This window comes from Phlebotomus papatasi, chromosome 3 (assembly GCF_024763615.1).
Source record: "Phlebotomus papatasi isolate M1 chromosome 3, Ppap_2.1, whole genome shotgun sequence".
Lineage (NCBI taxonomy): Eukaryota > Metazoa > Arthropoda > Insecta > Diptera > Psychodidae > Phlebotomus > Phlebotomus papatasi.
Window position 1 is genome coordinate 18,244,893 of NC_077224.1, and position 144,179 is coordinate 18,389,071.

Here is a 144,179-nt window from a genome sequence, read left to right on the forward strand (position 1 = left end):
AAGGACAGGTCTTACGAGGAAAAAATTTTGTGTTTTGTTTTAGATCGACGTAAAGACAGGGTCAATTAAAAAAATATTTGGCTAGTTGGGTAAATTAAAGAAAAAAGCTTCGTGAAAAATTTACATGAAAACGTCTTCTGGGGGCTAAAAAAAAAATATCAAGGACAGGTCTTAGGAGGAAAAGATTTTGTGATTTAGGTCGTTGTAAAAACAGGGTAAAAAAATTAAAAAAAAAACAAAGATTTTGCTTCTTTGGTAAATTAAAAACAAAACTTCGTAAAAAATTTACTTGAAAACGTCTTGCGGGGGCTAGAAAAAATTTATCATTATTATATGTCTTAGGATGAAAGGACATTGTGTTTTAGGACGATGTAAAGACCGGGTCAAGAAAAATAAAAGAAAAATATTTTGCCACTTGGGTAAATTAAAAAAAAGCTTCGTAAAAAATTTACATGAAGATTTCTTTTGGGGGTTAAAAGAAATTTGTCAAGGACAGGTCTTAGGAGGAAAGGATTTTGCGTTTTAGGCCATTGTAAAAACAATTAAATTGTAAAATCATTATCATTGTAACATCTTAATGCTCAAAATTTAATGTAAAGTTAAATTGTGGAAAGCCTTGTGTAATAGCACTGTAAAAGAATTAGAAATTAAGGCATTCTTTTTAAATATCTTGAAGTAAAGTGGAAAACAAAATTTCTCTAAAAGGGATAAGACAGATTTCAATTTTTATATTTAAGGTAACTCCGGTGACTCTATCCATGCCTTTATCACTGAAATGGGACCTTTTATATAATCAGAGCAGGAGTTCGTAGACAAACGAAATGCAGTACTATGTGTTCCTTACAAGAAGAAAAAGAGACTTCTTAAATATTTTATTTGAGTTTCAGTATAGAAATTGATTTCTTGACAATCGTAGTTATTTTTCTTAATTTTTAACCAATTTAAAATCCATTGTACCACTTTTAAACAGCGCCCAATCTTTTTCTTATGTCTGAAAACATAAGAAAACATTAGGACATTTTTTGTTACTTTTTAGATCAATTTAAAAAGTGAGGAAAAAAAAGAAAATAAAATGTTTGGAACGTCCTATGTCCTCAAGAAATTTCCTTTGTGCTTAATAAGTAGATGTTAAAGATCAAATTGACGCTTGATTCTAATCAAGGTGGCCCCCTGAAGAATTCCACTTGATAGAGTTTCCATAGAGTTACATTTTCAGTGCGCTCTAGACAATTTCCAATGAATTTTGCTCTAAGCTAGAGTGTTTGTATTTTTGTAGGAAGCCTCTATCACACAAATCATGCATTTATAGTGGTCCGAACGGGGGATCATATAGATAATAAGTAATCCTACGTATCCTTTACGATCAGCAAAAGACAGTACTTCAATATTTTTTTAAAGTTTTCTATAGATGAATTTTCAAGTTACCAACTCTAGGGTAAAATTTTGGCAAATTTTACTGACATTTCATGTTTGAGCCACCTTGCGGTGATTTTCCAAACTTGGTATGTTTACAAACATTGTAGTACAACTCATTACCTTTCCAATGAGCTATCATTAATTAACTTCTGATCACTAGAAGATGAATTATTAGCGAATATGTGAGTTGGCACATTCTTATTTCTTAAAGTTTTGAACTTACCAATTGTTTTTTTAAAAATCCATTTCTTATCCGATCTCAATGAAATTTTGCAAAAACATTGTCTACTAAATTAGCAATATTCCACTAAAATATTGAGATAAAATTCTCAGTAGTTTGTCTTTGGGAAATTTATTCCGGCCGAATTTATGAATTTTTGGTGATTTTCACTGTACCTAAAGTGGCCTTGGAGCACCTCTAAACAACGTCCGATATTTTTCATGTCTAAGAAGCATTTAATTGTCTCATCATATAGAACATTTTTCCACCTGGGCCAAAAAGACTTTTTTTTTTTGAAACACCCTAAAGTGCATTTTGGAGCGATTGGTGCATTGATTAGTCACCGATTTATCGCAGAGTTTCAATCACCAAGTCGATGATCGGTCGAGTACGCTGGATTTGATCGATATCTCTCAGGGAATGGACTGAAGAACATGCCACTCCAATCTTGCTGACCATTCCACCCAAGCACTCTTCACTCTCTTGGCCATTTAAATGCTCTCCAATGTCCGCATTTTGAGATTTTCCCATCGCATTTCATCTCTTGGTCGGAATGGTTGTCCCACCAAAAAAGGGACTCCTGACCACTTTTGGTAGCACTCACTGTGCCCTTTGTGGACAATTTCCTCAAATTCCCAACACCATCCATCATCCAAAATGCACCAGGGCTGTTTAATAAGCCAACAACAACATATAATACCAAATTGGACTCTTGGTGAATTGTTGATCTTCCGAAAGGTAGGGATTGGACTTCTCTGGGGGCTTTTGAGAATTTTTCTCTAGAAATTTTTTTTTCTCTTGGTTATTACTGAAATTCCCACATTGTGGCTCAGTTCAGCCCTGGTGATCTCCAGATGGCAAAAAGTCCCTTCACGTGCCCTCAGAAAAAGCGACGAATGATGAAATTTGCACAAGAGATATTCGCAATGGAAACAGAGGCACAACTTATAGACATGGCTGAATTTAATTGTATAAATTCTTCTTCTTTGGAAATTTTGGCCAACGTGAGGACATGCATGACCCTTTCTGCCGTGGCCAAAAACTCTCTTCTTGGCCCATGGTGTATAAAGCTTGGGAGATGCGGACGGGCACACAAAACTGGACAATTGTGCTAATAAATCACTTGTTTGTGGTGCGCCTGTCAACATCAAAATTCAATCCGCACAGTGGAGCGTGTTTTCAATGCGAAAAATCCACACTGTACCTCGCTTTTTTACTGCCCAATTCCTGGTGACCCCCTCGACTCTGCCCCTGTTTTTCGGGTCGCTCAATTGCATTATCTATTGCAACGTGCTAAAGATTTCCTTCTAATTATGAAGTCATAGCAATAAACTAATTCCCAATACATTTGCATCAATTGCATTCTATTGCAATGCTACATCATGTGGCTAATGCTGTGACATCAATTGCATTATTTGGTTACTTTTATATTCCGGTTAAAGGAGATTTCGGAACCTATAGCAGGAAATAGGGAAGTCATTTAATTAATCGCCTAAAATATTTTAATCCAATCGCGTTCTCTAATTAGGTAGAGCTTGAAAGCTTGCAATGCTTACAAAGCTCTAGCTCAGAGGTGAGCAAGAACCATTTGAAACCGAACAATCGTCAAATGAAAATTTTCCTTCAATGATCAAAACACTACCTGGACGACCTGGGCAAATTAATTCAATTGCTTGTACCGGGCGGACTCGATTTCACAACTTTGAGAGTCGAGGTCACCCCAAGACGAAAAATACTTTTTAAGTTTTGCCCAGAGCTTTCGGTTCCGATCGATGACACCTTTTCATTCGCAATCACCGGAGAAGTCCCTGATTAGATCATTGCGCCAGTCTCATCCACAAAAAGCTGTGGTGGTGTCCCATTCCTAAGGTGTCTGTCTGCACCCATTACTGTTTCTACCTGCGCTGTCGAAGCCTCTCGAGATTATCCTTTTGGACCAGATGACTGCGTATCTGGACCATACTAATCTTCAGTGTGAATTTCAGTCTGGGTTTCGTAGGAATCACAACATTGTCTCGGGTGATATTGCTTGGGCTTTGGATAGAACTATGTTTAGCATTCTGGTCATTTTGGACTTCTCTTTGCTATGTAACAAACTGCAGGGACTCTTTGGTTGTTCTACAGTATTTAGTGATTCCAAATAACCGGGTTTTTGGGATAGACGGTTAACCGGTTTTGGACGGGTATGAAACCGGTTAACCGGTTTAAAGCCGGTTTCAAAATTAGGATTTTATAACTAGTTAAATTTTATTAAACTTAAGTTTAGAAAATTTGAATCGTGGAAGAAAAATAATATTCGTAAAAATATTAAAAAAAAAAGAATATTGGAAGGATAGTACCAAGATTTTTCGCTACCTATATTCTCTATAAAGTTTTTTTTTTAAATCTTGTAAAAGTATTGTCAAAATTATTCTTTTTTTAACAACAAAAATACAGATTTTTCAATCGGGAATCGTTTCTAAAGTCAATTTTTTAGATCAATCTCTACAGAAAACATACCGATGCATAATTTTTGGTATATTATGAAAACCAAGATTATAATTAACACAAAATTCACAAATAATTTCATAGAAAAAATTTCATAGGCATTTTGAAAAAAAAAGAAGTAAAATAAAAGGAAGCCTTTGTTGTTTATGGCTCCATTGGCTGAGAAGCTAATAAATACCAGATTTTGACAAAAATTTTACAAGAATCTTGTGTAGCAATCTTGGTGAATTTGGATCTAATAAGATATGAAGTTAAAATATAGCAAGATTTAATAAAAAGCTCTATGAAAACAGGGAGTGGTAAACATCCTGTTACTTTTCCACATAAAACAATATTTTACAAGATTGTACTAAATTGTTTACAATTTTTTTCTCAGTAGATAATTGATTTTTTAGTCTCTTAAATATTTAATTAGCGTTAAAAGATAAATTTTTTTCAAGTGAATAAGTCTTGAAATAATTTCCGATAACCTTTAAATAAATAATTCTGTTCAAGAGTGGAAAAAACGTACAGAAAACCTATTACTACTGTCCAGTCCATCATGTATTATTAACATTAATACCATACTATACACTACACTTTGAATCATATTGCACTCCGGGTACCCTTGTAAAGTCTAATGCAAAATATTTTTAAACAAAGCAAAATACTCTTAGATCAATTATGAATAAGTTTATACAAGGAAATATTTTGCAGTGTATCTTGATTTTCAAGAAATGAACTTAAACTTAAGAGAAATTTTAAAATTTTTGTAAAGAGACAGTTTTAAACCGGTTTCATCTCTAAAAAACTGGTTTTGAAACCGTCTCCAAAATAGGGCGGTTAACCGGTTTTTCGAAATCGGTTAACCGATGTTGGAATCCTTAACAGTATCCTCCCGTATTATACGGACTTCGCAAATATGATCACATCTCCGCATATGTTGATTCCATACTCGGTCTTCCACTGCCCGGTTATCTCGATACCCCTATGGTGGATTTTATTTCCAGGTTCTTTCGACTGGTATAGGCTGCTGTACCTCGTTGAGTTTGTAGTTGCTGGATCATGTTTCAGGTCTTTGTGCCTCCGTGGCAACACCATGAGGGTATCATTCTCTGAAATGCTTTGCCAAGGGAGCGAAAGAGGGCGTTTATCTTGAGTCATGTCTCGTTCTAATTTAGGGCCAAACTTTGTTCAGAGCACAGTTTGTTTTAAGTATTTTTAAATAAATTGAATTGAAAAAACTACAAGTACAGTAGAGTCTCGCTATAGGCCATCGCTCTATAGTCCACAATTTATCGACCGTTGATTTCAAAACACTGATTTTAAGTTAGGTTATGTTTTTTAGTATGCGACATGCATAATTATTTCAATATTTTTGGCAAACTTTATTAAGTAGTTGTGATAATTGTGATCCACAATGAAGAGAGCAAGGACAAGTACCACAATCGCAAAGAAAGTGGAAGCCGTCGAGCAATTTCAATACTAAAAATCGTTGATAATTTTAAAAAATTACATGGACTATAGTGCGACCCAAGTGTCAAATTTGAAACCAAATATGGACTATAGCGAGACTCTACTGTATATGAGAACGAAACTCATTGACACTGCTGTAGTCGTACTGTATTTGAAAAATTACGAAATTTTCTGTTAAGACGTATGTTCAAGTAGGGTCGAAGGAACACCTATTCATCAGGGAAGACTTATTAGCAATTTCGTTAAATGGCAAGTTCGTCCGTTTCCTATACGAACAGGCTTTCAAATTTCATATCTCAAACGGTACAAAATAGGGTGTCAATCGAGGTGTCAATCGATGTGTCAGTAGGTTATGAAACGATTTCTTAAAGTGCTATTAGGTGTCCGTTCGACCCTATGAATTTTAAATAACATTAAATTGTGTAAAATTGCAAAATTTCATGTGAAACTCACCAAATGTTTCATAAAAAGGCTATTTTTAAGCATAAACGCGAAGGTGTTTAAGAATATAAGGTCTTAAGAGAGTTTCTAGTGTTTCTCATGAGCTGATTTTTCTATCTCAGGTTTAGTGAAACATTTAGAATATTTCTCAGTTTCCCTGAAGCTTTCTAAATTCTTTCTTTGATTCTTGGTAATTTCCTTTTCTCGTAAAATTTCTTGAATTTCTCGGGATTTCGTGAAAGATTTCTCCTACAATTATCACAGGTTTCTCCGTACGTGTTACCCCTTTGGCTATTTTACTTTTGATTCTAAACATTTATAGGTCATCATCAATGGCTCTCAATGTGAAATATTTTCAAACGTTCATGGTAGCAGTTAAAAAGCCTTAACTAATTACAAATGCTCCAATGACTTCTTGCTGCTTCCTGTACTTTTTGATTAGCCTTTCCGGGCAATTTTCTTGCCATCCATCAAACCATGCCACAAAGAAGTCATCTGGGGAAAAAGTGAAGAGCTCAATTGGGGTCCTCAAAGGACGCCGATAAACGTTAATTGCGTCTAATTAGTTGAGCATGAAGGTTCCAAACGAGACATTTGTGGATCTGTCGTCCAAATTCATCAAATTCACTCCATCTTAGGGCACTTTTCCACTTTTCACTGCAAACCAGGCAAGTGTCTTTCTGGCCAAATTGTCCGGGCGCGCGGGGAAGCCTGGGAACGAAGGCGGGAAGTGGATGAAGTGGTGAAGAAAAAAAAAAGAAGATCAGGGAGCATTCAATTCTTCATTTTGCGGAGACAAAGAAAGTTGCGCGGTGGTTTAAATTCCTGTGAATAATGCAAGATGCATAAAAGAGAGATGGAGACAATTTAAAAGTCCATTGCAATGCTGAATTTTGGCGACATTTCCAAACTTGAAATTCTCTGTTTTGTGGTCCTCTCTTTTGTGCTGGACTTCCAATCTCTGTGCGCCCCTTTTTGCACCCAGAAAAACGCAAAATTGGTCGCCAAGATCGCGAACTGATTGAAGGCCCAGGAAGAGAGTTTGTGGGATGGGAAGAGGAGCCAGGGCATAGGAGGGCGCTGTGCAGAGATGTAAAGAATGGAGGCCAAATCTTGGGAAGACTCTGTGGTCCGCCAAGAGTGATGAAATAAAGCATTTCATCACTCTCCCAGATGAACACAGGGATGCTTCCGATCTTTTCATCTGTGCTCACACATTTCATTTTATTATTAAGAGAAGCCCTCTTTTTTCTCTGACCCTCCACACTCATTTCTACTTGTTATTTTCATTGTTATGTTCCTCTTAATGTTTTTATTCCACCGCGAGATCTTTTGAGCCGCACGATCAATTTTCTGTGTGCTCCCTGGGACAAAAATTGTCATTATTCTCCCTTGGATTCCCTTCATCCCCCCAGCTCTTCCCAACCACACCAAATTCCGCATCGTCTTCCCGTTGGAATTCCTTGGCCAGAAGAAGAAAAAAAAATTGCGCGCAAATCAATCTGCCATCCTCAAAAACTCACAAACTGGTTAATTATTCTGCAATTGCAAGAGAAAATTCTTAGCAATTTCTTTGAGATGAGAATTTCTTCATGGACTTTGTATCTTTTTTTTTGTCTTTCGGTCCTCAATCAACAATTCACATTTCGTCTCTCAAAATAATTAAATTCTTGTTAAAGTGAAGTAATTCCTTGTTCATCATCGAGGATTTTTCCAAGAAATTGCCCATAAGAAGCTCACTTGTACCCCTTCACTAATTGATGTTGATGGAGAAATTTACAGTGATACCGTCTAATTAATTTAATGATCTTTTAATAATGATTTTTGTTATATACATATATTAATTATTACGTATGTAAGTTACGTACAGAGCTTTTTGCTTAAGAAAATAGAAACAAAATTAGAAAGCTTTAACCAGAAAACATAAACACTTTTATCATAATTTTGACCTGAAAATTACCGTCTTATTACACTATGCAACAAATTGACAACTTTTTTTTGGCACACGGATCGCACATGGTACGTTTGATAGGGTCGAGTCTCCTGATCAAGAATCTGCTTTTGGTTTTGTTCCTACACGCAGAGAAATTATGCTCTAGATTCAATCGCAAAATGGGATAATTTTGGGATTGTTTTTATCACATTATGGGATTGAATCTATCCCACAATGCGATTGTTTTTATCGCATTTTGTGATTGTTTTCATCGCATTATGGGATTGTTTTTATCACATTATGGGATTGAATCTATCCCACAATGTTATTGAATCTATCCCACAATGCGATTGTTTTTATCGCATTTTGGGATTGTTTTCATCGCATTATGGGATTGTTTTTATCACATTATGGGATTGAATCTATCCCACAATGCGATTATTTTTATCGCATTTTGGAATTGTTTCTATCGCATTTTGGGATTGTTTCTATCGCATTTTGGGATTGTTTTTATCACATTATGGGATTGAATCTATCCCACAATGTGATTGAATCCCTCCCACAATGCGATTGAATCTATCCCACAATGCGATTGTTTTTATCGCATTTTGGGATTGTTTTTATTACATTATGGTATTGAATCTATCCCACAATATGATTGAATCTATCCAACAATGCGATTATTTTTATCGCATTTTGTGATTGTTTTCATCGAATTATGGGATTGATTCTATCGCATTATGAGATTGCTTTCTTCCCACAATGTGATTGAATCTATCCCGCATTGTGCAACAATCCCATAATGCGATAAAATATAACCCAAAATGCGGTAAAACAATCCTAAAATGCGATAACACCAATCGCATTGTGGGATAGATTCAATCACATTGTGGGATAGACTCAATCCCATAATGCGATAAAAAGTGACCCAAAATGCGATAAAAGCAATCCCAAAATGCGATAAAAACAATCGTATTGTGGGATAGATTCAATCCCATAATGTGATAAAAACAATCCCAAGATGCGATAAAAACAATCCCAAAATGCGATAAAAAACAATCGCATTGTGGGATAGATTTAATCACATTGTGGGATTGATTCAATCACATTGTGGGATAAAAACAATCCCATAATGCGATAAAAAGTAACCCTAAAATGCAATAAAAACAATCGCATTGTGGGATAGATTTAATCCCATAATGCGATAAAAAGTAACCCAAAATGCGACAAAAACAATCCCAAAATGCGATAAAAACAATCGCATTGTGGGATAGGTTCAATCACATTGTGGGATAAGTTCAATCGCATAGTGCGATGAAGTCAATCTCAAGATGGGATGAAAACAATCCCATTTTTTCCTAAATTGTAGATTTCCAAAAATCAATCACATTATGGGATAAATTCAATTGCACTGGTTTCTAAAATTCCATCTCAAAATGCGATGAAAACAATCCCATTTGTTCCTAAAATGTGCATTTCTAAAAATCAATCACATTAGGGGATAAAATCAATCACATTGTTTCTAAAATTCAATCCCATTTCTCCTGGATTCAAGAAATTTTAGGATATTTTTGAGATAAAAATCGTGGGATTGAAACAATCCCATGGGGATTGAATCTGGATACTTGGAAATTTCTCTGTGTGTAGACGTCTCAATTTTTGTTAATTTTTTTTTTATATTTTCTCTGCTTTGCCTTATATTATCCGTTATATCGCGAGTTCTAGTGAACATAAATTAATAAATTTAGGTTTATTGGAAAGGTAATTAGTTGTGCTTCAACTTTGTAATGTACTTGATTTTTGTCGAAAAATTCCTTGGATGCGAAAAAATCAAGTCTATCTAAAAATTCTCAAAAAAATACCTTAGAGGAGCATTTTAAAAAATCATATAAATTAAACTAAACTAAATATCAATGTACTCTCTTCAGCACACAATAGATACCACTTAGGACTACATTTCGTTCATAGATGACATCCTGATCCGATTCCTCTAAATACCGAATTTTTTTATTTTAGCCATTTTCTAAAAATTCGACATCTCTAGCTTAGTGCAAATTCTTCCAAAAAAATATTATTTTCTGGACATATGGATGATGATATCGACTTCAAATGTTCTCACTATCCTCCGTAAGTTGATCTAAGGACTCCAAATGACACTAAAATTTCCTCTACATGAATTTTCTTATCCTCCAGAAACCATTCTCTTGGGAATATCTGAAGAACTAAACAATCGATGACTTTCAGTTTAGGATATGTTTTAGGGAGTTTAGGGAGTGTGTGGGATGTATGGGTGAAAAGTCCGATAGGATGGTCTCTAAAACATATCCTAAACTGAAAGTCATCGATTGTTTAATTCTTCAGATATTCCCAAGAGAATGGTTTCTGGGGGATAAGAAAATTCATGTAGAGGAAATTTTAGTGTCATTTGGAGTCCTTAGATCAACTTACGGAGGATAGTGAGAACATTTGAAGTCGATATCATCATCCATATGTCCAGAAAATAATATTTTTTTGGAAGAATTTGCACTAAGCTAGAGAAATCGTATTTTTAGAAAATGGCTAAAATAAAAAAATAGGTATTTAGAGGAATCGGATCAAGATGTCATCTATGAACGAAATGTAGTCTTAAGTGGTATCTATTGTGTGCTGAAGAGAGTACATTGATATTTAGTTTAGTTTAATTTATATGATTTTTTAAAATGCTCCTCTAAGGTATTTTTTTGAGAATTTTTAGATAGACTTGATTTTTTCGCATCCAAGGAATTTTTCTACAAAAATCAAGTACATTACAAAGTTGAAGCACAACTAATTACCTTTCCAATAAACCTAAATTTATTAATTTATGTTCACTAGAACTCGCGATATAACGGATAATATAAGGCAAAGCAGAGAAAATATAAAAAAAATAATTAACAAAAATTGAGACGTCTAGGAACAAAACCAAAAACAGATTCTTGATCAGGAGACTCGACCCTATCAAACGTACAATGTGCGATCCGTGTGCCAAAAATCGTGTTGCATAGTGTTATCATCTTATGACCGTACTCTGCCTTTCAAAAGCGATCAACAGTGCGTCAGATTACGAAAAATTAAGAATAATAAATCAAGAAAATCAAGGATCTGGGTATACTACGATTTTACAGTCTGTTATCCCTTTAAGGACGATTGGGTCACCGGTGACCCAAAAATGAAATTTTTCCTACGGCCTTCTGAAGTTGTGTTTTGCTCTAAAAAGTCAGAAAAAAAATTTTTTTCCGACCCCCAATTTTAGACCTTCTCGTCCTTAAAGGGTTAAGTAAGATTGTAACCGGGCTAATGTGTGAATTTTTTAAATGATCATCATCGTAATCATTTTCAACAGCTTATCCCTATTGGGATTGCGGGCTATGGACACCCAGGTTTTAACAGCCCACGCCTGCCGAACCTCCGTAACTTCAGGAAGATGTTCGGGTTCGATCTCAAGGCGCTTCCAGACAAGATCCTGAACTTGATTCAGCCACCTTGCTCTAGATCCGCCCCGAGGTCGACGCCTCTTTAGGTCCTTGACAGACTTACGACTTAAGTCGAGAGATGACTTAGTGGAAAATGATGGAAAAGTAGTTTAACCATTATTTCTAATTACGCTAAGCCGTTACTCGGCTAATCCTTAGGTCTGTCAAGGCCCTCAGCCTGCATAGCTTAGGTTTTTTTTAGGACAATTTGTCCTTCCGGTGAGCGTTGGAATCTGTTGATCAAATTCTATGAATCAAACATACAATTTCACCAGAGCTTCCGACACTTATCGTGTTTTCCTCAGTGGCTCTTGGTTGGTCTTTTCTTTAGGATTTTTGTCAGTAATTCCTCTACTTTCTTATGCATCAGTTTTTTTGAATTTGGTTAGGAGCGAATTTTCTTCTTTCTTTTATACACAGCGAAATAGACTGATACTAAAACGGACTGGTTGACTATCCACTGGTAAAAATAAAAGAGTCAAATTGACCCTTTTCAACAAAACTGGATCATATTTGATCCTTTGAAAGGTTCACTTGAATCTTTTGAAATTTTTTATGCACATTTATTACGATAGATTATGTTTTATCGTAAATTTAATACTCTTCTCATTTTTATCTCATCTGAGTGAACATCAAAGACGAGTTTTTCATTGTTTTTATTCGTTTATTCCGGAGATAAATAGGTGCCAAAACAGTGACCCTTTCCAAGGATAATCGGTGGCCCTTTCATTTTCACCAGTGTCAAAGCAGGCGGACATTCGTTTTTTTTATGAAAATACCGTTGAATCATTCCTAATAACGATTTTTCAAAGTCAAAGGTTGAAAAGGTTCTAGAAAGTATATTTCTCAACCGAATGGTATCATTTTTGGGTTCGTTGGAAAGGTCTAGAGGAATTCCTGACAAGCCTAAACCGATTCCAACCGGTTATGAATTGGTAGTGAACCGATTATGAAACGATAAGAGATTTTTGTTCACAAATAAAATGCATTACTCCTAAGAGAATCTGATTGGGGCACTCTATGGGTCAAGTGGTAGGGCACTCGCTCTATGAAGCAGATGTCTCGGGTTCGAATCCTCTTTAGGTCATCCGGAATTTTTCTGGCGTTAAAGGTGTTCGAAGTGCATCCACTGAACTTCACTGCACTTAACTCCACGGGACATGGGACTGGCAACATCATCCCGTCATCGATGGAATCATCACTTCTCGCCAGAGTGTCCCACTTTTTGCCACTTGAATTGAAATCTCAATTTTTCCATTACTTGTGAAATAAATTATCCTTAAAATTATTTGTTTCTCTACTGCTGTTACTTATAGAGTTGAAAAACACTATTTTTTTGTTTTGAATTTAAATGTTTGAGCATTTTTTAGAGGCATATTTTAAGCAAGTGCATCGAATGTATTATTTCTTACCAAAAATAGTAAGTGTCATGGAACTTTTATCGAACAAAATTTATTATTTTGAATAAATAATTTGTCTATTGAACATTTAATTTCATTCGGCGAATAAATAAAATTTGTATTTAGTTAGTTAATGTTTCATTTTATATTATTTTTATGTAAAAATGAGCCATGACGGAAAGTGGTAATATTCTAAAATTGATTCACCACCTGTGGCCATTGCTTTTCAATAGGCGACGCTAACTTCACTTCATAGATTCTCAGTTGTCAAATGGGCTTTGTTTACTTTTTGCAATAGTCTAATAATTTGATTTCTCAAATAAAAGTGAAGAAAAATCATTTAATGTGAGTAATAATAAGGTGAATATGAGGGGAAAGAAATACTGAATGTATTCTTTGCATAATATTGCCCAAAATAATCGAGTTTGAACCTTTTCAAGTGGGTGGCGAGAAGTGGTTACAGAACTGGCAAAAAGTGGTGAAAAGTGGCGACGAAGTGGTTATTTTTGCATTGTTAATAAAAATCAGTTTTTTAGGTACTTCCGCGTTAAATTGTAGGACTTTTGTTGTGAATAATCTAGAGCCAATATATCTAAGTAACTCTGTGTCAAATTTGAGTTTTCTGATAATAAGGGGTCAAGAGTTATAATAAAGTTTATTTCACTTTTTCCTAAAAATGGCGATAAGTGGTTACTCCACCCTACTCTCTTGTAATAGTTTTGTGGGATTACAAAAAGTAGTTGAAAAGAATAAAACGTGAAAGTTTCGGTTTTTCTAATAAATGGTTGTTTTGAAAAATTGTTACGAAACTGTTTGTACCGTTTGTCAAGCATTTAAATAAGTTTCTTTTCTTTATTATTTGTAGGGCGTTTGCAAAATAACTTATAACTGCTTTCCTTGAGTCTTTGAGCCTATAAATCATCATTTGTATTAGGAATTGCACTACATAAAAACACCTACTTAACTTATAAAAAACTAATATTTTATGCAATAAAATACTAGTAACTTCGATGAAATAAAATCCAATAAAGAAAGACTAGGAGAAGCCTAGATCAGCTTTTGGTAAGGATGATTCTTTCGTTACAAATTCCATTTCTGGCAATAAGTTCAACAAAAGGAAAAAGTAATTTTTAATGTGAGATACGCCCTCGTTGCAATGCGCTAATTTTCTTGATCCAATCTACTGAAATTTGTGTTAAGTTTAGCACTTGAGCAATTAGGTTCCTAATTCATAGTAAGTCAATGCTTTCAATCTCAATTTCTGATCAACTGACCAAGATGACACGCTGTGAAATCTACATACACTCCACAATATAAATATTTTAATAAATAAAACTTACCTGACATTCGTGAGCGCAGGATCCTCATCCATCAACATGACGCACTCCCAAGCATAATCAATGTTTTACGATTCTCTTGTGCTATTCCCATTTTAGTGCCCTGACCGTAAGATGAAGTTAAGACAGCACAAGTAAATAAATGAAGTTAAAAAAAAATCCGACACCGAGGCGCACAACTAACGGCTTATTTATGACGCATATCCGCGTTATATAATTCTTGTTCTTGTTTCATTTGGGGGATCTTTTTGTCAATTGGCGTAATCATCATTAGAACACTCTCCTATATCTTTCTCTCTGGGGTTTGCGTGAAGTATCGCTGACCAAATGCTACGCAAATCCTGCCCTGAGGATGCGTGAACTCCAGTGACTTCTTAATGCCTTTTAAATTGCCCGCGAATTATTTCATTAGCAAATAATTTGCAGAACGTCTTCGGGGGAGGATTGTTATCTCTCTTATTGCCCTGCATTTATTGGGCATACTCTCATCCTCCCGGGTACGCGATGGATGGAAAGCAGAAAAAAAGTGCATCTGTGGGGTGATGAAATCAATCTCTGTGCAAATTTGAGTACATTTGTCCAAATGAGCCGAATTATTGGCAATGACGTGAATTATCCCATTTGCCGCAGGATACTCTCTGACCAAGACCATGCGCCAAAATACAACCCCAGAAGACGTGTGTTTAAAGGTAGCCGCCCAACCAATTAAATAAACATTTGAATATTTATGACGATTGCCGCGAGCTTTGTTTCTGTTGGTCTCTGACTTCCCATTCGTACTCAAAACCCATCCACAATTGCTGACCATTTCACCAAATTGACACTGCCTGACATCTAAACATGAAGAAAAGGCCTCTTCTTACCAATTTGAGGCATTTCTAGCCGCTGAAAACGAAAGACTTCAACACCAACAAGCGACGAACCCGCCGAATTAGTCACTTTTCTCATTCCCAAATCAATCAATATTGTTAAATTATTTTCTAAAATAACACTACTTACTTTTTCTGTGGTAATTCATCCTGAAATATTAAAAATTAAGGCTTTTAGAGCAATTAATTTTTATGTGTAATATTTTATGTGTTTTATCATATTTTATGTTTCTTTTCGGTAAAAACAACTACAGTACGACTCCAATAGAGCAAACGCATTTGCTTCTTATATATCTTCAATATTCTATGTTATTAATTGTTGTAGTTACTATTTCACTCGTTAAAAATTGTCTTACAAGGGGAGGAACCCAACTGTCTCCCTCGGATCGGGACGAAACTTGGCATGTAAGTAGGGTCCATATAGAAAGTTAACCAGCCACTGGCTTTTTACTGTGCGGCCATTAGAAGTAGTCATTGTGACTATTGATAGTCTTGAATTTCTTATATATGAAAGTTTTTTTTTTAATATTTGTTGCTATTTTTCTTTGACCTAAATATCTTTGAAAATGCGTTTTAATGATGTTCAAGCTTGGTTCGTGAGTTACTGATGAATGTCAGAACCCTTTCATGGGATACACCTTCATGGTAATGTCATAGGTCATCCGAGTAAACATATTATACTTCTTCAAGGAAAGTAATATTTTTAATATCAGCGATTTTTTCTTTCTGATTTTTTTTTTAAAAATAGCGAATGGGAAAAATTTCCTTTTCTTCTGTTCCTTCTTTTCCTCTTTAAATTTTACTCCTGTCGGATTTCTTTTTTTTCTGGTAAGATCCACATTGCATACTTTTTCGTCTTGTTGGATTAAAAATACAACACGGAGTAAGTTTTCTTTCTGGTTTAAAAATGCTATCAAGAATTTGATTGAAAAGAAATAAAAAAAAAATTCCTCTTCCTGGTTTCAAAATGCTAATTGGAGAATTTTTTGTGGATTACAATACTATTCATGAAAATTCGTGGAAGTATAATAAATTTTTATTTTATTTTATTTCGATGTACCGGGCTTTTATTGCCATTTTGTACATTGTTCAGTTTACAAATTTATTATTCAGTTTACAATGTTTCGTGAAAAATGTCCATTCAGACGCTTCAATCATTTGCACCGGGCGGGACTCGAACTCACAACTGTGACAGTCGAGCCAGGGGTCACACCGCCCAAGAGCCGAACGCTCTTACCAATTGCACCACGGACCCCCTTGGAAGTATAATATATTGTGATAAAAATTTATTGATATTCCTTCTATAAAAAAAACTGTAAGCTTTCTTTAAGATTTTCTATTTTGATTTCGACATATTTTATAAACATCAGTAAAAATTTTCTGGAAAAAATACTTCTTCGGCTGAAGTAATATTTGAGTACAATAACGGCGTATTATATTAAAACACGTGACCAATAAATATGAATTTTAATTTACTTTTTAAAATATCACTTTGAATTGTTTTGAAGAATATTTTATAAATAACAAAATTAAAAACTTATAATTGTAACAATAATTGTAGGTACTCTACCCCAGAGGGTAAAAAAGGTCAGGATGAAATTTTCAAAAATAAATATTTTCTATACAATAAAAAAAAGATTGGATTTTTTATCATAAGTAATCATTATCATCAACATGTAATTTCCAAATTTTGGCAAAATTTGAAGAAGGACACAATTTATTAAAAATATAAGAAAATTTTTATACCTATTTTGGGTTAAAAAGAATCCTTCATGCCAGATATCGACTTTGGAAATTGTTGGGAAACTGCATTTCCCTTTGAGATAGAGGAAAATGGTCTTCGGCAAAATTAAAGAGCAAAAAATTTGCTATTCTGACCCTATGATGTCATTAGGGATTTGCGAAAGATCCTCGAAACTTGCAAAAAATTAAATATTAACTATTAATTCTCCTATCCCATCTTCTCCTATTTATTCGAACAACGCAAATTTATAGACGCTCTATATATTCTACATATTCATTTGAATATTAACACAAATTACGCTAAAATCATGGTGCTAAAATCGCCTTGAAATTTTTGATCTTGAAATTTTGACTGTTGTCATTTTCCGATTTTTATGATTTTTCAGTATGTTATAGAGCTCGTTGGGACTTTTTCAACGATTACTTACTCACCAAAATCGAATAAAAAATGGCAGACATATCAACAAAAAACTGTTTTTTTATAAAAAAAGTTAAGGCAGCAGTAAAATTTAAAGAGGAAGAGAAGGAACAAAAAAAAGGAAATTTTTCCCATTCGCTATTTTTGAAAAAAAAATCAGAAAGAAAAAATCGCTGATACTAAAAATATTATTTTCCTTAAAGAAGTATAATATGTTTACTCGGATGACCTATGACATTACCATGAAGGTGTATCCCATATGAAAGGGTTCTGACGTTCATCAGTAACTCACGAACCAAGCTTGAACATCATTAAAACGCATTTTCAAAGATATTTAGGTCAAAGAAAAATAGCAACAAATATTAAAAAAACTTTCATATATAAGAAATTCAAGACTATCAATAGTCACAATGACTACTTCTAATGGCCGCACAGTAAAAAGCCAGTGGCTGGTTAACTTTCTATATGGACCCTACTTGCATGCCAAGTTTCGTCCCGATCCGAGGGAGACAGTTGGGTTCCTCCCCTTGTTAGGCTTTTACTTAACAAAAGAAGTTTAAAAGTTTGACATTAAACCTGAAATTTTACACATTTTTCACGATGTTTTAAAATGTTTAGGAGTTGACTCTATCGGAATCGTATTGTATTACAGGTCAAAGAGGGTTTATCAGAGTTAATATTTACGTGAAAATCTTTTGCTCTATGTGAGCTGTTTATGTGTGTGGAAGAAAATTCATAATCATTACAACTTTGGCAGCTCGGGCAAATTGAAACTTTCCAGTTTCGCCGAACGACTTTGGGGATATCACAAACTGCTTTGAAATATTTCACTCATCCAGGGAATTAAAAAATATGCACTTCCTCAGCAAAATGAGGATATCAAGTTGCTTATGATAGGTGTGATTCTTTCATTGCCAATTTGGTACATTTTGATCATTTATTATACTCAATTTACCATGTTTTCAAGTGAAATCACCTACATTTCACTAATAATTGGTGTCAATGATGGTCAAAATATGTTCTGTAAGACCGATTGAATTTGGTTACAGTAGGTGTAATGGGTGTAATGGGTACTTATAAAAGACTTACATCTACTTGAGTATCTGAACGTAGTGAAAAATCGTTTTCCAAGTGTCACAAGAACATGTCTTAGAAAAGTTCCATAAAAGTGATTTTAGAACGCATAATACCTCCTGCAAACGGTTAAATCAAGTAACCGTAGATGCGAATGACTTTGTCCTCCGTGGGTGACTTTGACCCCTTCCTTTTTGTAAGCTTTTCTGTAATTCTAGCACTTAATGAGGGTCTTTACCGATGCAACCTACCATGTCTGATCGGTGAGGACCGTTCTTAAGCATTAGAATTAAAGAAAAGCTTACGAACAGTAGGGGTAAATGTCACCCACTCATGTGCAAATTTTTATGCCCGGTGTAATGTTTATAGTGAAAAAGGGGCTTACATAAGTAAGCATTTTTTTTACGAAAGTGCACAAATCAAGGCGGTATCGTAAAAATTGCCAGTAAATTTTCATTTTCCTCTAGAGGAAAATCTAAGAAACTCGAATTGGTTCGTGTGGTATTCATAAAAAAAAAACAAAAAAAAACTTGGACATCGTTTTCCTTACGAAGCTGAATAGGTTTCCATTACAGGTGACATTTTTTACCTGATACCCCTGTGGCTATCGAAAGATACTAGGGGTCAACCAGGATCAGTGGAATTTAGGAAGATCTTGGCTAGAAACACTTGAAGAATGGGAAATTATTCTAAGCTATTTCTAATAATTTTTTTCTTTAGCTTAAGTTTTGCTTAAAGCGGACCTTGGTCATGTGCTATTTTTTTTAGGTGTGGTAAATCCAGTAAGAATTGATTACTGTAGAATCATTGCAACTGTGCTATTACAGGGTGAGTCAATTGAACTGCAACTTTTGAAAGTGCTGTATTTTTTATTTGAAAATGAAATTTATTGATGTAAATGAGAAAACGTGACAAAATGGTCAAAATTTGAGATTTTCAAATTTGATTTCTTTATCAAATATAAAGTAATTGCTGCATCATGTTTGAGTGCCATTACGGATAAAAAACATCATAAAAAATTTCATAAATGCTTTTGTGGGTTTGTATAACCAATAAAATGAACTAACTTTATGGAAAATTTGAGCATACTGTTCAGAACGATTTCAAAGTTTTGAATTGTCAATGATTCCAGAAATATGTTCGATGTTACTTAAAAAAAGAGAACTTACCTCTCTGTTTCCCTTATCTGTTTTCCCCTCACGCTCCTCCATCTACTCCAAAATCATGTTTTTTTGGTTTAATATAGAAAAACGACTCTATTGATTTATTTTCTTTAAGAATACATACATACCTATTGTGCGGAAAAATCACTATTTTGAATAATTATGGGACGTCAAAAGGTCAATCGCTTTCGAGTGCTCATTTTTTAACCGATTTGGTTAAATTTGGATTTTTTGGAAAGGTATTAAAATCTCGAATCCGGCTGCATCGATCTTCATCGGTAATGAATCCGTAAAGTACCGAAGAAGGAGCCCCAAAGCCAAAAGAAAGAGCTGGGGGCAAAACAATAACTTCTGAACCGACTATGACACGGTTTTTTTTGTTGAAAAATCTGTATGAAGACATCAATACTGGAGATTGTCTTTGGAGCGCAACGAATCACTCCCGATACTAGGGCCTCATTTTCAATGGGGTTATGACTAATCCACTGTATTTATTATATTTTTTGGTCACAAAAAATATTAACAATATTATTTAGTTCGAAAGACTATTTGATTAATTGCAAGAAAGTTGAAATTGAACATTTTTAACATATTATCACATTTGCTTAATCATATCAATTTGAGCAACCACATTTATACGCTATTTTAGCATATCTAAACGTATTTTTATGGGCCAAGATATTATTTTTTATCACTGAATTAGTGAAAATCTAGCAATTCAATTGATTTTTAATACAAAATAACTCATAAAATCTAATAATTTTAATTTTAATTTTCATATTAAATGTTCTTATGCATTATTTTGTGTTAAAAATCAGCTGAATAGATAAAATTAGTAGAATTAATAGTGGTATAAGAGGCATTTTCAGTAATATCGCACATTTTTTTCGGAGTCTCAACTAAAAATCCCACGCACTATTTGAATTGAGCAAATTTATCGCAAATGTGTCCTGGCTAAATTTCGAGTGTGATAAATTTCCAGTTACTTCTACTCTGAAAAAAATGTCTTGTTAAAAAACAAACGGATTTTGCGGAAATTTTGTCAAAAGGATGTTATTTACCAATTTGACAAAAATTTTCCTTGCATTTTATATGGAAAAACATCCTTTTGACAAACTTTTAACAAGATCCAGTTGGCCACCGATTTGACAAAACTTTTCCATATTCTGTATGGAAGAACATCCTTTTTCCAAATTTGTCTTGTTAATTTGACAAAACATTTTCTTCAGAGTAGATCGTTTATAATTATTTTTAAGCAATTTTCATCCTAGAAAAATAATATTAAATTCTTAGTGTGGTAGCATGCTAAGTCTTTTGTGCCAATTTTATTCCGAAATGATTCGAATTATCATTTTAGCTGTGTTTTGTTTAATTTTTGAAAACAAAAGCTTAAAAAAAACATGTAAAATTGTATCTTTTCTTCGTACAATATTGCCAAAATCTCAGTTCTTTTTTTATTGATCTACACCTACCTGCTAAAATAAAATATTCGGTGTTTTGATGGTCAGAAGATCGTACTCTAAAGCCAAATATTAAAATTTGTAAAATGAAAAATAAAATAAAAAACATTTTTTAAAGAAATTCCAAGAAGAATATACTTTTACCTGTGCATTTTATGTATTTCCAACCAGAAAAAAACAAAAGACTTCAACGCTGCTAAGCGACGAACCCGACAAATGATACACTTTTCACTTCAAAAATGATTTTTATTTCAAAAATTGTCTCTCATAATGCAATAATCATCCAATTAATTATGTGTGTGTACAGTATAAAGTATTTACAAATGAGAAAGATCTTGAGATGGATAAATTGAGGCAAAAATTGTCCCAATTTGTGTCGTTGAACCTTGTTTTGCAATAAGAAATCAGCTGGAGAATGCTATAAAAGTTACTGTCTTAATCACTAACATTTGTGGAACAAGCATAAATTTAAAGCACATTTAATCTAAAAACAAGAGAAGAGAGTGGATGGGAAGATAATGTTGGACAAGAATTTTGAAATGGTTCTAGAAGAAATTACTTAAATCACAAAACGATAAACAAAATTTACACATAAATTCGATGATTTCTCTCGCATCTCTCACTCGATTTTCGCTTTTCTTTTTTTTTTTTACCTAAATATTAGATAATTTTGGAATTTAATTTAAATAAAATTATTTAAAGCGTTTTTTGGCCAAAACTTTTTGTATAAATCTTTTTGTTTCTTTTTACCTAAAATCCTATTTGCCAATGTTTTTGTTTTATCTGGACATTGCTACTGGAAGATTGAAAGACAAGGTGTTTATTTTTTTTTGTTTTGGGGGGAAGGTTGGAGAACAAATTACAAGGAATTAACTTGCTGAAAATTACTATTATTATCTAAACTATTACATGAAAGAAAAATATGGAAGAATGATGGGAATTATGTAAATAAAAAAAAAGTATTTTCTATATTTATCTGCTTAGTCATAGAGTGTCTTATATTAAAATATAAAATTTCTTCTTTTACTTTAAAAAAAATCATAAATTAAAAGTCATCACATTTGATTATTTGTTAATGATACAATAAAAATATCTTATGTATACGCATTTTTTATCCTTTCTTCTTCATGTTTTCTGCATGAGTTTGTATGTTTCTTGGCGTGGTTGGTGGATGGGAAGGGCAAGAATGACGCTAAAATGCCTTAAGAATTATGGAAATTACGACAATTTTCTTTTCTACAAGAAAATTCCTTATTATACGTCCCATTAAATGCTTTCGATGGTGTCTTCTCATGGCATCTTAGTCTCTCCAGAACACCTTCTTTTCACTTCTTCTAATATTATTTATGCACAAAACAACTCTTAATTGATAAATTGTGATTTTGACTGCGAGAAATTACCATTTGATTCTTTTAAAGTCTTTTACCCAAATTGATTGGCACTTTTCAGCCGAAAATTAAGCTCTAATGGATCGTTTTCTTGGGGATTTTCTCATTTTGGAAATTACGTATGAATTTTAATCTGTTTTCTTTGTTTAAATTTGACATGAAAATATTGAAATAAAAGGTATTAATTAATTAGGCGATATAAGGTAAAGTGCCCTTACTCGACCGGTTTCTTCGACTCGACCGGTGGGTCAATTTTTGAATGTTTGATGGCAAATTTCTATAAAATTGTCACTGATTCGTATTGTTTATGTAATAATTGTCCTATTAATGTTAGATCATACTCTAAATATTATATCGAGTAATAGCAAATATAAATAAATTGAATAAATAACTCTGCCGGTCGTGACGAGGAACCGTTCGAACGAGGATACTTTACCTTAGCAGGCAAAAATTTATGCACACAATAATTCAAAACTTTGTACTTCTTATTTATAGAGAAAAGGTTTGTCATTTCTTTTGTCAAAAGTGTGTCAAGAGAACGTTTCTCTACACAGAAAAAATATTTCGTAAAGTTGTTCGTAAATGTTTGTAAATTTCTTGTGGGAATTTACAAAATGTTTGTAAATCGTATAGCCCACTAAAAAGTTTGTAAAAGTTTGAACATTTTTTTATTCATTTACAAACATTTGTTCGTAATTTTCTTTTTGTATGGCAGAAGTTTACGAACAAATAACAGAATGTTATGAACACTTCTTTTTGTGTTTAAGTGTTTAGGAACATTTTCTAACAAATGTTTATAAAAAAAAACAAAAACAAATACTTCTTGACAATTGATAAATGAACAATGTTTGTGGAAAAAGCACAAAATTTTACTAACTCTCTGTAGGTTATATGATTTACGAGAATTTTATTAGTCAAATCCGAAAAAGTTTTGTCGATAAACTTTTACCAAAATCCAGCGGACCACAAGTTACAAACCTTTCCCTCGAGATTATTCTAAAAAGAAAAGTTCGTAATAGTTTGCAAAAGTTTGTCAAAGAGTTCAATTTCGTGTGCAAACTCGAATATTACAAAAAACTTGTTTGATGGAGGTTATTTGTTGGTATCTTTGCTAATTCAACAAACTTTTAACAAACGCTAACAAAGAAATACCTAAAATGTATCTAATTTTACAATCCATACAAAATTTATTAGATTAGAATGAACAATGTACGCAAACGCGATTTTGCATGCGATTTTCATCAAGAAAGCAATTTTTTCACTTTTCGGTTATAATTCTTGTGAAAAATGCATATAGGGGAAACTGGGGTACCACCGAACATGGAGTAGCACTGATGACTGATTTTTATTTTTAAACTACTCTGAAAAAAATGTTTTGTTAAACGAACAAATGCATTTTGTTGAAATTTTGTCAAAAGGATGTTATTTACTAATTTGACAAAACTTTTTCTTGCATTTTATATGGAAAAACACCCTTTTGACAAACTTTTAACAAGATCTAGTTGGCCGCCGATTTGACAAAACTTTTCCATATTCTGTATGGAAGAACATCCTTTTTACAAACTTGTCTTGTTAATTTGACAAAACATTTTTTCAGAGTATTTGGACTACACAGAAAAAAAATTCGTAAAAATGTTCGTATATGTATGTGAATTTCTATGGGAGAGTTACGAAATGCTCGTAAATCGTATAACCCACATACAAATTCGTAAAAGTTTGTACTTTTTTCGCAAACATTGTTTGTAATATGATCACTTGACGAGCATTTTTTGTACTTTTATAAACATTTATTCGTAAACACACAAAAAATGTTCGTAAAATTTTGTCATTTGTTTGTAAATTTTTGCTTGCCTAATGAACATATTACAAACATTTGCGAACAAATGACAAAATTTTACGAACATTTTTTCAAGTGTTTGTGAAAAAAGTACAAACTTTTACAAACTTGTTTGTCGGTTATATGATTTACGATTATTTCGTAACTCCCCCATAGGAATTCACAAACATTTACGAACATTTTTACAAAATATTTCTTTCTGTGTATGACGATCATTTTTTAAGTGGACAAGCATCTCTATTGTATCTATGAATTTATACAGGTCTCGTCCTCTAAAGTCTAATGTCTAATTAACAAACAGGAATGTTCGGTGCTACCCCGTGTTCAGTGGTGTCCCAGTTTCACCTGCATTTGCATTATAAGACGGTAGAATATTTCACTCGTCAGTCTAGAGTTAGTTTGACATTGGAAAGGTCAAAACTCTGAAAATCTGCCCTTGTTAGTCCTAGGATAATTTTGTTGGTGAAAACCGTGAAAACCCTCTTATCAGCGGTCTCTAAAGTGGCCCATTCGAACTTGGGAATTTAAGTAAAATGTAGTAATGAAAATGAATAAAAGTCTGTAAGAGGAATTCTGGTGTATTTTTTGAATCTAGATGCTTATATTGCCGGTCCTTTGGTCGTGAGTCAATTGAGGATGGTTACAAGGGATTAAAGGGTTTTACCCTACTTCTAATAATATTCAATAAACACAAAACGGATAAAAATCAGTTTTACGTACAATTAACGTTCTTTTCGAAAAACGAATTTGATTAAAAGTTGAAGTGATTGAAGTATTTCAAATATTCTCGTAATCTTCTACAAAAAAAATTAAAAAGTACAATCAGTTTGCATGTTCTAAACGTTTGAGCGTGTAAACGTTAAAAAGTAAATGAGTTCTTTATAGTAAAAGTTTCTGCAGATTATCTGCTGTTTCCTGTTTTCAAACACTAGAAGCGTTTTTAATTTAAACGTTCAGACGCTTAAAAACGTTTAGACGTTTACAAACGCTTACACTTTTCAGTTCAAATTTGTTCCCGTGTTCCCAGCGAGCACATTTAGATGAAAAAATCAGCGTTTTCACCATATTTTTTCTGACGCGATCAGCAAAAATACGCTGACCGGTTAGCAGTTCTCGAACAAAAAGTACTAACCAAATATATGGAAATGTCACTGCCCCGCGATTGTGTCTTTTTGAGGTTACCAGAATTCAACTGAAAATACATCATGTTTTTGGATGAATTGAAATGGGTAAACATTTGGTATTTGTTGCTCTCTGTTTTTATTTTTGGTTAATTTTACTAATTTTTAAAAGGATCTAGAATAGATTTTGCTAATAAAATTTCCGAATTTTGTAATTTCTATGAAGCGTTCTAAAAAATCCTTTTGTATAATTTATTTTGTTGCTTTTCACTTTCATTTGTGTAGAGAAGAGCGAGGCAGATTAAAGTAACTGATATATTTTTTTAAGATTTAGTAATAAAACTTTTATGAATAAAATTGAAGCTAACAAAGTCCAGTTAATTTCATTTCTATATATTTTCTAAAGTCATGCATGTCTGAAACTGACCTACTCTACTCTATTTGCTTTTAAAGAATATAATCAGAGTTAAGTGATTTCTTGAAAGATTAGTTTATGAGTTAAAGCCAGAGCTTTTCGAGGTGTCAAAATCTTGCTCACATCAAATAATACGCAGGCATGAGCTCGTTAAAACTCGTAAGGGATCGGAAAGTGTCGTGTAGATGATCCTATTGGGAAATAGCGCGTCATTACATCCGCTCTGGTAACACTAATTCCACTGACTTACGTTTCTTTTAGGGTCTTGACAGACCTGACAGACCTGAAAAATCAATATTTTCTCAAGTGTTTAGACGAGGAAACATCAGAAAAGGTTTCTTAAAGTTCTTTATTAAAGGTTTTGGGAACACTTTTCTCTGTTCAATTTTAGAAAACTTAAAGAAAATTTTTCCTAAAGCTTTTAAATTCAGTATTTCGATATAGTTTCGCTCTATTTCTTTTTGACAATTAAATGGTATAAACTTTAAACTCGTCTAAAAGTTTTATTAAGCTTTCAGGCAGCTTTTGTACTTTTTATAAAGACATTTGTGCGTTTTTAAGAGTCAATTTTTCTGTTTAAATTTGAGAATTGTATAAAGTCGGAAACTTCAAAACTTCAAACATGAAACGTCTTTTAAATAATTAAACTGTTTTTGTTGTAATCCATTGGATTATTTTTTTTTGCATCCATCCTGTTCTCTGACTGGTTAACGCTTTTAAAACTGAAAATGCTTTAGCATTAAAATAATAGTTTAAATGCTTTAAGTGGATTATTACAGGTCAGAAAAGAGTTAATTGTAATTTCCTAACAGAACCAAGAGTCCCCAAGTGCTCAAAAAAAAAAAAGAATTGTTTTGTGCATATTGGTCGGGATTTGTGGTGTGTTTTGTGTGAGTCTGTCAATCTATGGATCACATATAACTTGAGCTTATGATGATTACAATCAACGATTGATATAACTTAAGAGATAAAACGTTGGATATCTATGTTACAAAAGACTAACTAAAGGAGGAGCAGCTGACAAAAGACCAAACTGTGGGTCGGAGGGAGGAATGGATTGGACTTACTGGAGGGTTCAACTGCTGATGACACTTCCGCCACCGAGTTGTGTGTGCGCCAGCATGAGAATGTCCTTCTTCTCCTTTGGAAATCGCAGCTCCCGACCGGCCAGGCGGGCAGTCTCTAACTCTCTCTCGGCCACAGCCAACTCCCGGCCCAGCACACCCGGATTCTCCTGCTCTCGCGCAATCCAATCCAGAGCCATCTGGGCGCGCATGTCATCGTCCAGGGCACGATTGGAATAATGAGCTACGACCTCCTGGCGCGAGCACTGACGCTCCCGCATCGCTTTCAGCGAACCATTCCAGTGCAGCAGCTGGAACACCGTCATCAGCTCCTGGAACTCCAGCATCGTGCGACCCTTGTTCGCCTCTAGCATAAATCTGCGTGTGGGAAGACAACATATTCCTCACTTAAACATTTCCTGGCTTTTCATCATCTTCCCCTACTGTCTTTCGACTATTTTTGCAATAAACAATAATTGAGACCAGGGCTAACACTGAGAGAATTTTCTTATGATTCTAGAACTTTAGTAAACTTCGATTAAACATTAATTATCTGTTATTTTTCTCTAGGAAACTCATAATTTTCTCCTAAAGGAGTTTCTTGTAATTGTACAAGCAGGGGAAAACGCGCTACCTTCGGATGAGTGAAGCTTCGGACTAGTCAATTTTTTCTCTGTTCTTAATGGATTTAACCCAATTGAATTTAATGAATTTGGTCAAATTTATTAAAAACATATTGGAAAACATCAGTTGTTCGAAGCTTGAGTCGTCCGAAGGTAGCGCACTTTCCCTAATCAAATGAGGGACTAGTTTCTTCCATAATTTTTATAAAAATTTAAAGGCATAGGACATGCGACCTGATCCCACCAATCCTTGCAATTTATTGCGACTACTGCCGGCTTATCATAAAATCGATCTCATCGGAAAAATGGCAGTAACCCCGATTCACATAATGTATAAAATATTGTGGATTTTTAATAATGCTGGCTGGCACAACATTCCATGAAGGAACAAGGCCTTCCTGCAAGGGGATTTCTAGACATGCATTATTATTTTTTCTTGTACGGGATGAGGTTGTCAGTACCATGCCCGTGGAATCAAGTGCAGTGAAGCTCACTGGATGCAATCCGAACACCTTTGACGCCAGAAAAATTCCTGGTGACCTAAAGGGGATTCGAACCTGGGACACTTGCATCATAGAGCGAGTGCTCTGCTACTGGATCCATTAAGTTCTCTAAATCTCTAATGATGATAGAGAGGAGATTAGAAAGACAAAATTGATACACAGAGCTCTCCGATATTCGGCTTTCCGACATTCTGGCGACAGCTGTCAAATGCACGGGAAGGGGTGACATTAGCTCTGAAAAATGCGACCGATTTTAGTGTAAATTTTTCCCTGTTTTACATACACATTTCACGAGATATCTCCAAAACTACGTAGGTTACCAATTTGGGGTTTTCGGTTGCCTATTCTACAATCAATTGGCTTTTATTTTGTATTACTATTATTTTCTAATTCATTCTACACTGACAGAAAGCAGCTAATAAACCCAAAAGTTTTTTCGGTGCGCTAGAAACATATGGGAAACATAGGAAATGTCATGCCCCTGCACGGGAATGTCAAAAAACCTATTTTGGAAAATTGTGAATTATTACATTCATTAAAATTGTGAATTATTAGATTAGCAGGAACACCACGTTGAGCCTAGGTAAAGTCTGCTTCTAAAGTAGCCTAGTCAGTCGCTCGATAAAAATAAGATAAGAGAACATAGATTAACATGAATTCTAACTACTCTTCATGAGCACATATTGTCGAGTAAAAAATATATATATGCTATGGCCACAAGAGACCTGTATCGTAGGCGTACCCATTAGGAGCGTCTTAGGTGGCGGACATGAAAGGCTAAGGTTGATCCTGAGTTAGCTACATTCAGTTTGACACGTATCAGCAACTTTGCGTCTAAAAGAAGTGTATAATGAATACTAAACCGCGGATTGGCCAAAAGCCTTGGCTGTCTGGTTAACAGTATTGTTGACCTACACAGAAAAAAGGAACCTACTGATCTTCGAAAGACGGGTTTAACAACGGATCTACGGGAGTTTAATGGAAAGCTTAACATTGCGTCCTCTATCCGGGCGAGAAGACTGATCTGGCTCGGTTACATATGGTGGAAATGCCATGGACTTAGATCATGTGGAAGGGCGATATGCTGTGCAGGAGGCCTGGTCTCTAAAGGGACGGGACGTGAGTGGTCACTTAAGTAATTAGTAAATGGAGGCCTATGACCTCAAGCTTACAGCCTGAGAGCCTCTTGCTCCAGAGTAGGAAGGCATCAGGGTGATAAACGAGATCCTAGAGAACACCAAGATTAAGAAACCTACGACAATGACAGCGGATTTTCAAAATAGCTACATGGAAAGCTATGGCGATGAAAGTAGACCACAAGGCCGCCCTAGAACCAGGTGGCTGAAGTTAATTCAGAGTCTTGTATGGAACTGTCTTGAAATCGATCTCGAAAACCTTCGTGAAATGGCAAAGGATCGAAAAACGAGGGTCGATAAACGGTTAAAAATGAAGAAAGGAATGGCCACAACAGATAAGAAGGGACTTCAGTTAAACAGCGGATAAAGCTCTGTCTATGACACTTAAGTCCCGGATTTGAAACTGATCAGTTGTTCAAATTATGCTCAATACAATTAATAATTATAATAATTAGATTAAAAGTAAACCTGACAACCGAATTTTAAAGTTTTCGACTTAACTTACGAGTTTTTGATCACAAGTAACTTAGCTCAGGAAATAATCGGGATCCTGCAAAAAGTATCCTAGATTTGGATAACCATCTATATATTTTCTTTTGAGTATCAGAACAAGGGGCAACTCATAAGTAAAATATATGGTTCCCCGAGTTCCCTGTGAGTTCCTTAAAAAATGTATTGGTTCCCTGGGCTCCCTAATGTCTCCGTGCGCTTCCAATGAAGTATGGAATCCCCGGGTTTCCTGAAAAAATGCCCGGGTTCCGCGAAAGTTCCTTTAAGATATATGGGTTCCCCGAGTTCCCCGAAAAATGTAGGAGTTCTCCAAGTTCACTGAAGAATGCGTGGGTTCTCCGAGGGTTTCCCGTGAATTTTCTAAAAAATATATAAGTTTCCCAAATCTCCTGGGTTCCTCAAGTTTCCTGAAAAGTATATTGCTTCCCCTGGTTCTCTAAAAAGTTGAGTTCCCTGGGTTTCCCATGGACTTCTTGGCCACATTTACTTTTCAATTTCAGAAGAATTTCGGTTCGACAGAATGTAGCAGGAAATAGACGGAGACACTGAACCTTTCTTGATTTTCTCTCGGCTAATCCTCAGGTCTGTCGATGCCCTTACATTTAAATAGTCTACACATAGTTACGAAGCATAGTAAAGTTCTTTTATGTTTAGCTGAGACACCCTTCACAAAAAAATAGTTATTAACGCTCTTGTGAATAGTTTAGTTTTGTCAATGAAGTCACATTTTTTTATTGTATTTAGTAAAAAGACGTAAAACATAGAATTATATGAAAACAATTGAAAAATGAAAAATCTAACTTTTTATTCAATGAGGTATGTGTCCTGGCTAACTGTTTCGGTTATCAAGAGAATATTTCAATGGTTTTATAGATAAACATATCGCTAGAATTCCCTGGGAAGAAATGATTTTTAATAGATAGAAAACCGTATTATATAGACCCTTAAATTGATTATGGTAATTGTTTTACCAAACATTAGTCAATTTAACAATACTTTTCTCTCAGTGAATGTGTATTGCTTTATCAATAAAAAAATGTATAATATCTCACCGAAATGCTCCAATTCCGGTATCGGGTCCATCAGTTCCCTCACCGTCACCACCTTTAAAGGATGCCCTCGCCTCGTTGACTGCCTTCTCGATGAAGTCGTCACTTATTCGCCGCGAGGGATGCTCATTGAAAACGGAATTCATAAGGGCAATCTTGGCGGAACTCCGTCGCGCCTCGGCCTTCGTTGGGCAATTCTGCAGACAAAATATGACACAGAATTTTTTTTTTTATTTTTAAAAGTCTCAGTGAAATTTAATGCGCTGAGCGCGCTTTTTACCTGAAAACTCCCAAAGCAACTTCCACCTGGGAGGGTGACGTAGCAGATGTAGGGTTGACTGTTCGATGGGACGGATTCGTAGATGACCAGGGCACCGTTCTTCAATTCAGCCCCGCGAGACTGTTTCATCTGCCAGAATTCCTGAAGAGCTTCCACAACATTCACTGCAAGAGACAATTTTGCCATTAGACACAATTTCAGGCGCTTTCTCGCTCTCGCAATTTTCGATGTCGTGTCGTGAAGCTTAAACTGTATCTGGATTTAGTTCTTGTTTTTTTTCTTTGATCATGAGACTGCGCGAGATCCAGTGTTTGTCTTTGATCTTTTCGCCCTCGCCCAACTTCTATACCCATGGGATACTAAAGAGACTAAAGAAGAGTAAAACACGCAATCCGGAATTATTGATGAAAAAATTACCATAAACGATTAACTGTAGCAGAGTGTTTTGGGAAGATGGTGATAGACTTTGCAGACTGTCTCGAGGCCTTAATCAGGGGATACGTTTATATTTGGGTGGATTAGATTGATTTAATTCAATTAGGAAAGTATTGGGATGGTTTGTATTCCGTAATAAAGGTTGTTAATGTCCTTAATCTTAAATGAAATTGCTTTTAATTTTTTAAGAAAGGTAAAGTCGAAATGTTTTTTGAAAGTTCTTACAGCTTGTCGTCTGGGTGGAACTTGAATAAGCCTAAACTAAGAACCTTCAAAAAAGATTTTTTAACCTTTAAAATAAATATTAAAGTTGATCTGATTTTAATCGTGACTTTTGATAGCTTAACTTCATTGCATTTCACTTTAAAATTTAACTTTTCTGGGGTAAATATTTAAGCTTCAAATGTATTAATGGGTTATGGATTGATATTATATCGGCCAAAAGTTTTCTGACAAAGTTATATTCGATAAATCAGGTGGAAAAATTGTAGAAAAAATAACTTTTTTTATTTTAATTTTCCTTTCTGCAAATGAGTTACTGGTAATTTATAGATGCTATTTATGCATTTCAAAAAAAAATCATATCTAAAGAACATAGTTGTTTTCCAAACGTTGATCGTTTTTAGAGGTCAAAAGTTTCTTTATACATCTGACAATGTGGTATATGCAGGTGGCTTTGTCAACATCCTGTTCGTAAGCTTTTCTTTAATTATAGCATTTAAGGATTTTTTTTTACCGATCGTACATTGTAAATAATGATTGGTGAGGAAAATCTTTAAGTACTATAGAATTAATACTAAACCTACTAAGACCCGGTCAAATTGACCGTTTAAAATTAACACAAATCAAAACGGTACAATGTCACTATAAAACTTTATGAATTTCTTAGAATATGCATGCAATATATTTTTCAGTGTTTAAATTTTAATTTTCCGCTTTTTTCCAAGACAAATTTGTTGAGTATCCTACCCTACCGCGGTTTGGCATTTGACCGATAAACGACCAAAAACGGTCGGTAGGTTTAGTATTAAGGGAAAGCTTACAAACGACAGGATAGCAAAGTCACCTGTGTCTACGGAATTTAGACCCACGAAAATTTTAAAATAGTTAAATTTACCACTATTCACGCCAAAAAAAGAAAAAAATCATTATAAAGAAGTATTAGACTTAGAAACAATTTTTAAAACAGTTTGTATTACTTAAAATGATAGAAAAATTATGAAACTATAATTTTAGATAAAAAATTGGTTTGTCCGGAATACTGTGCTCTTCGGAACACCAACTTTTACCCTAGTTCGTGTGTTTATAAAACAAAAATGTTCAATTAGGAGAACTGTACCAAATTTCGGGATAGTTGCATGTAAGCACCAAAGTCTTAATTTAGAAAATTTGATATTTTTAATACAAACTGAAATTTTTTGTTAGGGGATAGTGCCATGCTTCGTACGATTTCAAACTTCGTAAAGACTAAATTTTTGCAATGTTTCTCAATAAATGTGCATCATCGCACCCATATTTTAAGAACTACGAGAAAGTACCTAGTTTTATCTGCTCGAAATTCCAGCAGTTTTCACAATCCACTTTTTTTCAAATTATCACCTTCCTGGCTGCTATACGGTAAGAGATATTGACTTCCAGTCTTCGGTGACCCCCTCACAAGTCAGCATGCTCTAGCGAACTAACTTACCTAAAGTACCCCCCCACCCCTTCTAACCCCTCTAAAAACATGTTTTTTGACATTTCAAAAAATTGGCCCCAGCGATTTCAATGATTTTAGGATATGTTTTGTAGTTAGTCGAGCTGAACATTGCGTGCTTAGACACTTTTCACCGGTTAATTCCCCATCTTGAATTATTCAAGGTCAAAGGTAAAACAACCTGGAGGGCCTAATTTTCAACGGATTTGGTTAAATTTATACATTTTTTGAAAGATCTTTTAATTCTGAACCCGACTGTATCGGTCACAATTGGCGGTGAATCGGTAAAGTAACGGTAATAACGCTAATTTTTAAAATAGATTCTGGAGTTACATTTATTTAGAAACATAGAAAAAATTTAGTCATACGAAGCTTGGGATCGTACGAACCATGGGGCAATTTCCCCTTATTTTTTCCGGTTTCAAATCTTGTAGATGGTTTATCATACTTGTTTTGTCTTCAAATATTCCTAATACGTTTTAAAATTAATAAAAATATAGACATTGCTTTGGGTAATATTTCGGACACCCTGATTTTCGTAGGTCCTTGACCTTGCGGAATTCTTTTTAAGGTTTTTTCCACATAATTTTGTTAATAGAGGAAACACTTTTTATTTTATTTTTAGCATTGTACAACCTCTAGAGAAAGAAAAAAAAAAAGAATTTTGAGAAATAAATGAAGTGGCCGAAATTGCAAGCCTGTCGATATTTGGTACAGTAGCCCTATTAGTGTGAGAGTTTTGTAAACTTTTTGGCCAATATTAATTGTATTTATGTACAGAGAATCGTGAAACAGAGCAAGTGACATTCAAATCATCCACCCAAGAACCAATTTTTTTCTTAATATAGTCTTGTAGAAATCCTTAAGTAAGGCACTATAGAACCAAAAATCTTTTTATTTACTTACAACGCTCTTGATTCCATCACTGAGATTACTATAAGTAAAGTGGCGCACTCTTAAGGATCTTAAGAGCGTCTATAGGAATTTCCACAGAAAATTCTCACTTTAAGTTTTTTAAAAGTGCACTAAAAGACTTGTTTAAGACTTGGTTCTGTAAGGCAGCTATTTTGTTTCTTGGTCAGTCTTCTCCGAAGTTGAGATGGGAAAAATTTCTGCCTCCACTCATGATCAAAGTAGAGACCTCTCATTAATTAGACGAGTGCTCATGCTCAATCAACTGAGCTATTAAAGGCTACATGCTATTAGGTTTTCTTATTAGATTTTCGTATCTGTCCTTTTAAGACAAATAACCAGTCGTACCGAGGATTTTTGTTTGTTCGGTCTTGCCTATTGTGCCGCTGAGATCCCCATATAACTATGAAACATTTTTAGTAAATTTTATTGCTTCAAATTGGTTAAAGATCTGGAATTTAACCACAAATATTAAGGCCTTCATTAAATTGCATTATTATTAAATTCCAATGCACGATTAATCACTAATCTAAATCTGTAATAAGTGGATCGAATTAGCTTAGACTTCAAAATTTTTAACTTAATCTGGTCATATAAACGTAGACAGTAATAGTTGATCTCTTAATTTAAGAGATGGCTTGAGATAAATTCAACCTCAACAAAGTTAAATGCTCCAACTCTGAGAAGCTCAATAGACATTGAGCAATAGAACCGAGCCAAATATGATGGGAAGAGTTTACGACGAAGGATGATGGAAGCAAGAGAGATGCAAAGAAGGAGATTTGTGAGTCCCACGCTCTAAAAATAGCAAAATAAGCTATTGAGGAGAGTCAGAGTCATTCATCACGAGCCACCAAACAAAAACTCATCTGAACAGACACAATAAGCCTCCAGCTATGACTTCTGAAATTATTCTTTGGACTCCTATTCGCTTCCCCTGACACGCAGGAGTGTATTGGATCGATTCACAGCCACTCACCTTTCTGCACACGATCCCCGTGAAATATGACATTGTGAGGTCTTTTGGGGGACATTTGGGCCTCGATTTCATTCTCATGTGCTGCATTTAAATTGGAATTCCATTGGAATATTAAATTGGATCAAGTGTCTCTGAAATTCTCATCTGGCAAAAAGGCAACTTGAATTTTGCAATAACTATTGAGACAGGTGCATTCAACACTCTCGATTTTATTTTATTTTTGAAGATAAAATATGAATTGAATGGAACAAAACAGTCGAGACAGGAACCAACAAGAAGGAAAGTCGATAATGCAGAAACACTTGAGAACAGTGAAGTGCTAAAAAAAATGTTCAAGAGAAACATTCCCTGTTCCATTTTTCATTGGGATAGCGCTATTTATCAAAGAACTTTAATGAAAATTATATAATTTTCAGGAATAATCATTAGTATCGATCCGATTTTTTTGGCCTTCTGTATCTTCAAAGTTGCATCAATTTGATCCTTGCAAAGAAATCTACGTTTACTAATCTCTAAAACCGAATACGATGGGAGAGAAGGTGATAAGGAAGTAACTAATTAGAACAGTCTGCTAAGAGTAAGATCACTTGTGTTCCAGATAGCAATAATGTACATCTGTTGTATTTCATTTGCATTTCCGTTTTCGGTCTATTTTCTTTTACAGCATCTCCACGCTCCTTTTTATTATTTTTTTTTCAGTAGATTTTTACTACTTTAAATTACTTTTGTTTCAAGTTGCAACTATTGGCAGTGAAAATTGTATTGAAATTCCTTTTCAATGGACACAACTTGAGAAAAGATCGGACCGAGGTACTATTCATGCGGGGTGGGTATGTTTTGGCAGGAAATAAATCGTAAATCGTGAAATTTTAAATAAATAAATGAAAATAAGTTGGAGTTTTATTATTTCCTTAAGGAATAATTACTAAGAATTTTGCAAAGGGAAGATAATATAAAAAGAATAAAGATCAAATCAACAAGATTCGGAAAAACATGATATACGAAAATTTGAAAGTTCTGGAATCAAATAGAATTTAAGTTCTATTTCCTTCCATTATAGCTTCGGCACACTTTTTAGATTAGGGAAATTTCATGAAGTCGAAATTCGAATCCCTTTCTTTCTCACGGGCTTTGCATCTAGCTCACTTTTTCATACTCTTCTTCTTCCTTTGAACATCACATTAAATTCAATTTAGCTCAATCGAATTTGGAGTGCGAAAAAAATGAGACAGACATATGCAGAGCACATGAGAAAATAATGGATGTCAATATTGATTTCATGCAATTTTCTTGATATAAAAGGTGTGCCAGAGCCATTAGGTAAGGAAAATTTTCCTCTCAAATGCTTTGCATATATCTATCCCACTCTTGCGCATTCAGATCTAAATTGAATTCACTGTGATGTTCAAAAGAAGAAGAAGAAGAGTGCGTTAGAGTAGGGTAGACATATATGCAAAGTGTTTGAGAAAGAAAAAGATGTGAATTTTGATTTCATGAAATTTCATGAAATCTAAAAGTATTTTCCAATTTCGTTTGATAAATATAAAGTCTCAAAAGTTGTTAACGACTGTGTTTGTGGTTTGTGATATTGTGAAATTTGTGGTATAGATGAATTTTGCAGGTTTTTCTCACATTTCAACTTGATCTGAAATCCCAATCAAATTGAAAGTTGAATTTTTCTGTAAAGAACACCACAAGAAGTTTCAATCTGATAAACATCACTTTTTCCCCATCGCTACAAACTCTCACTATTTCAGGAATATATCCTAAAGGCGAACAATCTATAGCAATTGTCGGTTTTCTCTCTCTCAAAGCTACATCTCTTTCATTAACATAATGCATAAATAATGGCTGTGATTCAGCTTTTTGCAACAGTGTTGCAGGTCTTTTCAAGGAGATTCCCCAATTTGATTGACTTGAAGACGTTGGTACAAAAGAAACACCAATCTGCACGGAAGGTATCAAACAAAAAAGTCTTCCCAATAAACTGGATTTGGAAAAGTGGAGGTGCACGGCGATGGGAAAAAAAAGATGCTGAAGAAACATGTTTAGGAGAGAAAGATGATTTGGCCAAAATAGCAAAGTTCTCTTTCACATAAGAAGTATTCTTGAGCACCGTTGCCCATTTCGAAGATACAATCTTTAGTTTTAGTCTATTGGACGATGCTACATCATGTGAGTCAATGGGCTAAGGCACAATTTCCCTTCTAACCTTCACACAGAGACACCCAAATCCGGAAGTGTCACTGCCATGGACAAAAATCTGTGAGAGAGAGAATCACTGAAAATATAGAGTTTGAGGTCAGGCGGTGTCTACAAAAAAAAAATCGCCCACTGATCTTGTTGGTTGATCGCGCGACCAGCTGCGGAATCCCTGTCTTTTTTGCACGACAAAGATCTGACGACAATGCGGTACCGCAAACTCTGTGTAGGCATGACACTTTTCTGACATAAAAGTTAAGTTTATTAGTAAATTATGATGGCATGGACTCTGCAATGATCTTTGCGTTAACAATAAATTAAACTTGGCATTCCCTCTTTCTCCCGCAGGAGTTTGTTGAAAGCACGAGCAAGCCCAATTTGGCCAACAAGATCCACAAGGTGATGAGTAGTTAGGAAGAAATGGGTACACCACACAAAAGAATTTTTTTTCTTAAAAAAGCTATGCAGGATTTTATGGTAGTCGACCTACTCAATATACATTAATTTTGTAGGATTCACTAAATAATGCGTTACCGTGCTATCACACAAGGATTTTTTCAATTTGTAAATTCAAATTAATTTTCAAATGAATTGTTCCTGTACATTATTTTACATTAAAAAATCATTTCAATTGATAGATTTTCGTTTATTTATTGATATAAACTAATACTTGGCCCACCAAAACATGTTTAAATATGCTAAAATAGCATAAATGTGGTTGCTCAATTAAATATGAATTCAGCAAATTAAAATGCTAAAATTGGTCATTAATTTCAATTTTATTGCAATTAAACAAGTATCCTTTTGAACCAAATTATTCTTATTAAATTTATTTACTCGTAATTAATTATTATTTGTGGCCAAAAAATAAGATGAGTACAGTAATTTAGTGATAAACTTGTACACGAGTGAAGCATCAGTATCGGGACTAATTTGCTAATTTCCTCCATAGCCATTATTGTACCAAGAAATCCCCTGTTTATATGATTTCACACAGATTTTCAACAAGATGTATGAGAGTCGTTTCATCAGCCCTTTCCCTACAAATCTTTCTTCTGGCTTTGGGGATTTTTCTATATAACAGATAAGTGATTTATATAAGACATTTTAAGTACGATCACACATTTTCCGGAGTCATTCACAATTAAAAATCTCGCGGCAATGTTTAAAATTGAGCAAATTTCCTACAAAATGTGTCCTGGCTGTGAGAATTTTCAAGTAAATTCTAGAAATCTTATGATGCTCAATTGGCTCAATTGAATTTAAATTTAAATTGTAAAACTCCTGGTGTGTTACACCGTTAAATAACCAAAATTGAGTACTAAAAGTAAAGTGGCACACTCTGAAGAGTTTTAAAAGTTTCTACAGGAATTTCAATACCGAATTTTTGTTGTAGGTCCTTTAAAGCTCCACTAAAAAACTTGTCAAAGTTTTGGTTTATGTTATAAGGCAGCTATGTTCCTTCTTGGGGAAAGATTAACAGACGTAGGTTGCACACCTGGGTGGGTGCCCTAAGGGGCCAAATAGACTCAGGCTGATCCTCTAGAATGTTTTGCCTGTAGATTTTGGCAGTAATGGATTGGGTAAAGGAAATTTATGCAAAAAACCTCTAATCGATAATCCGAAGCCCTCAACGTATGACAGTTTAGGATAAGTCTTTACTGTCAAATTTTAAATGTTAAATATTTTCGGAGATCAGACCGGAGTCTATTTAGGCGACCAGATACGGATAAATGGTTACAAATGAAAAAAATGAACATTTATGCTTTAACTTTAAAAAATCATCAAAAGCAACTAAATAGACAAAACACTAACTTCGTAATCTAGAAAAATACCTTTTATTCAATTCAATTTATTCGATACTCACTCCTAAATTTACATGACACTTAGGTAGTAAGAAGTACAACATTTGAATAAATATTAATAATTTAAATAAATAAATAGTCATAGAAATTGGATCACCTGGCTAATTGGCAACTCAGCCTTCGAGAAGTTAGGTTTAGTCCAGTCTCTGAAGGTCTCAAAATCCTAAATAGCAACCAATTTTATTGCTTTTCCAGAATTTAGTAAGTCTTGTCCTTAATAATCCTATCTTAAGTTAATTTTTTCCAAAAAATTTTGATTTTGACAACTAAGTTTAGTATTCGGAAAGAATTACTTGAAATTTACTATATGGCTACATTTTTAACAAAAATTCAAATGTGGCAAGCAAGAAATGGTAATATTTAATTTTAGTATTTTGTTGAAAAAAAAAAAAAAAAAAAACAGTGATGATTTGAAATCGTTTTTAGTCGAAAGCGTAAACTTTAAACATTCTTATCATATTGTGGAAATTTTTAGAAAGCAAATGTCAGGTCTCAATAAAATTTAATGTTAATAAAACTTTACAGTTGGGAAATATAAGTCAAAAATATTTTTGTGAAATACTTAAAGGAAATGTTCAAGTTCTTTCATTCACGTTTTTTATTTAACCGAAAAATTTTGCAAAATTTTGTTTTGCAATATTAAACGACGAAGGAGTAGAGGAAGTATTTTAGGCATCGCACATACTCAACTTCAAACACTTTATATTTTTCCCATATTCCTTTAATGAATCTGACTTAATTTTTTGAGGCAATATGTGATTTAATACTACCTATTAGAATATGCTGCCACTAGGTCAGTTTCATTAAAGTTGGAAAAAGTTGAAAGCTTTTGAAGCCAGAATGTGTCCGAATTGCTGAAACACTTTCTTTACTATGTCAAATTTCATCCAGAGAGGCCTCAATACTTTAGTTCCGAAGGAAAAAATCTTCACTGCGATATGACTAATAAGTATAAATAATTAAGAAACTACTGATACTGTTACCTAGGGAAAGGTTTTAATGATTTGGAATGACGGAAGTTTCATATCGCATTCGATTTTTAATCAATCGGACTCATGGTGGTATATAAATATATTATTAGATAGTCCTATACTTCACATTTTCTGAAGACTTGCATCACCTAGATCTTCAGGATCTTTTCCTACGTACTTCAGTGGCTTATTGAGCTAAGTCTGGATTTTTGACTTAAGGACCGCGGTTCCATTTCCGATAAAATCTCGTGACAAGGGTAATTTAGAAAAGATTATTGTCCTTCTATAAAAGGATTATAAGAGATAAAAACCAAAGTTAAAATCAAGGAGCAAAAAAAAAACAATTATATAAGCGGTGGGAAAGAATTCTTAGACAACTGGCATTGGCAAACTTTTGTTTCGCATGAAGGCACTGTAAACTCTCACATGAGGGCGCTGGCAACTGTTCTCAACCGTTTTTAATACTCATAAAAAATCTCCAACTATGAGTTTTTCTCTACAAAAAAAAAACAAAAATTCATAAGGTTGTTCGTAAATGTTTGTGAATTCCTACTGGGGACTTATGAAATACTCGTAAATCGTATAATCCACTAAAAAGTTCGTAAAAGTCTGTACATTTTTGCAAATATTAGTAAAGTAGATAGCTTGACCAGCATTTTTGTTCTTTATTAATATTTTTTCGTACATTTTTGCCTGTCTGGAAAACTTTATGAACTAATGCCAAATTTAACGATCATTTTTCTGGATTTTGACGAACAATTATGAACAAATGTTTGTAAAAGAATAAAAAAGACTGTTCGACAAAAGTTATCAATTTACGAATAAAGCTTGTCAAAAAATATAAACTTTAACGAACTTTTTAGTAGGTTATACGATTTACGAGTATTCCGTAAATCCTCAGTAAGTACTCACGAACATTTACGAACAATTTTACAAAAGGTTTTTATCTGTGTACGGTCCCAGCGAGCATCAAATGCTACCCGATTTCAATTCATCTGAAAACATATGTCTGAATTCTGTTAACCTAAAAACGACACTTACGGGGCAATGTCATTTCCATATACAGTAGACTCTCTCTCAATTGGGCATTTGGGGCAAAATGTCATCCGGTTTGTCGATAGATTTGGGCGTCAAAGCCTTTGTAAATTCCACAAAAAGCGCTCAATTAAAAAGAATCACGATAAAATAGGAAGAACTACAGCGAATTTGAGCAAATTAGCTTCATAATTAAGCGTGAAAATTGTCAACAAAATTTTTGGCCCGATTGAATAAGAGCCGATTGAGCGAGAGTCTACTGTATTTGGTTAGCACGTTTTTTTCGAGAACTGCCGACCGGCCAGCTGATCGACTTAGCAAATGTATGCCAAAAACGCTGATTTTTTCAGCTAACTTTGCTCGCTGGGCTGTTGACAATTTTTGTATTTTCAAACAAATCATCGGTTGCATCGACCGTTGTCGTATCTGCATTTATTTTGTATTTGCTTTCGGTGCAAGCCATGATACAGACGTCGCGTCGCCTCTTGCGTGAAATGCTAACACAAAAGAATTGCAGATACGATAATAGTCGATGAAACCGACGAAATATCTTTAATCTAAATGAATAATTTTAAACGTACACCACTTGGATTTAATGCATCCCCCTTGCAATAAAGTACTTCTTATCCTCCTCAACTTACACCCATGGAGAATCTATAAGTTTCTCAACACCCACGACAAATTCTCCCCTTCTTGCCATCTCTCAGCTAATTGGTGACCGCTGGAAAAGACACGAGAATCTCCGTGAATCTCGTTTTTTTCCTCTTCGATCATCCTGAGCTTCAAAAGATCACACACGAGAAAATTTGTAACAATATTTTCTGTATGCGTCGATAGTGAATTATTCTCTTAGTCATGCCATTTCCATATGAATCATTTTGGCATTTTGTGGCCTCTTTCCCCACCGTTCTTGTCTCTTTTTTTTTGTGTTGTTATTAAACTTCACTCTTCAACTCGTTATGGACAGAAAGAAATGAGTTTTAATAAAGGAGGAACGCAGAAAAAAACGACAACGTCGAAATTGACTTCCCTGGAAAGCACTCTTCTTTAAGCACATGCACTCAATATTTTGACTCAATCCGTGATATTAATTGAGGGAAATTCATCAAAGTCCTTCAACTTCAACATTGTGGAGTTTTAAAGATTGTTCATGATACATTGTTGCGAGAGATCCCAAAGTTAAAATCATGCCTTCAGGAGGACAGTTGCTGGCCTTTTACCCAAAGGGCATGACTAACGTACCCCCGCAGAATTTTAAGTGGAGCAAGAAGTGCACCAATTTGTGTCGTGTTCAATTAAAATGAAGTTAAAAGTGAACATGTGATTTATAATATGCCACATGCTGAATTGCTATAGCTTTTTCATACCCAACCTCCAAGTCATTCTTCCTCCGTGAATGCAACAATGTTGCTGGGGTAAGAGCCAAAAGATGAATAATCCTGTATTGCGGGACTCAATAAGATAAAGGCTTGATAAAATGCAACCAAAATAAAGTCAGTTGGTAGCCAGAAGAAGAACAAAACTCCAGACTGACTTCTGTGAAGTTTCTTTTTCTTTGCCATCTTCCAAAGCCATCGTCTCGCGCTGTGGCGTCTATTCTTTTGAGTGAATGGGCGCTTTTGTGAATACCGTGCTGAAAAGTCAAGAGACCAAGGAAACGTTCACTTTTCTATCATTAGTCACAATTCAATTTCTATGCATTTCTCGGACACGTTTTCTCACCAAGTCCCCTAGCAAAGAACGCGAGCTATATTTCAATTTCTGCAAATGATGAAAATTGCACAAAAGACGCCTCTGAGGATCATATTAAAAAATCATTAGTTAAGATGATTTTAATAAATTTCACAGTTGGACAAGAAGAAGAGTCAAACATGTGTAGTATAACTTGATTTAATGAGTGTTGGTAACATAGAAAAATTACAAAGTGCATTGATCTTGATGTCTTAAAAAGAGGACTTCCTTGGATACTACAGAAAAGCTGCGAGTAGGGGAAAGTACTCTCCCTTCGAACGTTCATGTCTTCGAATAATATGAATTTTCTTTTAGTTTCCCTAAGAGACTTACACATTTCTATTAAATATTAGTTAATTTATCATCAATTATTGATAATTATGTGATTATCATGTATAAATCTCTTAAGAAAAATAGAAGAAATTCACATTATTCGAAGGTATGAACGTTCGAAAAGAGAGTACTTTCCCCTAACACTATTTATTTAGAGAGATTTGTCTGTTTGGTACGTTTGGTAGATCAATGGAAATCCAATTTCACAAAATAAATAAATGTAAATTGTTACATTTTTTTAAACCGAAATTCAAATACGAAATATTCCTGCCAGAGCAGTTAAACAACCCAAGTGCCACCCTGCACTTTTGTTTGCAAATAGTACTAATGTGATTTAGTACAAGTACTAACTCACACACATCTTGATATAAAATTGTGAAAATAAGTATTCAACACTTCTAGTACTGTGGTAGAGCAATAATTTTGATTAGATTCAATTTATGGAATTTGGTATACCATGTACTAAAACCAAAAACGTTATAGCATATTCTAATGAATTCAGATCTTAACAGAGTGCACTACTAAAAATCAAGGTTTAACTGCGATCCTTCCGCTTCTGAAATGTGATTTAGTACAAGTGCTAAGTCATATCTTGGTATAAGATTATGAAAGTTAATACTTCACACATCAGGTACTTTAGGAGTACAGTACGACTCCGATAGAGTCAACCCCTAAAAATTTTAAAACATCGTGAAATATATGTAAAATTTCAGGTTTAATGTCAAACTTTTAAACTACTTTTGATAAGTAAGAACCTGAGACAATTTTTAACGAGTGAAATAGTAATTAGAACAATTAATATCTTAGAATATTGAAGATTATATAAGAAGCAAATGCATTGACTCTATTGGAGTCGTACTATATAATAATTTTGATTATATTCAATTATGCATGGATATTCTAAATCTACTCATTGCAGAACTTTGTGGAATTTAGTATACCATGTACTAAAACCAAGACGTGACAGGATATTCCAAGTGTTTCAGATCTAAACAGAGTGCACCAGTAAAAATTAAACTTTTACCGGGATCCAATCCGCTGCTAATATAAAAACGCTAAAATGCTCTTGATCTTGATATTTAGTACATGCATGTGCTAAACCATTTAAAGTCATTAATGAACTCTTAAAAATTAATAAAGCGTGGTCGTTGAGTAGAAAAAAAATAAAATTAATGGTGCTATTCCAATGAAAATAAAAAGGAGAAATCTTTCTCTCGAACATTTGTTTTAGTACATGACTGTAATAGATTTTTGTTGTTGTGTTGGTTCCTGTAATGACTTTTCCCAGGTCCTTGTCGTGTTCCAAAACAATCGAATAGTCGTGACAGAAACCAAAACAAAGAAAAGTCGATTACACAGCAAAGCATCAAAATAGTCATGTACTAAAATAAATTTCAGTAGAAAGATTTCCCCATTTCATTTATCATTGGAATAGCGACAGATATTGCGTTCCAAAAAATTTCATGTTGCAGTAATAGCGGTCACCGCCGTCTTAGCCTTGGTGACCAACCTCCACAGTAAAAACGGAGAAAAGAAAATGCAGTCTAAGACACCGAAAAGTTTTGGATAAACCCTATACTCTCTTTAGAAAGTTTTAGCTATATTTTAGTGTATTTTTTTAGAGTAAAATAATTTTGGATACTTAAACTGTCGAATTTTTAATGTTAGACAGAGATACCAATAAATCTCTCTAACGTAAAATAAACTACAGACATGATATTTATAAATCGTCGGTTGTATCGACTGTTGTCGTATCTGCATTTGTTTTGTATCAGCATTTGGCGCAAACGATGATACACCCCAGCGAACATCAAATGCTAACCGATTTCAGTTCATCTGAAAACATATATCTGAATTTTGCTAACCCTTAAACGACACTCGCGAGACAGTGCCATTTCCTTGGTTAGCACTTTTTGTTCGAGGACTGCTGACAGGTCAGCATATATTTGTTGACTGACTCAGCAAAAATATGCTGAAAACGCTCCCTTTTTTTAGATAATTGTGCTCACTCGGATGCGTTACCTTACCTCTGCAAACTCGTCGCGTGCATCATCAATTGACGTAATTTACTCATCATATAAATTAGGAATTCTTGTATAGCTTGTGTATTTCCACTATGTTTTAAGAATTGACGATTTAGGTGAAGAGGAAGTTATGAGAATTGCTGATCCAAGCGATGAGTTATTGTCTACATCAGAGGCGGACAATAATCGTTGAGACCGAATACACGTCAAATGAAACATGTACGTTAATGGTCAAAACGCTACCAGAACAAACTTATTTGTTCTGTACAACGGTTCTTGCACACCTCTGGTCTACATTTAGATTCACTAATCCACCCAATTCATACAAAATACGTAAAATGCCCTTACGAAGACGTGTATGCGTTTTATTCTCGGTGTATTAGGGCCAACGCCATCTACCATAATATTTTACGACTAATAACCGAAGTGTCGACTATTACAGTAGACTCTCCCTCAATAATGCAAAATCACATTGAAACTAAGACAAACCATGCCAAATTTGAGCATATTTGATTCATTTGATAATCGTAATCAAACTTGAAAAATGACAACAAACTTTTTTCAAATGTAACCGCTGAAGTTAATTGATTGATTTGACAGTATTTTCCACTGTGAAAGGACATCTTTTGATTAAAAAACGAAAGATACAGAACTTTTTTTCATAGTAAATTAGCATATTGCAAATTTACCATTGAATTGGATTAAATGAAGTCTCAATTCCTAGTAATTTTGTTTTGTGTTTTTCTTGTTCAATTGATTGTTGGCGACGTTAAATTTCGCATATGCTAATTGAAATGTCACTGTCAAATTAGAGTGTCAAAAGGCAAATGTCATTCTTGTCCATATTACGTAGAATTTTGATTTTGTTTTTGAATTTTCATGTATTATGTGTAATTTTACCCGAAGTAAAGAAGCTCTCAATGCATCAAAAGTTGTATAATGTCATCGTTTTCTTTTTGTTTTGCTCTTGCACCTGTGACACATTTAAACATTTAACTTAAAATAAATGTATTTTAGTACAGCCTGTCTGACCAGGCATACGTGAATTAAAGCAGAGGTGTGCAAGAACCGTTTGAAACCGAACAAATGTCAAATGAAACTTGTTCGTCAATGGCCAAAACGCTACATGAACAAACTTATTTTGACGTTTATTCGGTTTCAACGGTTCTTGCACACCTCTGAATTAAAGGCTTAAACTTTTGGGAACTATTTTTAACGGACTCTGCTTTGTCCTTTACAATTTGAACAAAAAAAAGTATAATCTTACCACGATAGTCTCCATCATCATAGATTCCTGATACTGGAGGCAATGCCCAATAAGGCTCTTCAGGATATACCATCATCGTAGGACGATTTTTTTGTGATAAATTGGCGTAAGTTATTGCAGATTGAGATTGTTGATGATTTTGGGGAGATGCGAGAAAACAAATATGGTTTTTTTTTTCGTGGCTCAACCGACAAGATAACACAAAAGTAAATCTACGAAAGAGAAAAGAGAGTGCTCAAGTTCAAGAAGTATAGGTCCAAATCTCCAAGATGATCATAGATTCTGGAATGAGTCTCTTGGGAGATGGAGAAGTGAAAGACGATAGCAAGTAGCTCAGGAGGAAAAGGTGAAATATAGAGAAGCTAAGGTGAATTAATTGGGTGTATATTTTAGGCAAAAAGAGATTAATTTCTTTCTAATTTAATGTCTTCTTAGTGGCTGTGTCGCGAGGCGGATTTTTTTTTTTTGGGTTTGAGCTGAAGATCGCGATGGAAGATTTATTACGCACAGTCCCCAACACCACTAAATCAGCTAAATTAATCAGACAATTATCTCTAACAAATATCTCGAGGGTAGAGATATGTGTGGATTTCCGTGATGCTGATGCAAATTGGTGGATGGTGATATAACGAAATAATTAGATTTTTGTGTGAGTGTGTGGATTTTTGTGTTTCTGATGAGGCGAAACTTTGGAATTAAATTGAGATTAATGACGTCTTAATGGTAAAATTTCATGTCACTGCATCATTTGTAGGAGAGATGGTCATCTGTAGATTTTGTGCAATTATCATTTCACGGGAAATGCCAATGCTGCGATTGCCAACTTCTTGGAATGATCATCACTTTGTGATCAGATCACCCAACTAATGTCGAAGTAATCAACTTTTCATCCCTCTCGAGATGAAGAGGGATTTCACTCCTTCAGGCAGTAATTTTGCCAACTCAGGTCCATGATTGTGCAATTCTTTGACAAAGACATGCTCTTGATGGACTTATTGCACATTCCAGCTATCCAAGATATTTAGTACTCTTTTTTTTCCTTGTACTAAAGAGTTCTCGCTGAGACATGCCAAGTTTGAGCTTAATTTTGTGATACAGCTCTGATATTGAAGCCATTGTTCTATGTTTTTTGCATGGTTAAAGTCAAATTCCATGTACCAAAAGTAGCTGTCATTGTACTGAACGAATCCGTCGAATAGTAGCTTTATAAAATATCTTTCTGTCTCAAAAAGTGACATTGGGGTGTTTCTTTTTATTAAAATACCTCTCAATATTGTTGCTAGACTAAGCTCGTACTGTTCGTACTAATAAAGTTAAAGTTAGAAAATCATAAAATGCATTGTTTTAAATACAACATGAGTTATAAAAGAATATATTGTAGTTTTTCTTAGTTTTTTTTTAAAGATTTGTTCTCAAACTTAGTGTGTTTAATTTGAGTACTAAAATCACGAAAATCACAGTAAACTTGTCAAAATTAGTTACGCCTAGAAGTGGATAAATTCGTGTAATGTGCTCTTATTTTTACTAGGGGAAATGCTTCTAATTTTGTCCAGTTTCTTATTTTGGACACTTTGAGGATAACATTGGACACTAAAAATAAATTGATTAAAATGATGGATTTTTATTCCAATATTTGATGAATAATGAATTCTATCTAAATATTTGTTCTTTTTGGAAGATTTTAACACTAAATACGTTAAAATTTGAATATGATTTGAGTTGAAATTGCTTTGTTGAAAATGCAGTGTGAGCAATTGCTTACGAGAAATATGACAGAACTTCGTGGCTTACTTCAGTCTTATTTAGTTTTGGTGAAGTACTAACAAAGTTTGTTCGCTGTTTTTGAGTGATATTATTGAATATTCATTGAATATTGTGTTGATTCACGTTACTGATGATTTGTACATTTGACCTGAAGTGAGATTTGCCTTGTGAATTAGATTTTTCGTGTGAAAAATGGGAAATTTTTTAAGACATTCACCAGTGAGGTGATGATTCTTATTTTGGACAGGTGTTTTTCTCACGAAATTTCGTGAAGTTTTAGCTTCTGTGATGACTAGGTTGGACAAATGCCTGGAGAAATAAAGGAGCATCATCTCTACGAAAGAGATGCAGTGAGAAATGCCTTGAAAGGCTCCCGGAAAGGGCAGGGAATGAGCGAATCCGCACGTACTTGGAGTACCGAAGTCAACTCACTTTAATGAATGATATGGAAAGTTTCTGGGCTTCTTGTGACATTCCACGTTTCCCTTACATGAACAGGAAGAGGACTTGGTAAGATTGGTTCATAAAATGAAGAACAATGGGCATCCTGTTGAGGCGGATTATCTGTCCAAATTTACAGACAAGTTGTAAAAATTAATAACCAAGTTGTCCAAAATAAGAGTCAAATTCACCTCTACATATCAATTCATTTTTAAACGTATTAAAACTAATTTTAGTAAAAATGAGATGATAAATAGCTTGCCAAGTTTCTAAACAATCCTTCTGAAAAGAGAGTAACAAGAAAAGTCAATTAGTATTGAAAATATGGCACTTCAAACTTAGGATATCGATGCTTATATGCAGACTGTCCAAAATTATAAGCACTTCCCCTATAACAAAAAGCAAACTTACAGAAAAATGTTTAAAATTGGTTATTTGAGAGGTTTAGACCAAAAAGTGTTTGTTCTAAAAAAGAATTAGAGTGTGTGCCAATGCTAAAAAAAACACATAGAATACAATGTTAAAAAATAAATAGAAAAATCTTAATATGCTCATATTCCTACTGCAATTTTGATTTTGTAGTTTTCGTAATGCTTGATACAAAGAATGCAAACGGTTATACGGGCTTCAGACCTAAGGCTTAGCTATAAGGCTTAACTTCTGTAACTTCCTATTAGTCCAACATTTTTGGAAAATTTTGCCTTACAAATGGGGTATTAGGGGACTTCATCTATTTGAATCAGAAGAACAAATTAAATTGGTTGCTATTTAGGATTTTGACACCTTCGGAAACTAGGTTAAACCTCTAGTCTGAAGACGGTCTTAGGGTTTGTACTAAATTACCTTTTAATTAATTAAATTACTATTCACGTGTACTAAAGGCCGTTTATTAGTGACGAAAATTAAATACTTTCATTTCAATACTTCAATAACAATTATTACTCTAACTAAAAAAATATTTCTATATTGTTCTAAATATTTTTAAGTGGTCTAATATCAAATATTGTGTACTAAAGCAAAAATCATTCTGTTGAATTTTGTCTTCGATTTATTTAATAAAAATTAAATATTAATAGTATATCGACGGCTCCATTCCATACTATGCTAAGTCGACTTAGCTTTATATTACTCCGAGAGATATGTTGTTCCTGAGACCGAGATCTACAACTGGTGAAAATTTGGTGGTCATCCGATGTTAGGGTAACGATATTTGAGATTTTCGAAAAAAAATTACACGGGCAGCATAGGAAATCGCCAACTTCAAATGGCTGTCCTGAAAAGTTGTCACTCTGAGATAGCATAATATGGAATGGAACCGTCGAATATCGAAGTCTTTTTTTAAGTGCGTCAAAATGTAGTACAATGTCTTTTTTTTTTAATTTTTTCTTATAATTTGGTTATGAGTGTTATTTATATAACTTTCTGTGTAATAAGTCAAATTTCTTAACACTGAGAGGACTGTCACTATGACATTAAAGCTTCAAAATATAGTAGGATGAAATGAACACCTATTGACATTTTAAGAATTTATTATGCCTTACTTATTGACACTTTCAATACCGATTTGGGATATGAAGTTTGAACATCTCTTTTATAAGAAAGGGTAGATTATGGAAAAATCATCATATTACTTGCATTTTACCAGATACATTAAATAAATTTCACCATTTTGACCAAAATGTCAATAGGGATTCCCTGTCAAAGAGGTGTTCCTTCGACCCTACAATTTGATTCTTGTTGTTTTTTTTTTTGATGAATTTCGATTTTCTATGTTTGTCGAATTTTCGCAAGAGGACTATAGGAACTGTCATTGTCAAAACGACGCTGTCAAGAATACAATGTCATTGATACGCTTGTTTTTACAATTGCTCCATTATTACTGAAATATTTAGCATAGACCATTTTTACGGTTAATTGGATTTTATTTATTTATTTAGAGGAATATAGACATGGTTCGCACACAGAGTACCTTCAAACGATGCGAATTTTGCCTTTGTATTCAAAGAGATAATTCAGATAATTCATTTTTTTTAAACCAGGAAATAGGGTAAGTGTGCCAAATTCCGGCCAGCTTGCAATTTCGGCCACCTTTTTTTGTTCCTCGAATTTCCATGAATTTTTAGTTTTTACATACTCTGGAGATTATACAATGCAAAAGAATAACAGAAAATGTGGCTTCGACAGACGTGATGACATGAAAAAGATATTGGACGAATTCTTGAAGGGCAAGGAATTATGAGAATGAAGGTGGCCGAAATAGGGCACCAAAGCTATGTCTACATTTTTATTAAAATGTATTAAGAATAATTTTAAAGTAAATAAAGACGTAAACTGTCGACAGGGTTCTAAGCAACACTCATTAAGTAGAAGGAATGAAAAAAAACAATTTCTATTAAAAGATATTACATTTCAAACTTGAGACTTTGGCGCTTGCATGCAACTATGCCGAAATTTGGCACACTTACCCTAGATAATGATAAACCTCATGATATGAGATGATATGTAACGAACGAGATCTTTGTAAACAAAGACAAAATTAGCATCGTTTGGAGCTTCACTGTGCGACAATCACGCCTACATTCTCATAATTATCTTCAAGAAATGATAAACTATAGGTCTTTGCAACCAAAGAGAAAATCCGCATCGTTTGAAGGTTTACTGTGTGAGAATCATGCCTAAATTCCCCTATTTGCTTTCCAAAAGCATGCTTAGGCTGCATCTCCCGCTGACTTACCGTTACCGGCCTACCCGAGTAAATGACAGAAACTTTAGTTTAGTGACCGTTTAAGCGGTTTAAGCCAATTCATATAATCGAGTTAAGCTGAATAATTCAGCTTAAGAAATAACAAATTAGTTGTATGACTTAGTAAGACATAGTTTGAGTAGTCTTCTTCTTTTTCTTCTTTTTTTACGTTTTCAACTGTCGGATTCATGGCTATTTAGCTCATTCCATATTCTTTTATATTTTCTTTTTTACGAGAAGGGATCTATTGACATTCCCGTGTATTTGACAGCTGTCATCAGAATATTAGAAAGCCGAATATCGGCTTTTAATTCACATATTGGCAACTAGAATTCAAATCAGGAAAGAGGAAAGAGACCAATTTTAACAAATTCGACGTGATGTCGTTTTTTCCGTCTGCCATTTTGAGCAAAAATTTTTCATGACCTTCCGCAAAGAAAGAAAATAATAACAAAATGGACAAAATGTATCTTCATCTCTGTCGGACTATTTTTTCCAAGTAATTGAAGAACTAAAGTTAGTAAAAATCCATTCTCGACAGCAATTCGGATAAATATTTCCCATGAATAAATTATCTAAAGTCATTCAATTTGCGTATGATATATGATACCATGGTAAGGAATGGGTTAATAGATGGCTTATAATTTCTTGTTCGAATTTCGTGGTTTGACACTTCAACACTTCTCGTCTGTTTGACAGCTGTCACCCGAATAACCGAGAACCGAATATCAAAGAGCTCTGTGTAATATCATCAGCTCCTCCCTAAGGGATTTAGGGAACTCAATGGGTCAGGTGGTAGAGTACTCGCTCTATGACACAAGGTGTCCGGGTTCTAATTTCCCTTTAGGTCACCGGGAATTTTTCTGGCGTTAAAGGTGTTTGAATTGCATCCAGTGAGCTTTACTGCACTTGATTTCACAGAGCATGGGACTGACAACTCTGTTGTGCCGCCATTATTATTGTTATTATCATATCCTTTGGTAGCCACAATGAATGGTGAAAAACTTTTGAACAATTATTATGTTACTGTCAAACTCAGCTGTATTATATCAAAATGACACTTAGGGCAGTGGCTTTTCTGTCAAATTCAAATTTAAAGAGAGACTGTTGTGTGTCCGCATCTGTGCAGAAAAGTGGCGTAAAGTTTAGAATTTTATTGATCACATGGCTGAATGGTTGCGATAAATTGTGGATGTATATTAAGAAATATAAATGCTAATAAAATTCTCCGCGTCACTCGATTAAGATGTTTGGGATTGAATTTTTGCATAAATTAGCCTGTCGATTTGTATAGTTCTTTCTCACTCTCATGGCTTGTGCTATATGCTGAGAAACTTACTGATCCCCCTTAGCACCTCCATCTGGCCACAATCTCTGGCGCACACAATCAAAACAGAGTGCAAGAGTGAGAGAAAAGTCCATCCAGATTAATTGAAGCCACCGCGAGGGGCTTTTTTTTGACCAGTCTCCCAGTGACTTCTCAGGTTTGGTTCATCTCTTTGGATGGCGCAAAAAAAAAAAACGAAAGACAAGTCTCCAATGTGTGAAACCTCATTGAAGGTGTCTCTTGTGCATCTTTGTTTTTTTTTTTTTAATGCCGTTGAGCCTCCATGGTTCTTTGTTCTGGGGCATTGATGTGATAGTTGTTGGAAGTTGGATATATACTATATCTCCTTGATGATCATGTTGGGAATCAGGACAAGATCGCATATTTGGTTTTTGCCCACCAACCTCAATCTGCTGGTGATTATTTTTATGGTTTTTGCTTTTTTTTTTACTGGTCTTCTTCCTCTCCCCGTCTCTTCCGATGTTGAAGTCTTTCTGTTGAGATGGATCTTGTGACGTGGTCTTGGTCATTTCTACAAATTTCATTTGATGTTTGGTGGTTCAGTAAGTGGGAGATTATTGGAGCATTGAACCTTAGAATTGATTTCCGTTTTAGAGGCGTAATACTTTTCTGGTTTCGCAACGCTTCTCTTTTTCCCGAAGACACCAAAGTGGAAGATGGGTTCTTTTTTCTTTCTTCCCAAGCCATCTCGCGCCTCTTTGTATATTGAGAGCGAAGCAGAAATTGAAACACGAAAGAAGATGCGATGGGAGAATGAAGAAGAACTCTGCAGTGCTGTGGGGACCTGTTGAGTAATTTAGTGGTTCACTTGTCCTGCATATTATTATTGTTGCCAACGTCCTCTTCTGGATATTTCCCCAGAGCCCCGAGTGTATATGTGTGATTTGGGGCTGCGCTTCCAACCAATAGCACTTTTGGCCACCAACATCACTCTCTTTATGGCTGGGGTACCCAACAAGAGACTGATCGAACCACAAACCAACACTGAGAGGCCGATTCCGTGCTGAAATGGCATTCCAACTAAATGTTTTATTTTTGTGCAGTTGTGCAAAACATGTCCACCACTGACGATCAAAGAGAACCCAATGGATCTCTCTTCTTTTTTCTCTCAACACCGCCATCTACACTACTGCAGGAGCAATTGGACTTCTTTTTTTTACCTATGTCCTGTCATCCTGATCATCTAATGATCTTGATCAATTCCAAAATTTCGCCACACTCAGACAACCTTTTCTCCTTTCTTCGTTAACAACAAAAAAAAATCAGAAGTGGGATAGAACCTAAGTAAAAGCACAAAGAAAGCCCCCAAACCTAGAACAATGCACTGGGAAGAGAAGTGAGAGGGCGTTTGTGGGTAAAAAAAAATAATATGTCTCTGTCACTTCAATTACTCAATCCGTCAGCAGGTAAAACTGTCCCAGATGATGTGGCTGACTGGGGACAACACAGGGATGCACTTGGTGGACTTTTTTTTGTATCTTGAGGGGAAAACAAGAGAGATCTCAACACCGTTCTCACACGTACGTCACAACGCGCTCGAAACATTTAGGAAACTAAAAGAAGTTTTAAGAAGTGCTGAGAGTCGCTGAGCTACCTTTCCTCCTGCACCACGTCTTGGTCCGCCGACCATCTCATTGCCTCCTTGTCTCACCTGGTGCACCCGTGACAGCAAGAGTGAGAGATACTGGACCCAAGAGAAGGCTCACCTGGGCTGTCTGTGTTGGTGAAATCGTGGCTTTTTATCTCTTTTTCGCCATTTACTTCTTCACTTTCAGTCAGTGTGAGATGAATTTTTAGGCAAAAATATATACCACTATTCATCGCTAAACCACCATGTTTGGGACTAGAGATCACCCAGATAGATTCTCATCATTCGAGCCGTGATTCCCCTTCATTTTGGTCCAATATAACAGCCCAATAGACACCCAAAGACTTCAATAGGTAGATACCATGGGAACCCCTGAGATCCTTCAAGTGATTGAATTATTATCCCAGGAACTGTAAGAAACATACAAACACACCCATCTCCCTCGGACTCAATCCCATCCCATGCTAACCTCCATACAGCCAACCATATCACCAACCTCTACCACTCAGAATGGACCTGGCCACCAGGCAAATAGTGAAGACAGAGAGAAAATGATCAATGTGTTTGACTTTGTTAGATGGTGGAACAAGATCAGTGGCTTCGGCTGGTGGCTTCGTGTGCAAAAGAAAGAAAAGTCCCACACGAGAAATTGCTCAATAGACTTCAATACCAGTACAGTCTCATGGCTGAGGTGAGCGTTCTCTCAGCGCAAAAAAAAAGACACCGCGATCCACCAAAATAGTCCCCCAATCAATCCCTCGTGTGCTCATCCATCCCAGAACAAAAATAATCTTCCTATGCTCTGAAGTGCATTGGAAATATTTGGTATCTTTGGTGTCGAGTCTTCCCTTTTCCCTCTACCCTACTGCCTCCCCTCCTTCAAAATTTTCAAAAAAAAAAGATTAAGAAGAAAACCCAGACCCAACAGGATGATCATTATGCAAATGAGGAGTGAAAACATGGATCTGTATGTTCCAGAAGACACTTCTTTTGTCGATTCCGCTGGTGGTAGCTCTGTCTCTGGGAGAAAAACCACGCTCACCCAATATTTGTCCAGCTCAGTGCCTTATTTGAACTAGATTTTTTGGGCATTCCGTGTGGCAGATAAAATACACATGTTCGGGACACTCTAATCAACTGTTGGAGGTCTTGTAAATATCCAATATACCCTTCCATCCAGCAATCTGCTAATTGCAATTGTGTCAATAGTCATAAAAGAAGGCGCATGGATAGCAAACGGAACCCATGGAGAGACACAAGTGCCAGTGACCAGAGTTGAATCTTAGAACACGAATCTAGATTAGACACTAATTTTTGTGGAAACACCTTTCAAAAATTCCTGAACAGGGTCAAGAAATTATAAGGGACTGCTCGTAATTTCGGACAGAATTGAAGATTTTGTTACTACCTTTTTTTAAAAGTATTGTTTGTAACCTTGTAAAGTAGTTTGTTGTCTTTGTTTGAAATAGACATCGGTTTGATTGTAATTTTGGACAACATGCTTGTAATTCCGGACACTTATTTGTAATTTTGGACAGTTGATAATTCGCAATAGGATTCCCATTCTCGTTCATTTTAAGAATGAAGATTGATAAGAAGAAACTGTAGAATATCCCTGAAATCCTGTAAAACTCTTAAATATTTCATTTAAGAGAATTAACTGCGGAATCGAAACTTCACGGACTCGCAGATTTCTATATTCCCTTGCCCTAATGGAACTCTTCTAAGGCTAATAGCATCTCGTTCATAAAGGCAATGCTTCTTTGTTTCAATACTCTGATAAAAATCGCTCGTAAAAGTTTTGTAAAATCTCGTTGCCTCATATAGAAAAGTAGCGAGATGTTTGGCTACCCCTGTCGCCATAGGGATTTTTGTAAAATCTTTTCATTTTCAACAGGATATCTTGTTGATACCGGATACTCCACATTTTTTACTAATAATGTACAAAATCTTGTAACAGTTTTGTCAGTATTCTTTTTTTTTATTCACCAAAAAATGACGATTTTGTAGTCGGAAATGGTCTCTAAAGTCCTATTTAACCACTTTCTGCACACAGCATACCGGCGTATAATTGCTATATATATAACAAAAAGCATGAAAATCGTGATTATTATATCCACCAAATTGATAAACAATTTGACAGAAAATATTCCAAGACCATTTTAAGAGAAAGAGATAAAAATGAAAGAGAAAAGGGTATATTTTGCAGCGCCATCTATTGAGAAATTCCCATGAAAACGAGATTTTGAGAAAACTTTTACAAGAATTTTGTTAATTAATTTTGGTTGATTCGATTTTAACAAAAAAAAAAAAAAACTTGTTGAAGATGAAAAGATTTTACGAGAATCCCTATGGCAACAGGGGTAGCCAAACATCTTATTACTTTTCCATATAAATCGACTTATTTTACAAATTTTTTACAAGATTATTTACGAGATATTTTTTCAGATTAGGCATTGTACAACCTGGTCATCACCAAAATTAAAAAAAAAAAAAAAACATATAGAATTTCGACAAACAAAAGCAACTCTCCGAAATAAGAAATATATCTCTAGTGGGGATGCTCTGGATAATTTGTCTGTTTTTTGCACAAAAAACGTACACAATTTGCAGACATATTTCAACTAACAAACAAGTCACTATTGACATGAATTAACCCTTTAAAGATGATTGGGTCAAATGGGAAAAACTAAATTTTTCCTAAGACCATATAAAAGTATTTTTTTTTGCTAAGAAGTCAGAAAGAAATTAATACTACAGTAGACTCTCGCTCAATCGGCTCTTTTTCAATCGGGCGAAAAATGTTGTTGGCAATTTTCACACTTAATTATGAAGCTAATTTGCTCAAATTCGCAGTAGTTCTTCCTATTTACAAAGGCTTTGACGCCCAAATCTATCGATAAACCGGATGACATTTCGCCCCAAATGCCCATTTGAGAGAGAGTCTACTGTAGAATAAAAAATCTAGTGAAACATATTTGCTTTTTTCAAGATTGACATATAGTTAAATGATGTATTTAAAAAGTCTGTATTAAAATTTATACTCAGCCAGTACCAAAATTGACAAGTCGTAAGGAATTTTCAAAGTTTATAAATAATTAAAAATGGTATATTTCAAAAAAATACGATGAGCGTATACAAATTAGTACGAAGTTTGTACTAAAAGTTGTCAAAGGTTCTAGATAATAAACTAAGAGAAGCTTAAGACTTATTTTCTGTAGCTGAAATGGAATATTTCACTGTCATTACTTTCACACTAAGCAATAAGAAATTTTCTACATAAATCATCATTAAGTTACCATGAATATCTGTTGTGGATTCAAGTTCGCATTTTGTACTAAATAGCAAGGGGAGTGCATTTTTTTGAGATGTAGAATTTTAGAACTTATTGTGACAGGGAATTATGAGAGACGGAAGAAAAATATTTAGGTGAAAAAATCAAAGTTAGACTAACGGTGCTATTCCAAAGAAAAACGAACATGCTTTTTAGCACTTTTCCGTTCTTAAGTTTTTCTGCATTATCGACTTTTTTCTATTGGTTCCTTCCATGACTATTTCGTTCTAATCTTCGTCGTGTTCCAAAATAACCAAACAGTCGTGACAGAACCAACACAAAGCAAAGTCGATTATGTAGAATCACATGGAAACAGTAAAGTACTAAAAAAAAGCATGTTCATTCGGGCATGAACCACAATGTGCTTCAAAAAATTTTACATTGACTTAAGACTCATTTTAAACAAGGGGATTTGGATTCCAAATCTCTCTTTTGAAATTTAAAATCCTTACATTCAGCTTAACCTCTACTCTTTTATGCTTCGTTTGGAAAATTCTATCTAGTTTTCTTTGTTATATTGGAAATTGGTTCAATAATGTAAAAACTGGGAGTACTAAATTTGTACTAAAATCGTGAATCTAATAGTGCTGTTCTAATGAAAAATGAACGTGATATTCGAGTGGTAACTGACGTTATGTAGAATTTAAAAAAAAAAATTCAGGGAGATAACCTCCTTCCAGGTGCGTTAGTGACAAAAAGCAAAAAGCGCCGAAAGCTTTGGCAAAGAATCCTGTGTGTTTTTCGTGTCCGTGAATATAGAAACACCACTGACGCACCCGGAAAGAGATTATCTCTCTGAGTTATTTTTTAAATGAACATGATATTTTAGTACTTTACTGTCCTCAAGTGCTTCTGCATTACCGAACTCCTCTTTGTGTTAGTGCCTGTCTCGGCTGTTTCTCCAGTTCTTGTCGAGTTCTATAACCACCAAACAGTCAGGACAGGAATCAACATAAAGAAAAGTCGGTAATGCAGAAGTTCTTTAGTACAGTAAAGGCTACAGTACGGCCATTAATTTGTAAGGTTCCCGTCTTAAATATTTATTGTTTTTCCTCAGTATTTGTGAGATATTTTAATTTTATAGATTGATAATTTTGGTATGTTTTTTTGTGGATGTTTTTGGTTTTTAAAGGATTTTCAACACAGGATACTGGTCAAAATAGGCCTAAAGGCCTAAGACCTTGGTAAGGGGGGAAACAAAAAAAAGTAAAGTACTAAAAAAACCTTATTCAATTTTTTGGTATAGCACTATAATTTGTAAAAGTATACAATGAGATATAGTAGTAGAGTGTTCACTATACAGTAGAGCCCCGCTATCGGCAATCGCTCTATAGACCACAATTGATCGACCGTTGATTTCAATACACTGATTTTAAGTTAGGTTATGTTTTTTAGTACGCGACATGCAATATTGTCACAATTATTTTAATATTTTTGGCAAACTTTATTGAGTAGTTGTGATAATTGTGATCCATAATGAAGAGAGCGAGGACAAGTACCACAATCGCAAAGAAAGTGGAAGCCGTCGAGCAATTTCAATACTAAAATCGTTGATAATTTTAAAAAATGACATGGACTATAGTGCGATCGAAGTGTCAAATCTGGAACCAAATATGGCCTATAGCGGGGCTCTACTGTATGATGCAAATGTGCCTGGTTCTAACCCTCGTTAGGTTACGAGAAGTTTTTCTGTTATCAAAAGTGCTTAGCGAGCAAGAAGACTAATTTCTTCTGTAGGATTTTCTGTCGTATTATTGTTATTGTTATTAGGTGAAGGGTCTTAGGCTTCGCACAAATTCTGGCTTCATACATTTCAGATTGTTCCCATGATCCTTTAATGAATATGATCTGTTTCTGTTCAGGAAGTGTGTGACTTTAGCCTAGCTATTGAAATATATTGTCATTACAGGGAGGGATTAAGCATGAACAAGATAACAGGATAACAGGATTATGCAAAGACATTTATGAATCTTTGCCTATCACTAGAGGAGCTACTTTGTGAAATCATCTTTGAAATACCTACTTCTGAATATATGCGATTTTTTGAAGCGGAAAATGTGAAATTCACTGCTTATGAACCGTTGACGCTGAAAATAACCCGAGAAGTTAACGCCAAATATGTTTTGCATATCGTCAGTTGGCTCAGTAATTGTCGTAACTTGCTCATTACCTCGATCAGCAGTTATTGTGCAGTATGTGTATTTATAATGACTGGCATATACAACCTGAGAAAGAGCTTTTCCATCGTTTTGCTCTGGAGGTTGGTCACCAACGCTAAGACGGCGGTGGACGCTGAAAACTTCACGGGATTGTTGATGAATAAATTTTATCTATCTATCTATCTATCTATCTATCTATCTATCTATCTATCTATCTATCTATCTATATTGTTAGAAAAGGTGCTGATGGGGTGATGAGGAAGTTACGATAGTTGTTGATCCAACTGACGATATACAGTGACGTTTCTGTGACTTATTCGAAAAAAATCTCCTGAATGTATGCAAATTTTCGCGCGATTTTCTTTGGTCCCGAAAATATGCATAATCCCGGGACCTCTTTAGGTCACATCCGATAAATAAATATCGGAAAATATGAAGTGTTCGAAGCCAGAATGTCTGCGAACCTGTGAAAACCTTCCCCGATTTAGTGTCTCATAAAACCATCTAATATAAGAGATCGTGCTTTTCTTCAATTAATTAACATTTTATTTAGTTTAGCATATTCATTTCCTTGAGTATTCATAGAAAACTGTGAGTCAACTCGTACAATTAATTCTCCTCATAAAATAACTAAACCAAAATGCTTCCAAAGACAGAAGAATTTATTGTTAAAGTGAATATTGTCATCTACAATATAGTGAATCATCCAGCTCTGTTCGTGGCCAGAAGAAGTGAGAATGTGTCAGGGAATTTAGAGAAGTGCATAACATTTGAGAATTAAGAGTTGGAACATTTCTCTGGTTGTCTGTGTAAAAGAAGTGCAAGAGAGCAAACAGTGAGAGAGCCCTCCAACGGTTTAATCAAATGGTCACCTCAGCACAAATTACATACAATATTTATATGGCGAGGCAAAGAATGCGATTGAAATTATCAAACAAATTATCGATTCACGCTGGAATAAAATGCTATGCGGTAGTCCTTTTTTTTACTGTACCACCATATCCACTCCCTCTCTCGGTTGGCATCTCTAGAGAGCTTTCAGATGGTTGGAGATTTGTTTTTTTTGTACGGTTGTCCGGAGGATCATCCACTTGGCAATGATTTTTGCAATTGTTGGCTTCCCATCCAGCGAGTGCAAAACTTCTTTAATGTCTTCATAAGGCAATCTTATTAACGGCCCCAAACCCACTAACTTGTACCACTTCACAAGATGTCACACAAGGTGAAATAAATATGCTACTTTATTTCTGGACACTCTCTGCACATTTTCACCCAAGAGATCTTCATAATCTCACTGGTGAACCGACAAAAGGCCAGCGCGAGTGTCCATTTGTTCCCTCTTGCACACCGCACAACACTGCCTATTTATGTGGGTGATGACCACATGGGGATAACATCTTGCCAATTGAGCACAATTGACTCTGGGCCAATAAGTGTAAATTGACGCATAAAGTAGCCTCCTGGCCATCGATGACCATCTTCCTTCTATGGGGGGGCAGTCCACTGTAGCAGAGGAAATTGAGCAATTTTTCGCAATTTACCCATCTTGCACTAAATCACGGATTAATTGGAATTTGTCGCAAGGCAGATGGCATACTGCGAGGTAAGATATACGCGGGGATTGCCTCCACGGCAGTTAAGTTCATAGTAAACTGCACGTTAATTTCGAAAAATTAACATGTCCTCTCAAAATCTCAGTAAAGAATGTGAATGCTTACTTTGTGAACCAGGCCGAAAGTTTAAAGATCTGCCGCTGGGAAGAAATTCCAGCCTATTCAGTAATTCGAAAATTCAAATTGTCATAGAGTGATAATGCTGAAGTGTCAAATCACTTCGAAATTCGAACAATAAATTACAAGCCACCTTGCGGGATTATGAAGAAGTTCCAATGTCTATTACACACAGTTCTTCGATTTCGACTCTCCGTTATTCGAGTAACAACTGTCAAACACATGAGAAAGTAAAAAAATATAATAATGCTGAAGTCTCAAATCACTTCGAAAAAGAAATTATAGTCATCTTGCGGAATTATCAGGAAGTTAAAATGTCGATTACACACAGTTCTTCGATATTCGACCCTCCGTTATTCGGATGACAGCAGTCAAACACACGAAAAAGTAAAAAAAAAAGAATAATGATAATGTTGACGTCTCAAATCACTTCGAAATTCGATCAAGAAATTATAAAGTCGCCTTGCGGAATTATCAGGAAGTTAAAATGTCTATTACACACAGTTCTTCGATTTCGACTCTCTGTTATTCGAGTTACAGCTGTCAAACACATGAGAGAGCCAAACACAAAGAATAATGATGTATCAAATAACTTCGAAATTCGATCGAGAAATTATAAGCCACCTTGCGGGATCACCAAGAACTTAAAATGTCTATTACACAGAGGTCTTCAGTATTCGGCTCTCGGTTATTTGGATGACAGCTGTCAAACACACGAAAATGTCAAAAAATCCCCCTTGTGGTATGGGTGTTTATTTTTCATTTTCACTCTCAATCAACTGAATATTACAGAGTTCTGTGTGCAGTAGACTCTCTCAAATTCAGACATTTATGACTGCAATGTCTTACAATTTACGATAAGGGAAGAGCACCACGGATCGGAATGTTAAGAGACATGCCCGATACATAGTTCAAAATATAAGCCTCAAAATGCAATTTTGTATTTTTGTGAAGGCTAATCGGTATATTAGTGATCCATTTGACTGTATCTGTGCATGTGACTTTTAAATTTTTACAATAAATTAATAAAAAATAGATATAATTGCAACTGTGTACTCTGTACCTCGCATCGTCACGAATTTAATCAGGTGTCTCATGGAAAATTGGTTTTACAATTGAAGTCTGAGTAAATGTATTGCATTCTTGTGAGAGTTAAATTGTAAAAAGTAGCTAATAATTCATTTGAATTGATGCAATAATATGGTAATAATCTGACGATCCGAGGAACACTGCCGATCGCTGGTGCTCTTCCCTTTTATATTAAAAGAAAACAATTAGTAATCATAGAGCAGATGCGAAAGATTCATTTAGGGTAAGTGTGCCAAATTTCGGCATAGTTGCATGCAAGCGTCAAAGTCTTAAGTTTGAAATGTAATATTTTAAATACAAATTGATTTTTTAATTCTTTCTTCTGAAAGAGTGTTGCTTGGAACCTTGTAAACCGTTTATCGTCTTTATTTATTCTTAAATCATTCTTAATACATTTTAAAATTAATAAAAATATAAACATAGCTTTGGTGCCCTATTTCGGCCACCTTCATTCTCATAGTTCCTTGCCCTTCGGGAATTCTTCCAATATCTTTTTCACGTCGTCATCTCGTTTGTCGAAGCTACATTTTTTTTGTTATTCTTTTGCATTGTATAATCTCTAGAGTACGTAAAATCTAAAAGTTCATGGAAATTCGAGGAACAAAAAAGGTGGCCGAAATTGCAAGCTGGCCGAAATTTGGCACACTTACCCTAAACTTTTATAAGATTTTTTCACATTGTAAACGATATTTTAGGATTTATTTAAATAGATTTTAACGCTGTTTTTAGAAGCTATTTATATGGTAACAAATATAGTGAGCTTCTAAAATCGGAATCTCTCAAGCTCGAACGGCAGTTGAATTCAAAATGTGAATTGTGAGGTTATGTTGAAAAATTCAAGTTGTAGATGATTCATAATCGTATTTCTGTGCTACTTCCTTAATATGTACATACATTACGAGCGAATAAAATTAAAAGAAATTTCTTCATCACGAATATTTGTGAGAAAGTACAGCAGGGTTGAGCAAACACCGTTGGAAACCGAATAAACGTCAAAATAAATTTGTCCTGGTAGCGTTTTGACCATTGACGTACAAGTTTCATTTGACAATTCGGTCTTAAATGGTTCTTACTCTCCTCTGAAGTACAAGTATTTGACACAAAGTACAATTCAATATCTTACATAAATCAATTTAGTTTTGAAAATATTCTTCGAATTTTGAAGGTGAGAAATGTAAAAAATACCCCTGAAGCATTCGAATTTGGTAGACTACTGTAATGATTTTGACAATTATGAAGTTAGCTTGAAGTAGGTGACTTGTAGATGAAAATTCAAAAAATTGTCACGAGTGCAATTAAAAGGAACAGTATCTTAAATTAAAACGTCATGTTGCTTACAACTAGTTCTAGCTGTCAGTATCTTAACCTCAAATTTCATTGAGAATAAGTGCTATGCACTTTTAAATGTATCACAATTTCATCTAATTGAGCTTTTCTTACAATTTTCAAGTGTGATATTCTCAATAAGGAAGTTTGAGTGCAATTGAATATCGATCATACAACATATCAAGGTAATTTTCCTCAGACTTTCTGCAATACCGTGTGCCATGCATGAGCATGAAATTCCAATTTTCACCTCGATGCCTCTTTGTCGGGGGCACACAATAAATCCATCGGTGTTGATGGGAATGTTGACATACACTGATTAGAGTTGATTGGAAGAAACGGCCATTTCTTCACATGCCACAGCCGATGATTGAGAAATTGTCTCAGGCAACAATCGGAGGCACTTTATCATTTTTGCTGGGAGGGGGCGCACAGAAATGGGTCAAGACGTGCCCATAAGTATTGACACCTTTTATGGGCACATTCATCTGCAAATGATCAACAGTGGTCAAGGGGCAGAAGCCCTAACACGTGCTTTTGAACTGAACATCTTTAGAGGTGTCGAGCTGTGCAATTTGGTACACCTGAAGGATCTCTCTCTACATTTCTCTCAACGCATCTGTCATGCCAGGTGAAGTTTTGATAAGGCGGTTTGCAGCAAATTTCCCCGCTGAATCTCTTCAATTAGTAATAATTGTGCAAGGTGGTGAAAATATTTTTTTGGTCCTTCGAGCCGGAATATTTGTTATTCTCTTAGGTTTGTTATATGGATTAGAAAATGAGTTTTGCTCAGAGGTGACTTGCCAGTGTCTCAGATTTCCTCAACACAACAGATGGGACCTAATTGACGTGTTTATTAAACACACTGAAATTCAACACCCTTCTTGTGCGATCGCGATGGCAGAGTGCTCAAAAGACCATGCCGCTTGTGAATTTGGGTGAATTTATCGAGCGTTGATACTTTTTTGAAAGAAAGTCAAGAGAGAGAATTTGGAAGCAAAGAGGCACAATCATGGAGATGGAGTGCAGGGACAGGTCAAACTTTTGGGCAAAGATGCATTAAATTTTGTGGAGCAGAACGATCACATTATGCGCCAAGACAAAAAAAAAACGAGATCCGATGTAGAGGAGACAAGAATAAGCGAATGATCGTAAAATGTGTCTCGGGGTCTTTGCGACAGAGTGTGCGAAAATTGATAACATTCAATCATCCGGGAGGAATCTCGAGAGGGCAAATTTTTATCGCTTCTTTCACGTTGCTCCGAGGAACATGCAATCAATGTTGAGTAGTTCGCTGAATTGGAAACATAAATGTCAAAGAGAGACCTTTTTTTCATGTGCATTAAAAAAAAGAGGCCACGACGAGATGATTCTTCCTGAGGACAAAGCCAAGGAGGACGGGGCCAGGTAAACAGAGGCACAAGAAAAGGGTGAAGAAGTGGATGAGGCTTTGTGATATGCTCGATACTCTCGATATTGTAAGATAAATAGGCACTTAATGATGCTAAACATTGAAAATTACTATACCGTGTCTAGGAGATGCTTTATGTTGCTCTGTACGCAGTGAAAACCTAGCCCCAGCGAATTTTACATTAACCCGTATACTTCATGTTAGAAACTCATATGCACAATGATAAACATACTTTAGTTGTCCTTTCTGAGGATCCAACATTAAGCCTTTACAGTCTAGAGTTAGGTCAGTTTCTCTGTGTGATATTATGACTAAGTACTCATAAAATTTTTCGGTAGAGACATTAAATGAATCAAAACCAACGGGATACAAATTAAACATATTAAATTATAGAAACACTTCTTGAAGGTTGAAATGGATTTAAACCCGGGACATTTGCATTACAAAGCGAGTTCCTTAATCCTTAACCTATTATTGGCCAATTTACAAAGCCATATAAAATGTCATTTGGTTTTTCGTTGCCAAATCGAATCGATTCAGGCATGTTAAGGATTCAAAGACCTTTCAATCAAATCTGATTTTTATAAGATTGGTTGCGTAGTGCGACCTACACAGCTGTTTATTATTTGACCTTGAAAAAACACACTGAATAATCGAAGGTCATACTATCATATTTTGAATTGTTAGAGAATATACAAAGGGTATGTTAATGATGTGAAAGTAATCTTACGGCAGTCTCATGAAGACCGCAGGTTACTATCCTTAACCGTTTAGCCTATAAGTCACCTATAGGTGTCTACTAATAGACACATATTACAACGTCAACTTAACCAAAATTTTCCCAAAAATGGCTCCATGAAACAGGGGACGAGATGTAATGATAACCTAAAATCTAGGGATTTGTATATGTTCCTCTCTCTTTGAATTCGAGCAATGAGAAAAAAAAATTGATGCAAACACCACAATTTATTGTGATGAAACTTTTTCCAGTTAATCATGATGCGCGCGCTACTGTTGAAGGAAGTCTTGCAGAGCTTTTTTTTTTGCATCCAAACAACAGAATGGTGTCCCAAGTGAAAAAGAGGGTCAGAGATGTTTTGAGAGTCATCGTGCGATGGTTTGTTGTTGATATGGTGAAAACCAAAAGGGAAGGAGGGAAATTGTGTGCAAGACAACAACACTCCTTTACTGCCCCATCAAACAATCATAAAACTCCATCTCACTGGAGAATAACCTTTTCTTTAAAGGCACCAAGTTATCACTCTTCCACGCAGACCCCCAGACATCCGCCAAGATATTCCTCCGTGTCATTTGGTGGAGAAATATTTGAAATATATGAATGTCGATATGTATCTCGTGCCAAAGAGAAACTCTTTAGTGCTTCATCCCGCTCAAGTACCGTTGCGTAATATTTTCCGATTGGACATTTGATTAAATTAGCAATCTACTTTTGCCCCAGACGCATCTTGGATGTAAGGTGTTCACCGGCGAGGACCATTTTATGCCCATCGGCAATTTAAGGCGAAAACTCCAATTGCCTTGACCAGACAAAAGTTAGTCATTACCGCCATTACTGATACAAAAAAGAAAAAAATATTGCACTGTATCTCTTAAAAAATCTAAACGTTATACAGGGGCCTGGAAATGAACTTAGGGTTGGCTTATGCGGTTAGGGCCAAAATAGACTTAAGGCTCCAGAGTGTTTAGCCTGATAAATTGGGCTGTGAAAAAGACCTCTAAAAGACGTCAGACCTCTAAGACCCCAGCCCTGGATGCATGGCAATTTGGCCCTTATGTCCTAGACAGATTTAGGCTGGCTTTAGACTTAAGCTTTAGCCCAGTTCCCGATGATCTCGAAATGCAAAATAGCCACCAATTTCATTGGTTTTTTTTTTAAATTTAACTTACCCATGTTGTCAAATCTCAAGCGATAATTTTCAAAAAAAAAAAAAAAGATTGATAAGAAATTAGAGAAGTTAAGCCATGTGGCTAAGCCTTAGGTGTGAAGCCCGTATTACGGCTTTAGCCGAGAGATGGCTTACTGGGAAACTGATGGGAATGTAGTTTAAATATTATTATTTTTATTTATTTATTTATTTTCAAATCCTGCTTTTGAGCTAGAGCTCTTGAAAGCAAAAATTTAGAGAGATATATAGGGGAAGTGCTCATAATTTTGGACAGTCTGCTTATAAGCATCGAAGTTCCAAGTTTGAAGTGCGATATTTGCTATACTAATTGACATTTCTTGTTACTCTCTTTTCAGAAGGGTTGTTTAGAAACTTAGCAAGCTATTTATCGTCTTATTTTTACTAAAATTAGTTTTAATACGTTTAAAAATGAATTGATAAGTAGAGGTGACCTTGGCTCTTATTTTGGACAACTTGTTTATTAATTTGTCCAACTTGGCTGTAAATTTGGACAGCTAATCCGCCTCAATAGGATGCCTATTGTTCTTCATTTGATGAACCAATCTTACCAAGTCCTCTTCCTGTTCATGTAAGGGAAACGTAGAATGTCACAGAAGCCCGGAAACTTTCCATATCATTCATTAAAGTGAGTTGACTTCGATACTCCAAGTACGTGCAGATTCGCTCATTCCCTGACCTTTCCGGGAGCCTTTCAAGGCATTTCTCGCTACATCTCTTTCGTAGAGATGATGCTCCTTTGTTTCTCCAGGCATTTGTCCAACCTAGTCATCACAAAAGCTAAAACTTCACGAAATTTCGTGAGAAAAACACCTGTCCAAAATAAGAATCATCACCTCACTGGTAAATGTCTTAAAAAATTTCCCATTTTTTACACGAAAAATATAATTCACAAGGCAAATCTCACTTCAGGTCAAATGTAAAAATCATCAGTAACATCAGGAAAAAATCAAATGTAAGTCAAAAAATCAAATGTAAAAAGTCAAATGTAAAAATCATCAGGAATATTCAATAATATCACTCAAAAACAGCGAACAAACTTTGTTAGTACTTCACCAAATCCAAATAAGACTGAAGTAAGCCACGAAGTTCTGTCATATTTCTCGTAAGCAATTGCTCACACTGAATTTTCAACAAAGCAATTTCAACTCAAATCATATTCAAATTTTAACGTATTTAGTGTTAAAATCTTCCAAAAAGAACAAATATTTAGATAGAATTCATTATTCATCAAATATTGGAATAAAAATCCATCATTTTAATCAATTTATTTTTAGTGTCCAATGTTATCCTCAAAGTGTCCAAAATAAGAAACTGGACAAAATTATGAGCCTTTCCCCTAGGTATACAAGGTCTTCAATGTTTGTGTGATAGCGGCTACCGCCGTCTTAGCGTTGGTAACCAACCTCCAGAGTAAAACGGTGGTAAACTCTTTCTCAGGTTGTATGGGTTAAAAAACAGAAATAAGATATACACATATGAGAGTAAGGGAAGGAAAAAAAAATAAAAAGCAATCTAAGACGCCGAAAAGGTTTGGATAAGCCGCCTTTTCCTGTCCCTAGGAAGTTCATTCCAGAGAATTACATCCTTTAATGAAGAGGGAGCAATGTGGAATACGGCTCCGCGAACCCGGCACAACGAGACACGAAGACATGGCGGCTGAACTCGGTTGAACAAATTCCGTTAGATAACTAGGTTGGCGGAAGCGAAGAATGCGACAAATGAAATCTACTGCCCGCGTTTGCAGAAAGAGTGGCAAAGTGCTCCCCAAATCTCGGTCACAATAAGGCGAAAGATGGTCAAAAGGACGCAAATTATAAATACACACATACAATTATAAATACACCAAAATGACATTTAGGTTTTTATGTTTTGTGCTGTGCGAATTTATTTTCTGTCTGACAAAGAACAAGAGAATTTTCTTCATGGTGTGCTTATGTTTCATTTTTTTATCACAATTATGTATTAAAAAGTTCGATACAATGATAATAATACTTCAATTTACACTGGAGAAACTTCATTTAGTAAAAAAATTTTGAATACATCAACCGCCAGTGTTTGGCAGCTGTCATCCGGATAACGAAGTGCTAGATAACGAAGAGCCGTGTGTATAGCGTATACAGTTATTGAAAGTTACTGTAAGGCGCCGCATAGACGCAGCGTCGCAAGAAAAGAAAAGTTCAGCACCATAGGAAAACAGGGGAAGGAGGAGGGCACGAACTAATAGCATCCGAATAGCCTGAGGGGTGAAGAACTGATGTCTTCTAAGGGTATAAAGGGAAAAGTTAACTCTTTTGCTTATGTAGGAGATATGGTCGTCCCAGGCTGAAGAATCATTGAAAATAGTCCCAAGATTCTTAGCCTTTTGAACGTAAGGGATAACCTCACCATTGAGGTGAAGAGGAAGAGGATTAGGACGTTGTCTCCCACCGGTAATCAACAGCGCCTGTGATTGGCAGTGATTTTTATTATAATTATGTAACGCAATTGTCAAACTAAAGGTTTATGGCGCTGGCACACCTTTTCAACTGAGTGAGTGAAATTCAATCGATTGAAATTTTACCTCTTACTTTTTCAACTTGAAATCAGATATAGTTGTCTCTTTCAGTCAAATTAAAATTGAAATTGAAATTCAAAATGAAATTGAAATTTCAATTTTCATTTGAGAGAAAGAGACAAACATATCTTATTTCAGATTGAAAGAGTAAGAGGGAAAATTTCAATCGATTGAATTTCACTCAATTGAAAAGGTGTGCCAGCGCCATTAGCATTTAGTTTACATTAATCTAGCTTTTACTATGAGAATAGGTGTTCATTTTTCATATCTAAACTGGTATAGAATAGGTTGCCAATAGGTCCTGACAGCAATTCTTAAAGTGGCATTAGGTGTTCCTTCGACCCTAATTGTGTAAAATTTTCTATATGTTGGTAGGCAATATATTTTAGGAAGATAAACACAATAACCAATTAAATTTTCAATTTTATAAAATATCTTCTTCCCCTATAAATAGGTGAATGACTTTATAAAAATATCCACTAAATACTTGAATACAATTTTAACTTAATTTTCACATTTCGTAATTAATTAGAAGAAAAATCAGTGTAGATTTCAACTCTCCCTTATAAAGTATATCAAGTATTTCAAGTAATACAATGGTACATTTAGGGGAGTGAGGGCATGTTTGAGGGACTTTTATTATGTTATGACTTTATGGCAATATTTCCAAAACTCAGAGAATTATTTTGAAATTCGTATAGTAGCAATTATGTATATTCATTAGTATGGGCTTTATTATTTCCCCTACTTATCTATGTATATGTTCTATTGTAGTAGTTTTCAATTAAAAAAAAATAGTAAAATTTTGCAAGTTTATTCTTTTTGCCATCAGGACAGTTATGTTTTTTTTATGTCACCTTTATACTTCTGACACGAATTTGTCATTCCAATTTCAAAAATATAAATTCTTTTTGAAATAATCGTGTTTTGTGCCATATTGTCATAATAAAATTAATTCGTGACTTAGATAAACCAACTGTTGGTTGGTTTACCAACGCAATACTTCTCTGGGAGCAGCTTGAGCTTTGTACGTTATCAATCCGTTATTCTCTTTGATACTCTGCACTAAGCTCTTGGAGATACCCAGTTTTTTGCCCACATCTCTGACTGAAAGGCAAGGTTGCTTCTGGAAAAGTGCCAACACTCTCTTCTCTATCCCCTTATCTACAGCTCCAGGTTTTCTGCCACATCCTGGCTTTCGAACAACAGTCTTGAGTTCCTTGAAGCATAATATAACCCTTCGCACCGTGGATGGATACTTTCCGGTGACCCTTCCGATTTTAGCATAGCTCACTTTTGAATTCTTTATACGTGTCCACGATCAATTTGTGCAGGTTCTCCATTTTTATCATTTTTCTCAGGCAAAACAAAACCTTTTTCAATATTTTTTTCAGAAATGAAAAGCCGACGAAATTCTCTTGAAAAGTCAAAAAAAAAATCAAAACAAAACTCAATTCCTATTGAGACTAACTTTATATCGAAAACTTGGAATTAAGTCCGGGACACACTTTACATTATTAATAAATGACGTTACGCTGTTTGTTCGTCTATCCGTCCAGCTGTTGAGTCGACATCTTTAGTGGTCAAACGGTTAGAGATTGTAACTTGTCAACTTTGAGGGATCTTTACAAATCAACCCAAGAACCATTGAAATACCAGTAATTTTTTTTAGTTTTACAAAATGAAGAGTTCTAGGAATTTATCACACGTGTGACCAGTTCCAATCAAAGGTACACCGGTCACCGATACCTAATTTTTTTATCTGAAATGCAATTACCATTTTCGAATTTATTCGCTTTTATCAATTTCTGAGTTAAAAAAAATCATAAAATACCACGCTTTAATTTTTCTTGTTGTCAGGTCATACTTGTCTTTTTCAAAGTCAGTCTTTATCTTTTAATTTGCACGAATTTGTAATATGAATTCTAGAAATTAAAAAAAATAATAAAATATTCGTGTTGTATATTAAAACAATGTCATGACTTAGATAAACCAACACAATACTTCCTGTAGTATTTTTTTTAACATACTGATAAAGTGAGACTTGCTAATAAGCACAGTCAGTTCAACTTCTTGTCTTCATTCTTGAACTGCTACTTGCTCTGTACTTAATTGAGAAAAAAAAATGAAAATTATTGAAGTGTGTTATTTAATTTTCCTTTCATTCTTTCGGAGTAAGTTTTACTCAACTGGTTAACGTATTTCAGTTTTGAATACCAGCAGTGAAACGTTGATTTCTGTTTTCCAGTGAGTCTGGCAATTTTTGGTGGCGAAAATTCTGGAGAAGCATTTGTCTGCTTGTGTAACAGGGTGGACAGAGACATTGATTCTGGCGCACTAAATAGTGAAGATTATGTAGGTGTTGTAACAGTGTTGAATGAAAAGTGGGTTATCACAGCTTCTGACAGAGTAATAGCCAATGATGTTCTACCAAACGTCGACACATCCTATTTAGAAGTCTTATGCGGACCCAACGAATACGTTAGTAGCATGTACGACCTCGGCTTGATCAGCACCATCCTGGATACTAGTGGCATAAACGAAAATCTTCAGGCAAGACGGATTATCAGATATGAATATCTTCAACCTTATGGTCTCGTATTGGTAAGAAAATCAAGATAAGGCTACATTGTTCTGTAATTTCCTAATAGCATACTACTTCAATCTCCTCAAATGTCCTACTTTGAAAAGAGTTTTGTTAAGCGGACACATGGATCTTGTTAAAATTTTGTCAAAAGAATGATATTTATAAATTCTACGAAACTTTTTCTTGCATTTTATATGGAAAAATATCTTATTCACAAATTTTTAATAAAAATGCAGTTACTCGCCTATTTGTCACAACCTTTTTATGTTCTGTATTAAAGAAAATAATTTTAACAGATTTTCTTGTTAATTTGACAAAACTTTTTTTTTTCTTTTCAAAGTAGGGTAAGTGTGCCAAATTTTGGCATAGTTACATGCAAGCGTCAAAGTCTTATGTTTGAAATGTAATATTTTAAATTTAAATTGTTTTTTTTTTTATTCTTTCTTCTGAAAGAGTGTTGCTTGGAACCTTGTAAAGAGTTTACCGTATTTATTTACTCTAAAATCATTCTTAATACATTTTAAAATGAATAAAAATATAGACATAACTTTGGTGCCCCATTTTCGGCCACCTTTATTCTTATAGTTCCTTGCCCTTCGGGAATTCTTCCAATATCTTTTTCACGTCATTTCGAACGTCGAAAATCGTCGAAGCTATATATTTTGTTATTCTTTTGCATTGTATAATCTTTAGAGTACGTAAAATCTAAAAGTTCATGGAAATTCGAGGAACAAAAAACGTGGCCGAAATTGCAAGCTGGCCGGAATTTGGCACACTTACCCTATATTTAAAAATTTTGTACTTAAGAAAAATAATTTGAAAATTTTAGACAAAAAAAAAACACATAAGATGGGCTAATGCGGAATGGCATTGTATAAATGAGCAGTAAAAAGTTCAAATTGAGCAGTAACAAAAAAAAATTGAAAAAGAGTGATATTATCTAGATGAATTTCGGTCAATAGGTTGATTTAATGATAAATTGAAACACGGAAATGACCTTTGGTTTCTTCTCCTTTACTTTATCAAAACTTTTGGTTTTTTTTTTGGTTTTAAAGGTCATTTCCGTGTTTCAATTATCATTGAGTGATATTATCGTCCAAATTTTGGCAAAGGGAAAATAAAGGACTTTTCATTCTATCTGAAACAATTTTAAATGTAAAATATATAAATTAGATCCATTTTTGAAAAGATTTAAGTTTTTTACTGACCATAATTAGATATTTTACTGCTCATTTTTAATTTTATACTGTCCAATTTGAATTTTTTACTGCTCGTTTGTAATCTCACAGTTCCAAATTTGATTTGATTCCAAATAATCCCATCTTACCTTAATTATTAAAACTGATATTTTCTTTTTAACAGTTTCTTATTAGGAAATAATCAAACTAAAGTAACCTTTCAATTACTCATATTTATCTGCATCAAAGATTTTTTTTTCTAATTGTAGCTGGAATTGGACGAAAATTTAAATGGAGACGCCGTTATTAATCCCATAAGTTTGCCGCCGTCTTCATCATATTCACCGGCTGGAATACGCACAATTATTGGTTGGGAAGATCAGAACTATTTACTTTTCACCGCAAAAATTAAGAAAAAAGCGGAAATTGAAATACTAGACATCGGAAATTGTATGAGTGGAAATAACCAAATAAGTGAAACGAATATTCGACTAGAACTACAAGATTGTGGAACTAGTGGAATGTTATCTTGCGTAAATAATCCCTCACCTTCTATTACAACCTGTAATGTAGACTCTGGATCGCCAATAGTTGATTTTACATCTAATCCTCCCATTTTAGTCGGTATAGCTATGTGGAATAATCGTATATGTAATCAGGATTATATTGGTTTGCCCGTGACTACGGCTGTGAATATGAATATGGACACCATTATTAATTGGATCCAAGAGATCACTGGATCGTAAGTGTTAGAAAGAATCGTTGTAAATACGGTAAATAAAGAAGATGCCTAAAAACAAACACAGTCTTCTTGCAAAAAGAATTTTTTAAGCTGATGGGTTTGAATGCTCGAGATTTTGGGAGTTTTAACTAGAAGTGAATTAAGCCAACTTGTAAGTGCCTTATATGAGCTTCTGACTGGAGACTTACGGCTCATAACGTATAGCTAAACTATCATTGAAACGAAAACTTAGTACTTTATTCGTAGCTTATCGATGATGACTTATTCTTGCAGTGACACAGTGAAACATAAAATCAGTCAGCGCAGAGGTAAAAAAAAGAATTATATGGTCAAAGGAAAGTATCCCGGTCAAAATCCCGAATGGGCCAAAATCCCAAAAGTCAAAATCCCGAACGCCAAAATCCCGAGAGCCAAAATACCGAATGGACCACAATCCCGAAAGCCAAAATACTGAATTCTTAAAAGTATCATAGTTACTCCCACGATTGCACCCACGTTTCTGTGTTTTGGGAAATAATTATCCTGCATTATTATTATCCCCCATATAATATCATACCTTTCAGGATTTTGACTTTTGGGATTTTGGCTGGATCCGAAAGGAACATCTGTTTGGCAGAGAAAACTTATTGTTAATTATGTACAATTATTGAATTTTATTTAATGTTATCTAATAAAATGCAAGTAATACAACGTTTTTTATTGAGCTCCTCATTCTACCATTTCCTATTACAATAGGTGTTCAAATTTCATATCCAAAATTGCTCAAAATAGGGTGCCAATAGGTTAGGAAACAATTTCTTAAAGTACCAAGAGGTGTTTTTTCGACCCTACGATGTTCAGGTAATGTTTTATAAATTTTTGAGCAGCTAAAAAGCACAAAAGAGATTTCTCCATCATACTAAATAAAGAAATAGTTTCGTGTATGAATCTTTGAAAACACAACATGTCTACATTTGTTTTTAAATGTAAATCTCATGTTAAATCTGAGCATTAAATTTCAATTTAGGTCTGAAATGGTTTATGGTATAATCTCAGTTACCAACAAAGCAATCTTAACGAAGAATTAGCATTAGCCTCGGATCTGAAGGCAGCCTTAGGATAAGTTCCACAATTACAAAAAAATTCTAGAAAGTAATTTTATTATTATTATTACATAATTAATTGCTTTTGAATGTGCACTCTTGAAAGTATAGTACCCCATAAGTGTGGATGACTTTGACACCCTCCTGTCAGTAAGCTTACCTTTACTTCTAGAACTTAACGATGTTTTCTACCGATCCGTTCTATCATGTCTGGTCGGTGAGAACCGTTCTTAAACACTATAATTAAAGAAATGCTTACGAACAGGAGGGGGCAAAGTCACTCGCATCTACGGTACAGAAACCGTTTCTAAAAAAGAATGTGGTTGGGAAGAAAGGATTTTGCATTCACGATAAAAATTTTCCTAACCAAATGTGAAATGAAGGATATAAAGTAGGGGCAAAGCGTCCCCTAGGCTTTATGAAATTGTCGATTATACCTCAAAAGTACTTTTGCATGTTTTACCGGTATACAACCGATTTATTGAACTGGATTGATTCACTCAAGAGATTAACCCAAAGTAACTGAATAGATATATAATTGATTTTCAGTTAAAAAAAATTACTCATTGCTTTATTACCGATGCATAACCGATTGGAATCGATTGCGGCTAGTCAGAAATTCCAAGACCCTTTCAATGAGCCTGAACATGACGCCATTCGATTGAGATATATGTTCTATGTGGAGCATTTTTAAACTTTGACCTTTGAAAAGCCATTAGGAGTGATTCAACAGTATTTTCTTATAAGGACGAAATGTCCTCCTGGGTAATCTCTAAAACATATTCATAAATAAAAATAATCGCACGACGAGATTTCGAGCAGTCCGTAAAAAAACATAGTTTTGGATGGGAAGAGGAAGAGTAAGGGGAAAATGAGGCGCATGCTAATGATCTCTGGGTGTACTTATGAGAGGGTTTTCCAAAGGTTCAAAGTAGCAAGTCTCTATCTCTAACCGTTTGGGCACTATGCGTGGTAACTACCGGACAGACAGACGGACCAACATTGTGACGTCAAGAAACTCAAAACTTCATATTTCCAAAATTTTATCAAAATGTTACTCCTTATGGAGTAAGGAGTCGAAAAATATATAATTCAAAATCGCGTGAATATGCTGCTGTCTCTGTAAGGTTTGAGCAGTAAAATTCATAATAATCAGTTTACAAACGCTCGAGACCTTGATAGAGACAGAGTTCAATCAATTTTGATACAATTTGACAGACCTGAGGATGAGCCGAGTGACGGCTTAGTGTAATTATATTCGAAACAATGGTTAAACTACTTTTACATCATTTTCCACTAACTAAGTCGTGTCTCGGCTTAAGTCGTAAGTCTGTCAAGGACCTAAGGGTCGGAGTATATTGGGGTCGAAGGGAAAGAGCTATGACGTGTCATTAGAATGAATCTTATCTCAGATATAACATACTCAAATTTTATTGAAATCAGTTAATTAGCACTGAATATGTAGTCGAGTTATTTTCTTTTAAAGCTTCGGACTTGTCAGGATTTGGATAAAGCGCGACTAAATGTTAGAAAGGTTTCGATCTCAGCTACAAGATACTAAAATTTAATCAAAAATGAGTTATTTGAAGATATTTAATATTGAATTTTTGAAAGCCGAAATGGTTTTCTGGGTATTTCTGAAACAGGGGGTGATTCATTCCCACTTTTACTGACAAGGGTTTCTTGAGTTTCGCGAAACATTTCTTAGGGCTCTCGAAACAATATTGCTCACACCCTTAGAAAAGTTTAGACATGATTGCTAATGAAAATTAGTTGTTCGGGCGATTATTATCAAATCTATTTTAAATAGTTCTTATAATCTTAAAACATTATACTCATAATAAATTTATTAGTAGTGAGAACATAAGGCAATATTTACGTGGATAAATTGCGGCAATTATTTCATAATGCTTTCATACAATTATATTTGCTTGTGTTAATTAAATGAAATCGATATCCCAACTAATATTGGTCACTAGATCCTTTTAGTTCTCACAACCAATGTAAATAGATGGGCCTATATTTTCATAAAGTTCTGACAACTTTTTCAATAGTAAAGAGTGGTTTTTTTTACTGATTCGTTAAAGCTTTTTCGAACTTCAAACAACCACCGTGCTTCAGTCTAACGGAAGAGGTGCATGTGAAAGGATGTCGCGTCTTTCAAGTCCCACTATCTTAAGGGAACTTTATACTTTATATGCCAAATTTTTCTTGAGTAATCAATGCGAATCTCAGGTGCATATTTTGTGAAATCCATTTATCGCTTGTATCATGGATTTTGAAAAAAAAATTGGCTTATAAATTATAGAGTGTCCATAACATAGTAATATTGTGGATCATTTTACCTGAAAACTTCGGTTGGATGCTAATGCTCTTATACATGAATTTGTATAAGAAAATGGAACATGGATATAAATAGCATAAAATAATTTTAATAATTCTAAACAAGCCAACTATTACGAATTAATCTTCGTAAGTAATAAGAGGCATCACAATAAATGCTAGATAGTAACTACAACTAATATGATATAGTTATTACAGCCAATAAGATGGGTAATGGGTATCAATCCCATTTATTTAGTAATTGGAACTAATATGTTATAGTACCCATTACTATTTTGATTTAGTTGTGATAACTAAATGAAAGGATACTTTAACTAATTGTGGTCAACTATTTCATTTAGTTACCCAACCTAAATTTGTAGTTGGGTCTATACTTACTATATTTTATAGTTCTAATAACTGCATATGAGCTTGTACAAACTATTTTTTTCTAAGAGTGCAACTTTCGCGAAACATATTTTGAGTTCTAGGGTTTCGCGAAACATTTCCTGGGCGATTAACTAGGGTTTCAATGCGATAATATGAGTCACCCCATGTTATCAAATAAAACTATGTCATTTGTCACATTTTGCCCCAAGATTTTAAGATTTAGTAAGACACAAAATTTAATAAAATTCAACAGTAATCAAGGATTTTCACAATAGGTTCATATGTTTTCCTTAATTTGTAAAATACATTTGATTCTATAGTTTCTTGTTTTTAAAATCCTTAATATAAAAGAAGTCTGAACGATTTTTCGATGATGAAGAATAATTTCTTTCTCTTCGGCTGCTAAAGCTTTAAAGACTACTCTGGAAGATGTCTTGCAAGAAAGAAATTCGCACATTGGCCAGAAGTTCTTGTATTGAGAGGTGAAAACGGGAGTATGAATTAGGAATGTGCAACGAAGAGATTATATTCGAAAGCGATTCCCGCGAGATGAGCAAAGCGTCAACCCAGGGAATTTTCATATTAATGCCCCCGATCTTCTTGTGGGTTGCTGGGGCTTCCGACATTCGTGAAATGTTATTAACAAAATCATAAACAATCAATAATGGGACATTCGATTAATGCGTTCTGCTACGTACACGACATTTATTGCCAATTTTTCCAGCCCCAGAGCTTGATTGGACGCTCGGGATAACGGTTTTTTCGGGAAGATAATTCACTTTTTCATATAACTCATATTTTATGCTTTTGCTCGCTGGCTGGTGGCGTTTGTGTATTAGTTGGCGGATCACTGGCTGAGGTGATGCTTTCCAATCATGAACATCTGCCGTGAAAGATTTCGCACTGAACTTGCGGAATCTTTCACTTTTTGCGTTTTTGAAAGCTTTTTCTCTCATTTTTGATAGGCACAATTGATATTATGGGTTACGCACAAATGACTTATGTGACGACAACTAAGTTTGAGATTATATTATGTCATTTGAACAATAACAGTATTCCAATATTTTTCTAAATATGAAAGATTTGAAATATATGTAGGTGTATTACTAAAAAAATATTTAATTCTTTATATTTTAAAAGTCTTGGAAATCAATCATATCACTAGATCTTTAATGCTTTTGAAGATACCACAGCAAAGTGGTAAAAAATCATATTTCACAGTGTTTTCAAAATTTCATGAAATTTTCATAACTTCATTTTTTTTACGCAAAAAATCTAATTCAGGCTAAAATTTCACACGGAAACAAAATAAATGAAAATCGACAAAAATAGCTTATAGTGCTTAAGTTATGAATATCGCACGTGGTCTATAAAACCTGCAATACTCATGCTGCTGTTGTTAATTACGTTGCGGCTAAAAAATACCCAAGAAGTATTTTTCTTAATGCAGACTTATAGAGTTCTTAAAGTAAGACGTTATGGAACCAAAATTTTAAAATATAATCTGCTTATAGCGCTCTTAGTTCCGCCACTTGAGAGACTACTAAAAGTAAAGTGGCACACTCTTAAGAAACTTAAGGAATTACAACACAAGATTCTCATTATAAGCCTTTTAAAGGCTTATTAAAAGCCTTGTTAACTAGAAAACGTGTTAGTTTATAAAACGTGTTAGTTTTGTAAACAAGTTTTTGACTTTTCAATGACAGTGAATGAAATCGAGATCTAGTCATCTCGCTCACTCTCATAAACCGTTTTGAGAATGTGATTACAAAACAAAAGTTATTGTGCGTTACGCATAACATTTACAATTAAACTATTGTTAAAATGTCGTCGGTTGCGGCTACCTCTGTCGTATCTGCATTTGTTTTGTATCTGCATTCGGAGCAAGCTACAATACAGACGTCCCCTCTTGCGTGAAATGCTGACACAAAAGAAATGCAGATACGACAGAGGTAGCCGCAACCGACGTTAACACATTTCGTTTTAAAGTTTTTGGTCAATATCCACACAGCCTGGTTTACCAAAACCAAATAAGTGACATGAAAAACTCTATTAAATCTAATGGTCTTTTAATATCTTTCATATTTTTCATATTATTTTTCATCTTTTCTATAACCAAAATCCTGAAAGCCAAAATCCAAAACGCTAAAATACCGAATTCTTAAAAGTGTCATAGCTATTCCTACGATTGCAACCGCTATTTATGGATGCTGTGAGAAATTATTCTGCACGTTTTCCTTCGTATAATTTCGTCCTTATCAGGATTTTGAGCTTTCGGGATTTCAGGTTTTGGATTTTCGACTTTAAGGGCTTTTAGCTTTTTCGAATTTTTGCTTTCTTGATTTTGGCATTCTGTTTGGCTTTCTTGGTTTTGGTTTCCGCCTTTCTTTTGGATTTTTAGGATTTTGGTTTTTAGGGATATTGACTCAAACGGGATTTCGAACCATTTCGACTCATTTCGACCCATTCGGGATTTTGGCTTTCGGAATTTTGGCTTTTAGGATTCTGACTTTTCAGGATTTTGATTTTTTCGGATCTTGGTTTTCGGGATTTTAGCGTTCTCTTCGGCTTTTCTGGATTTTGGCTTTCGGGATTTCGGCTTTCGGAATTTTGGCCGGACCCGATCCTCTTAATGTCCTTCATATTCATATCCCCTTCGACATATCTTTAAAATCAGTAAAATTTCGTTGAATCATAATTCACATCCCTTTCTTTCTCAAGAGTTTTGCATATGTCTCTCGTACTATTTTGCACTCTTCTTCTTCTTTTAAGCATAAGAGACAATTTAATTTGAATTTGGGTCGAGTAGGATGGATATATGCAAAACATTTTAGAAAGAAAGAGATGTCAATAATGGTTTTATGAAATTTTCTTAATCTAAAGGACGTAGCGGAATCATAAGAAATTTATTTTAGATCGCTGAAATTTGATGATAATATAAAATTTACATTTCTTTCTTTCTCTAATGTGTTGTCATTCTTTTTCACGTTAAAATCTAAATTGAATTTATCTTTATGGTTCGTATCGACCATAAAGACAAATTCATTGATAAAAATAAGGTGAAATACGATATGCAATACCCTTGATAGAGAAAGGTACGGCAATTTCGATTTTATGAAATTTTTCCAATCTAATTTCAAAATTCAAGAATGAATATTTTAAACAGAATTTGGATTTAAAGGCCCCTTTGACGGACAAAAATTTTGATGAGATTATTTGGCAAATTAAGTAAGAATTCACACCTCTCCAAATTGATGCTCTTTTGCATATTCAACCCGGCGGAGATCTATAGTACATCAAAGCTCTTCTATTTTGGCAACATCAAAATTCACCAGCAATTTGAGATAATGCTGTGCCAAGAGTTGGCTTTTGCATAATTCTGGTCAATTGATGATGGGTGAAACGTTTATCGAATGACTCAAAATTGCATGAAATTTACAAATGCTTGGCGAGAGATTCTGGATGGAGAGGAGTCTTGGGCATCACTTCTTGCCAGCGGACAAGTAATGTGGATGGCGGCGAATGATATATTCGTTTAATGCGAATTTTGCTTCATTTACTCTCTTTTATGTGTCTCCTGTCCCAGTGTATGTGTATGTGTGTTAAGTATGTGGAGGATGGACAAGAAGGTGAGGTGCATATGACGACAGGCACCTAAGGTAAAGATGATGTGTTCCGGCCACTCTTGGACGCGGAATTCCTTCACATTTCTTTTCTCATCTATTTCCTGCAGCGCAACGGTCATGGAGATCGTGCCCACAATTTAGCATAATTGAAGGCAACATTTCACCGAGTGGAAGCAGCAATTTCCTAAAATTGATCCTGACACTAAATACACGCCATTTGGAGGCTTCTCACAATTCAAATGGTCACGTTTGCCCCCAAGTTATTTATCCTCAGCGTCACAAGTCATGGACCGAGAGATCTTTCGGAGGAACCTCCGCTCCATGATCTCTTGTCAATCTGCAGCACTTGATTGAAAGATCGTGGGAGTTTTGCTCCACATTTTGCCAACACCTCGCCAAGGTAAATGGACCAGTGATCGCTGAGGAATCCAAACACTCTTGCACACTAAGAAGGGCAAGTGGGGCTGTTTCAACGAATTATATTTCTTGTGGTTCCGGAACACCTTTTTAGATCAGGAGAATTTCATGAAATCAAAATTCACATCCCTTTCTTTCTCAAACATTTTACATATGTCTATCTCATTTTTTCGCACTCCAAATTCGATTGAGCTAAATTGAATTTAAATTGATATTTAAAAGAAGAAGAAGAAGAGTGCGACAGAATGAGATAAGCATATGGAAAGGATGTGAGAAAGAAAGAAATTCGAATTTCGACCTAATGAAATGTTCTGATTTAAAAGGTGTGCCGGAAACATTAAGATTTACCAAATAAAAAATTACAGCACCTCTGGTTTTGGTTTTACAAACTCCACTTGTTCTAAAGAATTATTAACCATTTGAAGGTCTACAACTTTGCTTTAGTGGAGAAAGAGATCGGTTCAAATGCATTTGAGCCATGGTCACCTAAGTATCAAAAGACAGCAAAAACATTTTGCGTAGATTACAGGTGCAAAGGTAAATTAGAATCAATATGAAAAGCATTTTCGTAAGTTAGTGAACATATTTAAAAAAAAAATAAGGAAGACAGGACAAGAACTCTAAAACGGAATTATTGTTGCATAGTTTAATTGTAAACTTTCCTTTTTAGAGTAGAAGTTAATATGTGAAAATGCCATTAAATCATGTCTAATAATGGTTTTTCAAGGTCATACGTTTAAAAGGCTCTAGAGAGCGTATTTCCCAACCGAATGGCATCACATTTGGGCTTTTTGGAAAGGTCTTGGAATTTTTGAAAATTCTTTCAATCATTTATGAACCAGTAATGAATCGATTATAAACTGATAACTATTTTTTGACCGAAAATCAATTGTTGTTACACCTAACCAAAATATTTTTGAAGATCTTTTGAATGATTTATGAAACAGTTTAAATCGATTGTAAACTGTAAACTGTAAATGATGTCAAAGTACTTTTGAGGTGTAAACATTTACAAGTCACGAGTTCGAGCATTTCGCAAAGTATGGGATGGTTTACCAACCCTTTATGATTCTGTAATATTCAAATTTAGTCGAAAAGTCTAAGGGGTTTGAAATCAATTAGGATAACCTGTCATAATTACTGCTATAGGCACTTACTCCTTTAAGACCTCGATTTTTTCTACACATAATTCTTCTCCTGTTTCTCTATTTTCTAAATTCCTATAGAATTCAGCCACTTACATTTCATCTTCTCTCTATTAATTAATTTGTTTCTCTTTGTATTTTATATCTCTTTTTCACTAAATTAACTCCTCACTTTTCTCACGCATCTTTTATTGAACTTAATGGGCTTCTTTCTGAGCTTTCCCTCTATTCTATATTCATTGTCGTAGTGGTCGTAGTTGTAATAATGAACATGGAATCTATGAATTGCTATTCTATCTTTCAATTTTGGTTTTAAAAATTCACTGACAAATGAAAAGACAGAAGAACATCCGATTAAAGGCTCATAGTTGACTTGCGTGTAAAATTTTACACATTAGGCTGTACTTCGGGAGGATAACACGTATACATTTACCCATAGAGCACTACGTGAGTACGGTGTTTTAGTAAAAAAAGAAAAAGTCTTTCACTTTTATAAATATTTCATATTTTCTTTATTAAAATTTAATCCTTTAATGGCTTCTACACACTAGAGAAATTTATGTCCATATTTGACAGTTCAACACTAGAGGCGCTGCGTTCACTGACTTCCAGATGCGAAAGACAATGACAGCGCCATATATTAACATTTTCATTGCTTCTTCGAAAATCAATGAAAATACTATAAGGCCCAGTCTGTTTACTGTGAATATTGTCGAATTTGTTGGAAACGGAACGTAGCGATGAGTGGCTTACAGCAAATGCAGACACAAAGCAAATGCAATTAGCACAGTTGCCGATTCCTCCCTCCCCCGTCGATATGTCCACTGTAATGTCTCGTTGTGTAGGGATTACGGAATCGTATTCTGCATTGATACCTCTTCACTTAGGGGGTAACTTTCTTGAAAGAACTTCCCAGACAGAGGAAATGGCAGCTTATCCTAAGCTTTTTGGAGACTTAAGGCGTCTACATACTAGGAGGAATTAAAAAAATATTTTTTTTAAAGAAAATTTCCCTATCATTGCAGGCAGAAATGTTATATTTTTTTTTAAAAAATCAAGTTTTGATGAAAATTACTTCTAGTGTGTAGACGTCATTAGGCTGCTTTTTACTGCTCGAACTCATCAGAGAGAGCAGTGTATACAATCCCTCTGTCGCGCTGTTTGTCCATACGGCCGTTATCATGCCTAGAGACCAAACGGTTAAAGATAGAGCATTGGGACCTTCGGGGAATATCGATAAATCGACCCTAGGACTACATGACCTTCTTTTTCCCCCAACATCTCCCGTCCCCTTCCAAATCACGCTTTTTGAGATTACTCGAAAACGCGTCTTGCGATTTTTTTCATTTTTAAGTTCAAAGGTTAAAAGGATTAAGGACGATTGGAACACCGGTGTCCCAATAAAGAAAATAATTTTTCCTGACTACCTAAAGTTATTTTTTTCTTATGTTTGCACGTAATTGCAAAGTAGAAGGTTGAAGCAATCTACGATATTTTTTGGAAGTCTCGAGCTATTTGCTATATAGTACATTTTTAAGCTAAAAAATGACGAATTTTTAAATTCTCATATTGAAAAATTATTTTAATTATTTTTTATACTTCCAATTTTTTTTAAACAAAACCCTTTTGGCAAAAGAAACTACAATACTCAAACATCATATTTTTCATTTGAGTGAAAATTATCTCTCATTGGTATCGTCAGAAAAATTACTTAAATTTTTGGGCTATTTTTGTCCCTATCATTCACAGAGACAAAAAATACACCAAATCAGACTCTGTTGGCTTTTCGTAGGTTAGATATAAGACTATTTACTGATTTTGTTTATCGCTTTTATTTTTATTGCTGATTTTCGGTCAGTGAAGACTGTCCCGTCGTTAAAGGGTTAAAGGTCGTAAAATTCCCGACTAGTCTGAACTAGCTCCAATTCGTTATGCACCGGTAATAAACTAACAATTATTTTTATCCGAAAATCAATTGTATTACTCTTAGTCTATTTTGAGAATTTTTTTGAGTGATTCAATCTGTTCAATAAATCGGTTGTAAACCAGCAATTGGTAAACATTGCGATAGTACTTTTGAGGTATAGCATCTAACTCACGAGTTCGAGAAGTCAGCAAAGCCTGGGACACTTTTCCACTTCTTTTTTTTTTACTATTTTCTTTCTTTTTTTTGCTTATCTTTTGGAAACTCTTTGTGGATAGTGTAGGGTAATTGTACCAAATTTCGGCATACTTGCATGCATTATATTGTAATATTTTCAATAGGGGAGATTGGGGCAGAATTGGCCACGCATAGTATTAGGCAGTAGGATGTTATAGCTTGTCAAGAAGTATTAAAGAAACCACTATATATTCCAAATTAGCTTTTCCCTTCCTATTCACTGAAATATTTGTCTGCACGATACAAACATTTTATTACAAATTATACGCAATGAAAAATTTCACTTGTTGGCTAATTTTTGCCGGGTCTCCCTCCCCTATATAAATGGAATTCTTGTGTTACTTCTTTTCAAGGAGTGTTGCTTGGAACCTTGTAGATAGTTTATCGTCATTGTATTCTCTAAAATCATTCTTAATACATTTTGAAATGAATGAAAATATAAACATAGCTCTAGATAATATTTCGGCCACCTTGACACTCATAGTTCCTTGAACTTCCGGAATTTTTTCAAAGCTTTTTTCGCATCATCTCCTTCGTCGAAGTAATATTTTTTTGTGTTTTAGCATTGTATGTAGATGCAAAAACAAAAAAAGTTATGAAAATCTGAGGAAGAAAAGAAGTGGTCGAAATTGCAAGCTGGTCGAAATTTGGTACAGTTACCCTGGGTCCCGGTCAAAACCCCGAACGCCAAAATCCCGAAAGTCAGAATCCCGAACGCCAAAATCCTGAAAGCCAAAATCTCGAATGGGCCAAAATCCCGAATTCTTAAAAGTGTCACAGCTACTCCCACGATTGTACCCGCGCTTGCTGGAGGCAAAGGGAAATTTTCTGTGTCTTATAAACATTTTACTCCATATAATTTCATCAATTTCAAGATTTTGAAAATTCGGGATTTTGGCTGCCACCGGGTTACCCTATATGGTTCATATACAGTTTGAGAAAGAGTTTTCTAGAGTATTCACTCTGGAGGTTGGCCATCAACGCTAAGACGGTGGTGGCCCTTTAAGCTCTGTATGTCTAAAATATGCTTTCAAGAACACTAGCTATCTAGAAGTAAGTTATGAATCAATTGAATAGGTCAAATTATAATTGAGACGCTCAGAGCAGAAATGGACTGTTTTGATAGGAAAATGCATACAAAGGAGACCACTTCTGCTCTGAGCGTCTCAATTGTTAAAGTAATTTCAAATACATAAATTATCCATGTCAATGCTCATTAGAGACAATTAATAAGAATCACATTAAAATTTTAATGAGCAAGTTTGGTAGCTCCGATAGCACCGTTAGAGTACTCTCAAAAAATTATATATTAGTCAACTATTTTTTACTGTGTACACATTCTCCATTCTGCATTAATTGCCTTTAGAATTTAAGAGTGCATACCACTAAGATATGGCATGAAAATTATTGATGATGGTGCAAGTTTCCCCTTTTAATAATTTGCAGCAGATGATCGCCCTTTCTCCCAGCACAAAAGGTGCTGTTTTGTTGGAAGGAAGAGGGAAAAAAAACGGCCAAGGAAGACGCAACAATGATGCAAAATTGATGGGTCTTATTGAAAAGCACACTTCTTCCCGCAAACAATCACGCGCAAATTTCTCTCTGGCTCATTAGTTGGCAGCTGGTTTTAGTGCAAAACCAAATAGCGCTTCTTGTGGCTCATCTCCTCGTCTTTTTTTTTTCTTTGCTCATTCTTAAACCCCTCAAACTGATCAATGTGAACATTTTCCCTCTCGGGGGCATCGTGAGGTATATGTGCCAGCAAACGATATGCCCCAAACGTGATCTTAAGACACGATAAGTGAACTTTGGAGAAGTGTGATAATGGCCAAATTGTTTGGTATATTTTTATTTGCTCTTCCACGTTTTTCATGCACGCGCCACGTGAGAACTCATCATCCATCGGATCGGATCATTCTCTTGCCATTTGGTGATGCAACATCCAACCATGATCTACTGGTGCTGCACTGAGAGAAAAATAGCCAGAAATTTTGGCACAGGTTGAACCTTGACTTTTCCTACTTGTACCACTTAAAACGGCTGCTGGAGAATGCCTCTGAGCCTTGAAATCAACCAGCACTTCCTGGTTAAATATTGTTGAAGATCTTAAAACATTTTGGTAAACAAAGACTGCACTAATGGAGGTGTCTGGAATATCTCAGATAAATCTCTTTTGAGTAGCTAGTTGCTAAACAAAGCCCCAAGGATTAATTTGAGGAATTGTAGAAATTGATACAATCTCTCAACAATGCCATTTTAATTTTGGCAATGGAAATCTTTAAAACAAGATTAGTTACTCTTATAAATTCAAGGATTTAAATTAGATCACGAATTTCAAAAGTAAAAATTACTTTGAAAATAATCACGAACATCGAAATTCTATGTAGAGGAAGGCTTTAAAGCTTCGTACGTACACACTTTACCTTCGAACATTTCAAATTTTTCCCTTATTTCTTTAATGAATATGACCTAATGGTAATATATTTTAACAGCTAGCTTAAGTCACACATTACCTCAAAAAATAGGCCACATTCATTAAAGGAATGTGGAAAGAAATGTGCGAAGCCTAAATTCTTCCCCTATTCCTCCCTGAAAACAGAAGGTGAATATAAAAAAGATAAGTATTTATTTAGAGAAAAAGGAGCTTAAACTCAATTGCTTTATTGCACCATAGTAATGAGCATTTTTATGGTCTGTTTTCGTGCATTAGTTTTATGTACAATTTAGCACTACTTTTCATTTATTGCTCGTTTCTTAGTACTAAAACATAATCATGACAATATAATACCCCAGAACAAAGAAAAATAAATAAATAATCACTCTAATGATGAAAAAAGAGTATTTAAGTAATTTACATGATTACATACTCATCAACTAGAATTGTTTAATTAAATAATTTAATGCTTAAATAATTAAAAAATAATTTGTAATATTATCTTTAAATAGCACAACCCTTCCTATAATATTAAATTAAACTTCTTTTTATAATTAATTGTTTAGAATAATTTTTCTTTATGAAGTAATAGACTAAACAAAACAGATTTTTTTAATAACAGAAAAGAAACGGAGGATCCTCATAATTTTGCAAACCTGAAATGTGAAACCCCCCACATAGGGGAGACTGGGGCAAAATGTGTCAAAATGAGAATTTCAATATTCACTATTTTCTAAAATAAAAGAAACTGAGACTTGAAATTTTTATTATAGATATCCTTCATGAACCTTCTTAAACTTACAAAGTTTCAAAGGATTCGAGGAAGGATTATGTAAAATAAAAAATAATGAAATTTTGAGCCCTATTTTTGGAATATTTGGCTTACAGAAAATATCAATACTGATTAACTCAATTTAAGCACATTTCTCGTTAAGATAGAGAAAAATTATCTTCGACAAAGTTGTAGAGGAATAAATTTCCCATAAAAATATGTCTATTTAATACTTTTAACGTTTGCGAGAGTAAAACGTCACAAATTATCCGAAGACTGACGAAATTTGCCCCAGCAATTTTGAGAATCTCCACAAAATCAACTTTAGAAAATGATTCGAAAATCACATTTCTTTCGAGATAGAGGAAAAAAGTCTTCTGCAATGTTGTAGAGCAGTAAATTTCCTATAAGAATATGCTCATTATAAAACGTTTAAGTTTTCTCAGAGCTCGTGAAAGAATTAAATATGCGTTTTGACAAGTTTTGCCCCAGTCTCCCCTAAGTTGCTTTTTTGTATTTTCGGATATCTTATAAGAATTATCCAAGATTATATTTCATAAATGTATGCCAAGAGGCGCTGTTCTATCATTCCAAGGACTTTTCAAGATTAAAAGTTTAAAAGGACCCGAAAGCTCTGGGAAGAAAAGACTTTTATTCACGGCTATTCTTTTTTTTACCCTACGAACACCGGATTGAGGTTCAAAAACGTAATTATTGTTTTAATTTTTTTTACGACTCGAACTTGAAAAGAGAGCAGTTTAATGTACTTTTTTTAAACTTGCAGAAATCTTAAAACAACCTAAAAGTCAAAGTTTTCCTCTGTTTAAAGTTTAACCATTCTGGATGGATTACTTTCAACCGATTTGGTAGTTAGCTCAAGGGTTTGGTCGTTAGCTCAAGGATAGTATTTAAACTAAACTATTACAATTTCCTTACTGGAAAAAATTCAGGGATCTGGCTATATGGATTAAGTTTTTAATTTCAAAATATTCAGGATTTTTGGAAATCTTTTGATTTATAAAAACAAATACTATTCATTTCTTAGACTGGTTTAATACAGTTTAACAGTTGCTTATTTTAAAAGTTTCTTAATTTTATTATTTACTTATTTAACATAAATTTGTAAATTTATTTTAACTTTCAGTCTGAAAACCGTCTTATGGTGTCTACACACTAGAAGCAATTTTCGTAAGAAATTGACTTTTTTTTAATTCTGACATTTCTGTCTACAAGGATAGGGGAAATTTTCTTTAAAAAGGCATTTTTTAAAGAAATTTCTACTAGTGTGTAGACGCCATTAAACACTAAGTTTAATCCAATACCGGTAGGACTCGGATTTCCAGACAAAAAATGCACAGATTTTACCAAATGTGAATAATCAATTATACTTCAATTAATTAATTGGAATATACGTCGGTTATGGAATTGGAGAACTTAAACTATATGACTTATACGGGTATCAAACCTATGGTTTAGCCATATGGCTTATCTCGTCTTAATTTTTCTTAATAATCATTAATTTTAATTCATTTTAAAATGTTCAGTATTAAAATTCAAGCGACCTGGGAGTGTTTATAGCTCGGAATGTCTAAATTCCATTGTGAGTTAATTTTTTATATATCAGGAAAATTTCATAAAATCAAAATTCTTAAACGTTCTGCATATACTTATATGTCCCATTCTTTCACACTCTTCTTCTTCTTCTTTTGAACATCACAACAAATTTAATTTAGTTCTGAGTTCACATTAGTGAGATGACAAAGAAAGAGATGTGAATTTAGATTTCATGAAATATTAATTAGTAACATCATTTTAGATCAGGAAAATTTCATTAAATCAAAATTCACATCTCGTTCTTCTCGAAATATTTTGCATTGTGTTTATCTCATTATTTCGCATTCAAAATTAGATTGAACTAAATTGAATTTGGACTGATTTTCAAAAGATGAAGAGGGCGAAAGTATGAGACAGGCATTTTCAAAACATTCGAATAAGAAAGGGATGTGAATTTTGGTTTGATTAGCTTTCCTGATCTAAAAGGTGTGCCGTGTGTGCCGGGACCATAAGTAATTCTGCTGTGTAAACTGTTTTTGACAGTCAAAACGGGTAAATTTGGCTCAAATTGGGCCCGTTCTGACAAGATCGGATTTCACCTCAGACCATAAATGTTGCACAGAAAAAAAATTAAAACAGTTTGTAGATGTTGTGAATGTGCATTAAGACTTATGAAATTCTTTGTGAATTAGGGTGTCTACACATTGTAAACAGTTTTCGTCAAAAATTGCTCTTTTGAAGGAAATTGTCCGTACTGTTGTGGGTAGAAACGTCAAAATTCTGTCAAAGATGCGATTTTTGACGAAAATTACTCCCAATGTGTAGAGGCCTTTACTCATTAAAATGTTAGTAAAAGTTGGTAATATTTTTACAAAAATTGTTCGTAACATGATTACCTCACGAACATACTTTGTTCTCTTACAAAAAAATAGTTCATACTTTTTTGTTTAATGTGCAAAACTCTACGAACAAATGACAAAATTTCACGAACATTTTCTGTTCTGTTCATAAGTGATCACGTTACGAACAATTTTTGTTAAAAACCTACAAACTTTTACGAATTTTTTTTGAGTTATACATTCTATGAGCATTTCATAAGTTCCCAAGTGAGAATTTACAAACATTTACAAACTTATATTCCTTTTCTGTGTGATGAGTTTATATAGAATCTGAATGGTTTGGATAGATCTGAGTGGCTAATTGGATAGTATATAAATACAACGGAAATCATTAATTGTACATGCATAATAAATATAGTGCAATTATTCTTGGAGAAAAAAACTGAAAATTAAGAAGATATAAATCATTTAGGCATTGTCGGTATGCTTTAAAAGGAAGTCTAATCACCTTTTAATATTTTTTTTGAACTAAAATTAATCTTTTTATGCTTCCGGCGCACCTTTTGGATCAGGAATATTGCATATGTTTAATCTTACTTTGTAACATATTGGAGTTAAATTGAATGAAATTGAATTTGTTGTGATGTAAGAAAGAAGAAGAAGAGTACGAAAGACTAGGATAGACATATGCAAAATTATGCGAGACGTTTGAGAAAGAAAGGGAAATGAAATTTGATTTCATAAAATTATTTCAGAACGATTATTGTGAAGTTTGCTGCATATAAGATTTAAGCATTAAAAGTTAAATTATTATGTTTATTGTGAAATACAAATGAGCTTTTAAAAGCCCAAATAAGACATTTAAAACATGGAGGTATAACTTAAAAAATAAGGAGTAATGTTTATGTATATTTTGTAAATTTGTATCTAAATTGGAGTGAATAAGATATTTTGAAACATTTTGCTTCAATTACTCCAATTTGCAGTCTATGAAAATGCCATTAAAAACTGCTTCTCTACCATAAAACCAATTTTATGTACTAATTAATTTTTGGCTGAAACTTGCAAGTAACCTTGCAGAGTGATCTATATCTTTTGAATTGAGATAAAATGAGCAACTCTTAAGTGATCGTGTTAATGTGATAAAAGTGCTAAAGCCATTGAGAACAATGTGTAAGAAATGGGTCAAATGAATGAGTCTTGAGGCGTTTAAACCGAATTCCTCAAGAAACTATTGATAGTGGAGGCGCCAGGTGCCATAATCCACCCAAGATTGATCCGTGGGCAGAATATTTCTCCCAGTGCACTCGTGAGATGAAGAGGTGCAGGAAAGTCAGCTACTACTTCTCTCAATATGTGTTTGTATGCCATCAAGAAGGAAAATTGCATGCTCCTCGCCTCCATCGGGCGTTATGTTGTCGTGCCACTTCGATGGGTGCAAGAGGGTTAAAAGTTCAACGAATAACGTGTGCCGAATCCTGTAATTCATTTAATACCCATTATGTGGGCTGAACAGATTGTTTTTCCACTTTAATGGTTTCTTATGTTCTCTCTAGATATTTTCTTTTTATTTTTTTTGTCGTCATCAATTCACCTTTTTTCCCCCTACACAATTACTATAAGCTTAATTGCTCAATCATTAGGAAGACTTCTATTGCTCTTATTTTTCAAAATTTTTGGGGGAAAAATCGAGAGAGAACAAATCTCCCAAAGCAAAACATTTTGATAGATCATGAATTGATGGTATGAGGGGGAGACCAGGAAAAAAGACATACAGAATCATGTGATGAATTATGGATGAGAGAAAGACGTCAGATAGGTGAAGGAGGAAGCAAAAAATCTAGCCACGAATTGCTACTTAAGTGACTCTGCACAAAATTGCTGTTGATTTTTACACCTGTCTTTGGGAGCTAAATAGCCGCAACCAGAGAGAAGTACAAATATCACTTTGTGGATGCCACCTCACGATTCTACATAATTCACTTTCCCGCGTGCAATTTTTCCCCATAAAGATTCTTCGTTTAATTTTAAATGCTACGAGGTCATGTCGCTCATATGATATTACAGAGGCATAAGTCACTTTTAGAAACTTTAGTGCTCGAATTCAAAGAGAGAGCTGCATATATAATCATATTCTTTTCAACTGATTACCGTTCTGGAGCTTAAACGGTAAGAGATATCAACTTCCAATCTTTGGCGACCCCCCATAAAAACAATACAGAGAGTTCCGCTTTCAAAGAAATTTTCGGGACCGAAAAAAAGCCCGCGAATTCACTTCAGTGATACAGAAAAATTGCATACCCACAGGAGAGGTCTTTGGAATAAATTACGGAAACGCCGTGATGTATGCAAAACATTTTCGGAGCCTATTTTTCAGCCTATTTTCAGCGCCAATGGTTTATAAGAAATGTATTTCAAATTTACAGCGTGAAAAAAAATTTGCATACTAATATTTATACTTTAGGTAAATTTAAACTTATTTTTGCAGGCCAAGTCCACTTCTTTATCAATAAATAGAAAAACCCCAAATATTAAGTAACTCAAAGACACAAATAACATATTTTGACGCTCACAAGCGACAATTAATGTGAATCACATTAAAATTTTAATGTGGAAGTGTGATAACGCCGTGATATTAATATATTTTTTACAAATGTTGACTCAATTGGAAATGAATCGGTAAAGTACTTGTAAATGACTTATTTTGTAGGAAATTTTTTATTTATTGGTTGTATATATTTTTTGATCTAGAGGCTAAACTGTGAGAGATATCGACTTTCGGTTTAGGGTAACCCCCATAAGTCTAAACCCTACATTGTCTAGGGAAACATTTCCTCCTTTTTCCCCTTCCCCTTACAGGAATATATTCTTACCAAAATAGTAAATTTAAGGTCAGAAGAACGTAACTTTTACGTATAGAAAATGTTTTACACGTCACGTCAGAATTTTTTGCTTACCCAAGTGACATTTCATGAAGAAATGCACGACATTAGGCCATGAAAACGTTTTTTGATCATTTTTAATGCTACGTTCAGGAAAATGCGAAATAAAAGGAATGCCAATTGAATTAATGTCAGCCTACATAAAAAATATTATCTTTCCGATTATTTTTTAAGATATTTACAGAAATACAATACTGACATTCAAAATGAATTCACTATAGATGTTAGGGGAATGTAGGCATGGTTTGCACATAATGAACCTTCAAACCATGCGAATTTCATCTTTGGTTGCAACGAGCTAGTTCGACATTTCTTAGCCATATAATAGGTAATTCTCATGAGATGGAGGTGAAAAATTGTAAACCATTTCTTTGCAAACAAAGAGCATATTCCCATAGTTTGAAGGTTCACTGTGAGTAAACCATGCCCACATTCCCCTGTATTACCACAACTGTTCTTTCTCACTCTATTTGTCATAATCTTTTGGCAGAATTGTTGAAGCGCCAAGTATAAGATCATTAATGCTGCGAACAATCTGCCAAAGATTGTCATGGAAGAGGTTTTTGGTTAATTACTCTAAAATCGTATATCCTCCTGATGATTTCCTACTTTTACAATGACTTACATATGACTTTCAGGAGCCGAAGTTATGACTACATCAATACTACAAATTTACTAAATATGTAGGGTAAATAAGCTAATTGTGAACTAAATTTAATTCTAAACTTTGAGATTTTTTCACTGTTTAAGATGAATAAACTAAACCAAATAATTTCGTGTGAGAATTTTTACGAACTTTAGTTTAATGTTAATTGTATTTATGTATAGAAAATCGTCAATCAGAGCAAGTGACACTCAAATCATCCAATTTTTTCCTCAGTGAAGACAGGAAAAATTCCTGCCTCCACCCAGAATCGAACTGAAGACCTTTCGTTAACTAGACGAGTACACTATCAACTGAGCTATTACATGCCACATGCTCTGCTTGACTTGCTACACGACCTTAACCAATTGTATTGTGCACTGCAAATAACTTCTATTCGTACTTGTGTTTATTGTCATCCCAGAGTTTCCGTAAAGGAAAACGGACGCTTAGTACACCCACAGCAAAGGTTGACGTCCGCTAGAACACAGGATTGTGCAAGAATTCAATTTCGTACAATTTTTCTTTATGAATTTTCCAGATTCGGTTCAAAAGTAGCATACTTTACTCTATGTCGTGAAGATTAATTTGTGCTATTTGGGAGAATAATGATAAATTTTCGTAAGTCTTCTTTCAAAGGAAAATCTTGGAAAGTTATTATTCTGTTATATTTAGTATAACAATAACACAGCTCCATCACTTGAATATAAGAACGAAACCGGATTGAGGTAAAACTAAGGTAAGATTTTCGTAATTCTGCTTACCTCAATGTAAATCTTTAGGGAAACTGTCGTCTTCTTACGAGAATGCTATTTTTCACTTTAAAAATTATTTTTAAAATATAAGATGTTTCTAGTTTGTCACTGACATTGATAGTAACTTATGTTACTTGGGAATATTTTGACTAATATCTTAGGAATATTTAGGTTACATATTTAGATTATTAAAGTATTGAAAGTTTTATAAGTTTATCAATAAACTAATCAGTCAAAGGGAATTGGTATACTTCTCTGTAATATTTTATGAGCGATGTATACTTCACCAATTCATATTCACTTCTTTTCCAACATCTCCATCCTGTATTTTGATTGAGAAATCTATTGCCATTTGCACCACGATCTGCATCTACAAGATCGTGGCGCCGATGCAAGAAAAAAAACTCCTTAATTGACTATGGAATGTCCATGTTAAAGAATTTTTGCATTCCAGACAATCACACCTCCAGCTCCAAGATAGGGTTATAACGTATAAATCATCGTGATACTTTCTCTGCCCAAGATTCATGGAGAGCTATTGGTTGTGGCAGAAAAAGAGAAGAATGAAAGGAAAATGGTTCAAGTAGCTTCTAACGCTTTTCCACATATGCCCAAGTCTGTGAGGCAAAAAAAAGAAACTCCTTAAACAAGACAAAGAGACAAATCTACTGTGAGAGTGCAAAACGATGTTTAATTTCTCAATTGATGAGATAAAATCTTACCATCATAGGGATATTTATCTAGGCTAATCTCTAAGGCGAGAATTAATAATATTTTCCACTTAAGTGAAAAGTTACACATTAGAGACAAGAGTGGCTGAATTGCGAGAGGGATCGGAGAATTTTAAGTTGAACGTGAAACTTTCGAAATTCGTGAAATTCTTCCGAGAAAGGTCGTTTTTCAAATGATCACGAATTTAGAAAGAAAATATTTGTTTTCACTGATTCTTTTTTAAAGAAATAAATGATTAGAAGATAAGGATAGTGTATCTCTGTTGAATTTTCTGAATGATGCACTGAAAAAAAATCACAAGGAATGTTTTAATAAAATACTTTAGAACATCGCCGAAATATACAAGAGACACTATAGAAAATTCGTGACAGAATTAATATTTTGAGGTTAAAATTTTACTATAAGATTTTTTGTATTGCACAAATACACAAGAAAAAACTACTAATTTCTTTTAAGACAGAATTCAGCCTGTACTAAATACAAAATACAAAGTGCTCTTTTGGAAAACATAACCCTACGTCTCTATCAACATTTTACATTGTTTTATTTAAATGCTGATTCAAGATTTCATATTTAGTACATGTACTAAATAAACCGAATTATATAAAATAGTCTGAATTTTTTAACGCCTGGAGAAAATGTTAAAAATTATCAGAATTAGGAGAGGGGTATCCCGCGAAGTACTAAAAATCCTTTGTCGTAGATAGGGGAAGATTGTCTCATTAGGAGAACTTGGATACTATTTGAACTCAAATATCATTAATTTCTCAAAAATATGGAATAATAAAAAAATATCAAGATAATTTTCAATAAAAATTACTTAAAGTGAAGTTACAGAAGTTTTTTAGCACTAGACTGAAATAAAGTTTCCCGATTATAAGCCTTCTTAAATTCCGTGAAATACTAAAATTTCTTTTTCAGTCTTAACAACACTAACTATCACAATTAACGCGAGGAAAAATTTATAAAACCTATTAAGAGTTATATATTAGACGTCCTCAAATAAGGTCTTATTTCTTTGACAATTACAAAAAGTCAAAAACTCTTCGGAGTTTTATAAGTTTGACAAAAATAAAATTTAATGAATTTTATGAAAAATTTTCAGTTTTTCAAAGATTGTTTCTCGAATGAGGAACGTGAGTTTAACTATACTAATTACTATTTAGCACACAATTCCAAAAAGATGTTAACTAAGAGGTTTTTAATACATGTCGAATAAGACAAGAGAAGTAACAAGTAATTATAGTGAAAGAAATCTGTTCATAATTACATTTGAATGAGGAAAATCCGAAAAAGTTAAAATAACACTCCGGAAATGTTTATTTTACCCCGCAGTATTTGTCCGAAATTGGTGTAAATATTATGCTTTTTATGTGTATTAGGGGTTAAAGTTAACCTTTCTCATATTAATTTTACCTTTAAAAAGATGTAAAATTAGCATTAAAAAATGTTGATACATTTTTATGTCTAAAAAGTGTTAAAATTATAAGGAAAAAATGTCAATCGCACTCCCGTGTTTCTCTCAGTGTAGTTTTGCACAATTCAATATTTTGACGACATTAATTTACCAGGTTTGACAGTTCAATTTGTTTGATATTTATTGCAAAAAAAACGATTTTCTTTTAGAACGTGTACTAAAAATCCAATTGGTCCAATTGGTAAAATTTTATAAAATCGAAATTCGCGTCCCTTTACTTCTCAAAAGAGTTGTATAAGTCTATTACGATTTTTCAGATTCAAAATTAGACAGGAACTAAATTTAATTTGGCGTGATGTACAAAAGAAGAATAAGAGTGCGACAGAGTAGGATAGACATAGGGGAAACTGGGGCACCATCAAACACGGTGTAGCACCAAACATTAATTTTTATTTTTAAATAATTTGAACTATCTCGACCATTTCTACAATGGACAAGCATCCCTATAATGAATAAAAATTCCTATAATTCTTGTTTTCTGAAGTTAAATATCCTATTAAAAAATTGCAGTGTTTGGTGCTACCCCGTGATTGGTGGTGCCCCAATTTCCCCTATGCAAAACTTTAAAAAAAGAAAGAGATGTGAATATTGACTTCATACATTTTTTCCTGATCTAAAAGATGTGTTGGATCGGAGCCATAGTTATCTAAAGACAAAATACTTAAAAACTAAAAGAAAAATGATAAAATCAATTAAATATATGTATAAATTACATTTTACCAATTTTCCTAATTAATTTCTACAATTAGGAAAGTTTTCAGAGTAACTTTAGAGGTTACCTTTCAGCTTTTGAGGTTAGTTCTAAAACATTTTTAATTTCCGGTATAACTTATGTCTATTTTAGAAAATTTCACTACAATTCGCTATTCTGTTTTTGATGTTCTAAGTTTAATGCAATAAATTGCAATAATATAAAACATTAGGTTAATTAGATTATATCGAAAGGCTGACATCACGGTTACGATACACAAATTGAATATAGTAATTTTAGTACATAATTATAAAATACAGTAATATCCTACAGATATGTATGAACTACTTAAATATGAGCGATGACTGTTGAATTAGAAATATAAAATTTGAGGTTACATGAGGATAGTTTTGCGTTGAGTCTGAATTATAATATTTTTTCTCTTAATTTTCTAAACTTAACTTTCAAAAGTTAGGTTAAGTGCATTTCACATAAATTTCGTTTAGTTTTAGGAAATGTTGTTTACAAGGATCGAGAAATATTTTCTATGCTCTCTGTTCAAATTTGAGAAACTTCACTGTATTTCTTGATGAATAACTTTGTAGGTTATATCTTCAACTTAGACTATTTTGAGGTTACTTCTGAAAACATTTTGAACTTTCAACATAACCTCTTGTCTATTGCAATAACATAAAATGTTAGGTTAATTAGGTTATGTCAAATGGTTTCAATGCTGCCCTACCACAATTACGATACACAATTAAAATATACTAATTTTAGTACACGATTAAAAAGTACAATCGATGTTTTTCGCAATAGTCCTTGCATTATACATCCTAATACTTTAATTTTGTAAGATTTTTGCTTAAGCCCACCGAAAATGCTGAAGTGCTCAGTAAAGTGAGCAACCCATGTATAAATCTAAAGATTAAAGTGTGAAGAACAAGAAATTCTTCCTCGAAGCTCATCGCAAAATTCCTCCCGTTTGGAAGATGAACAATTGGGAGGAGATTTCTTTACGTGCGAAGATGTTCAAAAATTAGTCTCTTAATACCCATATTGATTATTGATAGTCGAATGACAAATGTAGCAATTAGTGCGCTTTTAAAACACACTGCTGATTACAATAATACCATCGTGACGTGCTCTTAAGTGCCATTAAATCATTTCACATGTGAATACGACATCGCGTAGCATCTTGGAATGTCTAATCACCCAAGTATATTGGCGAGAATCGCACAGATTCCCTCAACATTGCTGGATCTCTCTTGCTCTTTCTGTGCATTCTATATAAGACATCGTTATAAAATTTGTTGTCTCGAAAAAAAAGAATGGCTACGAAAGAGAAAAGAGAGGCTACTCGTGTTTGAAGATACACGATGGAAAACGCCACTGAGAGTGCAGTTTTTGTTGCCTAAGTCGGTTTTAGGAAGGTGGGCCGGAGGGATTAAGCATGAGATACGCGAGGAAGTTTGCAAGTAAAAAAAAAGAAGTTAGGTGAAAGTGGGTATAGAAGAGGAATGAGACTCACAAATCTGACAAAAGGTTACACACTGCAAGAATAGGCGAGGTTGATTGACCTTTCAAGTGTGCAGAAATGAGCTCTCTGCCTCACTGACTCTATTTGCGACACCAATCTTCGTGATTTTCATTTCTGGGATTTAGACACTCGCGCAGAACTTATACAGAGATTCACCAACAGAGTGTGTGATCTAACGGAAGCTCAGATTGAGATGATGCCTCCACAGGGATGGACTCCACATGGAAGCGAAAATTATACTTTATGAGAAGATTTTGTTATCCAGATCCTGGTACCGGATTTTACTGAAAACTGAGTCAAAGTTTATGGAGATTAAACTAGCACAGGGGCGGTAGAGGCCTCACAAGTTACAACTTAAGCACAAGGGCCGCCTTCTAGGCCCCTTACAGGTCTAAGACTGACTAAGATTCAATACGGATGTGTGACATATAGTCCTGATCCTGGTCCAAGACTCATACATGACTTTTAAGATCTATCTTGTTTCAAGACAGATTTAGGATTTCTAGAAGTAGTGGGGGCACTACTGTAAGGGCAGCAGGGCTTTAGCAGCCAAACGCAAGGGCCGGTTTATAGACCCTTTCTAGGACTAGGACTGACTTTTTTAAAACGGATGTATAAGGGTATAGTCCTAACCCAGATCCTAGACCAATAGAGAAATTCTAGGATCTGCATTGGTCCAGGACAGATGCCTGATTTCTAAAAGTGGGTTTAGTTCAAGAGTAACGAGCTTAACAAGTTTAAGCTAGCGCAGGAGCGGCAAGGACCACACAAGTCAAATGTAGGTGCTCCCTTCTTGGCCGCTTCAAAGATTAGGACTAACTTAGGTTTAATACGGATGCATGACGTATTGTCCTAATCCAGGTCCAAGACTCAAACATGACTTCTAGGATCTACCTTATTTCAGGACAGCTGCATGACATCGTTCTACGCAATGCATGATCTAGTTCCAAAACTGACCGATAAGTACTTTGAAAATGATGGTCCTCCGAGAGGTTATGGAAATCACCAATGAAGAGCGAGTGAGGAACGTTACCGTTTGTGAACAGTTAACGGCCTAGGAGCTGTCTAGGAGTTGCTCCAAAGCTACATTCATAGGCGGGTCATAAAGAGGACCATTATGGAAAGTCGTCGACCTAAGAGCAGATCTAGGCGAAAATGTTTGAAGCAAATGCAGGATATTTCCTAGGAAGGATCTCGGAATCGACTCCGAATACCTTCCTGAAGAAGGAGAAGGAAGAGAACGTGGAAGAGTAACCTAGTTGAATGAATAAATGGAAAAAATAAAAGTGATCTAAGTTGAAGACTTGATGAACTTATTGATCTGTGACATATTAACAGCTTTAATTTCATCTTGACTAAAGTAGGACCTGTAATACTGACCTAAATTCAAGGCTTATGCATTAAATCTAGCATTTGGGGTTGGCCAACGTTCAAGGCACATTGATGACTTTTAGGACAAACCTAGTTTCACGTAAAATCTATCACTTCTGGAAAACAACCAACTTCAAGACTGATAGGTGATCCACAGGACTAACCTAGGTTTAGGACTAAAAACCGTTTTGCTAGCTTCCAGTCCAGATTAAATTACAACTTCTAGGATTGACCTAGGTTAAAGACTAATAATCCTAGATGAATAAGCCTACAGTTCCTTGATTATCAGCTGGGCTATAATTCATTATTACGAGTTTAGGAGCATATAAAATTAATAGCCATTAAGGACTATTTACACACATACCTTCTAAGCCGGAATACTTGGTTACAGAAAATAGAATTGTTGCTCTTGTCAAACCAAAATACTAGGAATCTTAAACTTGATCATAGAGCACGATCTCAAGTTTCAATCAGACGTTGAGTAAGTCGTAAGATAGGATCCCCCAGATCCCCAGACTTAAATCTAGAGTAGGTTTCACACCCCTATGCAAAATTCAGTTAGTTTAGGAGGTTACCTAGTTTACTAGGTCTACCAAAATCTGTATGATCTAGTCTTTAACTTCCAGTATAGGATTTGTTGACAAGTATAAAAATTTTTTGATTCCCAAGGTAAGAGGTTTTATATAGTAAATCATTTTCCGTAAACCTATCCCCTACAGGGCTAAACAAGGGTAATTTATGATATAAAGTGCAATCACTTACCCCTTCCGTAGCCCTGCGTATGCTTGGCGAAACTGTTAACAACGGCATCTACGGCTTCTTTTAACACTTGTTTGGCACGAGTATCGGGTGGCGTAGGTGCGTCCTGATTCGTCTTCCCATTTCCCGTTGGCGATGTACTCTTCACTACGACACTTGACACATTCACATCGAGATTCACAGTATTATTGTTGGTGATATTGCTATTTGTCTTTTTAGTGTTGTTATTGTTGTTGGCCGCCCGATCTGTGTTGGCAGCACTAGCCGTTGTCGCCGTTGAAATGTCGCCAGGAGACTTGTGATTCATAATTGCTGCTGCATTCACCTGTGTCTGCTGCATTTCACTCTTTGGCCACACGTTTTCGGTGTGGTGATGCGAGGGGTGCGATCGGTACCTATTTGTCGTCAGGAGCGATCATGATGATGTCGAGATGACGATCATGATGTGGACTTGATCATTGCACCATCACTCACTTGCACATACACCCAATGTCACACAATTTTTCCTCCACCACGATCTTGACCGTGATCTTGAGGTTATATGCCTTATGATCGGCAAATAATGCCAGAACAATTTGCTGGTCCGTCACGTTCAACTCCTTTAAGTTTAATACACTTCACGCGTTCACCCCCAAAAGGTTTAGTGATCTCGTGGCACGATCACACCTCAATATACCTGCAAATACATTGATGGAATATTCATGTAAATGAATTTTGCTTTTATACTCTGCCCTCCTCCGATTTGTACAACGGTTGGGGAAATTGTGTGCACCCGGCAAAAAGATGCATTTTGCATGATTCAGAGTAGTTATTTGATCGCGCTTCTTGGACATTTGCGTCTGCGGCAGAAGCCATCTCGCAACCACCACACCCGATCATTCGATTATCGATGCGATCGCATGAATTCCCTGGAGCTTGGGAGTGAGATGGTGAGATAAAAGGGGGCACACAATTGGAAGTGTTTCACGAAATGTGTGCTTAATGAACTTTCTTCCCGGAAATGTTTGTGCGAATTGGTCGGATTGAGGTGAGGCAGCAAGAATCACCAAACGGATTCGATATGTGATTAAGGTGATCGAGAGGGGAATTTTTCTTGCTGATAGGGGAGGGTGGGGTACTTTTATCCAGGGGCAGTTTTCTTTTTCGCCCATTATACTAAGGTGTACTAAAGCTGTACTCAAATTGCATGGCTATTCCTTATTTGATTTTTTATTAAAGAAAAAATAAGCAGTATTTAGGCTGGAGGTTTAGCACAGTTGCCATAGGGCTAAAATTCCCAAAATAATAAATTAAAATAAAAGATTCAAAAGTAATTCGGGCTTTAGACCTAAGGTTTACCCGGTTTACCCATATAGCTTAACTTCTGGTAGGTGAAACCGACGGTGAGACTTCTATTCTGCTGTTTCAGGACAAAATTGTCCTTCCGGTGAGCGTCGGTGAGGTGGTTTAATCCAAAATTAAAACACTCAAGGTTCCAGAGCTTTCGACACTATATCATGTCTTCTTCAGTGGTTCTTGGTTAGTCTATTATTATCTTGGATATTGTTACTATTTTTGTCTAATTTTTCACTGATCAGATAGGAAACTACAGTTGGGAGCTATTAATGAACAAATCACAAAAATTATCACAAACAATTTTTCTGTTTTTTTTTCTCTGCAAAACGGCTTGGTACTCCTTGAGTACCAAGCTGTAGTACCAAGCCAAGTACTTCTCTAATATATCTTATCAGGCAAGACTTTTGGAAAAAAACTTTGACTCAAGACTAAAAAAGGTAAATCGATCGCTCGGAATATAATATGAATAAGTCGCGAATGGCCAACTCTACAGGAGATCGATTTAAAATTGAAATTATACATGCTGAGTATAGGATTTTTACGATTTGAACCCCTCATATCATTGGAAATAATTAACTTTCCGGTATAATATTCACAGTGAAGGTAGAGGGTGTCAAGGAGTACCCGAAAAGCAAAAAAATCGACTTGTATTCTGACAAGTCGCAATGATCCACTGGATTTTCAATAACCAATAAATTGATTCACTGATTAATTTACTGTCATCTATGTTTCTTTTTTATCCCCCCCTCCAATGCGGCCATCGTCGTCTTAATCTCGATTCGAACCTCCAGGAAGAAAACAATGGCAAGTCCTGTTTTGTGACTGTACATAGACACGGATGTCACATTAAATGGGAAGATGGGTAGTTTCTAGAAGCAATTTTCGTCAAAAATTATATTAAAAAAATGAGAAATAATTAAGATTTTGAAACATGCATAAACCAGGTTAATACACTTTTTAATTTTAAGTAGCTTTAGGTTTATTACATTAAAATTTAAATCATTTCGAAGTACAACCAAAAATAAAAAAAAGGCTAAAGTTGGTTCTAGACCTACGGATTACCGCTTAACAAAGAAAAATGTATTTTAAACAACCCTTTGGAATATACGATCAACAATTCTAAAGACCTTTAGGAGTTTCTTATATATCTTGAATTGAAAAATTCAAGATATAAAAAGTATCGTAGATGCGGGTTACTATGCCCCCTGCTGTCGGCATACTTTTCTTTAATTCTAGCATATAAGGATAGTCTTAACCGATCCGATTTACTATATTCAAATAGTGAAGATCATTCTAAAAGCTTAATTTTTTAAGCTTTTGTATTTTTTGTCAGTTTTCGGAAATCTGGCCAATCTGAAGCTAAAAATTGACAGATTGGCACAATTTGGCCAGAAATCGACAAATCGGTATGTTACTTAGCAAAAATCGGCAAATTGTAACGATTTTAGAGAAGACCCTGCCGATTTAAATGTCAGTTCGCTTTTGTGAAGTATAGCGTTCGTTTAAACTGTGTGGTTTGTTTTAAATTCGTGTCGCGCAATTTCTGCGGAAATTCTGCCGAATCAGTATCCGTGCGAAATCAGCAAATCGGTGCAATTTTTACAAAAGATCGGCACTCGAGTGAACCGTGAACGGCACAGTTATCTACCCCTTGGTTCGGCGTCTGTGTAAATATGAGGGTTGAATGAGCCCAACTGAGCCTCAAGTGGGTTAGTGGATAGAGTAGTGGCTCTATAACTGTGAAGTCTCGGGTTCAAAGCTGAGCAGCAGCAGAAAAAGATTTTTCATGGCATATCGGCTTTGAATTCGTCCAGTGAATGAATAAATAGTAATGCCAATGGTGGCACATTAACAAAAAAGTGAACCGCCTAAAGAATAGAGGCTGGTACGAGAACGAGTTTCGGCATGAAAGTGATACTTTAGTCGATACAAATATTCACTGTCACTGATCCAAACACACACCGAGATGGGCTGCTGTGATATGGTAGCGGCACTGGTTGCCCACAGAGCTGTGATATGGAGCGGCTACCCGTATCGGGCGATAAGATAGAATAGGAGTGGGGCAGCATAAATGGCCCAATTGTGTCCTGGATGCAGCGGTAATCCGAAATGGAGAACTGACCCCTGGCAAAATCTTATCTTATCTTATCTTATCTTATGAGCTCAACTAATAGGTAAATGTCGGCTGGTGGTCTGGTACTCAAAAATAAGGACGATCCTTCCTGGACAGTCTTAGTGTGTGGACTTTTTTCTTTGAGAATATGAGGTTGGCCCGGTCTAATAGACCGACAGAGTGGACTAGTAGAGGAATTCTATAATGATATGACAATGTCATATGACAAGTTTTGGTGGTAAATTTCAGAACAGGACAACATTTAAAGCCAGTGAGCATCAAATCGCTATTGCAAGCTCTTAGCAATTCAAATGAATTGCATTTTTGGTAATTTCCGACACTTCTTACCCGACGCTCACCGGTTTCCACACCAAATGAATTGCATTATCGAATAGTTTTTCCGAATTTACCGCACATAAAAATTCTACATTTCATCATATAACAATGTCATACGGTTACAGAATTTCCCTACATGACTCCAGCTCATCAAAAATGCGGAACTAGAGATCAATGGTGAATAGCAGGTACGAATGAACATGTGATTCTCAAAACAAGAAATATTTGAAGATTCAGATTTGCACGAAACTACCCCAGTCTCCCCTATGATCATTGATTTTCGATCTTCAAAGCGCGAATCCAGTTCGCAGGGTGTATTTCTGCAGGCGATCACTCAACTGTCTCTTTTTTGGGTGAAAGGGAGTCTCTGTTGAGCGACAAGGGAGTCAGAGGTCGCCAGGATGCCTCTTTCTCCCATCACACCATTCGATATCTCAGGGTGAATCGATCCACCGGGCCATTGTACAAAAAAACACTGGAAAAATAAACCATGGAGGTGCATCGTTTCAATGTAACATGGTTTCACAAGTGGAAGGAAACGGTGTGTGGTGTTTGGTTGAAGAAGAGGAACCAGAAAAAAAGAAGAAGTCCGAGATGGTCAAGACAGAGGAGGAAAAGAAAGAATGACGAGAACTGTGTGAACCTGAAGGAAAGATGATGAGCGATAAAAATGCACTTTGCCATAACAAGTCATCAGCAATGTCGCGCATTTGGATCAAAAATAAATTAAAATAATTAATTTTGGACGGTGTGCATTCTCCAATGCTGGGTCTTCGAACTCGTAAAATGTTGCACAAGAGTGGTGTTGTCTTGTTGGAGACTGATCGGTGTGTAGCAGGAGAGGGATTGTTGGGTCTTGAGCTAAAAATGACGATGATGCGAAAGAATACCCAAAAAAAAATGCCAATCTCATGTGATTGCCAACATGAATTTATTCATTTGCTTTTTCGGAATTTCTGCGCCCCTTTGTCTCAAAGCCATCCCTAGGAGTGTCTTTGAGTCTCCCAAAAGAAGAACTTGGGACAAAGATGATATACGCAATAGGCCTTCTTTTTTTTTCTTCTTAAAGTTTAGCTCCGTGGACCCATCGCCAAATGGGATGCGATCTTGTTAATTAAAATTCCAACAGTTACTTCTTGCTATGCGCCGATTTTGCAATTTAACAGTGGTCAATACCAGTTTTTACTTCTTTTCGCCACCGGATAAAATATATATCATGACATTCTCACCACAGAACTGCACACCAATCCTCAGGATCACTCTCTAAACCCAACGAATCTAAACCCTAAAAGATAGCGTATATAAGAGATACATCGTGCCCAAGCATAAAGGGCAAAAAGGTGGCAAAAAGGTTCACAAGAAAATATCCTCCATGGGTGAAAAATGGTACTGAGAAACTTGTTACACAACACTTCACACTCGTTTGCTCAACAAATTGCTATTGCATTGAATACCATCAGACTGTATCAATTTCAATCATATTTCTCCACAGGTGAGATTGACAATATTTAACAAGAGATCGATGGCGAAAAAAAATCAAGTCCACTACAGAAAAATCTATACTAGAGAGTAGATTGAAATGTTATACACAAGGCGAGTTTTTGTGCTTTCCCTTTGGCAGAAAAAAATGCCATGTTAATCAGTTAAAGTTTAAATGGGATGTGATTCTTATGGTGACCCTAACGGCTTAATCATTCATTCAAGTGAGCCAAGGAAGTCAATTAAGCATATCGTGAAATTAAAGTTTTTCAAAAAGGAGGTTAAGTAGCAAAGTGAGGTTATATTCTGTATTACATAACCTCAAAGGACAACAAGTCACACTTTTGAATATCTCTATACAGTAGACTCTCGCTAATTCTGTTCTTTTAAGATCGGACTACTTTTTAATTCGGACAGCAGTTAAATTTGAAAAAAGTTTATCGACATTTTTCAAGTTTTCGAATGAAGCAAATACGGTCAAATTTGCGAAGTTTTGTCTACTTATGATGTAATTTTGCATTATTAAGGGATTTTCATGAAATTTACCATGAATATGAGTACGGAAACTTAATATTAGTATGCATACGAACAAAAAATCGTTGCATTTCAAACAATTTGACGCCCGAATTTCTCTCTAATTCGGGTGACATTTCGGTCCCAAATGCCCGAATTTGAGAGAGTCTACTGTAGTTCAGCAAAGTATTCGCAAATTAAATTTTTAATGTTGCTAGGAAAAGCTATGCTTATGTTAGTTGAGAATGTTAACTGGCAATACTTAATGGCTGAATAGGACATTTAAACGATTCTTTTCAAACAGGTTATATTTTTAACTCAATTCTAAATTCTATTAATAAATTATTATTATTACTAATTTTTCTCAATAATATAGGATCATCCCTTTTACAGTAAAAAATCAGAATTCTCAGCTTCTCTGGCATCAGATAAAAAAACGAAATGACGAAAAGCGTTTTGTGAAGACAATCACTACTCATATTAGGCCCCAAGAGTTCCGGAAACCTAGCCGAACTCCCTCTAAGCAGAAAATTCGACAGATAAGAGAGACCGGAGCACAATTAGCCAGCTAATGAATATTTTCTTTGCTTATAAATTTGTCAAAAAAATGTTTCAGTTAGATCAATATTTCAATGAATGGCGAGGGAGATGTTTACACTAAATAAATAGTAATTTGCTCAATATTTCTTTTAAGCTATACTAGAAAATCCCATTGTCTTATTCTACCCCTGGCTAAATCTGCCCCATTCTCCCCACTCCAATGCTAGGATCGTCAAAAAAGAGTTTATAGAAAAGACCTGTAGGGAAATTCTGTAATTTTCGTGGCATTGTCACGCGTGAGTTCGAAACTTGAGAATGCCATTCGAGCTTTTTTTGTCATATCATATGAGTTCGAAAATGCAATTCATTGATTTTTTAATGAAATCCCTTTACTTGATGATTTTATGAAAATACAGTACGTCTTGTTTGATTTGTTTAACAAAATTCATTGTTATTTGAATTGCCAGAAATCTCAAATATGTGACTTCTGACAATGCCACGTGAGCTGAAATGGCAATGTCACGGCTACAGAATCGCATTTTCGAAAAGCTCTCCTAAGATTCAAATCCAATTTGTCATATGGCATTGCCAGAGCGTTACAGAATTCCCCTCCTGGGTTAGATACGTTTGATAAATATTAACATTAAATGAGTAATTTTAATTGACCTTAAATTTTCATGTCATCAATTTAAGAAACCAAAATTAATCGTCCAGATGGTAGTGTCAATTTGACCTCTAGAATTACATCACAAGCTAGATGTTTTGGAAAAATGTCAACTTAAAATAATGAAGTAGAAGCAAATATTCCTGATTGTCTTAAAATCCTACATTTGTTTTTTATTTCGATTTTATTAAGAATTTTGCTTGCTTTTAGGCATTTTTTCGTAACATAACTTAAAAATGGTTATTCTATATTTGTAATTGATTTCTCTATTCCATACTATTAAACCTAGTCTGTCTCTAGTTCTATTGGGTAGCTCTTGCCAATACCCAAATTGTAATTTTAAAGTTAAAAGTTAGGGGCAGCAGTGCCTAATCATCAAATTCGGGTTAAAATTTGATTAAGACCAATTTTTCAAGTGAAGTCTAAAGTTTTTTGGTATAAGAATATTTTACGAATTTCAAGCATTTTTTTCTCAATTTGTCTCAAATTAAAAATGCACTTTGATCCAATAATGAGTTACTGCAGATCCATGAGAATGATTTAACCTTGGCTAAATCAGAAGCTAAATCAGAAAAGAATAAAAACAGATTATTCCGAATGTACAGTTTTTAAGTGGATTTTTCCCTAAAATTCCTAGTAAAGGATTTTAAGTAATTTTATCATCAAGCTTCGAAAAAAAGTCTTATTCCTTGCGTTTGAGAAATGTTTTTTGGGGTATAATACTCCAATCTGCCACCGTCTTTCTAAAATCTTATAATTATATAGTCTTATAATTCAAACTCTTGAACATTCTATCTTAAGTGTTTCTAGTACACTGTTTGAATGGCTTAATAATTGGTCACGTCTGCCGCCAGCTTACCACGAGCTATCTCATTAAGATTGCTAACAATTTAAGTTAAATTACCTGCAAGCTTATTTGCAGTATCAGTGACTTCTTAAGGTCGCAGAGAGCATCGACAGAAAGCTCTCTCTCCTGTCTTCGACGGTGATTCTTTTTCTCATATCTTTTTTTGGGATATAGACATAGCACCAGAGCCAAAGATAAATCATAGTGTATTCGAAATGAAGCAATCCATCGAAATTGACGACCCGACTGGTCAATCGTGGCAGTGAAATTTCGCAAAAATGCTTGTTGTGGAGAAATAAAATGTAAATAATAAAATGGACGGTTTTTTGCCCATAAAAATGCATCTAAATGTTTAGAGTTCAAGAACCTCCAGTCTCCAGCTTCACATTTCTAATGGTTTTGAGGCTTTTTTCCCTATCCACACTATCCACAGTCACACACACATTCGCACAATGGAAGAGAAAATTGCCAAGGAATTAATTTGCGAGATCATTTTGAGAAATTACGCTAATTGATGTGATGTTCTTCGGGGAGGATGATGCAAGGTAATATATAGGAAAGAGGGCAAAAAGAAGAGACTTTAGAGGTATTGGCTGGGGCATGGGATATTTGCATTTTTGCATATTTCTCCATGACATGGGATCAATGGCGATCACACATGATCTTGCAGTGATCTTCGACACTATGCCAAAATAAATCTTGAAAGTGGAGAGATCGCAAGTGTCGTATTTGTAGATAACATGATGCAATTATCATTTTCGCTATTATTGTCACATGCTGGGACAAGAGGCGGGAGATGCAAGATGAATTGGAATAAATTTGCGTGTGAATGATCTTCGATGGACGTGATCAATCGTGAAACGCTCAATCGATCACTCTTTAAGATGCGAAGTGTGTTCAATCACCTATCCATCCATTTTATGCTTCTGATTTTTCCACAAACCTAGCCCTCTCGCCTCACTCCTGGCGCAGCCTGATCCACTGGATCTCCGGGTGCGCCTTGATCAGGCCAGAGCGAAAAAGAGAGGTAAATGCTTGGTGCAATTGACTCCCCGTGATCGTCTACGATCATCAATGCGTGCAATACACATTTATAAATGTGACAAGTTACACAGTGGCGGTGTTATTCCATAAATTTCCCATCATGATCACACCACTAGATTTCCAAAGATGCTTGAAGAAAAAGGAAGAAATGGTGGTAATTTCAATCAATAGGGGGAGATCATTTATGTCGTGCGTCGGGACAAAAAGCATTTCAGCACGGTGTGACAGAAGAGGAAGGTCCCCCTCTGAAGATGGACACCTTATATGATTGTCTCTCCCAGCAAAATCGAATTGGTATTCATGTGATATGCCGCACAATACTTCAGCTTTTATTTCTATAATACACTTCTCTGGTTAGGTTCTTTTTGCCATTGCCTATTGGACTCCCAAGTGCCCTATCCGACTATCTTATCTCAACCAAGCAATCCTCCTTGGTTCACCTCCATCGAGAATCAGTTAACTTTGAATCCTTTCATAATGACTGCTTCTGCAGTTCGAGGTGAAAGCCGACAAGAAATTTTGTGCGGGAAATTTTATCAAGGTCACTGGGAACGTTTTTCCCTATTTAAGGGAACCATTATTATCATATTTTTAAATAAATTAAATAGACACAGTACTCACGCATTTAATAAATTTACTTGGAATTTCATACCATTATTTTCATAAAGTTCATCTGGCAATTTCATGAGTATTCACCAACATTCAGGACCTCGAAAATCCCGGGTTCCCGAAAATCCCTGGAACCCGGAAATACTGAGATCCGAAAAACAGTTTCAAACTGAAAATCCCGGGAATCCTTTAATCCCGAGACCCCGAAAATCTCGAAAAAACCGGGGCACCGAAAATCTCGGGACCCTGATAATCCCGGGATCTCAAAATTCCGGGGATCCTGAAAATCCTGGAATCTTGAAGATCTTGGGACTCCGAAAATCTAGGGATCCCTTATGGTCCTTGGTATCGGAATCCCGAAAACCGGGATTTTAAAAACCTAGATTTTCGGTATCCCAAAATTCGGGATTAATGAAATATTTGAATCCCAGGATTTTAGAAACCTTAACCCAACCTCGACCTATTGAAGCGAAAGTTTTGGAAAATCGCTTCTACGTTGTAACAAATGCTTCAGTAGAGAGAACGGAAAGTGATCGCGATTTCTGGTTTTGTGCAACGTTTTCAGGGTCTTGTGCGTATTCTTTTTTTTTCAATTAGAGGGCTCTTCATTCAGCATTCATCGTGAACACTGGATGGATATCCCTTTAAGAGGAGAAACTGGGAAAGTTTCACGCACCTGAAGTTTTCTTAATACTTCCCATATATTAAATTATTATTAAAAGAATATTGAATTTTTGAAAAATTGCTTTTCTGAAACTGCCCCATCATTCTCTATTGTCTTTTGCTTAATATCTCGATCATTGATTTTGAAAATCAACTATTTTCAATAATTCGAAATTGAATTTCCCAGTAATGATATTTTTTAATGATAAATTGGATTTTCTCCCTATAAAGTTCTCGATTCGTATAGCAAGAAGTTTAATAGTCTTAATAGGTAACATGAATAATAAGGGAAGTTAAATTGGTTATAGAGCTCTAAATGATATACTTTTCAATTCTGAAATTAAGCTTTAAGCTTTCAAATTTTCCTCTCAATTATAAGATAAATTTTTAAGCTCTAAATATTTAAATCAGCCTTTAGAGGCTTATTTATATTCTCTGATAAAGATCTTCAATTTTAAAGTATCAAATTTCTCTAATCATTTAAGTAAAACCGTATAATGAAGTTGATTACAATCGGAACATCAAAATTGATTTGTCCGAATTTCCGCTCTGTCCGACTTCTCAAAAAGTTTTACCCTGTTTCAAAAACTATAAATTTACTTTTAGCAAGAAATAATAGTAAAAATTCTCAAGTGTGAAATTACTAGATTTTTTTTTGGAAGTTAAGTATCTGTACTTTATATACCCATAAACCTAATTCGTTAGTCTAGTATGGGTAAAACGGTTTTCAAACTAGAGGTTTAACCCAGTTCCTGAAGGTCCCAAAATCCTAAATATCGACCAATTTCATAGTTTTTTGAGAATCTAATAGGTCATTTATCTTTAATAATCCAGTCGTAAGCTAAATTTTTCTAAAAAATCGTGATTATTAAGAAATTAGAGCAGTTATGTCATATGGCTGAAGTCTGAAGCCGTATGGCTTAGGTCTGAAACCCGAATTAGGGCCTTGACAGACATGAGGATTAGTCGAGAGACGGCTTAGCGTAATTATATTAGAAATAATGGTTAACGTGCATTTCCATCATTTTCCACTAAGTCGTCTCTCAGGTTAAGTCGTAAGTGTGTCTAGGGCATTACCAGACTGAGGTTTAGCCCAGTGCCAATTCCCAAGTGCCTCGAAATCCTAAATAACAAGCAGTTTTAGTTGTTTTTCAATATCTTAATGGTTCATTTGCTTTTAATATCTAAACCTAAATCAAAATTTTAAATAAAATCTTGCCTTATAAGAAATTAGAGAAATTAAGCCGTACATATAAACCTTAAGTCTAAAACTCGTATAATTTTTTTTAGTCTTGTTTTTTACCTAATGCTGTCTACACACTAGAAGCAATTTTCGTCAAAAATTGCTTTTTTTTTTTTAAAAAAAAAAGTCTGACGTTTCTGCCTACAAGTATAGGGGAAATTTTCTTTAAAAAGTCATTTTTTTTCAAAGACATTGTTCCTAGTGTGTAGAGGAGGCCTTAACATAAAATAATATTTTATAGATCATTGGTATATAAATATATGAGTATTGTTGGATTAGTTAAGGGAATCTATAAGAGCGGAACTCCTTAAGATAATCGCTAACTAACTCTTATAACCCTTATTACTAAACGTCTTTACGATACCTCTCTCGAAGGAGTAACATACAGGATAACACTAAGAATGTCCTTAGGAGAAATCGGTGCCGCTCCGAGGGAAATCTATCGTGTCTGACTACTACGACAAATCTATAACAATATGAGAAAGTCATATGACATATTTAAAATTCTTTATGTAGTAAATTTGGATATAATAACTCATATCTGTTACTTAAAGCTTCACAGAGCTACTTTAATAGCCATTAGGATTAGATGGTCACTGTACTTTAATAATGTCCCACTCTAGAATTTACTATATGAAAATTGGTCAGATGACATTGTCATACTGTCACAGAATCCCCTACAGGTAGCCTGAAATTAAAGCTTGAATTTGTCGTGTTTGGATAAGTCCTACCGCTCAAACCTTAGTGTTAAGGTTCTGATTAATGCCTAAAACTGGGTGTTATTTTAAGCCTTATCTCAAAGCCCCACTTACCCTGTGTCTGATGGGTAGTACTAAGAGTATAATACATTTAGGAAAAATGGGAAAACTATTCCAAAAATGTCTCAAATTACGGGTATTTAACCGATTCGTTACCAATTTTGACCGATGCAATCAGGTTGGAAATTTTAAGATCTGTCCAAAAAATTCAAATTTATCCAAATCGGATGAAAAATATACCCTGATAAAAACTTTTTCCTTCAAAAATTCAAGATGGTGATTATTTTAGGTCATGCTGGGATAAAATGTTTGCCTGCACCACCTTTAAAATATATCCAAAAGTAAAAGAAATCATAAGAACCGTTATAGGTAAACAGGGAAAATAACTTCCAAGACTTAAACATGGAATCATTGCTATTTTATTAAAAAGCAATAACTTTTTTTCAAATTGTAATTTCTATTGCAATAAAAAAATTACGTGACCCGTTTCTAGGCAAGACGAGTTTAATTGACAAATTTAAGTGTCTAACGTCTTTTTTAAACTTCCCTGATCCCGGATACAAAGAGTTGGACGTTAGAGATCATCACTGTACTGGACTGTACCTTTGGAGTTATTGGATTGTTTTTGATGATTTCTTCTTAATTATGGGCTTTGAGTCACTTTATTGGTTCTATCGTCACGATAACTATTAATTAGTTTGATTGACGCGATTATTTATCTCATAATTTCAGCTCGTAATAAAATTTGTACGCATTCCGATGTGCACTCACTATGCAATTGCCTGGGTTAAGGATCACAGCCACAGAAGTTTATTAGGGTTTATCACTAAATTTTTATCTCTCGCACTCTTGATCGCAATCGGCGTACCACTGTTGACTTCGCAACTTCCATATCCGTATGCCCACAAGTGCTTTGTACCTGATTGACCATCCACGATCCCGTGGCAGGGCGGGTACGAGGATAAAGAATCAATTTGCATTGATGGTGAAATATCAAAATTCCAAACTTGGCTTAAATAGATGGTCAGAAGATCTTTCCAATATGAAACATTCTTCGACCAATTGCAATTTGAGGAATTGATAATTTTTTTTACAAAATTTACTGTGCCAACACCATAAAGATTTTCGCCGAAGAAGTCAGTGAATCAATCGAAAAATATGCAATTCACTTGAGCATTCTCGATCTTTGGTCTCTCTGTCTCGATCTTCCTTTTTTGCTTTGGTGTATGCACAAAATCATCAAGCAATCTGCAATAACATCTTTTTCTATTATTGCTGAAGATACTCACGGAGTGAAGACAATTTTGCTCAAAATGAAAATATATAAATTATTTGCATATCTTCTGTCTTTTCACTGAGATTCCTCTCTATGGGTTGTGTTTTTATTTTATTTTATTTTATTTTTTTCAAAACTCCCGCGAACGCATCCCTCAGGATTTGGAATTTTCATGAAATTTATCGGTAATTTTTCAAATTTCACACAATCATGGGTGATCTTCAATAGTGATCTTCACCTACAATTTTTTTTTGCACACAGCTGTGGCATAAGAAATTTCCATGGCAAAATAAGCCGATGCTACACAACATTGGACTATTATTGAATTATTCTATTTTTGCTGCTATTTTCTTTCGTCCACCAGATAAATCATTTTGCAGCGGGCTATGAGAGATTCAGAAACCTGTTGGTGATGACTTTGAGTAATTGCAACCCACGCAGCGCGCCTGTATATTGTAATTTTCCATTTCGATGAGGTCTTATTGGCGGTAAAGTAAGAGAACTTGTCATTGACATAAAACTTCTGAATTATTGTTTTCCTATATTAACCCATGAGCGTCCCCATGCATTTGCAAGAGTGAGAGGATATTAAAACGGTTCGATGATCGACCTATCCCGGAGAGGCGGTCAAACGGCGCGCGAGATTCAAAATGATGATCATTCTCGCGGCCACAATCCACCAATCTTACCATGCATAAGGCTATTGGACTATCGATGAAATGGATATTTCTCCACCTTCGTCGCTCACACTAATCTTATGCTGCTTCACCCAGTACTATTGACCTCTAGTGTGAGCTTCTTCGTCTGCGAAAAACGTGCCAAAACCACTCAAATGATCGCGATTTTTTTTCTACCGTTTCTACCTTGCTCTCTTCCCGAATTCTCTCTTACGGAAGTTGTTACGTATTAAAGTAATCTAGAAAGATATACGGAAGAAACTTTAAGGGACGATAACGCAATCACGCATAATCACTCCAGGGCCATTAATTTTTTAAAATCCTTTTTAAATGTTTCTGTTTCACCGTTATAGGGCTTCAGACCTAATGCCCTAAACCTATCCTCTGGCAAGTTGCCTGAAATTTGAAGCCACTTTCTCATAGGGTAACTGTGCACAATTTCAGCATAGTTGCATGCAAGCGCCAAAGTCTCAAGTTTGAAATATATTATTTTTAATACAAATTGAATTTTTTGTTAATTTTTTATAAGGAGTGTTTCTTGGAACCTTGTAGACAGTTTACCGTCTTTACTTTCTCTGAAATCATTCTTGATACATTTTAAAATGAATAAAAATGTATACATAGCATTGGCGGCCTATTCCAGCCACCTTAATTCTCATAGTTCCTTGCCTTTCAGGAATTCTCCCAAAGCCTTTTTCACGTCATCTCGTTTGTCGAAGATGCATTTTTTGTTATTTTTTGCATTCTATAATCTCTAGAGTATGCAAAAACTAGAAATTCATCGAAATTTGAGGAACAAAAAATGTGGCCGGAATTGCAAGCTGGCCGGAATTTGGCAGACTTACCCTACTTCCATTTAAATTTATATGGGATTTTTTTGCACTCGCGACCATTACGCTAAATATCTAAAAATTGAGAAGTTTTTTCATATTATAAGATCCCTTACTGCGTGGAGGGATAATATACTAAATTTTTGTTTAAACACATTTTTTTCCTGTGAGCTGAGTCCGAGATCAATTAAGGAAATTGGCTTAAAATAGCTCCATATAAAAAAGTCAACTTGCCACGTGCTTGCTCTAAACAGACTTTTGGCTTAAACCGAAAGATGACTTAGTGGGAAATTGATGGTAATACAGGCTAATTATTATTTTGATTATAATTACGTTAAGCCGTCCCTCGGCTTAAACCATAGGTGTGCCCAGCGCATACGGTATATCCGTATAGCTACACTTTTCTAATAAACAGGCAAGATTTTCGGGAAAATTGATTGATGTTTAAGATTTTGAGACATTCGTTAACTGTGTTAATTTTCTAGTCTGAAACCTACATTATGGCTTCAAACCTAAAGCGGTTTTCAGACTAGAGATTTAGTTCAGTTCCCGAGAGTCTCAAAATCCTAAATAGCAATTAATTTTACTGGTTTTTCAGAATATAATTGATCATTAGTATAAGAAACTAAAGACGTTAAGCCAAATAGCTAATGGCCTAAATAGACTCAGGCTGATCCTCGTGAATATTTATCCTGTAAAATTCACCAGTAAAGATTTGTCCCAAACTGTCATACACTGTGGACTTAAGATCATCAATTAGAACTCCTTTGCATAAAATTTCTTTTACGGTTCCTTTACTGTCAGATATTGTATGCTAAATATATTCTTGAAGATCAGCCTGAGCCTATGTGGGCCTCAAGGCTTAGGTTTGAAGCTCGTATAGGGTTTAGCCATAAAGCTTAACTCCTTTAAATTCTCATCAAACAGGATTTTTTGGAATTTTTGATTTAGAATTGATTATTAAGGATAAATGAAGCATTAGATTTTGAAAAACTAATTAAACTTGTTATTAAAAATTTTGAGACTTTTGGGAACTGAGCTAAACCTCTAGTCTGAAGCCTCCTTATACGCACTTATCATTGACTTTTCCAGCAAAAGAATGTGTACGAATCCTTATAGGATGTCAACAGAAGTTATCACTCACGTTCACTCTTTGAACATCAATTTCAGGATAAAATACGAAATATCTTCTCTTTCTTGGAAGTAATTACATAAATCATTACGCACGATAATGATTTAAGATTTTGTTTAGCAGTTTTCCAACTTTTCTTCGTCTCTCCCAGAATTCCCGGTTTCGAAAACAATTAGGTAGATTAGATCACTGAATTAAGAATCATTAAAGATTTTGTTCATCAGATTTTCTATTTTGCATTAGCTTTCCCTGAGTTTCCGGTTTCGAAAGTAATTAAATGATCAGATGTCAGAGATAGGCGCGTACCCTTAGGGGGCATAACAGGATTCATCACGCAGGATCACTCCTGGATTGCTGATTTTAAAATCCTTCAAAATTTCATTCATCAGTTTTTTTCTATTTTCCATGGACCTAACCTCGAATTCTCTGTGTTCTGAAAGTATAATTAGGTAATCAGGGAAGAGATAGGTATATCCTTAAGGGGTCAACAGAGATCATCACGAAGGATCCCTTCTAAAAAGATTGCCTATATCCCGGATTATCAATTTTAAGATTCCTCTAGATCTTGATTATTTGTTTTTTGCTTTTAATTGGCTTTCGGCGACTAATACTTTCCTTTAGAAGTGATTAGGTGATCTTGAAAGATAAGGGAACGAAACATTAGGAACGAAAGGTGAGGAATGAAATGTGAGGAACGAACGTAATGAAACAGAATTCATCACGCACGATCACTATTTGAAATTTTCGGATTCTGCAAGATTTCGTTGACTGTTTCTCACTTTTCATTTACTGTTCCGGATTTCCGTTTTCAAGAGTGAATAGGTGATCGTGAAAGATACAGGTACTGACCCTTAGAAGGCGTGACAGATGTCGTCACGAACGATCTCTCCAATATCACCGATTTTTAGTTTCATTCTAATTCTTTTCATTGACTTCCCCTGAATGTTATCTTTTGAAAGAGATTTGGTTATCGTTGAAGACATGGGCCGTATCGTCAATGAGAGACAACAGAAGCCATCGATGCACTAACACTCCTGATCAATGATTTCAAGATCCTTCAGGATATTGTCCATTCATTTCATAATTTTCATAGGATTTCTTTGAATTAGCCCTCTTTGAAATGTTCATGGTAAAACATTGGGTACTGTCCTTAATGATTGATAATAGAAATCATCACGCACGATCAATTATTATCAATTCTAGGTCAGAGATTTTCAGATTGTTCACGATCTTGTTCATCTGCTTAGGAGATTATGGTGAAGCGAAATGAAAATGCGTGGTGAAGTTTTCGCGGTTTATTGAGTAGAACTGAACCAAATTACAATGGGTCGCGAACATTTTATAATGTCGCGACATTTCTTGTATAAAAATAATAATAAATTTAATATAAATAATGGAAAGAGGAAGAGTAAAGGTGTCAAAGCAGGAAAAGTGCATTCTAAAAGTTAAGCATTTTGGGCACTTTTCCTGTTTTGCAACACTCCTCCCCTTTTGGACGAAGGCATATAAATTAATATATCTAATTACATTAAATTTTTTTTTTTTTTTTACAATGGTGTATCTTTCTTTTTTTTTTGTATATAATTTGTATTTTTGTATACGATTGGCAATAAAATTTTAAAATTCATATCATTAATGTAGACTATGTTTTACAATAAAAAAAGACAATTAGATTATAAGTTACAATAAATAGTTATAGATTATAGCTTGTTTGTTTACCGTGATCGTCAAATATAATAATGATACAATAGTATAGAAAAGTATAGTATAGTATAGAATATAAAATATAGTATAATAAATAGTGGTATAAAATATTGCAAATATTAGCATTACACAATGAATAGATTACTTAAATTAATTATTTTTGTATATAGCTACTTTTTTTTTTTTTTTTTTATATATAAAGAAAAGAATACTCTGGAAGGGTTATTTTAAAAAGATAGGTTTTCTTATAGGCGTTTCATAGACGTCATTTGGTAGAGGAGGCGGAAGAGCAGGTAATGACGGTCGTTCAAGCAATACCGAAGAAGCTACAATAGGAATCGGTGGCGAAATCACTGGAGGTGATATACTGATTGAGGTTAAGGGGGATGCCACAATTTGTCCCCGTCTAAATGAAATACCTCATTATATTTTCGGCACAGACTATGCAATTTTTCTCGGTCATTAACATTCAGTTTTTCATTAACTTGAAGAATTGACAAAATTTTATTTGCCCTTGCTTCTATATCTGAATCATCATTTTTAGTGGTGGGCTCCAAAGAGAATACACAATATTCGTGGAGAAGGTCAGTAATCGGAGCAATGCGTTGCACTTGAACTGTGTGCGGATTTTTATTTATTATGGGAATTCGCGCTTTATTATTTATTGGGGTGATGACACAATCCGGAATATATACTTTGTCATCAAAATTATGTTGGTGACACACTTGAGGTTCATTATGCGGAAATGCAAATTCAACATAAGTTTCGGAATTGGGTCTCAATTGAATTTGGTCTGAATCAGCATTTTGTGAAGAAATTCTTTCTGTGGGCTCATTGGTCTTGTCATGCGTGGAAGACTGATTTTGGGGAGAATCATCGAATTCTGGCGATAAGAGCGGATCGCTTTTTGCATGCGATTTAGATAAATTATTTTGGCCAGGGGAATTCGAGTTAAATTCATCTTGGAGACGATGCTGATCCAGAGAAAAAGGAATGAATGGAACAGCTATCTGTAATTTGTTAAAGAGAACGAGCCTTTGATTGACATGAATCACTGCATCTAATGCTGATAAAAGATCTCTCCCTATGATGCCATCAAAAGGGAATGGTCTGTTAGGAAGTACGTGGAGCAATGCTAAGACATCTTGATGATCAAATGACGTAAATCCCATACGTAGTGAGACTGTACCGAGTGTCTTCACTACACCTTCAGTTATTCCTCCAATTGCCATTGTTCTTGAGACCACAACAGGCATTTCCGGGTGTAAGCATCTAAGTTTTATAAAGGAAAAAGGAGAGCCGGTATCCACTAAAAATGTAAATTGAGCCCTATCTGTTTTGTAAACGCAATATACTTCTAATAAGTGAGGATTTTCGGGCTTTTCAATAAAATAGCTGGGTATTTTAATAACTTTTTCCCGGTCGACAGGTGATCTCATAGCATTTGACCTGCCGACCGAATTTCGTTTTCCGGCTCGCGTGTCTCATGAGTCTGAGAACAATTAGGAAATGAATTAAGCGGGAGGGCGGTGGAATTAAATTGACCTCCTGGGGGATTGAAAAACGTAGTTTCATTAGGATTTAAAGAAGATCTTCCACCAGTATTATTCAATATAGATTGATTATTATTAGAAGTTCGATTAAAAGACGAATTGTTATTCTGATGAGCGGAATGATTTTGGCGAAAATTTCTGGAATGATTTGGGCGAAAATTGGAATTTTGGGTGTGAGAGTTGTTTTGGGGCTGATTTGAATTATCTCTAGGACGGTTAGACTGATTTCCCCCATGAGAATTTCTGAAATTAGAATTATTTGTCGATCTGTTTCCTATATTTTCCGCTGAATTCTCAGTTGGGTGGAAGGGAAGAGATCGTAATCTGTTTTCTGCAAAGGTGAGTGCCGCATTAATAGTTTTAAAATCGCGCGTCAGCATAATAATTCTTGTATCGGTATTGCGGATTGCACTACAGAATACATCTAATGCCTCTCGTAAATTTTTCGATTTAACTGATGGGGAAAGAATCCCGTCGCAATGGGCAGAACAAGCCAAGTCAAATGCCCTTAACGCATCCTCTACCCTTTTTGCGAATTGTCTTAATGTTTCCTTAGGTCCTATCGAGAGTTTTTGTAATGAAAGTGCAGCTTCTCCAATACTCAATTCAGGTTCATTTACAGAATTAATTACATTGCGAAATTCTTCATAAGAATTATAATTTTGACCTCTTAGAACTTCATAAATTTCAGAATCTACTTTTAGCAAAAGATATCGAATAAATTCCATATCTCTTGCTCCCTCATATTGCTTGAAAAATTCCTCATAAATTCCATCACAAATCGCGAGAAAATGGACAATAACTCTTGACTCACCCGTACAAACAGGAATATTTTTGTAGAGTTCCTGGAACTGAAGAAGGTTTCTGCTCTCTTGTAGCGACATTGTAGACGATGTAGATGTCCGATGAACAGGATTTGGTGGCAGAGGTGGAGGATTTGTTGGTTTTTGTGGTGGTGATCGCTTTGAAGACTGCTGTGGCTTTGTAGATTGCTGAGATGGCTCTGGAGGATGCTGAGATGTTTGAGTAGGCTCCAGCGATGATTTTTGTGGCTGAAGCTTTTGTGGAGCCTTTGATGGTTCTCCCAAGGATAGATGTTGAGACGACTTTGATGTAGCTTTCCTTGGTGTTTCCTCGTTGAACACAGGAATTTCTTCGTCAGATTCGGATGAATTGAAGACTACAGGCAGCTTCTCGATCTCTTTCAGCAGAGGAGTCACTCCAAGCGATAGGTGGGTTTGGGCTGTAGAAGGCGTCGGTGGTGACCGTTGTAGTAGACTGCTTTTCTTGAAGGGATCAGCGGCTTCTAATTTGGCTGCACAGGATGGTTCTGCGACTCCTAAATCGGCTATGCAGGAGGGTTCAGCGGGTTTCACTTCACCAGAGCAAGATTTGCTCTTCACTTTCACTTCTTTGACTAGCACTTTTTTTCCGCGTAAATTAAAGCTAGTGCGCTTCATGGAATATTCACACACGTGACACTTTGTGCTGTTTCCTGGTCACGGCACCACTGAAGCGAAATGAAAATGCGTGGTGAAGTTTTCGCGGTTTATTGAGTAGAACTGAACCAAATTACAATGGGTCGCGAACATTTTATAATGTCGCGACATTTCTTGTATAAAAATAATAATAAATTTAATATAAATAATGGAAAGAGGAAGAGTAAAGGTGTCAAAGCAGGAAAAGTGCATTCTAAAAGTTAAGCATTTTGGGCACTTTTCCTGTTTTGCAACAATGGAAGATATGGGTACGAATCCTTAAAGGATGACAACAGAAATAATCACGCACGAACGAATCATGATTATCGATTTTGGGATTCTTTCCAATTCTGTTAATCCTTTTTGTTAACTTTTCATGAATTCTTTCTTAAGACGTGACTATGAAAAACAGATAACAAATCCTTATGACAGCAGGAATCATCACGCACGATCATGTCTAAATCACTGATTTTTGAATTCTCGCAACGATCTCATTTATTTATTTTCCTTTTCCTTACGGACTTTCCCAAGGGGTTAATAAGTGTAGTCTTCATGATCGCGGTGATTGGAACCCAGAGTGAACCGTGAGTGGTAGACCTGGAGGGGAATTCTGTAACGCTCTGGCAATGCCATATGATAAATTGGGTTCGAATCTTAGGAGAGCTTCTTCGAAAATGCGATTCTGTAGCCGTGACATTGCCATTTCGGCTCACATGACATTGTCAAAAGTCACATAATTGAGATTTCTGGCAATTCAAATGACATGAATCTTGTTAAACAAATCAACCAAGACGTATTGTATTTTCATAAAATTATCAAGTAAAGGGATTTCGTTAAAAAATCAATGAATTGCATTTTCGAACTCATATATGACAAAAAAAGCTCGAATGGCATTGTCAGGTTTCGAACTCACGCGTGACAATGCCACGAGAATTACAGAATTCCCCTACTGATTACTTTCTAGACTTTGTCAGAATTTACAATTTCGAAATTGAAATACGTAATAGGTGGAAAATGAAATTATCACTCACGATCACTCATAGATCACAAATTTTGGAACTTTTCCCGATCTCATTCATTTATTTCACATTTTTCATTGAGTTTTCCAGAGTATCGTTGGTTTTCTTTGTATTTTTGTTTAGAAAGTGACTAAGTTATCACGCAAGATCACTTCTAGTTTACCGATACTTGAATTCTTCACAATCTCATTTATTTGTTTCTCATTTTTAATTGACTTTCCTCGAATTTGCAAGATTTGGGAGTCATCACGCATGATCACTTCTAGATCACAAATTTTTAGGACTTTTCACAATCTCATTAATTTATTACCCTCTTTTCATTGAATTTTCCAGAATTTCTTTGATTCGTCGTGAATTCTTTTTGTCGAGGGAAAGTTATCACGCATGATCACTTATAGATCACCGATTTTTGAATTCTTCGCGATCCCATTCATCTATTTCTTATTTTATCATTGATTTTTTTAAATTTAAAACTCCGAAATTCGTAATGGATGACAAGTGAAATCAATCCGTACGATCACTTCTATACGGAAATTCTGTATCAGTATGGTAATGTCATATGACAAATATATACATTTTTCATTGGTTAAATTCGGGTGAACTATTCAAAAATGCGATTCATTTGCATCCCTAAGAGTCTTACGGCATTATCACACTTTCACATTAAAATTTTAATGTGATTCACATTAATTGTCGCTTGTGAGCGTCCAAATATGTTATTTGTGTCTTTTAGTCACTCAATATTTGGGGTTTTTCTATTTATTGATAAAAAAGTGGACTTGCCCTGCAAAAATAAGTTTAAATTTACCTAAAGCATAAATATTTTTCACATTAAAAAATTAAAGAGAAAACCGCATTAATTTTTCGCATTAATGCTATAAATCAATTTATATCAAATTTTGCGGGCCAAGTCTACCTTTTTATCAACAAATAGATCAAATTTTGAATATAAAACGATTCATACACACAAATTACACATTTGGACTCTTACCAGCGACAATTAATGTGAATCGTATTAAAATTTTAATGTGCAAGTGTGATAACACAGTTATAGAGCTCTTTTCAATGATTCTCCAATATTTACAAGTTTTTAATATAGTCTTGCAACCGAGTTTTACCGCAATGATTTATCACAGGGGGGTGACATTAGCTCTGAAAAATGCGACCGATTTTAGTGTAAATTTTTCCCTGTTTTCGTACACATTTCACGAGATATCTCCAAAACTAGGTAGGTTGCCAATTTGGGGTTTTCGGTTGCCTCTTCGTTATTAAAAATAAAAAATTTGTATTACTGTGGTGGACGATGGGTTAATTTGTAGATGCTTAGCTAGCAGTGGATTGACGTCTTTAGCTCAAAGTGCTGAAACGCTTTCCACGCGCTAGCTACCTTTTGTCACTTCAGCATTGAAAGGGCCATCGTCCACTACCAATTTATAAAAGTATGTAGAATATCTTTAGTCAGTAATAAATCAGATCAGCAACAGAACAGTCGTTTTTAATTCCCTCATCGGGACTTTGCATGGCGATCCTGCCATTCGAATTGTTAAGTGTTGTGAAACAAGTGCATCAATATTAGTGGAATGATGCAGAATTATGGACCATTCTACCCTGAAGAAAGTGAAATAAACGTTGAATTTGTGAAATTCGTTAGTGTAATTATACTTATCGGACTTGTGCCTATAACTATCTTGTGCGTGGCAAAATTGATGAAAAAACTGAGAAGCAAAACCAGAAGAGTTTCCATTTACATGTTGTGAAAAAAAGTGAAATAGACTAAAACTTGTTGTGTTCCCAAACGAAAAAAAAACATGGGTAATCCTCAGTCTAAGGAAGAGGTAATCATCGCACAAAATGGTGGTGGAAATACGGACAATATTGTTAAAGGAGTGAGCATTACGGAATTGGCGTTAATCATATTGATAGTTATCCTAGCGCTAATGATTATTAGCTATGGAACCTACAGACTCAAAAGAGTTCTTCGCAAGGAAATAAGTGCAGAAATCAACCGTAGAAGCAGAATCGACTCCGGACCACTGAGAGTATAAACAAAAAAATATGTGAAAGGACAAAAAGAAAAATTATTACAAAATGACAATTTAGTGAAAAAAAAGAAAAAACTCTAAAATCTAAAAAGAAAAAAAAAGTGAAATAGTGATGCAGTGTTCTGACCCCCCCCTCCTTCGACAATTTCTAATGCTTTTCTTTCGATCTTTCATGCCTGTTACATCTACCTTGGGAAACGTGAGCAACGTGATCGACGTGACAAGATTGCGAGGAGAGCAACAGTAAGCAGCGTGAGCAACGATAATCATGTTTTCTTCCACATGGAAAACTTCAAATTCTACATCTATGCTACAAGCCACAGACATGATATAAAAGTTCAACTAGTAGCTGAGGTCGACACTAGAATATGCAGAGATGCTGTGCGTGCTGTGTACAACTGGAGTATCCAGGGAAATCTTGAGCGGATTAACCATCAGCAAGTATAAAGATGATCTACTGGAAATTAAATTTTAAATAAGGTCAGAAATTCAAATTTAATTTTATTCATGGAGGATCTAAAAGAATTGTCAAACTCTATTGGTAAAATTTTAACTCTATTAAAGAAAAGTCCAAACAGAAAATATACAGCAGAAACTATCAGTGAAAAATTAAGAGAAATTGATGAAATTTTGAATAAAGTTAGACAAATTGTTTTAGAATTAAATTCAAGCACACATACTGAAGAAGAAACTCAATTAGCTAAACTTCTTATAAAAGACATTAAAGAAAATGCAGAATTAGCACGCGAAATTTTAAAGAAATCACAGGTTCACGAAGTACCAACCAATAAATCTGATTCTTCCAGTTCAAGAGAAACTAAGAAAATGACACAAGATTTTGATTTAAAAACCGCAACAAATCTGTTGCCGGTGATGACTGATTCTGAAGAGACGATCCGCCGTCTCATTGATTCTATTGAGTTGTATGACTTGATGTTAGAATCTTCAAATAAATCATTAATGATACAATTTGTCTTGAAAACTCGATTAAGTCAAACAGCGAAACTGAAGTTGAGACAAAATTATAGTACTGTTTCGGAATTGTTGGAAGATATGAAAAAATTTTTACTCCCCCAGAAATCTGATACGGCTCTGGTGCGTAAATTATGTTCTGCCAAACAGGGAAAAGATTCTATTGATAAATTCGGCAAGTCTATCGAGGAATTATTCGTGGATTTAACCATTGCTCAATCTGGAAATGATTCGGGAACTTTTGATGTGTTAAAAAAAACACATAATGAAAGAATCGCGATAAATGCATTTGCGAACGGTCTTAAAAATGAAAATTTGTCGACAATAATCAAGGCAAGAAATTACGATACCCTTAAAGAGGCTGTCCGTGGAGCATTGGACGAAGATTCGTCGCGAAGTGAACATGCGAATGTATATCACTTCAGAGGTAAAAATTCGAAGCGGGGACATTACCGTAAATCTAACGCAGGTAATAATAATTCTCGATCAAATAACTCCTATGGAAACAACAGCAGAGGCAAAAATCGAGGAAATTTTCGAAGTAATTCGCGGGGTAACTCTCGAGGAAATTCCCGCGGGAATTCACAATCTCATACGGGAAATCGCGGTAATAGTCAAAGCGGATCAAGAAATGCTGGCAATGCACAATCGGTTAGAGTAGCAGAAAGGGAAAATGTCCAAGCATTCAGCGAATATGATGAATTCAATGACCCCTACAATCAGCAATATTACGATGACGAAGAAGAATGTTTTCGTACTTTCTTCAATTGAACAAAAAATGATTTTCCGCTGCGATGCACAGTGTGTCGAATCGCCAAAAATGCGGCCAAAATGGTATTTTTACAACTGCTTAGAATTTTGTCGATACTAATATATTTTGATAATAGGACTTTAAACTAAGTAAAAACAATAGTGAAATATTTTTGTTTATTTTTTAAATCCTTGAAATTAACCCATTAGTAAAATGCTGCACAAAAATAGGTTTCTTTTTATTGGCTCTATCTCCTCGTGTATTTAACATAAGAGCTTCCAATTAAAATATGTTTTTGTACTATCCCAATACTTAATTACTAATATAGTACGAAAAACAAAATAGTTCACATGTTTGAGAAACACATGTGAACATGTATGAACATGTTCAAATCAAGTTTTCAACATTTACTCCACGTTACTCCAACGAACTATCTTCAGTTTCTTAAACTATGATATCTATAGAAAATTATCATCCAATAATTGGCTGCGCAAACTTGCGCCTGTTTTAAATCTTCAATTTAATGTGGAAGGATGTGGGCAAAAATTAAACATCAAGGCCATTTTTTTCTTTTCATGACCTCCTAAAAAACCTTTGAAAATTTCTAATCAACATATTCTTATAGCAAATTTACTGCTCTACAACTTTGCCAAAGACCATTTTCCTCTATCTCAAAGAGAAATGTACTTTTTAAGCATATTCTAAAAGATGGTTTTGATAAACTTTTCAAAAATGCTAGGGAAAATATTGACAGACTTTGATTCACGTTAAATAAAAGATAAATCCAATTTCTATCTTCTTATAATTTACGAATCTTTTAATGCTTGGTAGAAGACTATTTTATTCTTTCTTAACTTTTCTCTTTTTAGTTTTTTTTTTAATATCTATTTCGAAAAAAAAACTCTAATTTGCTGAGATTTTAGCAAAAGGAAGCTACAAGTAACTGAACCAAACGGAGAAACATTCAAATATAATTAGTTCGTAAAATTTAATATATTCGGTGCAGAAATAATTTAAAAGGAGAGCTTTTGATTTTAACATTTTTATTTTTCATAGGGTAAATGTCCAATTTCAAAACCATTTCCAGACACTTTAACTTTGACAGAAGATTCAATACAGTAAGTACATATTTTGTCTGAAGAGAATTACATAAATTTGCTCCTTGACTCTTCTAGAATATTTTTGTTTAGTGAAAATTCTTTAGATATAATTTTAAAACTTCTTAAATACGAGAAAAACACACAAGTGCAAAATAATTCTATTGGAAACAAATTAATCCAAATGGAGACAGGGGAAAGTTTCTAATTGGAGACAAACTGTGTAAGTAAAACCGCAATGGAAGGCTTTCAAAACCTTGTTGAGTTGCTCTTGTGTGCACGATTTGTTCTTATTCCTGGTCTTTTCTCCTTTCCCATCTAAAACAATACGAAAATCTCTCCAAAAATTTATATTTCCAGGGTTTCCTATTGAAGCATTTGCAGACACTTCCAAAAAACCCTTTTTTGTTCACGAAATAAGTAACTATTTCAGTTGAAAACTGAACGTTAACGTTAATGTTAATGTACCGTTAACAATAAAGATTAGCATTTAATTTAACTAAAATTACCCAGATATATGGTATTAAATGTTAAACAAAAAGAAAAAACAACAGCACCTCATAGTGTTTTTCATTCACCGAGAAAAATTTGGATGGTATTTTCTACAAATCGTGTTTTTAAATTCTACTGCCTCAAAAGATAGTAGAAAATACCATCCTCCATAGAAACTTTCCTTTAGAATGTACCATCTTGACATTTTAAAATTTACTATCCTATGGATAGTAAATTCTAACAGCCGGATGGTAAAATCTACTATCCTCATTTAGATTTTACCTTGACCTCTCTTAGATTCTAATATCCGCGAAGTAAATTTTACTGGGCGCATATTAGATGTTAAAATTCAACTGGAAGACAGTAAATTTTAACGGAGGATAGTAATTTCGATTGAAATTACTATCCAAGCCAGTAAAATTTGCCATCCTGCTGTTAGAATGTCATTTTGGAATATCGTGGGTGCCGATACAACGGTTCCCAATATGCTTTGAATACATTATAGGAATTCGTGGCGCAGCTGGAAGATGCTGGACTGTCATCACAAAGGTCGCGTGTTCAAATCTCGGCGCAGTCGTCAATTTTCACGCACCAAAATGGCTTGAAATACAGAGAATGTCATCCAAGAAGGGCCCCAAGCCCTCAAACAATGGCCAAAAATCAATGAAAATAAGAAAAAATAAATTTTTCCGACATTTTTCATTCTAATATCCGGCTAGTAAAATTTACTATCCTGCCAGTAAAATTTACCATCCGGCTAGTAAAATCTAATATCCGGGATATTAGAATTTACCATCCGGCTATTAGAATTTACTATCCATGCAATAGATTCTACAATTTTTGACAGTCCGATTTAATATCGCGTTTGCTGGGTGACTTTTTTACTATCCGGCCATTAGAATTTTGTATGGAGGATGGTAAATTTTACCATCCACATTTTTCTCGGTGTTGGAAATCATGGTAGATCGATGAAAAATTCGATGGTGAAAAGGTACACTTTTAATTTTTCTGAGAAAATAATAAATTAAAATTTGTGAATATAAATGGATTTTTGCTTTATTTGGTGCAAAATTAACTAAATAATGAAACTATGGTATAGAAAATTATATAATTAATAATTTAGTACTGTATTTATCATGTAAAAAATGACGTTTCCATTTGGAGTAGCGAAAAGTTTCCATTTGGAGCAGGTTTTGAATTAGCTTAATTTACTCTATTTCTTCCTTAAAACTTTGTACAATTTAACCCTTTAAGGACGATTGGGTGACCCGTGACCGTGACCTATAGAGAAAATAATTTTTTCTGACTACTTGAAATTTTTTCTTTCTAATGTATGTACGAAATCGAAAAGTAGAAAATTGTAGAAGTTTAGGATATTTTATGTAAATATCCAACTATTTGCAATATATAAAATATTTAAACTCAAGTGTGACCGATTATGATTTTTATTATACTTCCAATTTTTTAAGCAAACACCTTTTGGTAATAGAAAGTTCAATAATTATATATAATAATTTTCATTAGAATGAAAATTATCATTCATTGGTATTGTCAAAAAAAAGTGGTAATCCGTCCGAGGCTTTGCGAGCTGCTCCAACTCCCGAGAAGGAAAGGAACTTTGCCTTATATTCCTTTTAGCAAATTTTTATGGTGCATATAAAATTATTCTCCAATTTAATTTATCTAAATAAATCACCTCAAAACCATCTTGAAGTTGAAAATTGTTTAAGAAGAGGGTTTTAAAAAGTCATTTACCTTTTAATTAATGAGTTGACAAAATCGGGTGAAAATTAGATATTTGAGCTAGAATAACTGAAGATGGCGAATTTTCCTGTGATAGGTCTCTATGAACGAAATGTTCAGCTAGACTACCTCGAGCTCGAAGACATATCCAAAATGAACGAAATCGCCAAGCCCAATTTTTTGCAGTTAAAAAACATGCTTTTGGAGGGGATAGAAGGGTTTGAGGGTAATTTATGTAAGTTAGAGTTGGATGAAGATTTTTGACTTGCGGGGGGGGGGGTCACCGAAGACCAGAAGGCAATATCTCTTACCGTTTGGCAGCCAGCCCAAAGAGAAGTTGAAAAATAAAAACACGACTGTTAAATCTGCCCTTTCTTGGCGTTCGAGCAGAAAAAAAATTATTTAAATAGTTGAGTTGGGGTATTTCTGTACTTATTGTCTATAGAGGCAAAAATACACAGAATCAGACTGTCGAATTATCTAAGAATAGATTTGTACTCTTATTTCTTCACTACTCTCTGTGATTCTGATATTCTCTGGAGGAGGGTAGCAACGTTGCTTCGCTTCCTTCACAGAGTAATATGAGGGATATAAGTTAGAATTTCTTTCTTTTGCTTGGGATATGAAAAGCTTATATTGATGCGTAGATAATCTACCATCAATCATTAGGGCCAGAGCTTCGTCTGGTGTATATGGTCTTATCCCAGCGTTTGCGCTTGAAGTTTTGTATGCCATAAGCATTTTTCTTCCACGCCCTGGTGTTGTCTCTGTGATTTCTTTAACAATGGTAGCCGCATCGTTTTGGCCAACTGCTCTCAGTGATGCCTGAGCGGCATAGGCAATCTCATTCACGTTATAATGTTGTCGTATCGTGGCAGCCTTTCTCCTTTGTGAGCGCTTGCTACTTGCTATAAAAGGTTTCGGCTTTCGTCCTACGGTTGATGATCTCCTTGGCGTCATATTGGTATGAAGTGGTCGAATTATATTATCAGGTAGTTTCAAATTCTCATCTAGCCACTTTTCATTTGTAATTAAAAATCTCTCGAGCTTTCGAGCAGATTCCTGCCATTTTTTGAAAACCACGAAGGAAAATTTTGAAATGGTTCGCATGATCTTGAGTCTTACATTCTCTGGGTGATTTATTAATTGAAGGGCATGAGAAACGCGGTCTTGCAAATGTTTGATTTGTATTTGGGGGGCTTTATGCTTTTTTTCTCTAAGAATGGAGAAAAGATTTCTCCTTGAGAAATCCATTCTGCAAATAATATTTCATCATTTCTTGCTGACATCTTCCAAGGTACAAAAATAATTAATTTCAAAGTCAACAAAAATAATAAAGCTTACCCGAGAATCAGTTATTGTGTGATGAAGATGCAAGATTCTAACACAAAATGTCTTTCAAGAATCTTTCTTGTAACATTTACTCTTGTAAAACAAATTTTGCCGTAAATGATGGAGTAACTATAGATTTAACCAGCTACTGCTAAGAGCGCTATAATAGCTGGTAAAATCTAGTTACTCCATCATTTACGGTGAAATTTGTTTTACAAGAGTAAATGTTACCAGAAAGATTCTTGAAAGACATTTTGTGTTAGAATCTTGCATCTTTATCACACAATAACTGATTCTCGGGTAAGCTTTATTATTTTTGTTGACTTTGAAATTAATTATTTTTGTACCTTGGAAGATGTCAGCAAGAAATGATGAAATATTATTTGCAGAATGGATTTCTCAAGGAGAAATCTTTTCTCCATTCTTAGAGAAAAAAAGCATAAAGCCCCCCAAATACAAATCAAACATTTGCAAGACCGCGTTTCTCATGCCCTTCAATTAATAAATCACCCAGAGAATGTAAGACTCAAGATCATGCGAGCCATTTCAAAATTTTCCTTCGTGGTTTTCAAAAAATGGCAGGAATCGGCTCGAAAGCTCGAGAGATTTTTAATTACAAATGAAAAGTGGCTAGATGAGAATTTGAAACTACCTGATAATATAATTCGACCACTTCATACCAATATGACGCCAAGGAGATCATCAACCGTAGGACGAAAGCCGAAACCTTTTATAGCAAGTAGCAAGCGCTCACAAAGGAGAAAGGCTGCCACGATACGACAACATTATAACGTGAATGAGATTGCCTATGCCGCTCAGGCATCACTGAGAGCAGTTGGCCAAAACGATGCGGCTACCATTGTTAAAGAAATCACAGAGACAACACCAGGGCGTGGAAGAAAAATGCTTATGGCATACAAAACTTCAAGCGCAAACGCTGGGATAAGACCATATACACTAGACGAAGCTCTGGCCCTAATGATTGATGGTAGATTATCTACGCATCAATATAAGCTTTTCAGATCCCAAGCAAAAGAAAGAAATTCTAACTTATATCCCTCATATTACTCTGTGAAGGAAGCGAAGCAACGTTGCTACCCTCCTCCAGAGAATATAAGAATCACAGAGAGTAGTGCAGAAATTAGAGTACAATCTATAATAGATCACACTGCTTCTCGTATTGCAGAATTGCAAAAGGATGTTTTGGCGAGGATTCCTCCTCAAAACATCCTCATGCTCATTACAAAATGGGGGTGTGATGGCATGAGCGGCCAAGCAGAATTTAAACAGAAATTTTCAAACGCAGATGTTTCTGATTCAAATATGTTCTCAACCTCTCTCGTGCCACTACAGCTGACCACAGAGAACAATTCCTCTGTTTCTGGTAAAATAATTCTTTGGCAAAACTGTCGTCCATCTTCCACCAGGTTTTGTCGACCAATAAAATTCAAATTTACGAAAGAAACTCAGGAAATTAGTCGGCAAGAAATAGAATATGTACAGGGTCAGATTGATGAGTTGCAACCAACCAAAGTCACAATAAACGGCATGACTTACACGATTGTACATAAAATGCTGTTAACCATGGTTGATGGCAAGGTTTGTTCTGCTGCTACATCAACTGCTTCAAGCCAGACTTGCTACATTTGTGGAGCGACCCCGAAGGAGATGAACAACTTATTACGCATCCAAGAAAGGGAAATCTTCCCGGATCGATTACGTTTTGGTATGTCTCCACTACATTCCAGAATACGCTTTTTTGAGTGGATTTTGCACATTTCATATCGCATGGATTTTAAGAAATGGCAAGCAAGAGGGGAAGATCATGCCAAAATGGAGCAACGCAAAAAAATAATTCAGGCGAGGTTCAAGGAAGAAATGGGTTTACTAATAGACAAACCAAAACCAGGTGGAAGCGGCAACTGTAACGACGGTAATACAGCTAGACGTTTTTTTGCACAGCCCGAATTAGTTTCTAAAATAACAGATGTTGATGAAAATCTCATAAGGAGATGTGGAGTGATACTTCAAGTGATAACAAGCGGTTATGAAATTGATCGAGAAAAATTTGGGGAATACGCAAGAGATACGGCAGAGCTGTATATTACGACCTATCCTTGGTATCCAATGCCAGTAAGTGTACACAAAGTACTAGTTCATGGATCTGAAATAGTGGAAGCTTCAATTTTGCCAATTGGTCAACTGTCTGAAGAGGCTCAAGAGGCTCGAAATAAAGACATAAAAAGATTTCGTACTTCCAACACCCGCAAAATTTCAAGGAAGGCAACAATCGAAGATATGCTCCACATAATGTTGGTCAGTTCAGACCCCTTCATATCAAGCATTTCTCGGGCCTACAAAAAGCCAAATAGTACTCTTTCACAAGACGCTGTAAGACTTTTGTCTGCTCCCGAAGTACCTAACGACACTTCTGATGATGATAGTACTGACTCGGAATAGATGATGATATAACATGCAATTCTGAATAAAATAATTTTGAAATAGTGGCATATACTCGTACTAATTATTCAAGTCTATTGCACTTTTTTTGTATTGTCATAACTTTCAATTTGTTCCCAAAATAGTTTTTATTGTAAATAAATTTTGATGATAATATTATGTATATCAAATACGTTTCAGTAAAAATAAATTAATGATTAATCCTTAAATATTGAAATAAAGCCATTAAATGGACAAAATACAATTATATTATCCAAATTATTTTCTTTACTTATAAAAAAAAACTAATAAAAAGAATGCTTACCGCACGAATAAAATACAAATCATTTATATTTTTTCTAATTAGTGGTTTTTTACTTTATTTGATAAAAAATAATATGATAATTTGTCTCCTTGCACTTCATGCATATCTTAGATGTAATTCTTTCATAAGCAAAACCTATTGTGATGCTCCAATTTTCTTATAATCTCCAGATCGAGAATAATATGCCGACATTTTCAGATCCCGCCATCCGAAATACGCAATATCTTCGGTTTTGTAGGAAATATTTTTATTTCTTTAAAACATATTTACTCGTGTGTACCATACGACTATTTGTATTTTATTTTATTTTATTTTTGTTTTTGAAAAACTAGCTTGTAACGGGTTTAAAACCGGTTTTTAAAGCTTGCCTCGCAATTGGCTTTCCCCTGGGTATTGTATTGCATATGATCGTATTATAATACAGCTTGAGTAGACTTATTATCAAAAACGAAAGTCTATAGACAGAAATTCGAAATATTAGGTGAGATTCTTAACGATCTCACCTACTATAATCCTAACAAAATCTCATGTCCTCCGATTGGCCCCAAACTTTGCCAGAATGTGTTTTGACACTTCCTGATCACGAATATATGGATGGCTAAAAACTGTTCCCGTCCGTCCGTCCGTCCGGCCGCTCTTTGGAGCTTAATAGCTCCTAAACTAAAAGAGATATCGACTTGCGGTTTTCGGAAAAGGTTATATATCGTATGAAAATTGCAACTTGGTGCATTGACCCCCCACCCCCCACCCCTCCTTCCGCCATTTTGAAGACCCCCCTTTTTTGTTTTCTCAATAGCTCCGCCCCTATGGCATCGATCGGGCCCAAATTTTAGAATGTTATAGCTGGGCCTTAGGGCTTTCCATCAATACCAAACTTAAGGTCCCCCGACCCCCCTGACCCGAGCTATAAGGGTCCAAAAAAAAATTCTTAAAATGACCATAACTCCGGTTCTAATTGTCAGAATTTAAGAAATGGGGGCCTTTTGGAAAGCTCTCGTGAAATGCCACTTCCCCTTCTAACATCGCAAGTTCGTAAAACTACCGCTAGGGGCGCTATTATTAAAAAGAAAATTTTTAAATTTTAAAAGTTAAATAACTCAAAAATTCCTTATGCAATCGGGCTGAAATTTTAGTATGTTGTAGCCGTTGATTATACCTATCAAACAAAAAAAAACTTAAGTCGATCCATAACCCCTGACCCGAGCTCTAAGGGGTCAAAGTTGGAATATTGACCGGCCTCTATCTCCGGTTCTAATTAACATAGCGACCTAAATTTTACCCTTTTTGGTTTCGTATCGATGAGCACTTTCAGATGGAAGTTCAAAAAGTCCCCATAGGTGGCGCTGCGATAGCGTCAAAATTCATCGAAATTCAAAATCATTTTTCTCAAAAATTCCTTTGTGCAAGTTAATGAAATTTTAGTATGTTGTAGTCCAGTCTAGGACGTTTCCAAAATGGTGCGTATGCGCGCTGTGGTTAAAACAGAACCGGAGATATGAGGGGTCAAAGTTCACGAAATTCAAAAAGTCATATCTCCGGTTCTATGTGACCGATTTTGATGAATGAGGGCTTAAACTAAAGATCTCACCAAATACTACAACTTTCTAAAATATTTGAACTTCGTGGGACCAACACCAGGGGCGCCACAGTCGAAAAACCAATTTCAATATCACATAACCTCAATTATCTCGACTGTCACTGAACCGATTTTGATGATTACTTCGACATAATTGTAAAGGACATTTGTCTCTACATTTCGTCCATACATCATTTTCCGCTCAGACTACGCTATCACTCCGATTTTGCCGTTTAAGTGTGAAAAAATTGATTTTTCCCATAATAACGCTTTGAAATCACTCAGATGCCAATTTGACTGCCTCTACTCCACAAAGACACTCAAAATATGGTTTTAAATGGAAAGTCCCACAAAATACAACAATTCTTTGATATAGTTGAAGTTCAACAAATGACTACTTGGGGCACTCTATGGATGAAAAAACAAGTTAAGAAACAAAAAACTTCGATTATCTTGGCTTCTGAGTAATCGATGAGATCATGTTCTATGGGAAAATTATAGAGTACATTCTGGTCTACATTTCATCCATATATTACTTTTCTGTCAGTTTATCCAAATCCTTGATATTTTGGTTTAAATACAAAATTTGCATAATTTCACGAATTTGATTCAAGATAACTGAATGGCGTCTCCCAACTTCAGCTCTAAATTGAATTTGCATGCACTCCGAGTTAGCTAACGTTAAGAATCTCACCTACATAAGCCGGTTAGGATTATCTGTCCCTTTAAATTTAATACTCTGAAACCTAAGAATAACTCCAGGATGGTTTTATTTTGGTTTTATTTATTTTAAATTGCTATAGTATCCAAGGTAATAGTCTTGCTAACATCTATTGAAGATTTGGACTTATTTTGACTCTCCGTTTAGTTGCTATCCCTAGTTTTGTATGACTGATCAGAAAACAGTAGGAAAATATTTTTGGAAAAAATTTTATTTCCAAATTCAAGAAACATTCTGCTTTAAAATCATCTGAATAAAATAAATGTATTTTTTACTAGAGACAAATACATTACAATACTTCTATGACCCCCGCCCCAAAAAAAACAATATCTCTAGACGTTTTTTCTTTCCCCTCCCACCCTCTCTATGCTCTCCAAAAACATGTTTTTTCGGTTATTGTCAAAATTGGTTCAAGCTTTATCAATGATTTTTGGATATGTTTTAGAGCTAGTCTAGGCGAACATTTCACCCAAGCATACCTATGACAGGAAAATTGGCCATTTTGAATTATTAAAGTTCAAATCTCAACTACTTTAGAGGGCCTATTTTTTAATTGATTTGGTTAAATTTGGATTCATTGGAAAGATATTGAAATTTCGAGGAAGGCTGCATCGGTCTTCACCGGTAATGAATATGTAAAGTACCGACCTTTTTGATTTTCAAATGGTCTTGTAATTTATTAATCAATTTGATCTCTAGTAGATCAGCAAGTTCCAAAAGATCATGCGAAAACTAAGTTACGGTGTTCTGTATCTCGTGATTTTTAGCATTCCGCAAAGCTGGAACGCTTTGCCATCTCTTTATACATTTAACAGTAGGTACATTAATAAAGTAAGGTAAATTCTCGAATTGTCAGGGATGTACATTCGATTCTCGATTTTTCGTTTTTTTATGTTTGTATAAATGATTCTACCATATGTTGACGGGATCAGCCATTTTACATTATTAGCTTGGTTGTTTTGGCCAATAACGGTGGTGTTCTTGATAATTTTCTGCTAATGAGAAAATGAGTCAAAGAATCTGTATTAAATTTGGACTAAAAAAAAAACAGACATATGCACTCCAACTCCAATGCACTTGAAACAGTAACTTTGATATTTCGGGGGTCTATTTTGAGCAAAAATATATTTATAAATTGTACAGGCTCTTCACAGAAAGACTACAATATGTCAATCAACGTCAAAAACCAATAAAAACGTTATTGTAGTGAAATTTTTTTAATGGATAATTCTCGAATTACTAGCGAAGAAGTTTTAAAAGTTATTGGTATATCTGTTCGTTTATACAATGCATTTCTTATTGGATGTTTTGGACATGACACAGTTCGTTCAAAAATCTTTGTTATGTTTAATTTTCTGGTTAAATCAACAACGTTGTAATCATCTCTCTTCCACTGTTTTTACCGAAATTGTTCCCATGTGATTTTTCCTGTTTTTGAAATTGAAAAAAAATTAAAAGATAGAGCCTTGCTACAATTTAGATGATAAATAACACATCACTACAAAAAAAGTTCAAAGTTAAATCAAAAAGTGCATATCTGAAAATATTAATAAGATAATAAATAAAAATATATTTTATATGAGATGGGGATTACTTTAAGGGCAGAATCACATTGACAGTATAATGCTCACCGTATTTCGTTAATTTACTTCTCATTGCAATTCTTAGGCAAATTCTCGCTCACCGTCTCACCGTATTACGTTTTCTCATACTCGGTGACACTAAGTGAAAATAATATTAGAAAATTGAAGAAATAACACGAAAATGCGATAAACGGTGAGCAAAAAAAAACTGTAAGAGAAATTCACTGCACAGTTTTTTTTTGCTCACCGTTTATCGCATTTTCGTTTTATGTCTTCCATTTTCTTATATTATTTTCACCTAGTGCCACCGTGTGTGATATAAGGTAATACGGTAATTGAGAATTTGCGTAAGAGTTGCAATGCAAATGCGTAAATTAACGAAATACGGTGAGGCTACGGTGAGCATTTTATTGTCAATGTGATTCAGCCCTAAAGGCGACAGAACAGATATTTTTGAATAATTAAAAATGTCTCAAAAAACTAAAAAAAATCGCCTTAATTTTTAAACACATCTTTTGTATATATAATGTATATAATATAAACAGACAATATTCAAATTTTGTGTTTTTTCCGGAATTTTCGCGTGCTGATAATTTTTTTTTGGTTCTTGGCGGATCGTAGGTTTTGAATTTTTTCTACAAATTTTCGCGGAGTGTCGAATTTTTCGCGATAGTTTGCACATTCCAAACCTATGAAAGAGCTCTGAAATTATATAAATTTTGAATCCTCTATCTCTCATACGTTCCCAAAAGATCGACTGTAAACTTTTATCGTTACTTTTATATATTTCTCAAAGCTTCTTACTTCATTTCCAAATGGAATTTCACACATCTTCTGTATTAAAGTGGGCTATAACCTAATATAAACTTTGTAAAACTATTACATTCCAAAAATTTGGACATGCTACTCAATGTAAGGTTGAATAATTCAATTGTTAAACGAATAAGGAAGCTTGATCAACAAAAGATGTGATTAAAATAGGTAATATATTACAGAACAGACATAGTGGCGGCGTAACATCTCTACTTGACGAAATTATCAAATACATATCTTCTATATAAAAAACATCCTTTAAAAATGTGTTAACATGTTTTAAAACAAATCGTCTTTTTTTATTAAGGCTTTCTGCAATATTTTCTCAATCTATTATATTGTTTTTTACTACAAAATTTATTAGAATTTGCATAAAGTTTATAAAATTTAATTAAAAAAAAACTAATAAAAATCAGTTTACTAATAAAAATCAGTTGGAGAAGACTCAGATATTTCAAAAACTCGGAGACCTTGAATGAATACTATCTTGTTTCAATAATCAATTGCGAAATACACACTTTAGAGGCACATAATTATTTGACGATGAGGAAGGATAGTTCTATCATTTTCATATTATGTATGCGAAATATTCGCTTAGACAAGCTTCAAAACATCAATTGTTCAAGATGTTATAGAATACGTTTTTGAGGTCTTATAAAAACATATTTCGTCAGTTAGATCAGCATTTGTCGTAACTTTCTCAGCGCCTCATCAGCACTTCTTGTATAGTGTGTGTAATTCCATAGTGTTAGAAGAAGTGCTGATGATGCGCTGAGAAAGTTACGACAAATGCTGATCCAACTGACGGTTTTTATACTTTGATCTTAGAAAAGTCAAAGACCTAGGCCTTCAATGTCATATGGAGAAAATGTCGGTTTAGACTTCCTTCAAAACATATCTAAAAATGAAATTGTTCCTATTAGGCGTTTTCAAGTTATTCTAATAAAATATGTTTTTTTGGCGGAAAAGGGTGGAGTGTCGGCCAAATAAATATCATATTTCGTTTTCCAGGGTCGACTTATAGGGGAGGGGGGGTCCCACGAATATCCGAAGACTCTATTCCTATATATAATCATAGAATCAAGGTTGTAAGAAGTTTGACCTTGGAAAACTTAAAGAAGTGTAGCCTCAAGGTCATAGGTTTGTATGGACGAAATATCCGCCTGGGTATTCTCCAAAACATATCCAAAAATGAAATTGATCGGATTACGCGTTTTCGAGTTATCCAAAAAAACGTGTTTTTGGAGGGAAAGGGGAGGGGGTGGGAAAAACGGACAACATATTTTGAATCCTTGGGTCCACTTATGGGGGGGCTCTCGAAGACCCGAAAACGCTATCTCTATTCCTTATAATTTTGGCCGCCTTTTTGGCGATTCGACACACTGTGCGATGGTATGAATTTTGTGAGATTCCGTGCGAATGGTAAACATCTATGTTTTTTACTCGATACGGGTGCATCCATCAGTGTTTTGAAAAAAGAGAGTGTATCAAGTGACATGAAAATAAATGAAGAGCGAAAAATTAGAATAAATGGAATAAGTGGGTCAACGTATTCCTTAGGTTCAACTCAAGTTTCTTGTGAGATCAATGGAGAATATGTTGACCATGAGTTTTTTGTACTAAATACTTTACTAAAAGATGCTGACGGAATTATTGGTTCCGACTTTCTCGTTAAATTTAGCGCAATTATTAATTTTGAGGACTCTAGTTTGTCTTTATGGTGCAATGAGAAAAATGTTACTGTGCCAGTGGAAACACCGGCCCAGTGCATAAACACAATAATTCCGCCAAGATGCGAAGTAATAAGATATTTTGAAACAAATGAATTGAATGATTCTGTGATTGTGCCAAAAGAAGTATGTAAAGGTGTGTTTGTGGCAGGAATGATTGTTAGACCGACGAATGGTTTGATTCCAGTACGATTTTTGAATGTTAGAGATGAATGTGTAACTTTGAAAAATTTTATGCCCGAAAGTCACAATGCGGAAAATTATTTTATCGGAAAATATAACGAAAATTATAATTCTCATGAACGTGTTAAAAGCTTATTAAAAGAACTGGACCTTGGTTATTTAGAAGGAGAGGAAAAATTGTCAATTGAGAAGATCTGCGTAAAATACGCTGATGTCTTTCATCTTGAAAAGGACACTTTAACCGTTACTAATGTATACCAACAATCCATAAATCTGAAACCCGATGCCCATCCAGTATATGTAAAACCTTACCGCTTGCCGCAAGCTCATAAGAAAGAAATACATAGGCAGGTAGAAGGGATGCTGAGAGATGGAATTATAGAAGAAACGCGAAGCGAATGGTCTGCTCCTTTACTCATTGTACCTAAGAAAAGTACGAATGGGGATAAAAAATGGCGTGTAGTAATTGACTACAGATTACTCAATAAACAACTTCAGGACGACAAGTTTCCTTTGCCCAATATTTCGGAAATACTTGATTCCTTATCAGGTGCTATTTATTTTTCTCATCTCGATTTGTCTCAGGGATACTATCAATTAGAATTAGCTAAAAAATCGCGAGCGTGCACATCATTCAGTACAGATCGTGGTCAGTATCAGATGACGAGATTACCTATGGGCCTTAAGATAAGTCCCAGTTCATTTTCTCGCATGATGACAGTGGCCATGAGTGGTTTGAATTACGAAAAATGTTTCGTGTATCTCGATGATTTGATAGTATTCGGCAGAAATTTAGTAGAACACAATAAAAATTTAATCACAGTTTTTCAAAGATTGCGAGAGGTAAAATTAAAGTTAAACGTTAAAAAATGCGAGTTCCTTAAACGGCAAATTCTTTATTTAGGTCATGAGATTTCAGCCGATGGTATTAGACCAGATCCGGAAAAAGCTGAATCAGTAAAACAATATCCGATACCTAAAAATTCTTTGGAAGTAAAACGGTTCACCGCGTTTGTAAATTATTACCGTAAATTTATTAAAAATTTTGCAACACTCGCAGCACCACTTAATAATTTAACAAGGAAATCAGTAAAGTTCGATTGGACTCCTGAATGTCAAAATTCTTTTGAGACTTTAAAAAATGCATTACTACACCCTCCCATATTGCAATATCCTGATTTTACTGAGGAAAACACATTCAGCATTCGAACAGATGCCTCAGGTATTGCAATCGGTGCAGTCTTGAGTAATAAGGACGACAGACCAGTTGCTTTTGCAAGTAGACCACTAAATAAGGCAGAGCGTAATTACGAGACCATTGAGAAAGAGCTTCTTGCTATTGTCTGGGCTTGTAAATACTTTAGGCCTTATATTTTTGGAAGAAAATTTAAGATATACACTGACCATAGACCATTAATTTTCTTGTTCAGTTTGAAAAATCCATCAAGTCGACTGATGAGATTTCGATTACAACTTGAGGAATTTGATTTTTCTGTAGAATATATAAAAGGAAAAGAAAATGTAGCTGCAGACGCTTTATCGCGAATTGTAGTTACGTCTAAAGAACTGAAAGAATTAAATTCCGATGAATCAGAAAAAGAAATTAATGTAATGACAAGAGCTCAGAGAGCTAAACTGAATGAATTGTCTATGAACGATCCAGGTTCGATTATTAATAATTCTAAGGATGTGTGGCCTGATCAACCGCATATTGTAGAAGTATTGAAAAAACCTAAAACTTGTATCGAACTTCGGTGTGTGTCTAAATTAGATCCAAATGCATTAAAAGGTAAAGAATTCGTATCAAATTCAAAAAAAGAAGTTATTTATATCCCTACTCTTAATGTTATATATTTACTCCTAGACACTCGGTCAATTGATGCGCGAGACGCGTTGTTGAGAGTGTTTTCAAATTTGTGTAAGGAGTATAATATTATGGAAGTAGTGTTAATTATTCAAGAAAATAATACACTAATATCAGACTTCCTAAAATATTTAAAGCGCGCTAATAGTAAAAATCTCCTTAGGACCGGTCCAAGAATTCTTATCGTAAAAGGAGTACAAGAAATTAAATCAAAAGAGACCAGGGATTTGATTTTGAACGAATTTCACATCTTGCCAACTAGTGGCCATGCGGGCGTAAGAAGAATGTATAATAATATTAAGAAACATTACTTTTGGCCAGGTTTGAAAAATGATGTTGAAATTTATGTAAAGTCTTGCCATATTTGTCAAAAATGTAAATATACAATTCCTGTAAAAGAAAAGATGTGTATAACATCTACGGCAAGTTCAGCTTTTCAAAAAGTGTTTCTTGATATCGTAGGACCATTAGAAAAATGTAATGATGAATATACCTACATATTGACGTTACAATGTGAGCTTACCAAATATGTGGAAGCTTATCCATTGATCAATAAAGAATCTAAAACAGTTGCGAAAAGTTTTGTTGATAATTTCATTTTGAGATTTGGTATTCCAAATGTAATTGCAACTGATAGAGGAAAGGAGTTTATGGCCAGCATCATGACGGAAACATGTAATCTTTTAGAAATCGAAAAACTAAATTCAACGGCATATCATCATGAGAGCATTGGTGCCTTAGAGAACACTCATAAGGTTCTTGGTGCTTATCTTAGAATGAAAGCTTCTGAATATCCAGGTTCATGGAGCCCTTGGATCCCGTACTGGTGTTTTGCGTTTAACACCA

General features: G+C 34.8%; 2 protein-coding genes across 3 annotated transcripts; one reads left to right on the forward strand and one right to left on the reverse strand.

Annotated features, from left to right (window-relative positions):
• Positions 1–25,630: 25,630 nt before the first annotated feature.
• LOC129807919 (protein limb expression 1 homolog) lies at positions 25,631–102,241 on the reverse strand. Of its 2 annotated transcripts, none has more exons than XM_055857523.1 (4): positions 101,861–102,241; positions 30,834–30,997; positions 30,557–30,750; positions 25,631–27,110 (listed from the first exon to the last, which is right to left on the reverse strand). In XM_055857523.1, the coding sequence occupies exons 1-4, from the start codon at positions 102,195–102,197 to the stop codon at positions 26,744–26,746; spliced, it is 1,062 nt and encodes a 353-aa protein (XP_055713498.1). In that variant the 5' UTR covers positions 102,198–102,241; the 3' UTR covers positions 25,631–26,743. The 2 variants fall into 2 exon arrangements, with proteins under 2 accessions (XP_055713498.1, XP_055713499.1); XM_055857524.1 differs by lacking the exon at positions 101,861–102,241 and adding an exon at positions 46,284–46,447 and having other exon boundaries at positions 26,566–27,110.
• Positions 71,708–74,264, forward strand: LOC129807920 (granzyme M-like). The gene is made up of 3 exons (XM_055857526.1): positions 71,708–71,872; positions 71,947–72,302; positions 73,733–74,264. Exons 1-3 carry the CDS (start codon positions 71,824–71,826, stop codon positions 74,207–74,209), a joined length of 882 nt encoding a protein of 293 aa, XP_055713501.1. The 5' UTR covers positions 71,708–71,823; the 3' UTR covers positions 74,210–74,264.
• Positions 102,242–144,179: the final 41,938 nt, after the last annotated feature.

Coding starts and splice junctions, on each gene's coding strand:
- LOC129807920 (XM_055857526.1), top strand. CDS start 71,824: ATGAAAATTATTGAAGTGTGTTATTTAATTTTCCTTTCATTCTTTCGG. Junction 71,873..71,946: donor TTTCCTTTCATTCTTTCGGA/GTAAGTTTTACT, acceptor TCTGTTTTCCAG/TGAGTCTGGCAATTTTTGGT. Junction 72,303..73,732: donor AACCTTATGGTCTCGTATTG/GTAAGAAAATCA, acceptor TTCTAATTGTAG/CTGGAATTGGACGAAAATTT.
- LOC129807919 (XM_055857523.1), bottom strand. CDS start 102,197: ATGCAGCAGACACAGGTGAATGCAGCAGCAATTATGAATCACAAGTCT. Junction 30,751..30,833: donor GTTGCTTTGGGAGTTTTCAG/GTAAAAAGCGCG, acceptor TTTTGTCTGCAG/AATTGCCCAACGAAGGCCGA. Junction 27,111..30,556: donor ACCGGAATTGGAGCATTTCG/GTGAGATATTAT, acceptor TCCCACACGCAG/ATTTATGCTAGAGGCGAACA.